Below are 137,052 nucleotides of genomic sequence, written 5' to 3' on the forward strand. Positions count from 1 at the left end.
ATGAGCTGTACAAAAATAGGTGTTGGATAGATTTTACCTGTAAGACACATTTTACCATTGATCCTTGATCTAAAGTAGAGATGAAGTGAAGAAAAGCTTATCAGAGAAGGTATTACCTTTATTTGTATATTTTAAAGGATAGAGAAATCACCAGGGTTTTTTTTTAAAAGTCTAATTATGAGGAAAGATATTTCAGTTTGAGGAATCAGGGTAGTATAGAAAATGGCCAGAAATCATATAATTTTATGTAATTCTGTAAAAACATCAATTTGGTAAAAAGTTAACATTTCCCTGTTTTTTTTCCTTAAGTATTATAACCTTGGTGGATTAAAAAGAGGAGTTTTATGATTTCTGTATGGTCTTTTCTTTTTATAAAAATAGCATGTGATCAGAAGAACTACTGATAACTTTGAAGTATGTAACTTTTAAAATCCTTCTTGCATATTTTAACACACATGAAACTATTTTTTTCTATGAAAATGGAAAGATAGCTTATATACCATTATACCCCCCACATTTTATTTAATCAATTTCACCAGCTGTCAAATATCTAGATTATTTTGATTAGTCTTCCGGTGTTAGGCATTTTGTCTGTTCCAACTCATCTCTTAGCATTTGATTATTCTAATCTTTCAATTTCCCAAAACCCTTAAAAGAAACGATTGGTTGAAAAATCACAGCTGAAACGTTGTTTTCCAGATAGAACAGAGTCCGGGGGCATCCCTGTGGTACACCAACACTGAAAATTAGATTTCAACCTAACTGTCGTGTTTACCAAGTTGCTCTCAGCCAAATTACATGCCTATCTGACCCATGGACATGTGGTAAGCACATTTCAAAAAGCCAGTAAACTTTTCTATGTCTAAACAAAAGGCCTGAACAAGTTAGTGAAAGCTAAAGAATATGCACCCAACTATGAAAGCCATGAGAAGCATTAAAGGATCTTTAAAGGGATCTTTTAAAAACATCATGTTTACGATTTAAAAACATGACTTGTACAACTCAGGGAAGGATAGATTTAGTGAGGCCCAGGCTGGTGGCAGGAAGAACAGTTAGTTAGGAGATCATTTTTATAATCGAAGAATGAAGTAAAGGATGAAGGCTTGAACTGTGAATGCTGCGTAGGTGTGCTCAGGTCAGAACAGATGGGACAGACATTAAGAAAGAGTAAACTAATCTGAATTTAGTTACTAGTGAGATGGAGATGGCAGGGGACAAAGCAAAAAAAAGGACCTATGTGGGTATCTGCATTCCTGGCTATGCGATTTGAATGGCCCCAAATGCCACAAAATGGAATAAGAATATAGCAGGAACAGGTGTTAGGGGAGGGAAATGGGTTCCATTAAAAATACCTTTCTGAGGTGCCTGTCCACCTGATTGTGAGGGTCTAGAATCCTGTTAGTGGCATTTGTGCTGAAAGTAGAATTTGGAGGCTTGTATGGTCTCAGTGGCATTTAAAGATAAGGATTTGACAAGGTCACCCCAGGGGGAAAGTGTGGAGAACAGAGAGACTGTATGAGCAGAGAGAGTGGAAGAAATCAGACAGAAGAAATATTCCAAAGCAGAGAGCTGAACTAGGGAAGGAGTAGTCAATGGCATGAAATGATTCAGTGAGTCCTACAGCCCAGAGGTGTTGAACTGTTGACATTGGAGAGAGCCGGTTCACAGGCAGGTGCTTAAAATAATGACTGTGCTGCTGGAGAGTCAGAGGTCACCCAGGTTCAGGATTGAAAAAGGCCCATCTTCCAGGTATGTTACTTTTACTTGACAAGAGAAAAAATGTTCATACACACACAGTGTGATGACCCATATGATGAGATGTTGGTTAACCGTGGGCCACATATACAACAGTGATCCCATGTAGATCATATATCCTAGTGAGGTCATAGCAGTCTTAGTTTATGTAAGTACACTCTATGAGATTCACAAAAGAACAAAATCACCTAACAGCAGATTTCTCAGAACATATTCCTGCCCTTAAGTGATGCATGATCGTATATTAGTCCACCTGTCTATCCCTATATCAAAGATCCAGATAAAGTCTAGAAAGCTCATGTAATTCGTGGCAGCCCAAAAATCTTCTGCAAGGTTACTGAAAATTCTGAGTGGATTTGGGGGCTTATCTCCTTATGGCTGGCTTTGGCTCCATACCAAGAGTGCATCTTGCAAACCTATGATTAATGTCCCTATTTCAAGCCACATTGAACCCATCATCACCCTTTTGTGATTCCTACCAATTCAATATTACATGAAAGTGTGGGAAAAGAAAGTGGGATTCACATGAGAGCCACACAAAGAGCTACAAATTGAGCACGAGATACCTGTTAGTTATTAAAAATCCCCTGGCTAACTCACCACCAGAGAGATGTTTTCCAAGTTTTATCCCACATAATAGTCTGTGTTTCCTGGCCAGCCTATCACTTTCTTCCTCTTCCTCTTCTCTTCTCATGGTTGGGCCTCAGAACCACTCTTCTAGATTACCCTCGGGAGTTCCAGTTCCTTTCCCTCTGTCATGCCCAGCAAACTCTTGCCACCCTTTCCCTAAGGGCAGGTCTACCTCTACCTTTGCAAACTCAAACAGGTCAACGTCGTCAGCAGATTGAAAGGGTTTTTATTTAACAAGAGCCACCCTACAGTTATAATTGTGAATAGAATTTTCTTCTCTCTGAAAAATGGTACACACTATCCTTAACTACAGTGAAACCCCTTGTTGAACAACTCACTATCTGTTACCTGGACTGTTGTATGGCGGTTGCTTCCTAACTGGTTTCTCTAACTTCATTCTGTTGATTCCTAATTTACCTTCAACATGTCAGAGTGATGTTTTTCCAAAGAGCAATTCTGATCTTGTCAGTCACCTGCTTGGAATTCATCAGCAGTAATCTGCACCTACTGAATAAAGTCCTCATCCCTTGGTATGGAAAACATGATCCTCATTCTTTTTCTCATTTTCCATGACTCCTACTCATGAGGCCTGTGCCCAAGCCATACCAAACAACTTGTGGTTCGTGGATCTTGCCCTCATCCTACCTCATCCTATCATCCTACCTGTCTGGAATTCTCTTCCTACTCTTTGTATCTGGGTAGCATCTACTCATATTTCAAAGGAGACCTCATAGATGAGTAACTTATTGCTGGAAGGCATTCTTCAAAAGAACCCATGTTCTCTCTACACTCTCCCTAAGTGATCTCATCCAAACCCCACATAATCCCCAAATCCTAACCTTAGCACAAATCTCACCCCCATGGGACCCACACCTTCAAATAGGCAAGCACTTGAGACGCATGAGTTTAACACTGAACTCCTCTTCCTGTTCCTGTCCCTGCTGTATTCCACAGTCTTGCATTTAACTCATTGTATATTCTTCCCTATCCCCATCCTTTCTTTTTTTCCTGCTGGGCAAATTTCCTCCCCCCCACCCCCACAAATTCAACATTGATAACCAGCTCTTACATAGCACTTGCCACAAGAGCTTTTAAGGACATTACCCACATTTGATCTTGTCTGTGTCCCAGGGTCAAATATGTTTGATAAGTGTTTGTTGAATTGAAGGATCCCTATAAAAGACAGATTGCTCACAATGTGTGATCTCTATGATAATAGCATTTTGTATTTCTGGGATATTGTACAGAGTATGCTTTTCCAGATAGAAAATGCCTCTGGTTCATTCAACACCTTCAAGCCAGCAAAAGTTTCAGGTCTTGCTCCTCAAACACAGTTCTGGCCCTACCACTTCCATGTGTTTGGTTATGTATAGTCTCTTTTCAGTTCAGAATGACTCTTTTTTCCCCCGCTTCATCTCCTTGGGTCAATAAGCTACTCATTTTTCAGGGTTTATTTCTATGGAATTTATCTGTTCCATCCTTCTCTGAGTCTTCCTTATCCCATACTCAATCTTCTCATTTGGTGCATACTACATTTAGATTTGCATTATACTACTTATCCATATATCCTAATCTCCTCACTCTCGCCCTGGACTGGTATCCAAGAGATCAGCTGCTATATCTTATTTTTGTACATCACTCCATTCACAGAAAGGACTCAGTACATATATTTGAATAGATAATTAACTGCTCAATTAACTGCTCAACAATGAGGAGACATCATGATAGTATCATCTTACTCTTCTACCCAGGGTGGCCAACAGTGGTAGCCCTTTCCTTCATGCTCTGACTAGATGTTACATGAATTGCAATGCTCAGCTTTGAAGAATGCCTTAACCACTAACCATTATGGAACTTGGTGAGAGAGGAGATACTATTTTTGAAAATCATATAACAGAAGACATGTTGACATATTAAAGTATTTCCAAGCCAAAGAGGGGAGAAGAGGTGACAAGTATTTTACCCTCACATAATTTTAGTGCATAATATTATTGAACTCTGTGGTAACATGGTAAGCTCTCCAACAAAGTGTACTACATAGAATTCCTGTATTCAGTGACTTCTGACTTCTGAAGGATCCTGAGATCTGTAGATCCGTCCATGGATTAATGTAAGCTAGACCAGAAACACCCAGGAATCAGAACAAACAGTCCATCTGGAGGGCCACTTGTGGGGAGATGTTCAGTCAGCCAAGAAAAATTCTTGTTTGTGTAGGACAGTAGATATAATGTGACGGTGGTCAGAGTGGTGCTGCTGGAGATGGGTGGGTATGTCACCACAAGGTCTGATCAGAGCAAGCAGTGACCCAGAATTTAGCTATAAGGCTTCAGGGACTTAACTTAAGGAACTTGAAAGGGCAGGAGAAGAGCAAGGCAAGCTATACTACACATCTGAACTGGAGGACAGGCAAGAAGTTAAGAAACTAGTTTAGATGGGATGGGTGCAACCTAAGAACAAAATAAGAGGAGTCATTGGTCTTGTTTGGGTATGAGAGAGGAGATCCCTCCTCTTGATCCCTCCCCCCCACCCCCAGTGGAAGTTGGCATTAGAGAAAGGTGCTATAGGGAGGGGGATATGGCACATTGTATATAAGCTGAAAATCGTGTTCAATTTTACTTTTACTTACTGATATTTATTTTGAATTTTAAAAAATGTTTTTATGGGGCTGAGGTTGTGGCTCAGCGGTAGAGCTCTTGCCTAGCACGTGTGAGACACTGGGTTCAATCCTCAGCACCACATAAAAATAAAAACAAATAAAAATAAAGAAATTGTGTTCAACTATAACTAAAAAATATATTTAAAAAAATATGGTTGAGAAAGGAGGTTTTAGAGGAAGGATTGGCCATAGAATCCAGGACAGGGCAGGACCTACACAGGGCAACCAAGGGGTCTCAGGGAATGTAATACTAAGGAGCAGCCTGTGGTGGGAGCCTCACTGCACTTCCGTGCCAGAGTTCTTAGAGCATGCACTCCCTCTTTGAGACTCAAAGACTCCACTCAAAGACTCCCTCAAAGACTCCCTCAAAGACTCCACTACCCTTTTCCACACATGGTCTGGGGGCAATGGCTTCTCAGGTTTCAGTGAGGAGAGTTTGGCAAGCCAGAGATTGACAACTACAAAACAAAAGTCGTGATCTCAAAACAAAACATCCCAGGGTAAAATGATGATAATTTTTAAAACCCTAACTCTTGAGTTTATTAAACAAATTTGCATTCTGCAACTGAGGGTTTTACTTTGGTGTGTTTTGTTTATACACTAACTATCTGACACAAATTTTCAGACGATTGATCATTAAACATTGTGTACTTAGCTGCACCATCTCTACAACAAGTTAAACTATGGGTTAGCAATGTTAACTTTTTTTGAGTCATGTCTTTAAGTGTTTTAAAAATTAGTAATTAAATGTAATTAAAGAGTGTACCCATCATCTTTCATCAAAACACTGTAGTCACTGGCACAAACTGCTAATTTTTTCTCTTTCTGAAATGAAATCTCAGATGATCCATTAATCATGCATTGCATAAACACAACCAATGAGTGAAGTCACTCTAAATTACAATTTGCACGTTGTCTTTTGTGAAGTTATCAGGAAATAATTCTCCTTCAAGCTGAGGGTGGGCCAGGCTCCCCCACCCCCATTAAGAAATAATATTCATGTGAACAAGTCAGCCAATGAACAGCATCTCAAAGGGATGCTTTATGTTGAAGCAAACCTGGAAAAATGAACTTTTACCTTTTTAAAAAGTTTACATTAAAAAAGAGTTTGAGGGAAAAATACCTATTTACAAGTGTCTTTCTAGACAGAAATTACTTTAAATTCACAAAGAGGACTCTGAAGTAATTCCAGATAAATTTCTGTGTAAATATTTATAAAGTGCTTGGGTTACTCAAACATACCGATTACCTAATCCCATAGTTCAAATGGAAAAAAATATTTTAATGGTGATAAGAAGGGACTGGGGAACAAAGATAAGCAAACCACGACACATTATTTAAAAAAAAAAATTCTATTCACATATTCCAAAAATCTGGGTTTGTCCCAATATCACAGCTTGCCCTAGTGGCCACAGGTTTAATTGCATGATTATGATTATAACGCATTTTCCTTTCTATTGCATGTTTTTGCTTTGAAAACAAAGCATGACTTTGCATGTGCATAAGCAGAAAAAGTAAAGATATTGGAGTAACATTTTTACTTTTTAACCCAGACCATTGCTGGTGTTTTATGTCACCACATAGGTAGGGTACCACAGTGGTTAAGGGTCTTGAGAACTTGAGACTCAGCTCTGCCACTTACTAGCTATTTAACTTTGTCCAAATTATTAGGCTTTTCCAAGTTACATTTACCTTGTTGTTCATATAAAACATTTCATGCTAAATTTCAGCAAAACTGATTAGTGTTATGATGGATGCTTTTTCTTGAAGTAAAACCATGTTAGGGATGAAATGACTGGGAAAAGGATGAACACAGCCATGGGAGTTTTGGAAGCTCCTTGAATGGATTTCTGTCATCCAAAAGTAGTCCAACCTGAGTCCACAAGACAGCATCTTTGCAGAAAGGAGACGGGGTCAGGATATGCCCCTTTGAAGAAGTCAAAGAGCAGTTTATATATTGGGAATTGCCAACCAAGTGGGCCCTCTGGAGAGTGTGTATTAGAAAAACACTTTCTTGGAATGGTAAGTGTATTGCCACCATCAAACAGGACCAATATTTTGAAGGTGTTCTTGTTATTATTTAAGAAGTCCATGGGACTTCCACTGTGCTCCCCATCCCCAAATATCCATATGCTTACAAGTTATAAAACCCATACAAGGCAAAGCAAAATCCTCCTTTATGTGTTTTATACACCCCATCCCTTTTAGACACCTGACAATTACTATCGGTTTCTGTGATAGGATGGCGATTGGGGGAAATGAAAACACAACATTGTACTGGATAATTTCCATAAGTAGTAAGCAGAATGTAGGTCATTACCACTATTTTCAGAGAAAGAGAAAAGCTGCTAAGTGATTTAAGAGGCAATAATTTCAAGAGATGTTGTAACCAAAGACTGGGAAGAAAACTTCACTAATTCTCCAAAATCTGTTGTTTTCTTTCAGTTTCCTGTTCAATTTTATGCAGTAGTTTCTATCTTTTGAGATGATGTGAAAAAAATGTCACTGGGAATTTAAGTCTCAAAACCAAACACTTGGGCAAAAAAGTTATCTACGTTTGGACATTTACATAGCATTATGCTTGTTTCTCCAAGGACTTGGCCACAGAAGCTCTGGTAAATTGGTTAATATTGTCAGGCGAGGTGCCCCATTTATTCAGGCCAGTTGCTCCACAGGAAATGGGTAACAATATGAAATGTCACATGTACCTACATTTCTCTGAATAGCATGTTAAACATTGAGATTTGAGCATGTCCAAAATTCTATGCCTAATGATCCTTTTTCTCAATTTTAAGACAATGACCATCTAGAGACCCTGATTTAGCTTTGATGAAACAATTAAAGGAATAAATACATATCTGTCCTTCTCATCTACAAGTTTTGTACCTGCAGATTCAACCATGTATTAAAAATATTTGGCAAAAAAATTGCTTCTGTACAGATTATGTACAGATTTACTTTTTTCATTCTTATGATCCTTTAGTACCTTTTCAGGTATCATGCATAATGTGGAGATGATTTGAAGTACAGGAAGGATTGTGAAGTTATATGTAAATACTATACCATTTTACATAAGGGATTTGAGCATTAGTGGATCTTGGTACCCATAAGGGTTCCTAGAATCCTCTATGGATATGGAGGGGTGGTGGTTCAATTTCCTATATTACAGCAGGATTTAAACTCTTGCTGTATTCAGAGGTACATTTTATAGCAATTTGATATTAACAACTCTGCAGTAAAACAGCCGGTAGTCACCAAATCTTTTAACTAGACTGTTTTCACCACTGAACTTACTGCCAGTCTTTAGGGTACTGATTATAAATATATTTCCCTTATCCTGTTTTAATAAAAAAAATTTCTTTAGATCAAATGCCAAGTGTAGGCATGTAAATAACCTAAGAATCATGACTAGCTAGAAAGGCTATTTCTCAAACTAAACAGTCAGCTACAGGCCTTGTGTACTAGTTCCTCGTATCTGGCAAGTTGTTTTTTTTTTAAATTTCCACAGGTTAGGGGGTTCTAAAGTACATCGTGTGTGTGTGTGTGTGTGTGTGTGTATACACACACACACAAAAATGCTTTTGCCCATGCATACTAACACAGTTATCATTTTCTAAATAACACTAAGTCCTAATAACACTCCAGTGACCTGTTAGAGCAGACCTTATAATTTTACATAGGCTTCAAATGTTGACTTAGCCATTGGTTCACACACTGGTTGTACAGTTTTGATGTTGAACATTCCCTCCGAGGGTCCATGTGTTAAAGGCTTGTTCCCTAGGGGGGTGCTATTGGGAATGTGCTTCTGATGGGGACTGTAGAACTCCAGACTCTTCCTCATTCTCTTTGCTTTCTGGCCTTGAGGGGTGCGTCTGCTTTGCCACACACTCCCCATCATTGCTATCTGTACCCTCACCAGAGGTCATAAGCAATAGTCTGTCCAATCAAGAACTAGAAGCTCCCAAACTAAGACAAAGTCTTCTCTCCTTACAGGTTAATTGGCTTAGGTATTTTGTTATAGTAATGTGAAGCTGAGTAATATACCAGTGTATCTCCAACATTTGGTGCCCTTCTTTACTTTGTCCTCAGTGCATGTCTTTGCTAATCAAAAATGGTTGTGAGCACACCTTCTATTCAAAATTGACTGTGTCAAGGTAATTTAATAAACTATAAAAAACGTGCTGAGGAGCTGGCTGGAAAAAAAATAAAGCCTGGTTACTTAGCATTATGTGCTCACCTGAATTGGCCCTATTACCCTGATCCTAGATAAATATTAGTACATGGAATGAGATTTTATTGTGGTGTCTACTTGCAACTTATAGTAACAATAATCACTGTAAATAGTGTGCTTTTGTGTAAGAAATTAGAAAAATATCACTTGCATTCAAGTGCATTTATCTACTGGTTTGGAAAACTTGATATCTGGGAATTTTGAAGACTTGGGATAACATTTCCTTTGTTCCCATTTCTCCTTTATTTGCCCGATCCTATTAATATTTAAACAATGTGTATTTGAAAGCATTTTAGAAAACTTCCTTTTTTTAGTTTTTAAAAATGTCCATCCCTATCTTCAATTTTGTTGAAGATCTTATCAACTTGAAGATAAAGAAATAGGCAACTTGAAAGACATCCCAAAGTTCATTATGTTAAGAAGTTCATATGTGGGGTCATTACTCTAATCCAAACTCACCATATATTATAAATGGAGACCAAAATATGAAGATACTGCTAAATCTAAGTGTGAACCAGCCATGTGGTAGAAAGAGCAAACACATTTCTTTCTTTCTGTACAAGTTATCTTACCTTTCCCAACAACCCACCAAACCTCATTTAACAGTACATAATGGTTAGTCAAGTAGGCTTTGCAAAGGATTTGCAGAATCAAAACAACTGAAGTGCACAATGTATATTACTCCTAAGCCAGCAGAATGATGTTGCTTTAAAAATGATTTAGGGAGTTGGGGGAAAAAAGAAACAAGAAAAAGACAGTGATTCTCATAAAAACCATTTTTCCCCCCTGCTGTTTTGGACTCTGGGAAAACAAAGTGATAAAAGTGCTTATTTTTCATCCTTCAAAATAAAGATTCAAATACATTTAATTTTACTGAGCATTCTCTTGATCACCTATTTTGAAAAAAATACATGCTTATAAAGAAAAAGTGTCCTCCCTATTCTCTGCCTCTTTAGACTTTGACCCCAAAAGAAAAGGGTTCTTTTTTAGGTCAAAAGCTGGTTTAGGGGCAACAGAATTAGGACTTGGTCAGCTTTGTTCCCCTATATTCAATGGGAAATGATAATGCCTTTCTTATACCTAATTTGTTCTTTCCAAACATTTTATTTTCCTGCCTCTTTTTCAACAAGGTTGAAGTATTTGCAACCAAAATTAGAACCTCCCCTTTCTTACAAATAGTACAACTAGGAAGTTGGATTTAAAGTGTTGTTTGTCCTTGTGCTCTTGGAAGAACTCCCGGTCTTTAAATCGACAGTGCAGCTGTTGATTGAAAACTATTCAGAAAGATGTAATCTGAAACTTGTCAGACAAATCGATTGTAAAGTTTTAAAAATATTTATATCTAAGAAAAGACAATGCCTATTTACATCCATAAGAAACCAATAAAAGTAATTTGGATGTATAATCAAAAGCTCAACCTCATTTCAACCCAGTACTAAATGGCAGAAGTACCCTATGATGACCAAATGCTTGGGCAATGTAGGGTGACCGCCATCAATGAGCCAAGACACCATCACATGCTTGGTCGGAGGCTGACTTCTCAGAGCAAGCCAGCTTTTCTGGGCAGAGATGGGCACAGGATGCTGGTGACTTCTATCAACACCCAGATGATATGCGAGAAAGGGTGTAGTCTGCTGTCATACCTTTCAGAAATAAACTAAATCTGTGGCTTATTCTTAAGAAAAATATAAAACAAGGATGCAACAATATTATGGTGCAGGGAAAGGAGTAAACTAGTAGTCAAATGTGGCTTCTGAGAATCCTTGAACTGATAAGCCTTGTCACAACCACTCTGAATATGGTACCCTTTTCTGTGAAATTGAGAGTGTGGTCTTGATAATGCCTACATGCCTATTTCTTCCAAAATAGCTTGACGGTCTCCAAATGTCTTTCAATTGTGAAATAAATGTTTTAAAGGATGTCAGAGTGGATGGGACCTTCTTACTCCCCTGTTGTACCTTAGTGTCTATTTAGTTCTTTATGGCAGTTATTTAAATATGTTGATATTGATGCTTTTAAAAATCTTTAGAAGTAGGCCTTGATGAAAATAGCAATAACTAAACTAAATTCTAGGTCATGATATGCCAACCAATTCAAGGCCTAAAACAGTGTTTTGGTCATGTTCCATAATGCAATTAGATAATGTTGAAAATAAATTCTCTCCTAAACAGAAAATTAAGAAAAAAAACAAATCTTACTGAAGTAAGAGTATAAGGAATTCAGGAGCCACTTCAAATATACTAGAAATTTCCTAAAAGACAAATAGCTGACTAAATTGAAAATTGCTTATAAATTACTATTTTACTCAAATTGTGTAGCATTCATAACTTCATTTGTCTTGATGATGGTGCAGAGGACCAGTTTAGATTTACACTGAACTTATGTAAAATTAAATACAGCATCAACAATACAATCATCAATGTGCATTTCTTTTTAATGCTACGGCAGAAGCATCTGGAAAGACAAATATTTGCATAGGATCCTGAAGGTAATAGAGGATAGTATATATCACATACAGAAGAGGGTCTTAATCATTAGCTGCAAAGCCTGTTCCCCATCATACTCATAACAAACAGTTTATCACATCTTCTTCTTTTCCTAATAATTTCCATAAAAACAAGAGTTAAAATAAAATCCACAAATAAATGACCGAAAGATTATGAGAGAATGCTGTATTTAAAAGGCAAGATGGGAGAGTGTCAATTAAAAAAAAAGTGCAAGGTAAAATTCATCAACTTTTCCACAAAGGATTTTCTGTTGCACTATAAATAGGCCTTATCACTGTACTTGTCCTTGAGGCGCTCCATTCCTAAAGCAGTCATTTCAGAATCTGTTGATTAGATAAATATGATGTGACAGGACAATTCTGAGGCACTTTTCTCTTTAAAAATTCTTTTGTTTAATACATTCTTAAGGGCTCACATTCGTACATCAGAAACAACTTTACTTTTTAATTATTTTTTTTTTAGTTATACATGGACACAATATCTTTGTTTTAATGTGATGCTGAGGATCGAACCCAGTGCCTCACATGTTCAAGGCAAGGGTTCTGCCATTGAGCCACAACCCCAACCCCAGAAAACTTTAATAGAATATACTATTCTCGGGGCTGGAGATGTGGCTCAAGCGGTAGCGCGCTCGCCTGGCATGCATGCGGCCCGGGTTCGATCCTCAGCACCACATACAAACAAAGATGTTATGTCCGCTGAATACTAAAAAATAAATATTAAAAAAAAAAGAATATACTATTCTTGAAATATTTGTTAACTTTGGCTGAAGCTCTTGAAAGGCATTCTGTAGCAACCTACACTCTGGATTCCATAACTCAGTTTAATCTTCAGACACCCACTTATGCCAGAGTCAGTGGAACAGAAAAATTCTATTTATCAAAAACTGAATTTCCTGTTTAAAAAGAACACCATCTTTCATACTGTTTACTGAAAACTATTTATGGCTCACATGAACTGCTGTATTTGGCGTTTACTGAAACTACCAGTAAACTTCAATATCATTCTAATTTAGAAAACTTTTAACATTTTTGGTATGCGGAAGAGTTCCAAACAGTGTGACCTTGTGATGCGAATGCCCTGTGTTCCACAGCACTCACTGGCTTCCAGGGGAACTGCTGAGCAGCTGTCATGTTTCCCAACAGAACAGGGTGTAACAGTTTCTTGCTCACCATGTTTATTTAATAGCACACTCCAACTCTCAGGCATGAAGTCTGCTAAAAACTTCAACCACCATCATTTGTTGCTGAATATGCTTTGGTCTTCTCCACAGTTTAAGGATTTTGTTACCTATTTTAGTCTTTTAATCAACAAATAAAAACACACCATTTTATGCTATTTGGGCCAAATTAATTTTATTATGCTCCATGATGAATTGCCACCAGTGCAACATCCTATTCACTATACAATTCAAAAAAAAAAAAAAAATCACATACTAAACAAAATTTCAGTTGATAAATGGAAATGAATGATTGAAAATTTTTATGAATCTCATACATACAATATGTGGCTAGCTGAAATTGTCTATCACATAGCATTTAGATATAAAAAGCCTCATGCTAGTTTGTTAAATGCGAAGGCTACCAGACAATCATTTCGCTGGAGTATACATGGGAGGCTTTCAGACAATGCACAGGTATAGTGCTGCCCACAGTGCAGAACGGTGGAGGACTGAAACATGCAAACTTTATCTTACTCAGTAAAGAAGATGTAGTTTTCATAACTGGACTGAACTCCACAGCTGTTGTGTTTCAACCAATAGAAACTTAAATCACAACAAAAAGGTCTTTTTCTCCTTAAGAAAAAAGAACAAACTCAATTGCCTTTGGCAAATTATATACCCATCTTTTATGTGTGTTTCCAACTCTGAGAATTGATATCCTCTGCTCAGAGAAGCTCCTGATAAATACTTATCATACCAAAGTTAGATAGAAAATCCTGAATTCCTTGGCCAAAAGTTAAGAAACACCTTAAATTGGCATTACCTTACATTTCTAGGCCACTTAAAACACTTTTTTATAATGTCATAAAAAAGACATGTTTAATGAAATTTATTTTTCCAGAACTGGAGGATTGAATTCAGCAGTGCTTTAACACTGAGCTACATCCCAGACCTTTCTATTTTGAGACAGGGTCTTGCTAAATTGCTGGTCTCAAACTTGTAATCCTCCTGCCTCAACTTTCCAAGTCATTGGGATTACAGGTATGAGCCTCTGCACCAGACTTAATGTTATTTATTTAAAATAATTATAATGTCCTAGTTAATATCTGCACAAAATTTTGATTTTATTGGTTAGTAGCTGTCCAACCTTATCCACGCCAGGTTCACTGAGCTAAAGCCACAATAAAAATAATAGTAAGCAGAAAAGGTTTCTAGCAGCAAAGGGCGCTGTTTTTACAAGAAACAAAAATCTAGAATCTTTCCCATGTACTTAAATTACTCTTGCAAGGAAGGTAACATTCTTTGAATAACTTAACTATTTTACTGCACCACTTACTGCTTTCATCAACTAAACCTCTTAAATTATTTTTATGATAACTAGATGCATGATCATTAGAGATTATGTGATAAACTGGTTAAAATTCAAGCCACATCTTGCAGGTCCAGCCTGTCAAGATCATGCCAATACTAGATTTTGGTCGAAACAATTCTAGATAGAATGATTTTTAGTTGGGTATCATGACTATAGTAATGAAATACATTTGGAACTACATTCTGCATATGACTCAATGTGAGAAAAATATGTCTGTATTTAAATCAGATAATTTTCTACCTAAAATTCAAAGTAGGTAGATATGATAATTAGCACTATAAATATGAATGACCATCTTTAGGTGAATTAGTGTATTGTAAAGAGGGAAGGACACCCTAATTTTAACACACCATTTAGTATGCATAAACAAATGTGCAGGTTGTAAGGTTTTATTTTTTTTAAAAAAACTATTAAATCAGAATCAGTTATGTGTTTCAAGAAAATTGACATTTGGACCATCAATCTTTTAAGAAAAATGTAACCCTTCACTTGACATTTGACAAAAACCTTGGGAAATTATCAAAAGAAAAATATACAGTATGTTAGGTTCAGCATTACAGTACATACCTTTGCTAATTAATTTGATATTTATGGTTGGTATTTTTGAAGACCTCAATCTATACAAACTGAAAAACAGAATGACCATTATGGTTCATGAAGAATAAAACTACCCCAAAGCCTCTAAACTCCAACTTAAATAATTTTTCAGAATAATATCAAAAATATTTTTTAAGAGTTTTGCCAAAAAGCCTGTCACATTTGTTACAGCATAAACGTAACCGCAATCAAGTACAGGTATGGAAGGAAGGATTCCCTGTGGTTCCAGCCTGCAAACACCACTACTGTGTCAGTAACAGCAATGCTGCTGTAAGAGACATAACTGATTTCCCCTACTGGGATCTTTGTAGAGATGTCATACAGAGCATATTGCTAAAATTTGAAAAATGGCATCAGTGTAGTGATGTCTAGAGAACTGTGCAAGGTATCAACTTCAACATTCATATGTAGCATTGTATTCAAAATGAAGGGGCTAAAGAAACTAAGGTTTACATCACTTAAAAAAGAATGTAGTGCTATAATAGATTTTAATAAGAAAATTTAGGTACAGAAAAAGTAGGGTATGAAAATAGTGTTTTCCTTCTGGCATTATAACTAAATTACATTAAGGTTTTTGTCAGTCTCACATACAGTATTTAAACTCCCTTGTTGATGGAATGAAATATATTCACAAATCAAGTGAGCATCCTGGTGTAAACTTGTACACAGTAACAGGGAGTAGCTTTGTAGAGGATTATGACAAACCTTTACAGATTAAATGAGGTATTGCACAGATTAATTAAAAAAAAAAGCAAAAAAGGCAACAAAAATATACAGCAAATTGGTAGAACATTTACATGATAATTTTACAGAATCCATAGACAGAAAGTAGTGTTTAGTATTTCACCTTAAAAATATATATATATATAATATATAGATCAGTCTTCCCATTCATCATCATCCTCAAAATCTTCTTCATCATCTTCATCTTCATCTTCATCTAGAAGAAAATCATCAAGACAATGAAAATATAAATGTTACATAATTCTTGGGTGAGTTCTCCAAATACTTAACCTCTGAAAACATAATCCATTTAATTCTTGGAGAAATCTAGTTAATAAGATAGTTTAAAATTTAATGAAATACATCCAAAGAGTGTGATAGTTAAACCAAAGATTAGAACAGAAGTTCCAAGATTTGGGTTCTACCTTGGTATCTATGAAACAAATTTCAACCTGTGATTTTTCCCTCTCTCCCTGTAGTAGGGATAGAACTGAGGACCTCACTCATGTGAAGCAAGAGAGCCTCACCACTCAGTACTCCCCATCCCAGCCTATCCAGTGTGCTTAATATTAATGTGTTATATTATACTTGGTTTGGTTTTTCTGAATTTCAGACTTATAAATCAAGAATCCAACTGCCTTCTTGTACTCTTCATGTGGATTCTCAAATTTAAAACTTGTGAAGTTTTTTCCTCTCCCCAGCCTGCTTCTCCATCTCTGCTCTAGTCAGTTTCATCTCAATTAATGCCATCAATTCTCTCAGGTAATTAGGTCAAGAACCCAGAAATTATTAATGATTCCTCTTTTTTTTTTTTTTTCACCATCCAATCCAGTTTACTCCTTCCCACCACATCCAGGGTTACTCCCATACCATCACTATATCTTGCTTAGATTGTTTAGTCCATTTGCATCAGAGCAAATGGAGTGACACTATTTACATTCTGAATTTAAAAAAATCTCATGTTGCTACCCCCTAGAGGCCTCCTGTGGCCAAGCACTGCTCTGAATAAAATCCAATGTGACCTCAATTCTAAAAACCCCTACATGATTTCCCAGTCATCATTTCTCAGTGTTCTCCAAGCCCTTCTCATAATGCCACCTCCTTTGATTCACTATTTCTAGTAAGATGCCTTCTTTCTGTGACTCAAACATGCCAACTTTATCCTTGCTTTCTGTCTGCCTGAGTCTTCTTATCTTTGAGGACTCATTAAAACTCCACCTTCTTGGAGGGGTTTTCTGACTATCCTCTGTAAAGTATAACCCTCCTCCACAATCAGTAAGTGTCTTTCCTGTTTCACTTTCCTACAACATTCCTGTCTGACATTCTTACATGTCTTTAGGTTCATGGCCTTCATACTAGAATACAAGCTCTATGAAATCAGGGACTTTGCCTGTCTTTTCATTATTGTATCCTTAATACCAGAAAACAGTGCTTCACAGGAGCTGCTCAACTAGACTTCTTGAATGAACGAATATGTAGATGTTGTCAATTTCTGAGAGTACACTTCTATATTTTTATCAGCTTGTCATAATTACTAACCTTTGAAGTACATATCCCATACAACCCATGCAAGCCAAGTTGGCAATGTAAGACAGGACCCAAACACTTTCACTTGGTAATAATAGAAAATAAGAAAAAGAAGTATGTGACATATATGTGTGCTAGATGTACAGATCTGTCTTTTTCTTTTATTTCCCCCACTATAAAACAGATATTTTAAAAGGTCCTATAAAGAAATACTTCAGCTCTAGTATTAGAACTTGGAAATTAACAAAAGCCAGAGGGGGGCAAAGATATCTTTTCTTGGCTCCAAACTAAGTTATTTCTTTTATTATAATAATACTATGAGTTATTATTATTATTAACAATAATAGCTATTAGTTATTTAAGTCTGAAAGTCAGCTCTAAATTGTTACAGAATACACTTGCAAAGCAGTTCAACTGACTACATATTACAACTTCTGTTTACTTTTCTAGCAATAGAAATAATGTGCTATCCAAAGTTTTTGCTAGTTATGCTTCAAAACTTTACCTGGATAAGCTGGGTGCAGTGGCACGTGCCTGTAATCCTAGTGGCTTGGGAGGCTGAGGCAGGAGGATCACAAGTTAAAGCCAGCCTCAGCAAAAGTGAGGCACTAAGCAACTCAGTGATACTCTGTCTCTAAATAAAATAGAAAAAAGGCCTGGTGATGTGTTTCAGTGGTTAAGTGTTCCTGGGTTTAATCCCTGGTATCCAAAAAAAAAAAAAAAAAAAAAAAAAAAAGAACTTCCCCTGGATAAAAGCATCAAGTACACCTAACTATGCTAGCATTGAGAGTGACCAAAGGTAAAATTATCACCAATTGCTCCTCCTTGGTGAAAAGGAGGAAACAGCTAGTAATTCTATCTTCTAGTACTAGCATAGAAATAATAGTAAAATGAAAAGGGTTCAAATACACAAAGTATGTTATATATTCATTACATGAACCACGTTATAAGTTCATTACAACTTGCATGACTATTAAAAATTGTCTTTATTTTTTTTAAAATCACTATAGGGAAGTATTTACCAAAACCCAGAGATATCAAAAGAAAAAAAATGCGTTCTCATCATCATCTATTTTATAGCAACCTACCATTTGCCCCATCTGATGAAATGTGAACCTTTAATTTATCTCTTTGACACTGGCAGCTATCAAAATTTTTCTTGAGCATCTTCCATACATGAAGTTATCTTTTATATTTTCTTTACTAATTTGGCCAGAATACCATTTGACCCAGATGACTATCCTGTCCTCCTTCAAACATTTGTTTCACCTGGCTTCTAAATGCTACATTCTGTAGTCCTCAGACCTTATTATTATTAGACTTTTTCTTCTTTCTCTTTATTTGTTTATTAATTACTTAATTAATTAATTAAATCCTGGGTAACTGAACTCAGGGACACTTTACCACTGAGCCACATCCTAAGCCCTTTTGAGCCTAGTTTCAAACTTGCGATCTCCCTGCCTCAGCCTCCTGTGTCACTGGGATTATAAGCATGTGCAACAGTGCCCAGCTAGACCTTTTCTTTTCCACATCCACTTTGCTAATCTCAACCAGTTCCATAACCTTCAATAATATGTATCTATGTACAGCTTACTGACATGCAAATTTATATTAATAAGACCTTGTCCATGAATCCTAGATGTATAACCAAATCAACACTTAAATTTGAATTTTGAATAGGTATCTCAAATACAGTATGTACCAAAGCCAAATTCCTAATCTTTCCCCTTAAACTTGCTCTTCTGTTAAAGAAATTCCACTTTTTAAGCTGCTCACTTCTGACCTATCAGTAACTCCAGTGATCTATGCATTCAAAATAAAACCAACCATTTCTGATTAGTACAAGAAATCTAGTTCAACCTCTATCATCTCTTACATGGATCACTGTCATTCCTATGATGGCTTCCCATCGAGTTCAGAATAAAAATCAATGGTCTTCAAAGCATTACTAATGGTCCCCTGTTTCATTCCTTACTATTCTCTCTCTCTTGCTCCCAACATATGGACCTTATTGTTCTGCAGCCTCAGGTACTCTGCACCTGCTGTTCTTTCCATCCGATGCTTTTCCCAGATATTGCTTTTTTTTTTTTTTTAACATGTTTTACTCCTTTCCATAAATGTCACCTAAGTTGGGACTATCATTCTATTCCAAAATGAACCTCCCTCCTACAGCCTTTAACTCCCTTGCCCTTTTCTGCTTTATATTTTCTAATTTGTTTTGTATATTTTTTGGTCTCTCTCACAAGAAAGCTTATTTCATGAAGGCAGGGATTTTTACTGTTTTGTTATAATATTACTCCTTCACAAATATTTATGGAATAATTAGTCTTTTTTGTCTTTGTAATTTGTATAATGTTGCTCAAGGATCTTAAGATATCTATCTCCTTATAGAGAAACAAAGAAAAGGAAAGTAAGATTTACTGAGCACCTATTATGTGCTAGGTAATCTGTTGGTTACATATTATTTAATTCTCACCATCAATCATTTGATATGTGAATTCTCTCCATGTAACAAATAAGAAAATTAAAATGATAAAAATATGCTTGTTTGGGGGGAGTACTTATTGGGGATTGAACCCGGGGATCCCGGGGATGCTCTATCACTTAGCTATATCCCCAGCTCTCGGTTCTCCCTAACCTGCCCAGGCTGGCCTCAAACTTTTAGTTCCCCTGCCTCATTCTCTCAAGTAACTGAGATTACAAACCCCACAATCTATAGAATATTCCTAATTTTCTAATCCTCTGAAACCAGAGAAACCTTCTGAATTTCTTCTGTCATTAGAACATAACAGGAATGAGATCTAAAAATCACAAGCTTTGTCTAGAGGTTGCTTGGCAATCAGATTCTATTAGTATTTCTCAGTATAGGAAATACAATTACCACTTTTCCAAAGTTCTTCCACTTTATAGCTATGGTTGTGGTGTGCTAGCATCTGTAAATTTTAAGATAGACTAATTACAGGGGCAATAAATCAGTTAATTACTCATTAGCAGATAAAAAGCTAACAAAAACAGTTATAAAAATAAAAACAACGGAATTTTAAGCAATAAAATTCTCTCTCACACACATACACACAAACATATGCAAGCTACCTGAAGAATGAATGGCTTTGCTCCTTTTCTGCATTACTTCCATCAATGCACCCACAATTCCTGAAGTGGGTGCAGGTGTTGGTGGTGCAGACTCTTGGCCATCAGACACCTTGGAATACAAAATTAGAAAGATTCAACTGTAAATCCTTAGCAAAGAATCTGTCTTCAGAATGTCTTACTTTCTTAGTATCACCTCTTTATCTTGAAAAATTAAAAAGCAAGCTATCAAAATTTCAAACCCAGTCAGGATTAGCTAAATTAAGAAGAAAAAACTGAATATTTTCCCCAAAAGTGAACAATAATTTCTGCACATTCCAGCACACAAGAATCTTATATGATAAAACTTCAAAACTATTATTAAAGGACATTATTTTATAAACCTGGACAGTATTTAGAAGTTCTGAAACTGTACCTGTCTCACATGGCAAATAACTAACTATCCCTGGTAGAAATTACTTCCATTTCCCCCAAACTATATTCAGGAAATAAAATGATAAAAAAGAAAAAACTAAAGATTTTGATTAAAAATTCATTTATTCAGAAACCAGTCCCTGCAAAATTATCCCTATTTCCACATTCATATTTAAAAAAGAGGAAAAAAATGTAATGGAAAAAATTTACAATTTAGAAAGTACTTCTCTAAGTACTAAAATGAGACAAATATATTTTTACATATTAATTTTATTAATTCTGTCTCTGAACTTCCATTACCCATTGTTATAATATTGGTAAAAAGATTAAATAGGGCTGGGGATACAGCTCAGTTGATAAGAGTGCTTACTCACATGCACAAGGCCTTGGGTTCAATCCCCAGTACCACAAAACAACAACAACAAAAAGATGAAATAGCATAGCTACGCTAAATAATCACACAAGTTTTTAAACATTTTTATTTATTTGAAATTTTAAATCCTTTTCCAAGGAATAAAATTTTCCAAAGAAAAATATCTTCCATAGAAAATTGTCTTAATAACTTTATTAAGACAAATTTTTCATTTGGTTTTTTGGTAACTCTTCTACTAACTACTTTTCTTTCTGGGCTAAATATCACTGTGTTCTCTAAAAAAAAATTCCATGTAGCTCTCCATAAGATACAGATTCATTCATAAGTACTTAAGTTTAGCTGTTGTATGTAATACTATTACTAGTATAGCAGTCCACAAACAGAAAATCTCAGGTTTTAGAGTTTGGTATTTCTGCATGAGGCTCTTAACAGCAGCCAGGACCACTCTTCAATGATCAGGTAATATAAAGCAGAGAACACTAAATAGGAGTGCAACACTGCCATTAGAGTCTAAAAATAAAGCTTTATTCCACACCAAGTCCATTCTTTTATTTATGTACTATATATAGCAGCTTTTATGGTACAGCAGCAGATTTGGGTGCTTATAACAAAAGACCGGGGCTGGCGATGTGGCTCAAGCGCTAGCACGCCCGCCTGGCATGCATGCGGCCCGGGTTCGATCCTCAGCACCACATACAAACAAAGATGTTGTGTCCACCGAAGACTAAAAAATAAATATTAAAATTCTCTCTCTCTCTCTCTCTCTCTCTCTCTTAAAAAAAAATAACAAAAGACCATATGGCCTTATAAGTCTAAATACTTATAATCTGGTCTGTTATCAAAAAAGTTTGTCAATCTCTAAAAGATTAAATGATCTAAAGGATTAAATGATGATCATCTTGTCCAAAAGTTATCAGCCTTCAGTGTCAGAAATTCTATTAGAACTCTTTCAATTTTCTTTTTTTTTGGTGGCACCTGATTCTTTACTAGTCTAAAACATGGAATCATTTGAATATGATTTAGTTTTCATAAAGTTACTAGTTTGGATTTACCAAGGTGATTGCAATTGGTAATTGCAATTGGTATTTTAAATTCCCCTTACTTTAATAATGATTCTTTTAAAATATCTTTTATTTAAAAATAAAATATAGAACAATGAACTATAAACATACTATAAGATTCCATTTATATTAAATTTTAGAATAGGCAATAAGCAGGGTGTGGTGGCACACTCCTGAGGCAGGAGGATCCCGAGTTCAAAGCCAGCCTCAGCAAAAGCAAGACTCTGTTTCTAAATAAAATACAAAATAGAGCTGGGGATGTGGCTCAGTGAAAGTGCCCCTGAGTTCAATCCCCAGTACCCCCCAAAAAAAAAAAAAAATGAATAGGCAATCACATCAGAGAATGTTTTGGGAGCAACTAACTGGTAAGAGGAATAAGGTAACTTTCTGGGATACAGAATGTTCTACATTTTATGTAGAAGTATGGGTTATAGAGCTATAGGAACTTATTATCTAAACTAAAAATTTGTGCATTTCATTGTATCTAAAAATATTTAAAAATCTATAGGGTAAAAATTATAAATTATATTCTACAATATGTATACTCAGAAAAATGAGAAATTATATACCATCTATGTATATCAAAGTATATAAGTGCATTCTACTGTCATGTATAACTAATTAAAATAAATAAAAAATTATAAATTATAGCAAGAGAAAAAAGATTAATAAACTTTTCAAAGATATCTTATACATTACTTTAAAATTCCATTGTGATCAATGATCTAAAATGAAAGAGCATATTACTTACAGATTTCAGTTGAATACCCTGTCGTATCTGGTCTAAAAGCGCATCCCTTCCAGAGCAGGACACTGGTCGACTGTTCTGTTCCACTTTTTTTAGCTGAGCACCCTCTCTGATTTGATCTAAAAGGGCTGCTTTGTTTCCTGCAGGAGTTGGAACTTGATGGTCCCCATCAGAAGGGAGGCCAGGGGGAGGCGGTGGCCCTGGTGGAGGCGGAGGTGGAGGTGGTGGGGGTGCTGTCACTGATCCTACCACTGATAGAGGTGGAGGTGGTGGTGGAGGCCCAGAAGGCGCTGAAGAGGGAAGGGCTGGAGGTGGAGGAGGATACACCCTATTTGGTGGTGGTGGAGGGACGACCACACCTGGCCTGGAAGGAGGTGGTGGTGGAGGTGCAGCTGTGGGAGCTCTTGAAGGTGGTGGGGGAGGAGCACCTCTTCCCCTGGCAGGAGGAGGAGGAGGGCCTGAGCTATGTGGAGGGGGAGGAGGTGGTGGTGGTCCTCCCCGTGATGGTGGTGGAGGTGGTGGTGCTGAAATAAAAAAAAAAAAAAAAAAAATCAAGATCATTTTCCTGTTGTTTCTTGAAAAATATGAGCGAAAACACCAGAATTTAGTTTTTAGAAATCAGTACCAGTTTCGAAGGTTAAGAATAAACATTTTTCTACTTTATAATAACAGAAATAACAATGAAATAAAAGTTTGCTTAATAAGCACTTTTATATTTTAATTAAAATTAACAAATAACTGTTCCCTTTTTAAAGAATCAATTACATTTATGTTTTTTAAAAATTAGTTCAGATTCAAATTTTATAGTTTATCATAGTCAATTAGAATTTATTAATACTAATTTGAGCTAAGATACAAATACAATGCTTTTCCTTTAAAATGTAATCCTTTGTTGTCTAATTTATATGGATTTATATTTTATGGTATAATGTCCTATTATTTCCAAAATAAATTCTAGCAATTCTAGCAATGGAAAGAAGGGAGACTGGTTGCTCAGTCAAAATATTCGATTACATAATTAGGAAACAAAAAGTGATAAACAAATTAAATGAGAAATCCTATAAATTGTAAAAGTAAAGTCATTAATAAAAAGTTATCACTATTTTGATAGTTACACTCTTCTACTTAAGTGACAATGTTAAGATATTAAGAAAACAAATTTGAAAGTACAGTGATATCAGACTATACTGGAGAATATGAATAAAACCTAAGTGTTAGATTTTATTTTACTACATTTCTGGAGACATGATGTTGCCATGAACATACACCAATAAATATAATAATGTACTTCATCATTTTCCCATTAATTTAAAGACTGGTTTGAAAAATTATTTTTAGGGTATAGAAATGTTAGAATTCATAATAGGCATTTGTATTTACTAATACAAAGTATAATGTGGTATTAAGGAAACTTCCTATCCAACCAAATTCAGTTATAAATACCTATCTTAATTATAAGCTTAGATGCTCAGTAATACAATGATAACAGAAAGGGAAAAAACCCTCACTTTACAGAGAATAGACAGTATCTTCTGATTTCATTTGGGACAATCATGGGGAGATGCTTTAGAAATCTGAAATCAAATATAATCATAAACATTGAATGACATGTATGCAAAGGACCAAACTCACATGGGTATTGTCTCTTGGCATAAAAACCTTCAAATATACATAACGGGGAACAGGAGAGTTAACCTAAATTCAGACAATCACAGTGGGACACCCCTACGATTTACACTTAAGGTGTACTAGAGGTCTAGAAGATACAGCTAAGATTCACTCAACATTCCATCTAACTGGACCAAAAGCAAGGAGACTTAAATGCTTGCTAGAAGCAGAGTAGTTTTCTAACATTTTCAATCAAATGGCAAAAAGGGGAGGAAATGCTATATATGAATGAATGAAATGGCTATTCCCTGAATAAGAGTGTATCAAATCCCTTCAAGAAGATACAAAATTTCATTTAATCAGGTTTACATTTCAAATAGCAACAATATTTAGAACTAGTATAATTTACTCCTCCCTTACTTAAGAGGAAAAGGACTGGACTATTTTATTATGAAAGGCATTAAATAATTATTTTTCATGATTTTACCAAGAACCATGAATTAAATTTCTTTTGAACCTGTCTGTATGGGGTACATTTATTGGGATAATTTGGGATTAGGCTAATACAAACTCAGACAGACACTAATTCAACACTCAGAAAGGAGAGTCTTGATTTATGAGTCAATCATCAGCTGTATCCCATCTGCATGTAGAAAAAGTTCAGCGTTTCTATTACCTTGCAAACTAAAAGCAAACTTTTAGTCTGCCTTATGTCTACACAAAATGGAAACTGCAAAAAATGCCATGTCCAAAGGTAAAAACTATGAAAGAAATAAAATAGGAGAAGAAAAGAACTTATGGTATGCAGTTAGCCAGATCTGCACACACACATGCCTCTATACATCACTATGAGAAACACACCACTATGAGAAAACTCTGGTCAAGATTTTCAACTCTAAGTCACCACAAATACCAGAATTAAAATAACAATGGTATTTTTGAATTTTTTAAAAAGAAATAAGTGCAAAGAATCAAATAAAAGTAATAAAAAATGAAAATGGTTCCATTCAAAGCTAAAGGAAGACAAGATTGAGCTTACCAACAGAACAGAACAAAACAAAACAACTTTGTCTTGGTGGGAACCTAATACTAAAAAAATAAGTAAACATTATTTCAGGTCAACATTAAAGTACTGGTAGATAATGCTCTAGCCAATACTTGAGACACACCAGTCTGGCTGGTGACAACTACAGCTGCTGCAGGAAGGCGGAGTGCAGGTAGAGACAAAGGACAGCACAGCAGAGCAAAACAAAATAAAAAAAAATACCTGGCTTTCGGGGAGTGAGGGTGGGGGACCTGTGGGAAAGAGGGAGGCTGATCTCAATGGACCCAGTCTTTGGGGAAAATTGTTGAGTAAAAAGTAACCAAAATCTCTTGGCCCACAGGTGGATAATTTGGGGGAAACCCGGGTCACCTGCATGGGAACCAGTGCTGCTGCGCATGCAGAGGCATGAAATTGCAAACTCATAAAGGAAGGTTCCAACTGCCTGTTAGAACTGAGCCCCAGTGAGCCTGGACCAGTGTAACTGAAATAGGGACAAAGAAAATTGTGCCTAGGGCATACAGGCTCTGGATACCAAGGACAGAGAGTTCCCTTTGTTGCTGGCGCCCCAGATGTCCACCAGAGATCGGCATCTCCCCATCAACAGGGGTGTGGATCTAATCTCAGACAAAAGTTCCAAAGGTCAGTGGATACCAAATCCCAGTTACTCAAACTTCCAATTTAGAATTCTGCACGGCCTCCATGACAAGAATATACAATCTGTCAGCATTCCACAGTCTATCCCACCCTATACTGGGAGATGGGCAAGCTGAGAGCTACTAGGACCAGCTTCTGCTTCTAGCCACAAAGGCTGGCAGTTAGGTGAAGAACACAAAATTGCTGAACCTAACAAACCCTTTGACCCAAAGATTACAGAGCCCCAAAATAAATATAAAAAATCAATTCCTGCTAATAAAAATTTGACCACTTTGGTGGAAATAAGTCCTTTATTTCTCATTAAGAGTATTTAACCTTTTTCTCTCATTTATTCCAGTATTCCACTTTTTAATTTTTAACTTATTTGCCAACAGGTTTCAAAAAAATACATATGTATTCATATAATTTTGCTCTCGTTTTAGTTGTTTTCATTTTCACCAGTTTATTAGTTAGCTTTAGTTTGACTTATATGGGGATAACAAACTATATGTGGGTTTGAATTGTTTTCGATCTTAACATTTGTTTGTTAGTTATATTGGTTTTGCCCTCTTGTTGCCTCTTCTTCACTCTTTTCTCCCACTAATAGTCAAAATTCCCATTCCTCTTTCCTCTTTTTTATTACTTTTAGTTTTTTTTTAACTCCTTATTCTTTATAGCCATCATCTTCTACCTATCTCCTGCCTCTCCTTGGTTCATTTCAAACTTTTTCGTCATCCTACTTTATATTCCCTTACGAAACCGTAACCCCATTAAGAGAATTTTAAAAAATTAAATAATTTATGTAATTCTTACCCCATTATTATTGCTATGGTTATTAATACAGTGGATGATATAGTAAATCTGTTGTTCAATACTTGATCGAGTAAATGTTTTGTTGTTGTTGTTGTTGGTAGTGATGTTAAATGCTGACCTCATAATTCCTATATAGGTGGCAGTGTTATAGATGCCAAAATAGACATTGGACATTTTTCTTAAGGCTGTACATTTGTTGCTAACATTTATTGCTATTCCTGGCTCCCTGCTTTCCCTAAAAGAGCCTGGAAAGTGAGTGGGACATTAAGGTTATAGAGATCCTGCTGCTCAGCAATACTCACAACTTAGCCAAGTAACAGCAAATCTTACCCCACACATGATCTAGCCCTACTTGAGCCTCAACAATACTTCAACACATAGAACATGGGAAACAAAACCCCCAAACCAACAAGCAGGCCGCAACAAACAGAGAGGGACCTTAGATCCTACTCCTGAATATTTACTTATACATCAAAATAAGAGAGAAGTCCCATAACAAAACAATTAACTATACACAAAAGGACATGTGTATAAAAGAGGAATGGGGAATACATCTCAATTGATGCACAAGTCCCAGACCTCTGAAAACATGAGGAAACAGGCAAACAAATCGCTCCCCAAAATTTACCATCCCCCAACAAACAATCCTACAGATATGAAGTAGATGATATTCCTGTGAAAGAGTATAAAAAACTTATTATTAAATGTTCAAAAAATCAAAGATCTAAGTAATAAATTAAGAAAGCAAACATATGAGATATAAGACCATTTCAATAAAGAGATAATGAAAAGAAATCAATCAGAACTCCTGAGATAAAAGACACAATGAATCAAATAAGCAATTCACTTGAAGGCATCACAAACAGATTAGATTGCACAGAAAACAGAACTTCAGGCCTTGAGACAGGGTATATGAACTTGAACACTCAGTGTGCAATAAAGGAAAAAGAATAAAAGATCATGATCATAATATACAAGAACTCTGGAACTGCATCAAGAGAACAAATCTGAGAGTCACTGAAATAGAAGAGCACATGAAAATACAGGATAATGGCATTAAGAACATTTTCAATCAGACAGTAATAGAAAAATTTCCCCATATTAGAAATGAGACATCCAACTACAATAGGCATATAGGACCCATCATAACCAAATTATCTAAGAAAGAAAATAAGGAAAGACTATTAAAAGCTGCAAGAGAAAATTGTAAGGTCACATTTACAGGCAAACCAATAAGGCTTACCTCTGTCTCTTCAACTCAGATCCTAATGTCAAGAAGGTCTGGAATGAGATATTCCAAGCTCTAAAAGAAAACAATGCTACTCAAGATTGCTATATTCGGCAAAGCTATCTTTCAAAATCAATGAAAGAATGAAAACTTTCCATGAGGAAGAGAAACTAAAAGAATTTATGACTATTGGGCAATCATTACAAAGAATATGCAAAGATAAACTGAGCACAGCAGAACCCCAAAGCTCCCAAATGGATGAAGATCACTAGAGCAACCACCAACTAAATGAAAATCAACACAGAATAAAATATAGCAAATAAGCCAAAATGTTAGAAAAGTACAAACATATAAATAATAACATGGAATGTAGATAGTTTCAACTCCCCAATTAGCAGAGTGGATCAAAAACCAAGGTCCAACTTATGCTGTTTGCAAGATTCATTGGAAAAAACATTCACAGGCCGAAAGTAAAAGGATGGAAAAAATATTCCATGCAAATGGAGCCTGAAAACAAGAAGGGAATAGCTGTTCTCATATCTGATGAAACAGATTTGAAGCAAAAATTAAACAGAAGGGAACAAGAAAGCCACTACATAACTGATAAGGGAACGATCCAACAAGATATAACAATAGTAAATCTATATGTCCCAAGGTTCCAGACAGACCCCAAACAATAATACGGGGTGATTTCAATACACCTTTATCACCAATAGACAGGAGATCCAAGCACAAGATCAATAAAGATATCTTCAACCTAAATAACACTATAAATAACACTTTAAATCAACTAGACCTAGTAAGACATCTATAGAATATTTCATCCCAATATTTCATGCGAAAACCACTGAATTTACTTTCTTCTTAGCAACTCATGGAACCCTTTTCAAAACAGACCACATTCTAGGGTCACAATGTAAGTTAGGGTAAATATAAAAACATTGATATAATCTCATGCATCCTATCAGATCATAATGGGATGAAACTAGAAATCAACAGCAAGAAAATATTTAAAAAATGTAAACATATGGAGATTGAACAATAAATACTCTTTTAAATGAAGAATGGATCACAGAAAAATGAGAGAAGCAATCAAGAAATTCTTATAGATACAACATATCAAAATCTCTGAGACAATATGAAAGGGGTTTTAAGAGTAAAATTTATAGCACTGAGTGCCTATGTAAAAAAAAAAAACTAGGTCCTAAATACATACTTAAGACTATGTTCCACTTCAGGTCATTGAGAAAGTAAGAATAAATTAATTACAAAATCAGTAGAAGACAGGAAATAATTAATGAAATTGAAAATTAAAAAAATATAAAGGATCAATGCAATAAAGATTTAGTTCTTTGAAAAGATAAATAAGAGGGGCTGGAGATGTGGCTCAAGTGGTAGCGCGCTTGCCTGGCATGCATGCGGCCTGGGTTCGATCCTCAGCACCACATATAAAGATGTTGTGTTTGCCAAAAATTAAAAAAAAAAAAAAATTAAAATTCTCTCTCTCAAAAAAAAATTAAAATAAAAGATAAATAAGATTGATAACCCTTCACCAAACTAGCCAAAATATATAGAAAAGACTCAATAAACAAAATAAGACATGAAAAGGAGATATCATAAGACACTTTTGAAGACAATGACAAATTTCTAGACACATGCCACCTGTCCAAATTGAACCAGTAAGATACAGAAAACCTAAACAGACTAATATCCAGTAATTAAATTGAAACTGCAATTATAAGCCTTCTAACAAAGACTAGGCTGGGACCTGATGAATTCTCAACTGAGTTCCTACCATACCTTTAAGGAACTAGTCTTTCTCAAATTATTCCACAAAATTTAAAGTGAGGGAACATTTCCAAGTACATTCTATGGAGTCAGAATAACAGGCCAGGACCAGATAAATTCTCAACTGAGTTCTACCGTACCTTTAAGGAAGAACACACATCAGTCTTTCTGAAATTATTGCATGAAATTGAAAGGGAGGGAACACTTCCAAATACATTCTATAGAGTCAGTATAACCCTCATACCAAAACCAGACAAAGACACACCAAGAAAAGAAAACTACAGACCAGCATCCCTAATAAACACAGACGCAAAAATCCTTAATAATATATTGGCAAGGGCTGAGGTTGTAGCTCAATGGTAGAGCTCTTGCCTCGCATATGTCAGGTCCTGGATTTGATCCTTAGCACCACATAAAAATAAATAAATAAATAAAAATAAAGATACTGTGTCCATCTACAACTAAAAAAAAATCTTAAAAAAATATATTGGCAAACTGCATCCAAAAACACATCAAGAAGATAATACACCATGATCAAGTGGTTCTCCTCCTAAGTATGCAAAGGTTGGTTTAATTTAGGCAAATCAATAAATGTAAAATCACCACATAAACAGAATTAAGGACAAAAATCATGATCATCTCAGTAGATGCAGAAAAGACCTTTGATAAAATATAGCAACCATTTGTGTTAAAAATGCTGGAGAAACTATGGATAAAAAGAACTTGTCTCAACATTATAAAAGCTTTATATAACAAGCCAAAGCCATCATCATTCAGAATGCAGAAAAACTGAAATCATTTCCTTCAAAATCAGGAACAAGAATGTCTCTCACCACTTCTATTCAATATAATTTTTTGAAACTCTAGCCAGAGCAATCATACAAAAGGAGGAAATTAAAGAAATACAAATAGAAAAAGAAGTCAAACTATCACTATTTACTGATAATGATTTTATATTTAGAAAATCCAAAAATGAATAAAAAAAAACCCACCAGAAAATTTCTAGAGCTGAAATGAATTCAACAAAGTAGAAGGATACAGTATCAACCAACATTCATAAATGAATAGCTTTCATATACTCCAACAGTGATTCTGCTGAGAAAAAAATGAAAACTATCCCTCAAAATAAACTACATGATAATTAATATAACCAAGGAAGCCAAAGATCACTACAATGAAAATTATAGAACAACAAAGAAAGAAATTAAAGATGACCTTAGAAAATGGAAAGACCTCTCATGTTCCTGGATAGACAGAATTAATATTGTCAAAATGGCCATACTACTAAAAGTAATAAACAGTTTCAATGCAATTCTCATCAAAATACCTATGACATTCTTCACTAAAACTAAAACTAAAAAAAAAAAAAAAAAAAAGGCCTAAAATTCATTTGGAAGAATAAAGAGACCCAGAATAACCAAAGCAATCCTGAGCTAGGTCAGTTATATAGAAGCATCACAACACCTGATCAATTATACTACAGAGTTATAGTTAAAAAACAAAACAAAACAAACACAGTATTGGCAACAAAACAGAAATGAAGTCCAAGGACGCAATAGTACAGAAGACACAGAAACAAACACACATACTTACAGACATCTGATACTTGACAAATGTGCCAAAAATAAATGTTGGAGAAAAGATAGCCTTTTTAACAAATGGGCTATGAAAACTGAATATACATATGTACATAAATGAAACTAGATCCCTACCTCTCACCTTAAACAAAATCAAATCAAAGTGGATCAAAAACTTATGAATTAGACCAGAAACTTTGCAACAGCTTAAAGAAAACACAGGGTCAATAGTCCATCCTATCAGTGCAGACTCCAACTTCCTTAATAATATCCCTAAAATTCCTGAACAGAAAGGAAAGAATTAAGAATGTGAAGAGAGAGCCTACAGAATGAGAGAAAATCTTTGCCACCTACTCCTTTGACAGGGGATTAATATCTATAATATATAAAGAACTCAAAAAAGTGACATAAATTAAAAGATATTTCTCAAAAGAAGAAATACAAATGGTCAATATATGAAAAAATGCTCAACATCTCTAGCAATCAGGTAAATGTAATCAAAACTACCCAAAGACTTCATCTCACTCCAGTCATAATGGCAATTATCAAGAATATATAATAATAGTAAATGTTGGCGAGGGTGTGGAGAAAAAGATATACTCATATATTGTTGGTGGGATTGCTAATTAGTATAACTATTCTGGAAAGCAGTATGGAGATGCTACAAAAAAACAGGAATGAAACCATGACATGACCCAGCTATTCCACTCCTTAATATTTATTAAAAAGAACTAAAATCAGTATATATGGTGAGACAGCCACCTCAAATGTTTATAGCACATAATTCACAAAGCCAAATTATGGAACCAGCCTAGATGCTCATCAAAAGATAAATGGATTAAGAAACAGTGGTGTATATATATTTACAATGAAGTTTTACTCAGTCATAAAGAAGAATGAAATTATGGCATTTGCTAACAAATGGATGAAAATGGAAAACATCATGCTAAGTGAAATATTCAAGCCAGAGTCAGAAAGAAGAGTTGAATGTTTTCTTTCAGAGCAAAATAAGGAAAAAAAAAGGTAGAGGATTGGATATCATAAAGATATATGGAACATCAGGAGTAGAAGAAAGGGATTGAGAGGGAGGAAGGAACAATGGGAAAGGGGAGAAAATGTGAAATAAATTTAACAAAATCATGCTATATGCATATATAAGCATACCAGAGGGAATTCCACCTTTATGTGTATTTACACAGCACCAATCAAAAATGAATAACAAGTGAAAGGAAGACCAGTAGAGAAGGATGACCAGTAGAGAAGAATGACCAGTAGAGTAGGATGTGGAGAGTGGTGATGATTTGAATCATGATTTGACTACCTCATGGCTGCAATGCACTAGGAACTTTTTGTGCGAAGGTGCAGGGCAAGATGGCCCAGTTGCAATGGTAATACCAGGAGAGGAGGTTACATGCAAAGGCATGTAGCTCTTACCAGTGGAGGCCTTGAGCTCAGTCACCAAATCCCAGATATAGAATTCTGAGCATAGTAAGATGACCCTAATGTCTCACCAGTACTGTGACCTTCAGATTGCCTGCTTTGATGAAACTTTCCCACAAATAACCTTCTGATGAAACATTAAATAATAAATGTGCTGAGCTTGCTCTAGATCACTATTTCTTCATCAGAGAGCAATGTTCCACTTAGCCCCACCTTTTGCTCTCTTTGTGTGTCTATTTGTCTTTTCTCCAATCCCCATCACACCTGGTCCAGCTTCTGAATTAATGGTCCAGATGTGAGAGGCCCAGGGAGTTGGTGCCCAAATAGGGACCGGACACAGAAGAACTTCAATGGTCAGATGAGGGGACACTCCTGAGGCCATGGTACCCCAACAAAGGTGAGGAACACAAGTTTATAGATGGGTGTAAAACATGGGACAACTAGAGATCCCTTTCTTTGGATCCTATGTTGCAATGCTTAAGACTATGTTTTCTTTCTTAGCTTCTGCCAGATGTTTATCTCTCTTAGGCTTGCATCTAAACTGCAGAAACTGGTTTAAGACCAAAGGAAAAAAGCATCATTTTAAATCTCAAGCCACTATGGCTGGTTATCTTATCTCCTTTTCACACATTACTATCTTGCTTTCTTAACAAATTCCTCCCTAACACGATAGCACAGGGAGAAAAATGGGATGATCTCATACATATAATTTTTCTTTTCCTTAAAAATCTTTGAGGATTTCAGCACTGTAATCTGACCAAAGAGTAAACTCTGTTAACTACATTTGTATGATATCCACCAGAGTTTGGCTGCCCACCTGGCCCTAACTTTTTCTGTGTGTCTGTCTTTTCTTCAGATGGGGGCATCACCCCTCATCTGGTTTTTGAACTAATGGCCCCACTGAAAGCAGAGATGAGAGGACTGCAGCAGGCAGTAGCGGGAGGGAGCAGTGGAGGAAAAAGTATGGGAACCAGAACTGGTTATGGAGTAAATCAAATCAAAGTCATACACACGTATGACCTTCTCAAAATGAACCCAATTGCTATGTATAAGTAATTCTTTAATAAAAGAACAAAATAGAGCTATAATTTAAAAATTATGTAACTTCTATACAGTAACAGAGTTCGGAAAATATTAAAGATCTGATTTCATGCACTCAGACCAAGAAAATACAAACTGAAAAATTTTAGTTAATGCAAATTAAAATTTATGGAAATGCTGACAAGTCCCTTAGAGGGAATTTGTAAAATTGTGTTTATTTATGTTTAGTTCTCCCTCACTGACCCAAGTTAATATAAAATGTAATTTATTTTATACAGGATATTGAAAAAATGTTATGTGTGAAAAACAGTCACAAAATAATCAGTATAATTATTAGTAACAAAAACAACAGAGGTACTTGGGCAAGAGGTTTTTTTTTCATATAAAACTTCAATAAAATTAAATTATACACAAAGCATAAGCTCCAACTCATATAGAAATAAAATTTTATTTTAGCATCTACACGTTAGTTTGAGTATAGGGCAGAAAATCTCACTGGAAGTTATATCTGGAGACAGGATATATAAACTCAAGCTCCAATAAAAATCAACACAGCATAGCATGCATAATTTAGAATGCTAGGTCAAATAATATTCCACATACATACCACTCCATTGTGGTGGACCTATAGAACAGATTATTATGAGTTAATAGACTTCAAATGATTATACATACTCAAAGAGATACACTGGAAGTCACATGTCTATTTATTTTTATAAATCTGATTATATAATTTTACAAATAAAGTGTCAAGGAGACTTAGGTAAACAGGTTTTACAAAGCATATTTTCAAGACTTTTTTTCATACCTTTGAATATTAACTTACAATTATATATTCTACTTAGAAAAGATGGTAATAAATTGTAAATTTGCCTTTTTACTCTTCCTTTAAAAAGTAAAAAACCTGTCTTACATAAAATCAATCTTTGGTTTCTATAAGTTTCCAGATTGAAAGTCAGGTTCTTGCATATAATAATAAAAAAAATTGTATTTCATTTTATTCCCAAAGCATTTTTCTTAATAATTCCAATGACATTTTGTAAATTAAATTAAATTTGTAAATTAAATCAAGAAAATGCCTTGCCTAATTCAGTGTTTCTGAAGCGGACAAAAAAAAAAAAAAGAAAAGCAGTAACAACAACAACAACAACAACAACAACAAAACAACAAAAACAAAACAAAACAAAAAAACCCCAAAAACTCAAACCCAATCTAGTTCATATGATCCACTTTTAGTTACAGGTATTCAAGTGAAAGAGAAGCCATGGGTATGGTCAAGTAAGGTCAGCAGTTACTTTATAAACTTAAAAATCCAAAAGGCTGAGAGATTCTGAGCATTATCAGAATGTATGGCAAGGTGGGTAGTAATAGTGAAGAAAGAATGCTGAGGAACACATGAGGGTTGTCAAGATCTTCCATCATTTGTACACTAGCAGTAACCATGACTGACCAAGAGCATTTTAAAAGAACAGTGGTGTTATGCCCAGGATTTATTTTTAAAAACTGACAGAATTTGGAAATGTAATTAACCTACAAATAAAATAAATAAACATCATGCTCATTTCAGTCAAATTAGCATCACTTATGAGTATTTACATGGATGTTTCCATGATAGACTATAAGATGACTGTCATACTGAGAAATTATTTTATTTGCATTTTGCTGGAATAATTGCTAAGACACAACTAAACTATAAGGTGCTTTAAATATCAGATTTTGTAAACTGCTCTCAGGAACCAAAAGATAATTTTGTACTTTATTCAAGAAAGAGTTTGCATTTTAAAATTAATAGTGTTTACATTATTTGTATTATGGAAATGCTTACATTATTGGTTAGACAGTGATTATACTTAAAAAAGTACTACTTTTGAATTATAAGAAATACAACTTAAAGGAAGGATTCTCATGTATGTATATAGCTACCTATGATTAAACTGACCAATCTCAGAACATTCACAAGAAAAAAACAAATCCAAGTGCTTATATAGAAATAAAAGTTACCTTGTCTTCGTAGTTCATTTTTAACTGCTTCAACACCTCCTGTTTTTTCAATAAAGTCATATATAACTTTTGATGTTTCTCGGTCTTTAAGTTGTGCCTCTGAGATTCCACATAAATCAAAAAGATTCTTCAATTCTGGATCCAAATTATTCAGCTACAACAGATAACATAACTGCTAACTATGAAAATTAATTCAATTTTTAAAAAATAACCATGATAAAATGGAATACTCATCTGTATTATAATACTTGTACCCCAAAGACTCTGTATAGTACCCAACACAAATAAGTGTTCAATAAATGTTTGTAGAGTACAATGAAGCTACATAACCAAAGATTATTGACCCCAATCACAAATATTTTTCTTCAAAATAATTTTTCCAAATACTAACTTTTGTTTCTTGGCAGTACTGGGAATTTAATCCCGGAGTGCTAAACTACCAGAGCTTTTCAATTTTTATTTTGAGATAGAATTTGCTAAATGCCGAGGGTGGCCTCGAACTTGAAATCCTCTTGCCTTAGCCTACTGAGTCACTGTGATTACTAGAGCATGACACTGGGTCTGGCTCAACACCACAGCTTCACTTTCTTTATTAAAGTACTATAAAATAAGGGATAATAAAAAGTGCCACATCTATACTGGGTTCATTTCTCAGCACCTCATACAAATAAATAAAATAAAGGTCCATTGACAACTAAAAAATATTTAAAAAAAAAGTGGCACATCTAGATAATTCCACAATTGAATATTCAGAATTCAATTATGCTAATTTCTAGTAATTTAGTACGTATTCCCCTGAATTATCCCTTGGCAAAAATAATTTTCTTCCCTTGGCTTTCAAAGCATAAGTCTTCGCTTATTCAGTAAATAAAGTCCCAGAAGCATAAAGTTTTGTCTTCCAAGACTTGGTCATGAATTAGATAAAACAATATTATAGTTTCAAGGCTCAGTGGTTCAAATACATAAACACAACAACCACATTCAGAGATAGTAAAATATTAATTAAAAAAAATCTAAAAAGGCTGTAACAGTCCTATTTTGAGTAATAATGAATATGGCTTAAAAAGACACTTACATCAAAGCCTGTATTTGGATCCCAGCCAACATGTCCAATATGCCTAAAGTAGAGAATTAAAAATGAAGCGTAGAAAAAAAAATGCATAAAGGAATTGAAAACATAACAAGAATGAAATCAAATGCATCCTTTGAATTTTTGGCCTGCACTGATAGTTCTCATAGACTCAATAGTATTTTGGGAAGACCTATATACCAGGAGTTATGAAAGCAGGATTCCAGCCATGCAGTGTAACAACTGAATCTTAATATTCTCAAACAATCTCTGTGAGCATCTATTTCTTCAACTGTCATATAAGAATATAAGAATCATGCATATGAGAAGATAGGAGTTTTGTAATGAGATAATAAAGTAATGCATATGAAAATGCTTAAAATATGATATATAAATATCAAAGGCTTCTTTTCCCCTCTAGACAATGCCTGCAAGCAATTTCCAAATAATATTTGTAGATCAGAGTGGGAAATCATCTTCATGTTCAACAATTAGTTGAAATAACAAGTTTATCTAATTTTTCTTTTCTGATGGGTGAGAAACTAAATTAGTTGTAAGAATCACAGAACATATACTGAGGAAGTGTCTTCAAAATCTCCAACAAAATCTACAGCTTTTAAAATACAATGAATGCAAACATCCTGCCCTCCCCCAACCCAGCAAAAGAAAAAAATCAGGAGCATCAATGATGAGTAAATCAAAAGTGAAAATAAGAACAAAAAAACTCTTACTGGAAGTTGCTTGGTGTTCCAATATCTGCCTTGGTTAACCTCTTCTTTTTAGCTTTTCCTTTCTTCTTTTCTTTGGTATGGGAGATGTTGTTGACTTGGGTACTATAAAATCTATTTGTTGTGATTTCTGGATTTTTTATATCAACTGTAGCCATAGGTAGATTGGGACCTACAAATAAAGTCAAAATAACATTAAAGAAATATAATTTAACAAAATAATTCTATATAATCATAATTTATAAATTTAAATCTTTTTCTAAAATAGAATCACTTCATTATTATAAATTAAATTTTAAGCCTGCATATATTGATGTTTTACAAATAAGAAGGTACTGCCTAAATTTCTAAAGCCTATAATTAATTCATAAACACTGTGGCATAGATGCATTATTTCACATCAAACTTCTATTTGTATAACATTAATTCTCAGGAAGAATATAAACTTCTATGGAAATTAAATTTAATTGTTTTAATCACTTATATTTTGCCTATAATAGTCTCATAGTGAACACACTGCTCACTGGTAAGATGGTATACACAAAATAAATAACAAGGATAAAGAAAGTAAAAGAGGTATCTGCTTTGTTTTAAATTTAACAAAGAAGTCTAGTCTTACCACTTTGTTTCAACTTTATTAATCCTTGAGGAGAAAAGTACTTATAAAATCATTACTACCAATTTTTCCAAAACTGCCATATTTAAGTCCATTAATATTTTCCCTACCAGTACACATAGAGAGCATAAGTATCAAAAGCATATAGCTCAAAAACCTAAAATGGAAAAATTCTTAAAAACACATATTTTTTGCAAGGATCAACAGTTAAAATATCCTGGGCACTCCTGGATATTATCAGTAGCATTTTTAGGGGTGACACTAAGTGTGGTAGCACAAAGCTTGCCTTATAATTAAAAAACTATATTAATGGAATAATAGTCTGAATGTAACATATTCAGTTAAAAACATGAATTTAAGTAAAGGTCAATAAATGTTCCTTAAACATCCCATTTCAATATACAATTCTCTAACAAAATCTCTAAGATCATTACATTAGTGACAACTTTCAAAATGTATAAACTACTATCACCATTTGTAGAAAAGGAGTTAACATAACACAACAAGGATGGCCTTTCACTGGCATCTGGGAAGTTGCATTTTGAAAACATTACGCCCATTCCCTAAAAGGGTGGGCTCATCATGTCTAAACTTTATGCTAACAAAGTGATGTAGGTTGAATATCTTCTTTCCCCTTTGGAGTCTAGAATCATGGTATGGCAGATGCCTATAGGACCAAACCCCAGAAAAAGCCCCAGGCACTGAGTCTCTATCTAAATGAGCATTTTCTTAGGTAACATTTCACATATCCCAATTCATTGCTAATAGAATGAAGCACATCTCTTGAGACTTCACTGGGAGAACTCTTGGATACTTGTATGAGTTTCCTATGTACTTCATCCCATGTGTTGTCACCTTTGCTAATTTTTATAACTTTTCAGTGTAATGAATATCTGCAATAAGTATGACATATGTGAGTTCTTCTGGAGAATTACCAACCATGGGGATAATCTTGGGGATCTCCAAAACAATCATATAATGGCAAGTCGAAATTTCAAGAAATTATAGGGTAATGCATATCAAGTGATCACTCAATGGCAATTTGACTATAATTTATTAATTATGTTGAAAACCTTGAATGAACTGAATGCAAAGTTGTCTGTAAGAAAAATGTTTACCTACTTGGGTAAATTACATATAACCTATTTTCTCTTTCTCTCAACTCTACTATTTTTTAAAAATGAAATAGAACTTAAAAAATTATAAATGCCATGTGTCCTTATCAGAGAAGCAAACAATATGAAAAAATGTATATTTTTAATATCACCAAAACTGAGTTATTTTCCATCAAGAGTCAAAACGTATTTATATATAAATAATCTAAAAGTTTTATTTATAATTTCATTTTTAAAAATCCCATGGAATTTGCTGATATTGGCAAAAGTAAAGCAACTAATACCCCAAAAAGTGGAAGCTACTGAATAAAATAGATAAAAATTATTAAAAGTTTCCTTGGTGTCAAGGAATAATCTGAAAATAATGGCAACCAGAAGCAAAGGATAGGTGAACAATATGGAATGATCTGAAAGGCTGACTTAAGTAGTAGACAAGGATTTTCTAAATTGTTCACATATTTCAGCATTTGCTAAAGTTTCACCATACAGGACTCATTAAGAATACCCCAAATTTGAAGGTTAAAGGGTTGAAAAGGTGACACAGAGACTTATCTAGTGATCTTTTCTCATTTTTCCCTTTCTGCCTGCTTTTTTTTGATAACTTATCTATACCAACCAGTATCAGCAATACCACAGTAAGAGGCTACAAATTGTTTATTCTCTTATCTTTATATTCAATAGAATCTTTAAGAGTTCACTTAAGACAGACCTGCAAGTATCAGGTACCATCTTTATTCCTACCACTTTTTCTAAAATAGAAATTCAAATAACAACTATAAGGAAAAACCACTCACCACTAAAAGATAAAAGCAAAAGCTAATCATAATCATTTTTAAGGGAAAAAGATATTTTTGTTTCTTTGTTTATATAAAAGTGTTCTGTAATATTATGGATGACCTAAATGGTAATAGAGTAGGATAAAGTTAAATTTGATGGTTTAAATTACTCAAGCTAGTATTTTCTTTACTATGAAAATAAGTTAATATTCTTGTGAGCCTGATTTATAGCTTAGTAGCAAAAAGTAACTCAGTGGTCTCAGAAGAAGAACCAAGAATGAAGAGGACAGAACCAATAAAAGTGATGCGTAGAATGAATAACAATGTCTTAACTCACACTACAGACAGACTGTGTTTCCCCTCCTCCTGTACCTCAAAAATGAATATATTGTTAAGCATCTGCCAAGCAGTTATAAAGCTTTGGCGTAATCTCTTTTGGCGTAATCTCTTTTAATTTCACTAGTAATGGTTAAAATATTATTTAAGTAAGTCTACTGAGAAAATTCCAGACTATGGAGATATATAAAAGTATAAATGTGAAATGCAGAAAATTAGTTTTTCTGTCTTTCATTTTATTTATGAAAACAAAAGACAGAAGACCAAGTAAGCTGTATGAAGTCACATAATTGGTGACAAAGCAAAGTAGGTGAACATTGTTATTTCCATTACTTTTTAACTATTTCCCTTCTGTGCAAAAGTCACACTACAAGGAAACTGATCATGTTAACTTTACAAATGTTGCCATACATTATCAATTTATCAAATCTCAACTTGCAATCCAAAAATTCAACATTCATTAAATCTTTACATTTTGGAATTTAGGAAAATACTGATACATTTAAGAGCTTAGGTACTTCATTATTTCTGCTGATAATAGCTATTTAGAGTGTGATGATATTAGGAAATAAGTTTAAATTGATTCTAAAGCCTAATTATGTTTCAAAAATGATATAAAAAGAGATAATTTGTATAAGGCACAATCATATTAAAATATAGAGAAGATCTAGTATTAGATATTCAAGCCATTCTAGTAAAATTTAATTATTTCATTTTTGAAGTTAGACTCATCTTAAGATCACCTACCAAGTAGTACATAATGGAAGAGCTGAGTTTTTTCCTCTCAAAAAGAACAATCAAATGATAAATCACCTCCTTCTGATTTAGGACAACTGTCACAGGAAAAGGTTTTTAAATATTCTTGAGAACAGAAGACATTTCTACTTAATTTTAAATCTAAAGAAATAAACAAGTATCCTTTAATTATATAAAAAGCAGAGACTTGTCACCAATGTGAGACAGTTGAAAAACAGGTGGCCCAGAGGCCTCTGATGTCAAGCAGTCATGATGCTGAGAACAAATCACTGTAAAGTGCATAAGCTAAAATGTCAGATTGGCTAATGAAGTTAGGCATCAGTGAGGAAGACATGAAATTTCATTTTAGGAATATATGTAACTTCTACTCAAGTGTCTTTTAAATAATTACTCAAAATGATGTGGTAAACAGATCCTCTTAAATGACATTCTGTAACCAAGTTCCCCATGGACACTGCAAGGCTAAGGTGCCCAGCGCCATCTAGTGGAAGGCACCAAATGCAGTACAGTAGAAGCACTGCTGTAAAACAGCAAGACAATCTACTTGCTGAGCTGCAAGAATAAGAAAAAAGTATTGAAATATATTACCAATTATTTAGATCATCCTTTATTATACATGTGATAAATTAATGCCATATTTTAATATTTTTAAATAAAAAGGTAACAATATTGGCAACACCTGCTGTGTAATTTGACCTTCTACAACACTTTTAAAAAATTTAAAAACCCCTTCATTTATTTAAGAAAAAAGTTGGGTCAGCTCATAGTGGAATATGGAGGGGGAACATGGGAGGAATGGATGAATTCTAGATAGGAAAGAGGGGAGGGAGGGAATAGGAGGAGGCAGGGGATTAGCAAGAATGGTGAAATGTGATGGACATCATTATCCAAAGTACATGTATGAAGACATGAATTGCGCATCAACCTACTTTATATACAACCAGAGATATGAAAAACTGTGGTATATATGTGTAATAAGAATTGTAATGCAAAAAAGTACATGTATAAAGACATGAATTGGTGTGAACATACTTTATATACAAAGATATGAAAAATTGTGCTCTATATGAGTAGTAAGGATTGTAATGCATTCTGCTGTCATGCATTAAAAAAAAAATCAATTAAAAAAAGAAAAGAAAGAAGTTGGAGACCACTACACCAAAGGGTAAAAGCTATGTATCTAAATATTTAAAACCATGAGCAATTTGAGCAAAATACACTACTAATGAGTGACTCTCTTAGTTGGGATAACAAAATTGTGAGATACCATCAGCACATGAAGAACTTTTAAAGTTTATCCATAGAAATTAGATGTCTCTTCACAAATACATTTTGTATATAATGAAAATACTTACATTCTTTAATTATATGACTTGTACAATGTCTACACTTTAAAATCTTAAGTTGCTTTCTCCAAAGTTTTTAGATACCATCACTAAGAAGTCTTCCCCACTATTAATGTATGTTCACCAAATGCAAAATAATTAATAAAACCAGAGGTTAAAATACTGGGCACACATCAAGAAAAAATTCTAATGCTGCATTAGAAGTTCACAAATGACTCAGCTGTTCTGCTTCCTTTGCTTTTGCCATATACCAACTGTATATCTTCAGACATTTCCCCCCTTCTCTAGGTCTCCAATCACTTGAGGCAGAATCTTGCTCCAAAATTTTACTAGTTTTGTTACTTTGAGCAAGTTGCTTATCTGTGCCTGTTTTTTCATCTATAGGAGTTATCTCAGAAGATGCCTGGTGTAAATGTTCATTAAACAGAAACTGCTATTATTATTGTTGCCATTATCTTCATCATGACAACAAGTATTTATTAAGCACTATGTTAAATACTGTGATTATCTTATTTAAGTCCCAGAGCAGCCCTGTAAGTATTAATATTTCTATGAAACCCATGGTAAACACTACTGAAGGTTGTTAGCCAATAGAAAAATTAATAAGGTAAATAAAAAAATTTAATAATGCAATTTTTAGTTTGTTTTTATATCAGGAAAAGAAATTTAAGAACAAAATCAGAAAGCAATTTATTTGCTTAAAAGAGAAACCTCAGGCTGGGGATGTATTTTAGTAATAGAGTATTTATCTAGCATGCGTGCAGCCCTGGTTCTAATTCCCAGCACCACAAAAAATAAAATTAACAAATAAAACAAACCTCAATAATTATCTAATAGTCACTATATAATAAAAACTTTGTGTTATCTAAGTTTTTTCTTGAATAACCATTCTAGGTTCTAATGGGAAGTTGTGAGATGCTTTTTAAAAAGCAGCAGCTACATTCTCTACTATAATAAAGGTTCCTTGGAGCAATGGTTCTTCAACTTCACAGGGGTCAGGAATTCCACTTAAATGTGGTAAAAGACATGGTTCCTCTCTCTTCAGAGAAAAGAACATAGACAAATTAATAAAACCACAGAGGTTAAACTTTAGTACATAATTTTAGGGAGGGTTTAAAATCCAGGATGAGAATCTACCCTAAAGGTCTGGGACCTTATCTTTCACATCTCTGATATTCAATATTCAAAGAAGCAAATAAATGAATTCATCATATCTCAAGTGTTCATTATCAAAGAGGGCTACAATTGTGTATGCAGGTACAATTATTTATAAACACTTCTTCATAGTAAGTATTCATTTTAAAAGGGGCTTCATGTACCATATAACAAATGTGAGATCTTTTTAAATAGAGAAAAAAATGATAAATCTTAAAGTAGGATATAAACAAATATAGTAAATGAAATTCAATGCCTTTACGGTAAGTATGGACAATAATGTACAGTTTCTAAACTTGGCCAATTTGTGTGTATAGAATTAAGTATGAACCACTTTCATTCTATGGTTTCTTACTTCATGTTAGGAACAACAACAACAAAAAACAAATAATAATACGTTTTCTCTCACCTACCATTCATTAATTTCCAATAAGAACATAATTAATAGCATTTGATCACAGATACTAAATATCAGAAATTAAATGTATGGTACCATACAAGAATTAAACTACAATTTAAAATCTTTTTAGTTAATAATTATGAAAGAGCTTACCATTTGGGGGGTCTCGTCTTTTCTCTGTTAGAAAATAAATTACAATATTATTAGACTTGTGTACCACAACATCAATATGAAAAATTAATCCATTTGAACTCTATTCCTAAATAGATGTGCAGATGGCTAAGGAATATTTTTCTGAAGAATATTTAAGCAAACATCTAAATAAAGTAAGAAAAGGAATAAGAGAGCCAAAATCGTGAGGTGGGAACAGCATGAGGGAACACCATGAAGACTGGAGAAAGCAAAGAGAATAGTGCAATGAGAAAAGTCAGGAGAGCCAGGGGCTGGATGGTGCAGGATCCCATTGTTCATGATTGAGGACTACAAAATTTAATTCTGTACATGACAGGAAGTTTTGCCCAAGAGTAGGGCAAGTGACATCATCCAATCTATGTCTAAAAATTTACTCTGGCTACACTACGGAAGAAACAGCAGAGGGATGGATGAAATAGCAGCAGGGGGACTAGCCAGGGACCTAGATAGTCCATATGACAAGATGATGGACTGAATTAAGATGGTAATAGAAGTTGCAAGAAATGGTGAGATCCAGGACATATTTTAAGGTAGAGCCCATGGGACTCACTGTTAGAATTATGAGGGATCATGGAAAGCCTGAATGATAAAAGGGAGCATTTTATAGTGACAGGAAGAGAATCAAGTAGAAGAAACATTTCTGAGTGGGAGTGTGGCTAGGATAGGGTTATGGATCAAGCACTTTGCTTAGGTAAAAGTGTGGCTATTCTGACACTTAATTTGAGTATAAACAGTCTGAGGTCCAGTGAGAGATAAGAACCAAAAATAAAACTTTGGGAGCCCAAATATAGTTATTTTTCAAAACCATTGTACTACATGAAAGAACAAAGGGGAAAAGAATAGCCAGAAAACTTGGAGCACTGAGAAAGACCAGAAAAAAACACTGAAAACCTACTTCTTTGCATTCATATACCTATATACCAGGTTGGTTCAAACACTACTTAGGCTTTAAGAAAACTGAAAAGTGGCTGAAGCATCTTAAATAAATGCAATTTCCACAGATGTACTAAGACTAAATTTTCTGTAATTTTAAGAAAAATGCCCATAAATACTGATGCAATAAAATAATCAGTTTAAAAGTAACCGCAAACCAAAATCAATAAGAATTAATTGGTTGACAAGTTAAAAATTTTAGCAATGGGAATAGAAATGTATGATCTATCTGGTAATCTGATAAAGTTACTTTCTAAAACATTTAAAGTAATTAAAGCCTTCTAAGTCAATGAACATCAATCCCCAGTTTCCAAGAATGATGTTATCTCTGCATACAAAGAAGAAATACTACTTAAATTTGTGAATGACACAAATATGGAAATAAAGAGAGAATCATAGAAGTTCAGAATGTTAAGTTCTAAGAAGCAATTACTTAAATATACAAAACCATCCTGGCTTGAGAAGTATTAATATGAAAAAAGAGGGAAGTTTGGTTGAACAAAACAGAATAGGAGCTAATGTGAGAAATTTGCTAGAAATATCAGAACAGTGTTCAACCAAACTGAGGGATATTTTAGTATCAGAGAGTATTAGTGAGATTGCACTGGAGTATTGTGTTCAAGTATGCACCATATTGAGCAAACGACATCAAATCTATCGTGGAATCAAAGCACAGTACTTAGGATGGTAAGTCTATAACGATCATAGGAATATTTCAAGAATCCGGAATTGATTAAACTAAAGAAGAAAAGGTCTGAAGAGAACATGATAGCTTCCAAGATTAAGTAGCTATTGTGAAGAAAAGAAAATAGACTAATAGATTGCTCAGCAAGTTGGACCCCACATGCCTAAGTTCAAGAGAGGTAAAGATGGAGTTAAAACAGCATGCAGGACCATCCAAAGATGACTCAGCTGCTTCCCTAATGTTATACTCTTTCTACGATGGAAATACTTTGCCTAAAAGTTGGGGACTATCTACAAGAAAATTCCTGTGTGAAATGAAAGACACCTTTAACTAATCTTACCAATTTCAAAATCAATTATTTTTAACACTTTTTTCCCCTCCTTTGTTTATATCAAAAATGTCATGTTTTGAGTGTAAGTAGCCCTACAGAGACCCTGGTCTAATATCAGAGCATGCCCCTGAAATAGGCACTTAACCATAACCATTTCCAAAATTGAGGTTACAGTATTATAGCATTAAATTCTTTCTTAGTATAGCAAAAAACAGTAAATGCTCTTGCCCCCAAAAGCCACAAAAAGCAGCAGGCCCCTAATAATTCTTCCACTGACTCAATGTAAAAAGAATAAGCAGGGCATGGTGGCACACACCTGTAATCTCAACAGCTCCAGAGGCTGAGGCAAGAGGATTGGGAGTTCAAAGCCAGCCTCAGCAAAAGCAAGGTGCTAAGCAACTCAGTGAGACCCTGTCTCTAAATAAAATTAAAAACAGGGCTAAGGATGAGGCTCAGTAGTAGAGGGCCCCCGAGTTCACCCGCCCCCACCCCTGCAAAAGCAAATGGTAACAGTGAAGCAACAACTTGGTTCATTTTATTTTCATTTTTACCTCACATTTGTCTTGGAACTAAAACTAAAAAACAATGAAGATATATAAAATGAAATACATGCTTTTACACTAATGTTTTCCAGATCCAATATGTTCCTTTCTCTTTGTATATTCCTTCTTACTGGTAAGAGATGAATATGATCATCTTTCAAATGATGTTAACATGTACCTCAGGAAGTATGGATTTTTCAATACAATACAATATGGGTGTAGCTAGTTTTGAGCGAATTTGTTTGTCAGTCTCAACTCCCAAGTTATCCTTCTTAAAACTGATCTACTTAATAGGAAGATGTTGGAGAGGATGGAACTTTTCAACAACAACAAAAAAACACTATTTCTTCTGAGGCAGAGATCACCAAACCTTTTTTTCTTCTTTGAAAGGGCTACACAATAAATACTGTAGGCTTTGACAGCCATATATTCTCTGTCCTAACTATTAAACTGTGTTGTAGCAAAAGAGCAGCCACAGACAATATATACATCAATGAACATAGCTGGGTTTTAATAAAGCTATATACACATAAGCCATTAGTTTGCTGGCTCATTTTATGTAAGTGCAAAAAATAAAAGAAAAAAAGGAGGGCATTACCAGATTTTCTTTGTCGTCGGCCCAACAAGTCTGTAACTGCTTTTCGGAATTTTTTTGCTTCTTCTTCATTGGCAAAATTAAGAGCAACTTGACAAGTCTAAAGTATTTTAGCAAAAAGGGTAAACAACAAAATGTAGAAATTTAGCTTTATATAACAAAAAATGATGACTAACATAAATAATAAATATATTTCTAAAGGAGAAAAAGTTGACTACACTGGTAGACAAGAAAGTTTTTTATGGTTTAAATAAATAAATGAGGCAAAAAGCATGAAAAAGCCAGGAATAGAGGTGTATGTCTGCAATCCCAGTGACTTGGGAAACTGAGGTAGGAGGATCACAAGTTCGAGGGTGGAGGCCAGCCTGGGCAATATAGAGAGGTTCTAAGCAACTAAGCAATATCCTATCTCAAAGTTAAACAAAAAAAAAAAAAGAGAGAGAGAGAGAGAGAGAGAGAGAGAGAGAGACAGAGAGAAGGTAAATGAAAAGACATTATGAGAAGTTACCAAACAGATATTCAAATAATAAACTGAATAGTTCATCTTCAGCAAAAAATAAAAAAACTGAATTTGATTTTCAATAGGGCTCTATAAATATTTTGGATTAAAAAAGGCAAGTAATGGAAAAATTAAACATGACAATAAAGGAAAATATGACTTACATCTCCAGCAAAGGTATGAAAATATCCTCTAGGACTATTATATACAAAGTTATTGTATAGTTCTTGTTCCCACAATAATTTCCCATCCTAGAAAAAAGTAAAAATTCAAGTAAGAGCTATCAAAAAAAAATCTCTAGGAATGAAACAAAGCAGATGATTCATGATAAGGAAATTGTTTATAACAACTTTTAGACACACATTACATATAATTATAATATATTACTAATATACTATTTTATAATTTTTTGTTCTTTCATAATTTCTTAATAACAAAAGAGTAAACATTGGATAACATTTCTTTCATGAAACCTACATGTAAAAAAAGTTTAGTTCAATATGCTAATATATAATTTCACTGATCAGGCACTTCCTAATACAGTTACTTGGACAAAAAGATAAACAGAATAATTCTCAGATCAATGTTAGAGAGAAGAAATAGGATATGCAAGGCACACTTCCATTAACAATATTCAGGCTGTGTGCTACCAAATATTACAGAAATGTTCATATTCTTTTCTTCAGCTTTACAGATGTGGGAGGGTCAAATATACCTTCTCTGTACTGTTTATTAACAATATTTGAATTCTTAACTTTTGCAGAGTGACCTATTGATGAAGTACCAAAATAAGTAGTATCAATCATACTGCAGAAAGAGACTGGTGACTAAATCACATTAAGGTTAACCTATAGATGAAAAAAATGTTTAATCTTCTTAACAAGGTGGCTAATTGTGTGTTCAGCCATAGTTATCTCCAATAGTAAATATGTGGTTGGAAAAACAATAATCATTGCCCCATACTAAAGTGTAAGGTTCCACCTACACCATAAATTTAAAATATTTAAAATACACTGTACACACATGAACACTATCATGGAATTCCTTTCTTCTTCATATTACTCCATTTCTAAATAGTGTTTCACATTGATGATGAAAAATTATCAAAGTACCAAGGTTGTTTTTTTTTTTTTTCAAACTATGGATACATTCCCATCTTTCAGAATCACTGCAGAGATGTTAAAAGGTTTGCTTGTCATCTATCTGATATCAGTGTCCAGTTTAGTGAAAGTTTCATATTTTTGTAAGTAAAATCCCATTAAATCTATTGTCACATATAACTGTTAACCATGGAAATTTACCTACAGAAAGATGTTAAAAGATGTAATGTAACTTCATTTTAGCAAAATGATAATTACTTTTCTGGCAACCATAAGAGATGAATACCTGACAAATCTATGGTGTCAAATCTATGACAATACAGACTTGTAACCTGAGAGTGAAAAACATAAAACCATAAAAATCTGAATATAGAAACATAAGGAAAAATGGGTAGAAAATATTTTTTAGATTGAATAAATAATGCTTAAAGCAGTGCAGAAATAGCAGTACATACAAAACTGAAATAATAATCAATTGTTCCCTGAAAGGACTATGTATACTAGTTTGTGATGCACAAGGTAGAATGAAAGAGTACCACTAAAAAGAGAGACTGCACCAAGAACAAAAGGCATAATTAGAAAAAACCAGTATCATTAATGTATGGTGACAATGAAGAGGTAAAATAGGAAACTACAATATTTTCCCCTTAACCAGAGGGATACATGAGAAGATATTCCATGGATGCCTGAAACCCTGTATAGTACTAAACCTTATGTTTGTTCTTATATATACATACTTATGATAATTTTTTTAAGTTTTTATTTGTTCTATTTAGTTATACATGACAGTAGAATGTATTTTGACATATTATATATATGTGGAGTATAACTTCCGTGGCTGTACATGATGTGGTTACACTGGTTGTGTATTCATATATGAACACAGGAAAGTTATGTCTGATTCATTCTACTGTCTTTCATATTCCCAACCCCACCTCCTTCCCTTCATTCCCCTTTGTTTCATCCAAAGTACTTATAATGATAAAATTTAACTTATAAATTAGGAACGTAAAAGATAAACAATATAACTAATAATAAAATTGAATAAATATAAAATACTATGATAAAGATTACTTAAAACTTATAAATCGTTTATTTCAGTAATTTCCCAGTTAATATTTTGGAAACATAGTTGATTGCAGGTATGTGTAACCATGGAAACAAAAAACTTGGATAGGAGGGAACTACAGTATTCATTTTTGCCTTAGGATCTGTTCCCATTTGATCCCAATGTCCATACTTCATATCTAAAACAAAACTCCACTCTTTGAATATTATTTGAAGTGCAATTTAATATTACACCAAGATAAAAAATAAATCTTCTATATTAAATCATAATTAGGAAGAAACCTAATCACATACAGTTTTAAAGTGAAAGTAAAATAAAACTAACCTTAATGTCAAATATTCTTAAAAAATAAGATCTTTGTGGATTGTCCTTAACAAGACAAGCAACACCACTGCACTTCTTTGACCACATACAGTTCCGATCTGCTGCATATAATTGTACCACTGCTGAAGACATAGTCTGCAAAACATAAATTTTAAAGCCATTAGTTTCAAATAACAATCAGATGACCAGATAGATCCTGTTAATAATGTATCTTATATACAACCTCATGAAAGACACCAAACGGGAGGGGCAAAAAAAAAAAAAAAAAAAACCAAAAAACACCAAACCAGGACCACCCAGCTAAGATGCTCCTGAATTGCTGGCTCCCCCCAAAAGGAGATAAGATACACTTATTGTTATTTGAAGCCACTATTTTTCAAAGTAACAAATACCTAATATAAAACCATATAATAATAATTTTGAAAAACTCAACATTTATTATACTTAAAATACATCAGGAAACCTGCTAAGCACTTCTAAATGTAACTTTACTGAATTGTTAGTGCTATTTTAACCTCATTTTATATTTGAGAAACCCAACACTAATGGGTTAAGTAATTTACCCAATATCACACAACTACATAGTACAGCTGAAATTCCAATTCAGACAATGTGTGACTTCAGATCCTGTATTAAACTATATCCCAATAAATTAAACATTTAAGCAATGAAGTACTAGTATTAGTAAAGGTTGACTTCTAATAAGATAGTTAAGTACTTATGATACAGGAGCTAAGTCAAGTAAGATTAGGGGTTACTAATTATTGATGCTAGATACCTAATCATATTATCACTGTAGTAGATGTATCTCCTTTATAAAAGATGTTAAAACTGAAGGAAAAAAATTTTAAGCAACTTGCACAACTGGGCACATATTAAAGGAATGACATTTAGTCCAAAAAAACCCATGATTACTGAGAATAAGAAAAACTATTTGAATGACTATTAACTTGATTTTCCCCGAAACAGTACCTAATTAGAATATTTTGGAGGCATAGGAGAGAAGACAATTCATTACGTGCAACAGACATTTGGACAAAATTACTTTCCAGAACACCTGTTGCAACTATCCTTCTGGATATCATGAAACAATGGAAATTCCCATTTTATACTAATTTTTTTATATTATAATCTAGAATGTAAATATTCAGTCTTTCTCTGAAAGTTATACACATACATACTGATAAAGCTCTTTTTAAGTCCAATAAAAACAATAATCATGTTTTTTTGAGTAGTAATGTCACTCCTAAACTAAAAATTAAAGAAATAATTTAGAATATAAAATATAAATTTTTAGTTTAAACAAAAAATTTCACGAATATATAGTAACCATGTTTTGTTTAAAAAATAATTTAAATAAAGAGTCTCTTATTCAGTAATTATGATACTTCAGTTCAATAAAATTTGGGCACTGATCAAGAAGAGACTACATTAAGATTTGGAGATTATTTTGAGTTTACTTTGCCTGGGCACTGCTTTCCTTTGGAAAGGATTCTCTTAAACTATAATACACACATATCTTTTAAAATGCCCAAAATCAGAAATGTAAGATTAGAATAGTGTTAGGGATCAAAAGTTCCTACAGACTTTTCCAGGTAACAGTGCTTAATGTTGTATTTTTACCAAATTCATCTTTGAACTTCAAATGAGCAGAACATAAAGCAGCAGAAAATCTTCCACAAAAACTCAAAAATTATGAAGATACCTTTGAAACAGGATAAGTGCTTCACACCAAGACACTGGATTTAAAATAGGAGACTAAAGAATGCAGATGCACCTCTGGCTTGCTCAAGACCCACCAGTATTTTTGAAACATGCAATCACAGGAAGACAACTCCACAGGCTTCCTGCTCTGAACCCTTAGTACAAAACCCTTAAGGTATTAAATACCAGGCCTAAGAGTTCAAAAATCATGGGGCTGGAGTTGTAGCTCAGTGATAGAGTGCTTGCCTAGCACATGTGAGGCACTGGGTTCTATCCTCAGCACCACACAAAAATAAAATGAATAAAATAAAGGCATTATATTATGTTCATCTACTGCCAAAGGAAAAAAAATAAAAAATTTTAAAAATCATATGAGAAGATTTGTAGTCTAGTGAAAATTCACATTACAGTCCTTTTAGTATGGTGTTGTCAAAATACATTCATTTCTAAAAAGAAAAGCAATTGAGCAAGTAGATACCAAGACTACCTACTTAAAAACAAAAAGCAAAAAAAAAACCCCAAACCTCTCTACTTTACTTTTTAAGTAGAAATCAAGAAGCAACAGCTTGAAAGATAAAATAACCTTACTTATAGAATCTGAAATTCCATTTCTTAAAATACCTTTGTCAAAGATCACATATTATTAACATTGTGAAACACTGTTTGGATGTATATGTGCAAAATTAAAAAACTAGAAAAAAATTTATATTTAAATATTTATATAAATTTAAAGCAAATTTCCAAAACATCTGTATAAGAAATAAAGACATGTATTCTATAATTTTTCTTGCAAACATAGTTTGGTATTATAAAATTATTCTAATACTAAAGAAAACTCAAATATTTGTAAGCAATTCTCAATAACTGCACATTCAAAACTTTGCTACAATTTTATTGTAAGTTGGTATCTATTTTACCCTTTTTACCTTGACCTGGGCAAAGTCTGAAAATAAGAAGTCAGAGCACCCTATGAAGCCATTTCTAATTAATTCAAAATAATTACTGTAAATGCAAAAATTGCTTGCACATTCAACATTTAATATATAAATGCCAGACAATATAAAAACAATAACTATCCCTTAAACTCTAGATGAACAGTGGCTTAATTAAACTTTTAAAAACATTCCTTCCATTCCTTTAAAGCAATTACATCTAATCAACTCCATCACTTCTTGTCTTTCATAATTGAGATGGTATTAATGAAAAACAATCTGAGAAGTGCTTAGGAAGAGAAATCTATTAGCCCAATAATGTAAGGTTAAAATCTGTTAATTAAAGGGAAAAAATCACAGTATCAATTTTTATATACATATTTTAATATCTTTATTTTATTTATTTATTTTTATGTGGTGCTGAGGATTGAACCCAGTGCCTCACACATGCTAGGCAAGTGCTTGCTCTACCACTGAGCCACAAGCCAGCCCCCACAGTATCAATTTTTGTAGAACCAAAACCTTATCATTTCGAGTATTTCAGAACTGAGTAACCACAATAACATATTTATCCTTAGACTTTCACTGTCAAGAACAAAAACTAGATAGGGGAATGTATCCTGAGCAGTAAATTCCCTCTCGCTGTCCTTCAACAGAGCACCTTAAGCTGATGTTGCACCAACCAAGAAATATTTCCCTGATTCTCTAGGATGAAATGATAACTGCTTTTCCTTTGTGTTTCTAGAGTATTTTTTAAATGTTACTCTGTTATGCTACAAATCTCATTCTAAAATAGAATAATCTTCTGTTTGACTTCTTACCCATAAAAGAGAATGTAATTCTCACAAGCATTTATAATAGTTCTGCAAGCCTATATTATCACTCCTCCTATACTTTGTCCCTAAGTAAACAAATATTTGTTATTTGAAAATTGCATGCTCTGATTTTGATAATGATACTATGATAATGACCTTGATTTCAGGATATACACCCTAAAATATTGTAAAGGGGTACTATGCCTTCAAATTACTCTCAACTTACTCAGAAAAACAACAGGTAAGCACACATATATGAGAGAAAGAAAAAAAAAAACCGAGGTAAAGTATTATAAATATGAAGGCTATACAGAAATTGTTTGTACTGTTTGTAGTTTATTTTTCTGTAAGTACAAAAATATTTCAAAATTAAGAAAGTTTAAAAGCACAAACAATTCATGAAAATGCAGGACTCTCAGCCCCCATACACAGCCATGGCAGTTTTGACAAAGTGGTTCTCAAGAGTCATTACTACCTTTGCCACTGCTAACTGACCCCAAACTAAGAAAATAAACAAGTATCTGCCCCTTCTTCCAATCCCTTCTATATGTATACCAACTTTGTTAAAAGGAGGGCCATCCTAAGTAAGACTCAATCCACAGACATCTAGAACATTTATAACAACCACATTATGTAACAGGTCAAAGGAAGATTTTAGATCAGGAAAATAGGTGTTTCTGTTATTACAAAATAGCAAAGGATTGGAAAATAGCAAGACTCATAGATCCCTATTTTTTTTAAGAGAGAGAATTTTTTTAATATTAATTTTCAGTTTGCGGTGGACACAACATCTTTTATTTTATTCTTATGTGGTGCTGAGGATCGAACCCAGCGCCCTGCACATGCCAGGCAAGAGTGTTACCACTTGAGCCACATCCCCAGCCCCACAGATCCCTATTTTTAATAAAAAACTGCCTATAACAAATACTAAGATAATGTATTACTGAACAAGTATTTATAACAATTGATATTTAATAATATATAATGTTTTTAAAGGAAATATTTTAAGATAAATATTCAATAAATATCCAAAATATGTCAAGTGTGGGGGCAAAAATCTTATGATTAACTAAAAATCAGCCTTTTCTATAAGCACACTGGTCTAGTTAATAGTCAAATACTCCCACTTTTACATGTATGTATATGTCTGTGTGTGTACCGGACCCCAAATGCATGGAAACTAATCTGAGAAAAATCCATTTAAGTTTTCTCACTATAGAAAAGCTAGGCTTTAAATATATTCCTAAATGTTCTGATGATGTGTTTCTATGCAATAACCCACTGTTACTGAGTATGAAATTTTAGTCTACATTGTACTAAGGGAGGAAGACTGGTTGAATTCTTGTAATTAATTAACTATGCAGTGATCTCAAAGAACAATTTTCTAAATAATAAAAGTATATAAAAAAAGTATAACACCACCATAGTTCTATGTTAACCTAAAAAACCAATATAGAAACCAACAATTTTTTAACAATTAAAACAACATATCTGGCAATTAACAAGCATCTCCTAAGTGGTCAGTATGAGTAAAAACAATCCAGGGAAAGAAAACACAAAACTCCACTTTGGAGAAATCTTACCACCTGGTAATTTGTAAAGTGAGAAATAACTAGAAAAGGAAAGAAAAAACAGAAAGAAAATGGTAGAGATTAGTAAAGACAGACAACTCTACAAGAAATAATTAATTTTAAAAAACCAAAGCTGGAGGAATGAAGGAGGAGGAGAAAGAGCAGGACAAAAGCAAAAAGTAACAAAACAGAATGCCAACATGGAGAAAAATAATGGAGACAGATAAAAAAAAAGCTGCCGTATTAGGGAACAAACACAATGAGTCTTTTAGGTCTTAGAAATTATTTAAGAGAAGTACTATATTATCTGTTCACCACGCATTTACTGAGTACCTACTATCTATCAGGAATGGTGATAAATAGGGAGGACAGCAGGACTGAAAGAAGAATTAGACAGACATGGTCCTTGCAAAATAGGGCAGTCTAATGAGAAGACAGGCATTAGTAACTAATACAAACACTATGAAGGAAAACTCCAGTATGCAATGAAAATGTAAAACCTAAGTAGTATGGGAAGGCTTTCCTAAAACAGTATTTTATCTGAGGGATTAAAAGGATCAAAGTTGAGGGAAAACGGGGAGGAAAGAGAATTCTAAGTAGATGCACCAAAAAAATATTCTACCCAGGAAACATTAGGAGAGTTTGGGGAACTATGTGGGCATGGAGGATAAGAAAGAGCAGCATGGAATCAATTTAGAGACTTAAAATTATTAAATAATATCAAACGCTGCTTAATTCTCTGATAATGGAGAGACATATAGTCTAGAAAGCTTGACAGGCAATGTGGTAGAGTGGTTCACCATTCTTGAATAGCCCAATACCTCTCAATACCCAAGTTCTTATATATTCTCCTTCTCCCCGACTTTAGATTTGTCCATGTGACTTGCTTTGACCAAAGGACATCAGTAAATGTTGGTACAAGTTTGAAAAGTACTTGTACACTGTGGTCCATCCTCTTGATGAATGCCCTAAAAGCTGGGAGCAAAGACAACATGGAGAGCAAGGACCCAGCCTATTTCACCTGTCCTTTCTGAGCCCAGCCCTTTATAGACCTGCCAGCTTAATGGAACTACAAGGGTGAGTCAGTGGCACCAGCCAAGTAACCACCCTGTCAATTCAGCAAATCCTGAAAATAAACTGATATTGCTTTATATCACAAAGTCATAAAGTGGTTTGTCTGCAGCCACAGATGAAGGAGACTCTTTTAGTATATTGACTCTTTTTAGTATACTGAACAAAGTAAAAGCTTTAAACTATAAATGATAGGGTTTACTATATTCTCCTAGATTTCTGCATATACAAATAAAGTCATATACAGATAAAGGTGAGAGGGAGATAACTCCTTATAGACTGGGTCATAGTTGCAAAATGTGTGAGAACACTTGAGGCAAAGGTGTGGTTTTCTCTTCTGATTCTTCTGTAACTCAAATGGGCCTACCTAAGAGTCTTTCTTCTCTTTCCTCGTCCTTCTTTTCTCTCAGTCAGATTATGATAAACCATATCTGGGTTTCAATCTTCAGGGAAGGAAGGTAGGGAAGCAGGATCCCTGGATCACCAAAAGTTTAGCATTACCAGCTAAGACCCAAGCCCTGATAACAAGATTTTTTTTTTTTTTCTCTCTCCTGCTCTCCTTCCCAGAACAGTCTCCAGGAGTCTTGGGGGAGAAGGTAGTAAGGTAGGTTGCTAGTAGGATTTTGTTATTTCAGAATTTAAGAGCCAAATGCCAGCTAACAATCACTTCATCATAAATTTTATCAAACATATAATCCAGTCCCCTCATTTTACACACAAGGTCAATTCATTTGCTAAAGGTCACATACTATGCAACTTTGGATGAACTTCCTAATCAGCTGCTAATTTTACATTCAAAATACACTATTCAGTGTTTCATCCAAGTACTTAATTTGTTATATTTTTGGCCTGTCCCATATAAATGGTTCTTTAAGAACTATATATTCTTAATATAATTTTACTTCTGTACTGCTCCCCTCCCTTTGTTTTGCTTCTAACTTTGTTTTGGGGGAGAAAAAATGGGTGGTGGTAGAAAGCAGAGGAGAGCTGGTGTATGAAAAGAATCTTCATAAAAGAAAAAGTCAAAATAGAGAAGCTGTGTGTGTATCCTGAGGTCAGAAGTGGATTTACCACAAAGCCAATTAGATTTGTTTCAGGATCCTTTACTTTTAAGTGTGCTTTACAAGGCTTGGCTTGTTCTCCATTGGGAACACATAGAGGTAGTGCCAACCCCAGCCTCATATATTGGGGCTCCTCTTAAGTATATCTAAAGGTAATCACGGAACTTTCATCAAAGATGCACCTTCTATTCAATTCCCAGCAATAAGCTATCTTGTCCCTCCTGGAGCAACCACATGATGCATTCAGCCCATGCTTTAACCTCAAAGAAAAAGAACTGAATGCTGACCAGCTTCTGCTAGATATGGCATGCCAAGATCAAACTTCATGAATACTTCTGGGATAGGGAGCAGTGGACCAGCCAACTGTGATCTGGAGTTCTTCCCAGGCAAAAACTATCCTTTAAGCAAGTTAATTACAGATGTTTCATTAATTGGTTTCAAAAAAATTTCTTTAGCCTTCACGACTATGCATAACAAAGACAGAAATTCTGAGCCAATACTTATTCTATACAGAACCAGATAGTTAATATTTTAGGTTTTGTGCATCATATAATCTCTTTCAACTTATCCTCTGTACTTATCAAAAGCAGTCATAGATAACACAGAAATGCTTGTGCTGCAATAAAATTTATAGAATAAGCAGGCTAGATCTGGTCCAGAGGCAGTAACTTGCCAAGTATAAGAGGAAACCTTTTTTTCCTATGAAAAACAAAACAAAACAAAACATTGTAAAGAAGTGATCCATGAATGTTTCCAAAAAGGTAGGAAAAAAGAGGTCTATCAGGCAGATAACTAATAATAGTAATACATTATAATAATAAACTATTTTTCTGAACTTTGTGATGTTTATGGTGTTGTAATCTTTTCTCATGTTAAATAAACATTCACTTTTATACTTAGTTTTGGATTCTTAAGGACAGCATCTCTAATTTGTGTAAGCTCAGGTCACAAAACCTGGATTCGCCTTGCTAGGGATAAGAAAATAATGTAACAGCTTGACAGATTTTTTTATAGAGAATAAACAAACAACCATTTAACTCAATATATTCAATTTGCTAAGCCAAACTTAATGAAATAACCATTTAATAGTGATATTTATCAACTTAAGAAAACTAAGGCCATGCAACTTTTTAAAAACTAAATAGGATGGATGAGAAATGTCGATGAGTGTGTGAAGGAAGGGGATTCTTCTATATTTAATATAAGAGTCTTCCACATAATATTCTTAATAGATGTATAACATTTGCTTAAAAGCTTGCTGTAATGGAGAGCTGACAACTTGAGGGAAAAACAATGTTGCTGTTTTAATATTATCAAACTGTTTAACAGCTCAGTTAGAACTTTTTAAATATGGAACCTAAGCCTGCTTTCTTGGCCATTCCACTAGAGGCATTTTATTCCTTCACTTAATTACATGTTGAGAATTTGCTATTTCACAGTGCCAGCTACTGTACGTACAATGCAAAATCATGGAGATATACTGTCTTCTCTAATTAAAGTGTACTTCTTATTTTGGGTGGAGGTGAGAGCATTTTTACTTCCACAGAGATATGCCCTCAACAACCCTATTTCTCAGGTCATTTCTCTTTTCAGCTAAAAATTAGTTTTGATAATTCTTCATTTGACCTGGTTTGTAGATCCCTTTGTTAAAAAGAAGTCAGTTATTTACATGTGATCTGATCAGTGAGATTATCATCAAAATTATCAATGAAATAATTTCCTTCCAAACATTAAAAAAAACTTTATGTGTGGTCTTATTCTTATCACATTATTTGCTAAAGACACATGAGACTGTCTCAGAAGTCATTACCCTTTCTCATATCTAGCTTCCATTTCAAAATCTGTGCTTACAAAAGTGAAGAGCCCTGCCTAATTCCAGTATAGGTAAAGTTGGAGGCCTATCCACGGAGTTCACTTAGGTATCCTCACCAGTCTGTCACGTCCTTGAAAAAGACAGTGTCCTATCTCATTTCTGTATTCACCCAGCATAATGTCAGGCACATGATATGCAATTACATAATAGTTGAAACACTTTGGTCAACTTTGATCATCAGAAATCAGGAGGAGGAAGCTATTTTTCTTTTCACTGAATCTTGCCAAGCAAGATGCTCTTCAAAACAGTCAGTTGGCTTGTTAGGTAAATAGGTCCTTTCAAACTATACAAATGATTAGGTTTGACACTTTTTAGTGAACTGAAAATGCTAAGAATAAAATAAAAGATACAGAAAGCCAATAAAGAACAAACATACCAAGAAACTATTATGTGGGAGGGGCTTTAACAGGAGAAATTGTAATCTCTAATACTGCATGTAGAAGCATTTTCACATTAGCAAGTATAGATACTAATAACAACTTCCCTGGATAGAAGCCCAATGGAAAGTAAAGTCTCTCCATAGCACCATAATCAAAAAAGAGTAAGTTCAGAAGACACAACAGGATAACATTAATAATGAGCTTGCAATAATTTGCGTAAGAATTATCCAATAAACTAGGTTTTATACTTGTACAGTTTAATAATGCTGCTTGCTAGCTTCAAAAGGCAACTTATTCAAAATGCATTAATCAATATTTTAAATTCTGATAATTATTATTAAATTATGTACAATTACAAATGCAACTGCATTCCCCACAGAGGAGAAGGAAGCTGACTGTATTAAAATAAAAGGTAGGAACTGGGGATAAAGCTCAGCGGTATGCTTGCCTAGCATGCACAAGGCCCTGGGTTCTATCCCCAGCATCACAAATAAATAAAAAGTAAATCTTAGTATTTTTATCTTTTCATAAAAAAAAATCAAGAATGGAGAGGAGGCCAGGTGTGGGGGCTCATGCCTGTGATACCAGCAAGTAGGAGGCTGACGAAGAAAGATCACGAGTTCAAAGCCAGTCTCAGCAACCTAGTGAAGCCCTAAGCAACCAAGCCTGTTCTAAAATTAAAAAATTAAAAGGACTGGAATGTAGCTCAGTGGTTAATGGCCACTAGATTCAATTCCTGGTACCAAAAAACAAAACAAACAAACAAACCCTCAAGAACAGAGGGGAAGGGATTGGGGTTGTGGCTCAGCAGTAGAGCACTTGCACCACATATAAAGAAATAAAATAAAAGGTATTGTGCCCACCTACAAGTTAATAAAACATTAAAATAAAAAGAATGGAGGGAAGTACATGGAGATTTTTATATAATACCACTCTGTAAATTATATTATGTAAAACAAAAACAACAAATGTGTGATTTTCCATTTAAATAGGGGAACTTTAGATTTCACATACACAATAAATAATTTAAATGTGCTATATTTTTTAATTGTATAAATTATTTAGGAGCAATTTCACTTTGCCTTAGATATTTTATAATGTTACTCTTCTCTCCAAGTAAGTACCAGATCAGTGTGGCTACCCAAAAAAAAGGCAGGCAGGCAAGAGGGTACTGGGTCCTATGAAGTTCTGAAATTCCTTTCTGCACCTAGCAGCTGCACTGTCTAGTAAAGCACATACTAGCCACAATAATTAAATTCAGAAAAAGTTAAATTTCAGTTCCTAAGTCATACTAGCTATACCATAAATGTTCAGTAACTCCAGGTGACCACCATATTAGACAGCATCATAAAAAAGTTCTATTGTATGGTAATGTTCTGGAAAGTCCCACTAAAAGGATTTTAAGCAAGATCTCTTAGAGGAAGACATGGAATTTATAAGACCAAGGAAAAGTCAGTTAGGATCACTATACAAAGCAATGTGCATAAGGGAAAGAATTATTTAGAGTATTAATTCAATTTAACAGATATTTATTTTTATTGATAACAGAAAGATAATTAAACAGTGGTTCCATGTATTTAACCTTGTAAAGGAGATAGGTTATAAAAAAAGAAAATAACCACAACAAAGTATAAGTAACAAAATCAAAGGAATAAAGGTTTTCAAAGTCGACTGAAAGGGAAAGCTGAATTGATTAAAGATAAATTGAGGGCAGAGAATCAGGAACGTTATCAAGGAAGAACAGTGTAAAGATGGAAAGCAAAGCTGACAGGATTGATTAGCTATGTGATTTTAAGCAATTACTTTACCCCAACCCTGTTTTCTCATCTGTCAAATGGTGGTAGTAATACTATCTTCATTTAGTTAATACACATAAAGTGTTTCAAACAGTTTCTTCATCATAGATTTGTTAGGACTAAATAAAATAATAGACACAATGTGTTTGGAACATTGCTTGGTATTGTTTGCACTTATTAAATGTTCATTATTATATTATTAGATCAGTGCTTTATATCATTTTAAAGTTCTATTTGCTAGCTTACAGAAACTAGCAATTAGAGGACTAGTATTTTCTTTTGTTTTCACATGTTAATGAATTAAAATAAAGAAACCAACCCCTCTGCCCTACCCATCAAACCCCTCAAGCTTCCAAAAACAAGAAGAAAAGAAACCCTCAACTCTATGCGTATCTGGGATTTGAGCTAGAACCAAACAAACATTTTAGTACAGTAGAGAATATTTCAAACAACAGGATCTATAGCAGGTTTAAGTTTTGTATCATAATAGAATTTCCACTAGCCTGTATATTCATGACAAAGCAACCCTGAGGCACTGCCTGTCCTCTGTCCCCATACTTAAATGTTAGAGACTGAATGTTAGACAAATATCTGTGCTGAACACTATCACAATTAAATTCATATTCTCTCCCAAGAGTTTAGAAATACTGAACTGAAGAGCTGGGGAAAGAGATATGTGCAACAAGAAAAGTTCCACTGACTTCTGTTTTTCTCAGAAGCTTCAGTCTCCTGCTGTTCCTGAAGCTTTATTGTTCAGTTCTGTTTTGGATTCCATGAGATTCTCTGGTAGCCAATAAATTCTTTTGCTTAAGCCAGACAGAACTACTTTCTGTTATTTGCATAAAAAGACCTTAACAATACATGTATTAAAGTATACAGTGAGAATATTCCTATACCATTGAAATCTTAATGGACATCAATGAGAAATGACACCTTATGATATGTATATGCTACTGTAACCACTGTACAAACGAAATCTGAAATTTATATCTTGCTTTTGGCCTGAAGTATTGCAACAGGTTCTAAGCTAAAAGGCCACTTTGCTTCTATTTTATTCTCTTTTATGAATAATTCTTGCCTATTATCTTTTAATATACAGACTCATGTTAAAAAAATCAAGTTTCCTACTTGATTAAAAAAAAGTTTACATTCTTTTTTAAGAATACAGACTCTTAATCTGAGGTAATCAACACTTTTACACTTGTCTCTTGCTATTAATAACCTACAGACCCCCAATTGTACTCCTCAATTTGGCTTGTGTTGTTTGCTCTGCTGGAATATCATGTTGCAAACCTTTCCAATTACATGAGAGTTGAAATATCATACTTTTAATTTTTCCTGACTTCCTCAAGAAAGTATTTCTCTTTCTCTCTACTCCCATAAAATGTCATATATACATTGAGTGAGGTACTCATCACTGAATGATTTATATGTTCCCCTGGGAAGGTTTCACCAACACACTGTTCACCTTTGAAAGACAAGGGCTTCTCTTAAACCATGTATTCAGAGCCCCTAGCATGACATTTTATATGCATTTTACAGGCATTCATTTTCTGAATTGAACTGAAAGAGGTGCCTTAAAATCACATTGATCACTGCTATACTTTTTCAAAGGGATAGAAACTGCTAATCTGTAGCAATCCTCCTAATGTATAGGACATCTACAAAAATGTAAATTGAGCAATTTTATAGGTATCCTATAAAATTTTATGTTTGTATAGGTGTCTTATGTACAGGATGATGGGGCACAGGGGATAAAATTATGTTTAGTAGAATGACAATATTTTTTGGCACCTCAATTATTCTTGGGTTTAAATACATGATGAAGTCATGCATCCCATTTCTAATATTTTAAATACCACAAACCATAGCAATTTGCTTCTACCACAGCTTCTCCCATATAAAGGGAGAGCAGGTGTTAAGAGTCTGAGGACAAAAAAGCAGACCAAAGTCAATGTATGTTTTTAAAAAGAGAAATGTACTTCCCCACTAGTTTGCAAAGCACGTCAAGGACAGAAAGTCAGATGAACACAGAGGCAGGAAATAATTTCTAGCACATTTGGTTAACTGTACAAACAACTTTGTGGTTATGAAGTCAATCTTAAAAACAGATAGCGGTCCATCTTTTACACACTGTTGTGATGCATGCTATGTATATAAATGTAATCTTGTTAATTACTCAATAAATACTCAGTTTGCCCAACACTACTATGCTAAGAAAATATGAGGCAAGGACTTTTAAACTCAAGATGTTAAACTTTAAAGAAATGAAAGGAATAATTTGAAAGCTGAAAAGATGGCAGTTAAACTATTAATTTTACATAGAACTTTTACACCTCTGAAACATTTCTATTTTGATTTGCATAAGAGTATTTCTAAAAAACAAAACAAAAAACCTAAACCATTTTCTTGAAACGTCTTATGATGTACCACAAAATGAAAAATAAAAATCCTAATACCAACTTTGGGAACTATTTGTATTAGGCACAAAACTTTACCTGTAGTTCCTTACTTAAATATCAACCTAATTAGAAGGAACTAACTTCACACAGGAGAAAATTAAAACTGAGATATTTAGTAACTTGCTTGCTGTCACAGACAGAGCAACTAAAGAAACATGGTTCTAGACTCAAATCTACCTTATTGGAAAGTCCAATGCTGCTAATCACTGTTCTGTGTAATAAAACAAAATACTTAAATTAAATATTCCACTGGCTTCTAAATGGGAGACATAGTTTTAAATTACTTCCCTAAACTAAAACTTTTAGCTGAAAAGTTAAGTCTGTAAGGATTCCTAATAGTTAATTTTGGTCACGGGAATGGAGGATAAACAGATGAATATTTTAAACCAAATATATAATTTCACAGTAACATAATACCTACAGATATGAAGAATGCTTTTTAAAGGTCCTATAAAGTTAGCATTAACTTGTCAGCAAAACCCTGTTAACAAAACAAAGATTTACAAGAAAACAAAATCTCAGATCAATAGCACTCATGAATATGGATATAAAAATCCAAAATATTAACAACTGAAATACAGCAATTCATAAAAATTATAATCATAACCAAGTAGGGCTTAACTCAAGAATGCAAGGTTGGCTAACATTTTAAAAATCAACGTACCTCATTACATTAACAAAATAAAAAACAATGTCTTTTTAATAAATGCAGAAAAATCAAGTGACAAAATTTAACACTTATTCATGATAAAAGTTCTCAGCAAACTAGATACAGAAGAGTACTTCCTTAATCTGATAAAGAGCACATATGAAAAATTCTGTTTTTCCCTACCAATAATAAGTCTAGGATGTCCATTTTACTACTTCAATATTGCAACAAAAGTACAAACCAAGGAAATAAGGCAAGAACAACAAAAAAGATATAAAAATGAGAGAAAAAACAAAACTGCATTCACAGAAGACATGGTTATATGCATAAAAAATACAGATCATACCCCCCCAAAGCTACTGAAACTAATCAGTATATTTAGCAAGGTTGGGGAATACAAGGTCAATACACAGTCTAGTTCTATATTTTAGAATTAAAAATTTTAAATATCACTTAAACAGCACAGAAAAAGAGATATGTAGAAATAAGCAAATATTAGATGTTATGTTTATGGTTTGGAAAGCTCAGTATTATTAACTATCCATCTTCCCCAAACTCATCAATACAGATTAACACAAAATCTAATCCAAATCCTAGCAGATTTTCTGAAAGCAGTTTGAAAACCTCACTTTAAAATTTAGATGAACATTCAAAGGACCTAGAGTAGCCAAAGCAATCTTGAAAAGAAAAATGTGGTTTGCCATACCTAATTTTAAGATTTAAATAAATCTACGATAAGTAAATCAATATTATATTGACATAAGAATAGAAGAAGTAATGGGATAAGTCAGAATCCAGAAAGAAATACAAATACATAATGGCCAACTAGTATATATAAAAGGCTCCCAGTCAATTCAAAGATAAAAGGTTTTTAATGGTGCTATATCGAATGGGCAATTCATGGAAAAAAATGAATTTTTAAAAAACAAAAGTTACATGATCAACTCATTATGACCCCCACTTCTGTACTCCACATATATAAAACTTAGTTAGACACAACTCATAAGCCTAAATATAAAAAGTTAGAACCACAAAGTCTCTAGAAGGCTGTCATTGTGACTTTGGCAATAGCCAAGATTTCCTAGAATTCAAAAAACATTTTCTAGAAAAGAAACTCAAAATTCAAATTTAAGTTTAATTAAAATATTCACTCCATCAAAAGACAGCATTACAAAAACAGGTGAGAAAATGTTAGAAGCATGTATCTCTTAATACCCTTGTTTCTAGAATATATAAAGCACTCCCCCAAATCATTAATAAATAGCAAGCAACTCACTGAATAGGTAAGCAAAGGACCTAAAAAGTACACATATGGCTAATACGCACACAAAAAAGTCCTCAAAATCATTAATCAAGGAAGTGCAAAAAAAAAAAAAGTAAAACAAAAAACAACCCTGAAAAGCCATTCCACATCTACTAGAACTACCAACCCCCCCAAAACCAATCACATCAAATGCTGGAGAAGATATGGAGCAACTGAAACTTTCATACACTGTTGGCATAAGTATAAACATGGTACAGTCACTTGGCTGAAAGTTTCTTATAAAGATAAAAACACTATGACAATGTCATTCTTCTATATATTTACCCAAAAGAAGTACAAAATGTGTCCACAAACAACAAAAACCTATAAACATTTCCAGGAGCCTTAATTCATAACAGACAAAAAACTTTAAGCAATCAACTCAAAACTAGAAACATCAAATTACCAGAAGAATAGATAAATATGTGGTATATTCATCAATGGAATACTACGGATGACCAATAAAAAAAAAAAAAAAAAGGAAGAATGTCTATGCAATAACACATGAATCTTCCAAACAAGCTGAGTGAAATAGACCAAATCAGGAGCAACTAAGCCACAGTGATAGAAATCAGAAATGACTGCCAGGGGTGGAATGGAAGATGAGGAGAGGCAAGCATCAGAAGGCAACTGGCTGAAGCCTGGTGGATAGTACATGCCTACAGTACTTCAGAGGCTGAGGTGGGACAATTCTGGCCTACTTCAGCAACATAGCAAGAGACTCTCTCTCTAGAAAAGAAAAGAAAAAAAAAAAAAACAGAACAGAACTGTCTGGATAGGGACACAGATGTATTTATGGTGCCAAGAGATATTCCTAACCTTTTTTTAGAAGGTACTGGTTACACAACGTCAAAATTCATTAAACTTAACATTTAAGATCTATGTGTTTTATTTTATATAAATTACACCTTAATTTTTTAAGTGAGAAAAAAAAAGCATTTAACATGAAGAAGTGTTAAAGCAAAATCACCAAACACTAATGACTTCTTATGTTTGATACAATCTTGTTTAATGGTAACTAGATGAATTAGGGAGAAAGTTCTCATTAATAAATACTACTGTAACCTTCCTACTTTCCTTTATTTGGAAAGAAACACAATACCTCACTTTAAAAGAAAGACCAAAATACATTACCATATTCATTTTATCATTTCATTTTCATTTTAAAATTGAGATGTCGCTAAGAATACTTAGAAACAATCATGCTCAATATTCAGAAAAATGACATTTTAAAATTCAGAACATTTTAATGCAATATAAGTACAAAAATATTGTTAATTTGTTTAATGTTATATGGGATTTGGACATATTCAAGAACTACACAGAATATGCTAAATTATCATTATAGGAGGCACAAACTCTTGAAAAGTGCAAATTGACAAGACAAAATGAAGCCTATTTCTTCGAAATTATCATTGTAAAATAGTACAATAGATCAAGGCCTGAGAAGACTGCTAAGTGGTAGAATATTTGCCTAGCATGCATGAGATGGGACCCTGGATTTAGTCCCTAGAACTGGGGAGGGGGAGAGAACAAAAAGAAACAAAAACAAAAAAAAAATACACAAAACAGATCAAGTCTATAAAGATGAAGACTGAAGTGTATTTATGTGTGCATGTGCAATCGCTTATGCTGTGTATGTGGTGGTGGGGGGTTAAAGGTGGGGGAAAAAAAAGAAAAACAAAAACAAAACTGCTCAGCCCTAGAGAATGATAAGTCCACATATTATGTCCATTTGCAATGACATACTGACATGAAAAAATGCCCATAAAAAATTAATGTCTGTGCCTGTGGGGTATGTATGCTGAGATTAAGAGTCCCTGTATGTCATCATCATTCAATAATTCATGCAAAACAAAACCCAGAAAGGTTTGGACAAAAATATCAAAAATATTATTTCTAAGTCATGAGTTCATAGATGATTTTGACTTTTATTATTATTACTCTGTCAAGTACCTAAGTTTGCACTTTCCAATAGAAATATGAGTCAAGTAAGCAATTTCAAATATTCTAGTAGTCGGTATGTAAATAAAATAAGAGAAATTAATGTTAACAAACTTAACTGAATACACAAAAAACCCTACCATTTAAAAATATAATCAATATAAAAATAATAAAATATCATTTTTTTGTATTAAGTCTTAGAAATCTGACGTAGAGTCCATACTTACCAAACATCTCCATTTGAGTTAACCACATTTCAACTGTGGTTGTCACATGTGGCTAGTGGCTACCAGGTACATACTATATTGAACAGTGTAAGACAAAATTTTAATAATGAGCATTCTGTTTTTAATGAGAAAGAAAAGTTGTCTTTTAAATAAGTCATTTCACTGCTACCAGAACCTTTTCCAAAGTCTTGCAGCTGTGTATTACATAATTTTTTGGATTACTTCAAACCATTTCCTAGCATTCTGTGAAAAATTCTTGTTTTTAGAAATGAACAGGTTGATGGAAAAGATACAGCAATACAAAAATCAATTTAAAATGTAGCACTCAAGAGAGACTTCTGGTATGTATTGGGTATACTCATGAATTCAAATTCTGTTTTCCACATATTCTAACAGTGAATTTCCGACAGTTAGATTCAATGAATAGTTACTGATCCAATACCCATTCATGGGAAAAACTCTCAGAAGAGGGGAACTCCCTAAAATTGATAAAGAAAACCTATAAATAATCTCTAACTAATAACACACTCCATGGTGCAAAGTTAGATATTTTTTCCCCTAATACTGGAACAATTCAAGACTATCCCTTCTTACCACTATTAATAATATAACAGTATTCTGGAGATCCTATGTAACACAAGAAAACAGAATAGAAGGTATAAAAATTGGGAAGAAAAAAATTCCCTTTAAAAAAATTCTTAAATTTGTTCTTTTTAGATATACATGACAGTAGAGTATATTCTGACATATTATACATACATGGAGTATAACTTACTGTAATTAGGATCCCATTCTTGTTGTACAGGATGTGGAGTTATACTGGTCGTGTATTCACATGTGTACTTAGAAAAGTTATGTCAATTTCATTCTACTGTCTTTCCTATTCCCATTCCCCCTCCTTTCCCTTCATTCCTTTTGTCCAATTCAATAAACTTCTATTCTTCCCACCCATCCTCTTTATTTTGTGTCAGCATCCTCAGATCAGAAAGAACATTCAGCCTTTGGTTTGGGGGACTGGCTTATTTCACTTAGCATGATAGTCTCCAGTTCCATTCATTTACTGGCAAATGAAATAATTTCATTCTTATTTATGGCTGAGTAATATTCAAATGTGTCTATATACTGCATTTCTTAATCTACTCACATGCTGATGGGCACCTTGGTTGGTTTTGTAGCTTAGCTACTGTAAATTGAACTGCTATAACTATTGATGTGGCTGCATCACTAAAATATTATGACTTTAAGTCCTTTAAGTATATACCAAGGAGTAGGATAACAGGGTAAAATGGTAGTTCTATTTCAAGTTTTTGGAAGAATTTCCATACTACCTTCCATAGTGGCTGCATCAATTTGCTTCCCACAAGCAATATATGACACTTTTCCCTACATCCTTGCCAACATTTATTATCACTTGCATTCTTGATAAGTGGCATTCTAACTGGAGTGAGATGAAATCTCAGTGTAGTTTTAATTTGCATTTCTCCAATTGCCAGTGATGTTGAACATTTTTTCATGTATCTGTTGACCATTTGCATTTCTTCTTCTGTGAAGTGCCTATTCAGTTCCTTTATCCATTTACTGATTTTTTGTGTGTGTGTGTGTGTTAAGTTTTGTAAGTTCTTCGTATATTCTAGAGATTAAAGATTTCCTCCTGTTCTGTAGGCTCTCTCTTCACATTCTTGATTTTGCTGTGAAGCAGCATTTTAGTTTGATGCCAACCCATTTATTGATTCTTGATTTTACTTCTGGAGATTTAAGAGTCTTGTTGTGGAACTCTGTTCCTGAGCAAAATGATGCAAAGTTCGGCCGACATTTTCTTCTAGTAGGTGCAGGGTCTCTGGTCTAATGCCCAGCTCCTTCATCCACTTTGAGTTTTGTGCAAGGTGAGAAAGAGGGGTTAAATTCATTCTACTACATATGGATACCAGTTTTCCCAGCACCATTTGTTGAAGAGGCTCTTTTTTCCAGTATGTTTATGGCACCTTTGTCTACTACGAGATAACTGCTATTAATGTGGGTTTGTCCCTGTGTCTTCTCTTCTATTCCATTGGTCTTCATGCCAGTTTTTGTGCCATTACTCTGCCATTTTTGTTTCTACAGCCCTGAGGTATAATAAAAGGCTGACATTATGATACCTCCTGCTTCACTTTTCTCTGGCTATTCAGGGTCTCTTATTTTTCCATATAAATTTCAAGACTGTTTTTTCTACTTCTATGAAGCATGGCATTGTAATTTTAATAGGAATTGCATTAAATTTGTATAGCACTTTTGGTAGTGTGACCATTCTGACAATACTGATTCTGCCTATCCAAGAACACGAGAGATCTTTCCATCTTCTATGGTCTTCTTCAATTTATTCATTCATCTCTTTTGTTAGATTGATTCCCTAATTTTTTTTTCAAGGCTATTGTGAATGGGATGGTTTTCCTAATTTCTCTTTCAGTTGATTCATCACTGAAGTATAGAAACACAGTTGATTTTACAAGTTTTAATTTTATATCCTGCTACTTTGCTGAATTCATTTATGAGTTCTAGAAATTTTATGGTGGGGTTTTTTTTGGGGGGGTCTTCTAAACATAAAATCAAAGTCTTCAGCAAATAGGGATAGTTTTGAATTCTTCTCTTCCTAATTGTATTTCTTTAATTTCTTTCTCTCACCTAATTGCTCTGGCAAAGGTTTCAAGAAGTATGTACAATACAAGTGGTGAAAGCAGATAGTCTTGTTCCTAAAATTTCTTTCTTTTTTTTTTTTTAACAGATGCCATAATGGTACATGTAGAAAACCCCAAGGAACTAATAAAGCCCCATTATAGCAATGCTATAGGAAACAACGATAATGCACAAAGTCCACTGCTTTCCTATGTATCAGTAGCATAGAACTGGAATTTGAAATTAAAACAACACCATTTACCTGAATATCAAAAAAATAAATAAATAAACAAAAAGAAAGAAAGAAAAAGAAATACTTAAGTATATACCTAACAAATATATACAATAGGTCTATATGGTTACAAAATTCCAATCAAAGAAATTAATGATAAAATAAACATGAGGTATTTCATGTTTATGAATGAGAAAACTCAGTACTCTTTAAAATGTCAGCTGTTTCCCTAATGGACCTACAGATTCAACAGAACCCCAACCAAATCCTAGTAAGCTACTGTGTATCACCAAACTGATTCTAAAGTTTATATGTAAAGAAAAAAGAGCTAGAATTGTAAACAATATACTGATAAATAAGAACAGTGTTGGAGAACTGATACTACATGACTTCAAGAGTTACTTAAAGCAAGAGTTATTAAGACAGTGTGGTATTGTCCAGAGAACAGACAAAAAGATCAGTGGAACACAAGAGAAAGCCCAGAAGTAGACTCATAAACAGTCAACTCATCTTTCAAAAAGGAGCAACAATAAAGCAATCAAGAAATGATAATCTTTTCAACAGTAAAAACTTCACAACCTCATGCAAAAAAAAATCAAATATAGATACCAATTTTATACACAAATTAATTCAATATAGAATACAGATTTAAATATGACATACAAGACTCTAAAACCTTTAGAAGGTAACATAAAAGAAAATCTAAGTGACCTGGGAGTTGGTGATGACTTTTAAAATAACACCAAAAACACAAATCCAAGAAAGAAAATATTTATAAATTGCACACACACAAAAGAAACTTCCATTCTGTGAATGACTGATAAATGAATGAAAAGACAAGCCACAGGCTGAGACAAAATGTATGCAAAACAGTTCTGATAAAGGGTATAATTTTGAAATAGAAAAATTACCCTAAAATCCAACAATAAGAAATGAACAGAATTTGAAAATGGGTTAAGGATATGGATAACTCACCAAAGAAGATAAACAGATGGCAAATAGTCATATGAAAGGATCTCAACATCATATGGTATTAGAGGATTGCAAATGAAAACCCCAGAAGATAAACTTATTAGAATAGCTAAAATCCAAAATACTGGCAACAATAAAAGCTGGTGAAAATGTGGACCAACAGTAACAGAGAGCTAGCCTGTAAAGGTTACATACCTTATAATTCCAACTATATTTTATTCCAAGTAAGGCAAAAGCATAGGGAATGTAAAAAAAAAAAAAAATCAGTGGATAGCAGGAGAAAAGAGGGATGAATAAGTAAAGCAATGTGTGTTTTTAAGTATTTAAACTATTCTCTGTATGACAGTGCAATGGTAGAAACACAACATTATACACTTATGAAAAGCAAAATCCATACATCTGTAAAGAGTTAAATCTAATGTAAATTATCAATTTTGCTTAATAACGTTTTGATACTGGTTCATCAACAAATTTATCACACTAATACAAAATGTTAATAGTAGAGCAAACTAGAGGAGGAAAGAGGGAAATGGTCTATAAGGGAACTGTTCTTTCTGCACAAATTTTCTCTCAGCATAAACTGTTTGAAAAATAAAGTCTGCTAATTTTTTAAAAATCCAAGCCATCTACCTATGCTGAGCAAACAATCCTTCAAACGAAAATACTGACCAACACCAAGAATAAATAGTAAAACTACTGTGCAACACCAGCAGCAAAGAGCAGAGGGACTACATAAAAATCAAGCGCAAGTATTATGCCAGAAAACAAAAGGTCTTCAATGAGAGTTAAAAAACCAAACCAAACAAAACAAAATCGATTAGTATCTTCAGAAATAATTAGGTAGTATTATTAAAAAAAAAAAAAAGAAAAGAAAACAGAAGAGAGTAGGGTGCTATTAAAACCCAGCACTAGCAATTATAAAAAAGACTTTATGGGGGGGACAAAAAAAAAAAACAAAAAAAAAAAAACCTTTACCAGCAAAAATTCAAGACTGGTTAAAAAAGAGTCAAGATAATTCTTTTATTTATATATGACAGCAGAATGCATTACAATTCTTATTACACATATAGAGCACAATTTTTCATATCTCTGGTTGTAGACACAGTATATTTACACCAATTCATGTCTTCATATCTGTACTTTGGATAATAATGATCATCTCATTCCACCATCATTAATTACCCCATGCCCTCTCCCTTCCCCTGCAACTCCTCTGCCCTATCTAGAGTTCATTTATTCCTCTCATGTTCCTGCTCCCTATCCCACTATGAATCAGCCTCCTTATAGGAAAGAAAATATTCGGCATTTGGTTTTTGGGGATTGACCAACTTCACTTAGCATTATCTTCTCTAACTCCATCCATTTACCTGCAAATGCCCTGATTTTATTCTCTTTTATTGCTGAGTAATATTCCATTGTGTATATATGCCACACTTCAAAAACTACCTTTATTTTATTTTTATGTGGTGTTGAGGATCAAACCCAGTGCCTCAAGTGTGCTAGGTGAGTGCTCTACCCCTTGAGCCACAACCCCAGCCCCAAGCACATTTTTAATCCATTCATCTATTGAAGGGCATCTAGGTTGGTTCCACAGTTTAGCTATTGTGAATTGTGGTGCTATGAACACTGATGTGACTATGTCCCTGTAGTATGCCGTTTTTAAGTCCTTTGAGTATAGATGGAGGAGAGGGATAGCTTGGTCAAATGGTAGTTCCATTCCCAATTTTCCAAGAAATCTCCATACTGCTTTCCATATTGGCTATACCAATTTGCAGTCCCACCAGCAGTGTATGAGTGTACCTTTTTCCTCACATCCTCATCAACACTTATTGTTGTTTGTATGCATAATAGCTGACATTCTGACTGGAGTGGTTTTGATTTGCATTTCTCTAATTGCTAGTGATAAACATTGTTTCATGTATTTGTTGATTGACTGTACATCATCTTCTGAAGTGTCTCTTCAGGTCCTTGGCCCATTTATTGATTGGGTTATTTGGGTTTTGTTTTTGTTTTTGTTTTTGTTTTGTTTTGTTTTGTTTTTTTGGTGTTTAGCTCTTTTAGTTCTTTATATACCAATATGTGAAGGGTAAAGATTTGCTCCCAGGATGCAGGCTCTCTATTCACCTCACAGATTGTTTCTTTTGCTGAGAAGAAACTTTTTAGTTTGAGTCCACCCCATTTATTGATTCTTGATTTTAATTCTTATGCCACAGGAGTTTTATTAAGGAAGTGACATTCCTCATAGAAATAGAAAAAGCAATCATGAAATTCATCTGGAAAAATAAGAGACCCAGAATAGCTAAAGCAATCCTTAGCAGGAAGAGTGAAGCAGGTAGCATCACTATACCAGACCTTAAACTATACTACAGAGCAACAGTAACAAAAACAGCATGATATTGGCACTAAAACACACTGGTAGACCAATAGTACCGAATAGAGGACACAAACACTAACCCACAAAACTACAATTATCTTATATTAGACAAAGGTGCCAAGAACATGCATTAGAGAAAAAACAGGCTCTTCAACAAATGGTGCTAGGAAAACTGGAAGGCCATATGCAACAAAATGATATTAAACCCCTATCTCTCACCAAGCACAAAAGTAAACTCAAAATGGATCAAGGACTTAGGAATTAAGTAGGCCCTAATCTCCAACTTCCTTAAAGAGTCAAGGTAAATTTTACAGTATTTATCATTGAAACATTACCAAGCAAGAAAAAAGCAATAAAATATGATCTACAATGAATACAAGAATAAATCAAGAAAAAACTGACACCATGAAAGAATTAGCAGATATGTGCAGTAAAATAGCTATACTTGTATTCCATATATTAAAGAAATCACAGCAAAGACTGAACTTGTTGTAGAAACATGGAATGTAAGAACCAAATCAAACTTCTACAGATAAAAAATACAATGTCTGAAATGAAAAATCACAGGAAAGCACAGCCAACTGATTTCCTATAAGTAAGGCAATCTAGGAGCTAATGGACCAACATTCTTTTTAAAGTACAAAAAGAAGGGAAAAACAAAAACAAAAACCGAACACCCTGATAAAACTATAAGGAGAAGTGGATCCATTCAAAATTACAATCATGTACTACCACAAAAATAGTGTCCTAAATTAGAGTAAGTCATATTCTATGTATATATGTTAAAATATACTCCATTGTCATGTATCTAAAAAAGAACAGATAAAAAATAAAAATTTACAAATAATAAAATTACAGACAAAGAATTCAGTACCCTTCTCTTAATGACTGATAGAGCAAACAGACAGAAAACCAGTATGGATAAAGAAGACCTGAACAACACTACTGATCAACTTGATATAACATACACCATATGGGAGATGACACTAAACAATTACTTATGAGAAAATAAAATAATAATAAAAAGTATTAAATAAAAACCAACAGTCGAAGGATTATTATATTTAATAACTACACAAAACTTTTAAACCTGTTAAATAAATAAGTAAAATATTTTCATCAAAATACAAATGACAAACTGCTATAAAATATATGTAAAATTTTATTTCTAAAACATAAGTTCCTTCAAATCACCAAAAAAAAGGGGGGGGGTCACATGATCAACAGAAAAATGGTATAAGGGCAAAAACCTACAATTCATGTTAAGAAAAAAATACAAAAAACTAACAGGCATGGATGTTTAACCTCACTAAAAAACTATAAAACAATGAAATCTGTTTCACCAGGGGGATTATCAAAAACAAGAAAAGATTTTTTTACACCTTTATTTATTTATTTTTATGTGGTGCTGAGGATTGAACCCAGTGCCCTACACATGCCAGGCAAGCGCTCTACCACTGAGCTACAGCACCAGACAGGCAAGCGCTCTATCACTGAGCTACAGCCCCAGACCAAGAAAAGATTTTTAATAACTAGTATTGATAAAAATGTAAAATTCGTAGCAAATGGTTTGGAGACAAACAGTAAGAAATGTCCATTAATATTTTTAATCCTTGCATCCTTTAATTTTATTCCTAGAACTTATTCTACAAAGAAAGATACTTGGAAAGCATGTAGATGTGACATTACTTACAAAGAAATGTCTTGACAGATGCAATCAAATTAAAATGAGGTCATTAGGGTTGACATTAATCCAATATGACTGGTGATCTCATAAGTAAGGAGATACAGAGACAAAAAGAGAAAAATATGTAATAGAATAGGGAGGGGCCAGAGTGATAAACCTACAAGCCAAGAAACCTCAAGGATTGCCAGCAACTACCAGAAGTTAAGATAAGTATCAGAAAGATTCTCAGTTCCTCCTGAATAAACCAACCCTGCCAAAACCTTGATTTTGGATTTCTAGTCTCCAGAATCATGAGACACTTAAGTTTCTGTTGTTTCAACCAGCTATTTTGTAGTACTTTTTACAGGACTTTGTAGTACTTTGTTATAGAAGCCCCAGGAAATTATTACCCAACAGTAGAGATTAATAAACTATGTACATTCACATAGTGTAATATAGCACACAATGTAATAATAAATAGGATGCAGTAGACATATATGGGCATGGAAATATACAAAGTGAAAAAGTTAAGTTATAGAACAAAATGTATTATCCCACTTTTTTCTGGTGAATTAAAGAGAACATCCCTCTATCTCTTGAACTGTAATTGAAATTATCATTTTCCAGCACTGACCAAATCAAATGTGGGCTAGACTTACTCCCTTCTGCAATCCTGACCTTGAAATCTTCAAAAATATAATTCCATTCCCATGGCCTATATAATCAACACTCTGTAAAGAATTCAAAATCCCTAAACCTATATTTCTTAGGATGTAGCCATTTCCACTAAGAGGTTCTGTTGTCATCTGGAATTCACACAGCCCACTGAATATTGCCAATTTTTCTTTACAAAACATCCAATACCAACTAGATTCCATCTACTGTGAACTTGGAAAATTGGTAATGTGAATACACTGGTTATTCAGATACCATATCTGGACTAAGTGGTAAGAAACACTGTGAGCAACTGGTGGTTTCTGCCAGGGACACACAGACCGCAATATAATCCTTTATTTGCCCCAGATGCTGCTATAATTCAGGTTCCTTACCCACATCAGTTATGTTAATATAACAAATAAGAAAAGTAGCTAGTACATTTTAAAACATTCGACTGTTTATATTATGAATAACAATTTCGATTTTTCCCATCTCTAAAAACTTGTTTTTCTTGAATCAAAAAACTTAGTGGTAGAACTCATGCAGGGGTACATGCCTGTAATCCCAATGACTTGGGAGGATGAGGGAGGAGGATTGTAATTTCGAGGCCAGCCTCAGCAAATCAGCAAGGATCTTAGCAACTTAGTGAGACCCTGTCTCAAAATAAAAAACAAACAGGACTGGGGATATAACTCAGTTGTAAAGTGCCCATGGGTTAAATCCCCAGTACCCACCTCCTAAAAAACAAACAAACCAACCTCAAACCAAGAAACTTGGCAGTTTCTTACAACCTAGGGAATGAAGCTCAATCCTTAAGACTGAAGTTCAAAGTCTTCTAAAATCTGGCCTCAAGTTACTCTGCAGATTTATAGTCCACTGTCTCCCCAAGGAAATACTTTCTTCAATCTTAGAACTAATTCAGTTTATTTGGTATCTCCAAACACTTCATGTACATTTTCTATTTCAAATATTTGCTTACACATTTCCCTATACCTGAACTGAGTTGTTTCCTTCTCCTGATATAAATTCTACAACACTATTTAAGGTCCTCATATTCAAATCCCACAATGATCTGTCAAATATCACAATGCTCTATCTACCTCTCCTCTCAATATTCTAATCTCTAATAATCACTAGTTTGTAGTAAGCATCTTTTGTGATGATAATCTTTGTCTTCTCTAGCGATAGATACAGTAATCAAGGGAAAGATAAACCCTGAATTATTCTTTTTAATTATTGGTACTCTATGATATTGGGAAGGTGTTGCTTATCAGTTAAGTACTCAATACTTTCTGGTATTTCACTGATAAAAATAAATCATTTGGGTTTCTGACTAGCTTTATGAATTACATTCAAATCAAACTGCTCCTTTACCAATATGGAAATTTCAAAGATATTTAGGTATCATCATACTTTTTATGGTATCAAAAGCAATTCACTGTACTCAGGAGTATTTCAAAATAAAGTTTTTATTTTGAAACCTCAGTTATTTAAATAAGGAACTTAATACCCATTAGTCTTAGCTTCTGCAAATCTAAGGCAAAAGTTTAACTTTATAAGAAACCTGGGAAACATTAATTGTTCTAAAGTTAATGTATATTTGGTTTGTGATATTTCTAATTTCTTCATATCAGGAATTTAAGATGCTATTAAATTCTATTTCCCTTTTGCTTCAATCAGGCAGGTCTTTAATGAGTACCGCTTTATAGTTTTATAGTGACAGATGTCCACAGTAAATTTTCAGATCAAGTTAAAAAAAAAAATCCCCATGGCAAAGGAACCCAAGAGGCAAGGATAAAAATTAAACCAATACTTGAAATAATTAAAATATAAATATACCAAATAATCTTTCATTTGATCCTATTTTCTAAAGGGGGCTCTTCGAGATTTACCTCTTCAACATTTCTCTACAATTCAATGTTTCATCTTTTAAAACAGATCTCAACTACAACTCAATTCAACAGATAACTACAGAGTGAAATTGGTGTTTCCTAATTAATTTCAGTTTTTCATATTGCTACCATGATGGTGTAAACCTCTACTACTTCTGACAATGACAGATGAAATAAATAAAAATGAGATATATTTCTGATACACTGTATTTATGAATAATTAAATGTCAAACATCTTCTAATTACTACATAATACTAAACATAACTAGATATTTCATAATCAAAAAAGAATTACATTTTATAGCTTAACCACGTGTATTTATTACTGTGAACAAGAATGTATGAACTTTTTTGCCTGCAGAATCTTATGTCCTGCCATTTAAACCTGAAGACAGGAAACTGCTGGCACTGAAGATGTGAAGGGGCCAGAGCCCTTTCCTTCTGTTTTCCTCCAGGATAGGGAGCAGCACTGCATGCTGGTTCCCACTAAGAAAAGGAGGGTCAGATTCTTTATAGTAAAAAAGAACTGTATTGATAATGATGAGTTCTTACCTATGGGATCAAAGCTATAATTCCTAGACAGAATTTATAACAAAGCACCGCTCTATCTACTCTTTCAAAATTTATATTTTTCTAGTGAAAATGAGAACAAGCTATTATCACTCTTCCATAAAAATCATTTTCTAAAAAATTATGAAATATGGACATAAGTGAACCAAGCATGTGTTTCATTTGAAAATTTTAGCAGTTTTTATACAGACTTTAAAAAATTATGCTTTAGAAGACTAAAAACTTGGGCTGGAATTGTGGTTCAGCAGTAGAGCGCTCACCTAGGACAGGCAGGATCCGGGTTTGATTCTGAGTACCACATTAAAAAAATAAATAAATAAAGGCATTGAGTTGTGTCCATCTACAAAAAGATATTCATATTCTCTCTCTCTCTCTCAAAAAAAAAAAAAAAAAAAAAAAAAAAAGACTAAAAAACTAATACGCAAAATAGAAGTTGCTCAGCAGCCCTGTAAGTAAAACCAGCTCTTTGGTATTTCAGTCAATATTTAAGAAGTTCAGATTCTAAGCACTACGGGGAATCTGTAAAGTCCTGGACAAATGTGCTTTCTATTTCTAAGAGACTTCATTTTATTTCTAGATTGACAATTTGACATTATTCATAAGATACTATTTTTACATTAAATATAACTTTTAAAAAAGATATATTTTTAAGAAAAATCTCTAATAATGTCCAAAATAGAAAGAGAAATAGATGACCAAAAAAAGACAAAACTGGGGTGTGTGTATGTAATTCAAAGATTTAGAAACTTCCCAAAGATACTTAAGCTATTTGACTCTTAATTTATACTCTATATTAACTAACTTTAAATAAAATTGTTTGACATGATCTTCCTAAGTCAGAGCAAATGTAATACAGAATTCATATACTCTAAAATCTCTGCCAGTAACAGGGAATTTAAACTGAGCACTAATCAGCATTAATAACAACTTTCTTTCATACGCTTCTCCAAACTCCCAGAGTACTTTAGGCACTCTTAAAATATTTTACGTAGTTATTGCATTATTCTTTGAAATCCTTGACTAAGCCCATTTTACAATCTGAGATACCAAGGTTCATAATGGTTAATAAATTTGCCTATATTGTTACAGAGCTTAGAATTTACCAGAAAAGGATTTATAATCTAACCCTGTTAAGACTCATCTAAATCTCTTCCTGTGCTCACAGTCCACCCTGAATTATACACATTATCATGCTCAGTTTTTTCCTGTACTAGACAAGAGAACCTTTTCATTTCTGTATATTGCAAACTCCATGAATTTTAACCTTTTTTCTCCTTCCAAATTACTCAAGGTAAAATACATTCCCAGTCCTAACTTCCCATCAGTAGTTTCTTAATTCAGGCCAACAAACATTAAAATAAAGATTGCTCTCGAGCACAACTTTCCCTCTATACCTATTTTAAAACTACTATCTAAAAGATATGTGATTTAAACAGAAACAAGTAGTTAGTAGGCCACAGAGGGAGAGCTGAAGGTTTTATTTTTCCCACTCCTCAATTTCTTACTTATTCAGCACTGCATACACTAAAGTCCATCTGACAAAAAGGCACATACTCATCATAAAATATAAATACCATACTACACAAAAGTCAACAGAACTAATTCCAAGACCCATGAATCTTGTTTATCATTTTTTTACATTGTTCTCCTAAGAAAACACTACTAGATAATGAGTGGCATCAGAATTGACTTTATGTAAAACTTCATAACAAATTATATAAATAAAACCTCAATTTCTACAAAACTTATTTTTAAAAACTATAGCAAAACAACAGATTTACTTAGAAATCACCTCTTCTTGAGGGCGTGGTAGTGCATGCCTGTAATCCCAGCAGCTCAGGAGGCTGAGGCAGTAGAATCAGGAGTTCAAACCCAGCCTCAGCAAAAGCCAGGGTTAAGCAACTCAGTCTCTAAATAAAATACAAAATAGGGTAGGGATGTGGCTCAGGGTTGAGTGCCCCTGAGTTTAATCCAGGGTACCTCCCACCAAAAAAATAAATAAATAAATCACCTCATCCATGAAACCAATCACCAATACACAGTATCACAAAATTAAGGCCCCTTTCCAGCTAATGAGATACAAATGCTGCTGAATATTTCTTCTTCTGGTACTTACAATGCCTGCCTTTATTGCAATCCCCATCCCTTACAATTATACTTAGGTAGGACTAAGTTCTACTGGAAATCTTTTCAATTGCCTTTGAATTTCCATCTAAAATGCTTTGATTCAGGCCCCAGACATATTTAATGAGGACTTTTATATACACTCATCTGACCTTTTTTTCCATTCTCACAATCCTCAATCCACCTTTTAAATTGCTTCCTCTTTCCCCCACAAAGCATTCTAAAACTTGAATCTGATCGCAATTCCCTAGTGAAATGCTTTCTCAATTTTATCTCCTCCTTATAACTATGAAGTATACCTTAATATCTTAAGAAGTCAAGAGAAATTCTGTACAAAAATAATCTGTTGTTACTTAATTTAACTTAGCTCACAAAATATAAAGATTGAAAGAAACCCCACAATTTCCAATGTTAATTTTTTCAACACAATATCCAAAGTTTCCAATGTGACATTTTTAGGATTACCCTATCAGAACAGTATACTTTAGTTCTGAAACTGATTCTACATTAAAATCTTCTGTCAAGCTTGCTAAAAACAAATTCCCAAGCTCCATTTCAGACTCAGTGACTTTGAATATCACCTAGGAATTGAAACTAGCATTTTTTAATGATCTCCAATAATTCTGATGCGTATCTATATTTGAGAACCCAAACAGAAACTCCTTACTTCACAACAAACTATTAGTAGACATAGTTACTTCCACAATGTTTTATACCTCTGATCAACCTAAGGAGTACCTATTCATCTTAAATATTCAGATAATGCCCATTCTAAAAAACTTCCTCATCTCCTCTCACACCATCTCTCCTTTGATCCTCTAAACCTTTACAAAAAGTTTGCATATATTCATACACAGTCCTTCTAACCCATACAATCACGCCATGACATAGAATCTCTATTTCACAGGTAAGAAAACTCAATCTCCTACAGGAAGGTTAAGAAATATGTTTAAACTGATCCAGCATTTGAACCCACATTTATTGACTACAAAGCGATAATGTTTTCCATAGTGGCATGCAACCTCTTATAGATCACTCAGAAGTACTGACTCATTCTTCAGTTTACACCTTTGTTTCCCTTTTTAGACATAACTATGCTTCCCTGAAGACAGGTATAAATCCTGAGTTTGACCTCAACATTTAGTTACTTGGTATGTTCTGTTGAATGAACAAGAAAAAGAAGCTCCTCAAAAGCCAGTACTATACTATTTAGGTTTCATTTATTGGATTCTTAGAACAAGCTCTGAATGTATTTCTTGCAAACACATTTGGCCTGACCTGCAAATCAGAAGCTGGATTTACAATAAGACAGTGTATTTTGGCATTGTTTCAAACTATGAAAAACTACAAGAGGGAAAAAAGATCATTCCAAAAAATTAAAATATCTTTCTTACATTACCCTCTATCAAAATGAGGACTTCAAATTTTAATCTTCACAACAATTTCATCCCACAAGAGCAGACAGCTATAACAGTGTGGTTTTAAACGACTGAAATTTAAAAAGTAAAATTGATTAAGAATAGATGACTTAATGAAATTAAGCACCAAATAGTGATACTCTTTTGGACAACCTACTTATGCTAACCAGTAAGCAATGCTTTTTCTCTATTAATATTCTCCCACATCTGTCATTTTTTTGAAACTAGAAATAAATACTATAGGTAAACACAAAGTAATTAGTATACTTGCGTATAAATGTAATGTCCTTCCTGCCTTGTTAATGTATCTGGTATGTAAAACATAGCACAACTACTTCCTTTTTGATACAGACATACATAACAAATGTAGTAAGTCAGCAAAACCAATATTTTTTTCTTTTTTCCACTGGCAGATAACTAAAGAAATGGTTATTCCCTTAACACATCTTTTTCATTTGGAAATAAAAAAGAAAAACTATTATGAAACAAAATCATATAATGGGAAGTACAAAGGGACTAGGCATCAGGAGTTCTGCTGGTTCTCTAACTTCTATTATCTTACTAAACTCTTGTGTGACTCAGGAGTCACTGGCTCCACTTTCTCATTTGTTTTAAAAAGTCGTTAGGTGAGGAGGGATCTGATTATCTTTGAAGTTGTTTCCCAAAATTCTGATTTTGAGACACTCCTCTTGTTGCATTTTTTCTAATCAGTTAACTGTGTTCTTCAAAGTCTAAATTCTTAAATAACAAACACATCTGAAATTGAATGTAAGTATTCAGTCTCCAACTGTTTGGTACAAGACACACAGAGTAAACTTCTATGAAGTTAACAATCTGATAACTTTCCAGAAATTGTCCCAATCTTGAATTCTTGAACAAGCAGGTGTCCTCTGACATTTTTAATAATATTAATAAGTTATAAACGGTACTGGTCTGCTGAAACTTCACTAAGTGTTCCTAGGTTCGAGTGGCACATACTTTGCAGGTAAGAGCAAGCAAAAAAGGGAAGGAGCCTCGCAGCATTTCAACAACCCACAGTCACCTCAGTAAGATCCCGACAAGGCCTACACCACGAAGCTGAACCTCCCCACCCCCAGAAGTGCCAGCAGCCAATGTAATGAATGCTTCCGTCAACAACACACATTCCCCTTCCCACAGAACTGCTCACTCCCAACCGGCCATCTGGGGTTGGAATCAGCCGCACTACACCAACCTAAGAATCATTCTGGGTCCCAAAGGCCGAAAACTACTAGATTGCGGTTTCCCTGCGCATGGCTGCGGGGAGAGCAACACCCCCTCCCAACAATGATTTAAAAAAAAAAAAAAAAAAGAATCAGTGAAGAGAGTAGAAACCAGGCCTAGGCGTCATTGCTGGAGAAAGAAATCCTGTTTCTCTCTCTGCAACGGGGAACAGTAGCATTATCTGCCCTTGCACTGATCCAAGAATGTCCAGGAACCTGCACATTAATTCATCCCCTCCTAGAATCCTAAAGGGAGATTAAAAACCCAATCTGCTTCATTCCCCAATCTATGCATTCCTTAAAGCTCTGGCATTGTTAAAGGTACCCTCAGTAGGAGGTGAAGCTAGGGCTAGAACAGGGGTTCGGTTAAAAAATTAAGGTGCTCATGCAAGAAGAAAATCCCTTGTGGTCTGAGAGTAAAGTTTGAACCAACAGCAAGGGCGCGGACCCGAGCCGGGCCAAGCTGGGCTCCAGGGCAGGCCTGCGGAGGTTGACACTCCCTTGTTCCTCAGCAGCTCAGGAGGCGGCGTCCGGCCGCTCCGATCCGAACCCACGGAGCAGGACAAGGGCGCCGCCGCGGAGCTCGGGCCGGCGGAGGCCTGGTGGCCGCGGGACCTTCCCTACACTGCTCCCGCCTCCTTCCTCATTCCCACTTCCCGGTCCCCCAGCCCAGGCCCGAAAGGTAACGTCCGGGTAGCGACGGGGGTCTCGGCCACTGACCACACATTTCTTGCCGAGGAAAGTGAAGAGGGACTCATTCTCCTGCGGGGTGAGCAGCAAAGACCCCACGTTGGTGACCTTCCGCGGGGGCGGCGGCTGCTGGCCGGAGCTCATGGTTTCGCCGGCGGGGCTGGGAGTCCAGGGCCGTCTCTTGGGCGAGCTCGTTTCCCCTCTCGGTGACAGGGGCGGGCAGAGGGATTCAGATGAGCAGCATCCCGAAGCTCCCGCGGAGCAGGGAGGAGGACAAGAGAAGGGGAAGCTGACGGCAGGCCGCCTTCGGGCCGTACTCAGAAAGGGAAGCTCCCAGCTCCCGCCCGGCTAGGCTAGGGCCGGATGGCCGTTGTCCTCGCACTCCGGCGACTGCGCTAAAATCCCAACTCCTCCTCCAACGCTCCCGCGGCGGCGGCAGCGGCGGCGGCCGCACAATCCAACATGGCAGCGGGGGCGGACGAGACCACGGGACGCAAGACGCGGGGGAGCGCGCCGGAAACGCGCGGCTGCGGCTGCGGCCTGGAGCCTGAGAGTAACCTCTCCGCTTGCTGCGGGCCTTGCTGGCCGGCCTGAAACCCCGCCCTCTTCAGGCCCGGCGCGGGCCGCGCGGGTCGCTCAGGGTCTGCGGTCCCCGGTGGGGTTCTCGACCTCCGGCTTCTCTGCTCACTGTTCGGGAACCCGAGTCCAGCCGCTACTACTTGGAGAGACGACGTGGGCTGGCTACTACGGCGTAGCAGTCTGCCTCCCTTCTGCGGGCGCACACCTTGGCGTAGTAGCGGGGAGCAGCAGGTCCCCCTCCCAGAAATAGCAGTTTCTCAGGGGGGCGGAAGTGGGGCGCTGAGGCCGCGGGTCCTGAAGGGCTGGAACCTGGAGACGAAGATTGGAAAGAGCTCCCGGTGCTGCTGGCTCCTGGTGACGGTCAGAGCCGCAGGTGCCTGGCGTCTCTCAAACTTTGTCCAAACTTCGACACGGACAATGAAGGAACAAACAGGCCTCTCCCGGGACTGTGGAAGAGATTTTTATGGATGTCACAAAAATCGCACTTGAGAAGAGACGTTGTCGCCCTGCCGGTATGCCGTGGCACGTGGGATAAGTGTATTTGCAACATTTAAACGCAGATTCTTGTATGGGCGCTGAACACGTTTGTTTTTCCCTACCTCCATCAATTGGAAAATATTCCCTTCCCCCACCTTTTCCTCTATCTTAAATCCCGAACGCTTTGTTTTTTTATGAACTAAATTAATGTGCCTATTTGGGGATGTCATCCAGAAAAATATCTTCTCTGCTTTACTCCCTAGAAGTAAATCTCAAAAACTTTTTTAAAACTTGTATGTTTCAGAGTATTAAAAGTCAACCCCCTTTGTTGGGAAAGTCAAATACTAGGCCCTTGTAAAATGAAATTTTGGAATATGGAAATTATAAAATGGGCTGTAGTGAATTATAAAACATGTATGACTTATCTCTGTATTAAGCATATTGGAGTTTATTGTATGAATTTTACACATCATTTGCTAATTACAAAGTTTTAATAAATTTGTATTGAACTTAAGACGTCTATCCAGTGATGATTAAGCTTTCAACTTTTCGACTCTCTTCAACTTTTTCAACTATCTGATGTTAATATCTCTTAACAGCTCCCATTAGAAATCTCTAATGTACTAAACAGGTATAATAAATCATTCTCAATTCACTTTGAAAATAGAAAAATTTTAAAGCTTCCCTTAATGAAATTGAGCTGGAAAAAAAATCTTCAAAGGAAAATGAAAGCATATTCAAAATTAAATTTGTTTAATGTGAGGTGAAAAGTGAGCAAAAAAAAAGTTATTTATAAAATATAAAATTGGGTTTAGGAAGGTAGTAGTAAACATGTAAACCTGGGGTTGCCTCTGAATAACACACTAGTAGTAGAAACCCAAAAAATAAATCGATTTGTCATTTATTAAAAATGCACCCGTTCCAAGTTGAAAGCACAGTGACAACAGAAAGCATTACAGATTCTTGATAAATGATAGAAATCAGGACCCTCTTTTTCTTTTCTTTTTTTTTTGGTGGGGGCAGGATGTGTACTGGGGATTGAACTCAGGAGCACTATACCACTGAGCCATATCCCCACCCCTATTTTTTTGTATTTTATTTAGAGATAGGGTCTCACTGAGTTGCCCAGTGCCTCACTGTTGCTGAGGCTGACTTTGAGCTTAAATCCTCCTGCCTCAGCCTCCTGAGCCCTCTTTTCAAACCTGTCAACAGCTATACACCAAGAGCATAGGCTTCGGATAGGCCCAGATTGAAGTTCCTTATTCCTCTTAAAACCTTTTGGACTTGAGAAACATTTCTTTTCTGGCTCAGTTTCTTTATCTGTAAAATGAAAATAACTTCTGTTTTATAAAGGTATAGTATAAATAGGGATAATTATTCGTACTTCAGAGTTGTAAAATAAGATGGCCATAATGTACCTGGTACATAGTGGCTACTGAAGTTATTGTTGTCTGTTATTTAACATCCTTGCCTATGGTCTGTTCAGCTTTCTCTTAGGTAAAGATCAAGAGTTGAGTGAATTACATATTTTCAACTCTGCTCTATCTAAGCCTTATTGTCCAAAAACTGTCCTCAAATTTAAAACTACATAATTCTTGAAATATATGTTGGTGAATTTGGAGCATAATCTCTCAGTAAAATTTCTAATTAGGCTATATGTTGTGAAAACTCAGCTATATGTATATCCCCATATGTCAAAATAGCAAAGCTTTTTTTAATATTGTAAATATAGAAATGGAATCCTATTATTCTGTAATCAATAAAAATTCAGGGGCTGGAAATGCAGTTAAGTGCAAGAAATTGTGCTTAGAATGTGTGAAGTCCTGGGTTCAATCCCAGCACAAGAAAAAAGAAAAACCTAGCAATTTTTTTCCTGTTCTTTTAAAAAATTTGTTCTTTCTAGATACATAAGACAGTAGAGTATATTTTGATGTAAAATTCATACTTGCAGAGTAACTTATTAAATCTCATTCTTGTGGTTGTACATGATGTGGAATTTTACTGTGGTGTATTCATATACAAACTTGGAAAAGTTGTGTCCAACTCATTCCCTCTCTCTTCTCTTCATTATCCATTATCAACTGAACTTATGTCCTTCCCCTCCCCATCCATTGTGTGTTAGAATCCACATATCAGAGAACATTCGACCTTTGGGATTGGCTTATTTCACTTAGCAAGGGTACTCAATCTTTTTTTTTAATTGGTTCTTTTTCATTTAACATGACAGCAAAATCTACTTTTATAAAATTAAACAAGCATGGGATATATCTTATTAGGAATATATCTTATTAGGACCCATTCTTGTGGGTGTACACAATGGTGGGATTCACTTAGATATTTTCATATTTGTACATAGGAGAATTATGTTAAGATTTATTCTACCATCTTACCTATTTCTATTTCTGCACCTTCCTTTCATTCTCTTTTGACTAACCTACTGAACTTTCACTTCTTCCTTCCCCACCCCCTTTATTGTGGTTTAGTTTCCACATATCAGCAAAAACATTCAACTTTGTTTTGGGGGGATTGGCTTATTTCACTCAGCATGATGATAGTCTCCAGATCCATCCATTTACTGGTGAGTGTCATTCTTCTTTATGACTGAGTAATATTCCATTATATGTATATACCTTCATTTCATTATCCATTTGTTTTCTGATGAACATCAAGGTTGGTTCTATGACTTAGCTATTGTGAATTGTGCTGCTATAAACATTAATGTGGCTGTGTCACTGTAGTATGCAGATTTTTAAATCCTTTGGCTATATGCCAAGGAGTGGAACACTGGGTCAAATGGTGGTTCCATTCTAGGAATCAATCTAACAAAAGAGGTGAAAGACCTCTATAATGAAAACTACACAACCCTAAAGAAGGAATTTGAAGAAGACCTTAGAAGATGGAAAAATCTCTCATGTTCTTAGATAGGAAAAATCAATATTGTCAAAATGGCCATACTACCAAAAGCACTATACAGATGTAAAGCAATTCCTACTAAAATTACAATGTTGTTCTTCAATAGAAGTAGAAAAAGCAGTCATGAAATTTGTTTGGTAAAATAAGAGACCCCAAATAGCCAAAGCAATCCTTAGAAAAGTGAAGCAGGAGGCATCCTAATGTCAGACTTTGATTATACTACAGGGCTGTAGTAACAAAAACAGCATGGTATTGGTACAAAAACAGGCATCAAGACCAATGGAACAGAAGAGAAGACACAGAGACAAACCAACATTAATAGCAGTTATCTCATGGTGGACAGAGGTACTATAGACATACATTGGAGAAAAGATAGCCTCTTCAACAAATGGTGCTGGGAAAACTGGAAATCTATACATACATAATAGAATGAAATTGACCCCTCTTTCTCACCCTGTACAAAAGTCATCTCTAAATAGATCAAAGACCTCAGGAGTAGACCAAAACCCTGCACATACTAGAAGAAAATGTAGATTTAACATATTGGCACAGGAATTGACTTTCTGAACAAGACTCCTAAAACACAAGAAATAAATAAAAAATTAATAAATGGAATGGCATCAAACTAAAAAGCTTCACGGCAAAAGAAACAATCAAGAACATGGAGAGAGCCTATACAATGGGAGAAAATCTTTGCCACCTGCACCTCAGAGCGTTAATTTCTAGGACATACAAAAAACTCAAAAAAGTCTAACACCAAAAATCCAAATAACCCAATTAATAAATGGGCAAATGAACTAAACAGACACTTCATAGAAGAAATACAAAAGGTCAACAAATATATGAAAAAATGTTCAAAATCTCTAGTAATTATTAGAGAAATTCAAATTAAACTACACTGAGATTTCATCCCACTCCAGTCAGAATCGTAATTATCAAGAATACAAGTAGTAACAAATGTTGGCAAGGATGTGGAGAAAAGTGAATGCTCATACATTGTTGGCAGATTGCAAATTGGTGCAACCCCTCTGGAGAGTAATTTTTCTGTTAGAAATGCCACCTTTTGAACTTTTAGATCACCAAACTATTTTGAAAGTTAGAGAGATGTGGAAGAGAGCTGGGGGGCGGGGTGCTATGAGATGGGAGGTGAAGGAAATAGGTGTACATTGGAAGACTCTATCCCATGCTCAGAACTATTGAATTCCAGTCATTTTACAACCTTTTATTAGCCTAGACTATTTATTGTTGGAATTGTACACTTTCTTTCGAAAAGTTTTAAGTTTTGTCCAAGTGCACTTTTCTATTTGCCCTTATTATCTTTTCTTTAGGCTTGAAGACTGAAAATTATGGCCATAATAGACTTTCTTTTTCATGCCTCAATATTTAATTTTTCCTCAAAATTTTAAGTAGAGTACTTTACCCACAAAATCACAATTTAAGTTCTTATTTTCCACCCTTTTTGCTTTTCTCTAGACCTTTTTCAACTCCTTGATATTATAAAATATGGAAAATGTAAGCAATTTTGCTGCTTGTTTGAGATTTTCCTCCTTCCCATACATAAAGGATAGTATTTTTCCACATTCATCCTGAGATCTGTAAATACTGGCTGTATTTGTTTCAAAAATTTAGCAAGTCCTTTCTGTCTTTCATTCTCGATAGTATATCCTCTCTTTAGCTGAACACTAGACATCTTTCACTCTGTTTTCTTTGGCATTTTCTTATCTCAAATTCTTTTTACCCAGTTTGAGAGACTGGATTTCATCCAGGAAATAAGCATTCTATTTCCCTTCAACTGAGAAACTTGAAGGTTTTTAAGCAAGGTTTAAAAGACTAGAGTTTTTTTTATCATCACATATACACATAAAAATACATATCCTGTATCAAAATTATTAAAATACAACAAAGAAGAAGAAAATTCTTGCATTTAATTTATTTTATTTGACTTTCCTTGCCACAAATAGAATCTATTCTTGTTCTTTTATTCTCTTCTTTCTCTGCTACAATCCTCTAAGGCAAACCCCTCATTTTGACAGAAAGCATTAAGGGTAGCTTATTTATGGAAGAGTGGGCATATTATCAGATGCATTCTCTGCTATTAGCATTATACTTCTCAAATTTCTCTTGTCCTAGTCCTCTGTTATTCATTTTCTTTACAAATGTCATTGATTATATATCACTATAAATCCTCTATTCCCTTTGTTAATGTTCATAATTTAAAATGCAGTGGCATCCGTCCCTGTGGGGGAACATGGAAGTAGTGGCACATCAGGATCTATGGCATTCAGAGCCATTGTAGGCATAATTACTGGTACAGACATACTGCTCGGCTATGGAAGAATTGAATTATAGAGACAAAATAGCAGCAAATCTGGATACTGCAGGGGCGGTGAATGTCATTTCTCTCAGGCAACCTCCAAGTGTCCTGGTTTTAAAATGTTCACCTTGTAAAATATCTCTGCACATTTTATGTAAATGTTGCATATTAGCAGTGCTTAAGAGAATTTGTCCTAGTACATGTTCTTCCAAGTTAAATGTTGAATGTTTTATTTTTCACCAACAAAAATCTTGAAAAGTAAGCAAACTATATTTTTCTTCCTCTCCCTTTTAAATTCAACTTAACTACAAGCATCTTTGGTGGGGGTGGGAGGGGTGAGGGGGCTTACTCTTTAAGAACAGAAAAGCTTAGTTACAACCCATTCAGATTCTAAAGATGTTAGATTTTAGTGGAAAATTGAATTCTTATCCATGCTAATGAAGTACCAGTTATAGTTAATTACAATTATATGGCCTAGTCTCCAGATACATAATACACACCTTTCCAGATACCAATTGGAAAAGCTAAGGATGATATTTTTTCCGGGCTGCTTCTTACTGATATTCTGTCTAATGCTCTTTAACTTTAATGAATATTCAATGGATCTTAGCTTAATTATTCCAAATGAGAGAGGAGAAACATTATCTTCTCTATTATAATGTGCTCAAGGTTAAGCTCTAGGTGAGTAGGCAACTTGAACACTTGGGATTAGGATGCCGCATATCCCTACTATTTCACTGATAGTATTGTCTAAAGTATATTGTCACAATACGCAAAGGGATCAGGGTCATTTTGGGTGAATTGGGCTGACAAAGAAAAAACAACACAACCTTTTGGGTTTAGGTCAGCTCTGCAGCCTCAAGAATCAAGCTTCCATGCTGGAGGGCACAGAGAGCAAGGGAGGCAAGAGACAGGCAAGAGAGCGAGCACACCTGAAATGCCCTATTTATTGGGGAGAAGCCATTCATAGCATATTCCACCCAAATAAGGCCAGGGGTCAGGTTTTAGGGCCTCGAGTCTAGCTTCATGATGTCTTGTGATCAGTAGATTGATTGACATCTTGGCAAGTCACACCCATCTCAGGTGCCTAGCGGGAACACAGGCAGAATGAGAGGAAAGGGCACAGGTGTGTCCCACAGCCCAAAGAGCATGCAATGACAGGCCAGTTCTCCCATATGCTCAAAATGCACATAGCCCACGCACACAGTCCATGGGTGGCTCACGACAGTATATAGTCTCCTCTGCCACATTACTCTTTTAAAATCAATTTGTATTTTTATAAAATTGGTGAATTCGTGTAATTTAAAATTGCCACAGTACTGAAAACTTAACATGAGACAAAACAGAAATTCCAAACTCACTTTTCTACCCTAACTTACTCTCCTCACAGAATTTACTTTGAACTCTAAATTATTTTTTCTGATGTTTATAGATATATTTCTAAATAATATGCCAAGTTGCTGTTTATAGACTGATCAATTTAAAGTTTTACCTATTATCTCACTTCACCATTTCTCTTCCCCAAATATCGTAATAGCATGATTTGTGTTAAATTATTATCACACAAATAATGTGTGTTATTCACTCAGTCAAGAGTATTTTACATTCTTTGAAACTTTGTTTTTCTTCTCAGTAATCTCCTCAAACTTTCTTCTAATTTTTTAAACAACTATAAAATCATTCTCCATAGTTGATGTGGAGAATAAGATCTATTCTCTATGATTCCATATTAATCTGGACCATATCTAGATGGCTGCTGTTTAGAATTTTCTTTAGTTACTATTCTTGGATTTCTCTTTACCTCCTTTGTTTGTTGAACCTTCTGTTTCTTGGGACTTACTTTATCTGTCTTTGTTTACTCCCTTGTTTGGGTAGTATACATTGTTTACGGGCTTCCTAAGAAAAAGTGCATAGAAAGTCAACTCTTTGAGACTTTGTGTATTGCAAAATATGTTATTCTAATTTCATCCTTGAATGATGATCTCATAGTGTATAGAGTTTCAGGTTAAATGTCAGTGTTCTTTAAAATTTTAAGGTGTTATTCCATTGATTTCTAATTGTAAGCATCACTGTTGGCATCCCACATTCTGATCAGATCAGATCCTGACAGTCTGTCAAAGGCCCATGTGTTGAAGGCTTGGTCCTAAGCCTGTGGTGTTATTGGGAAGTAATGAAACCTTTCAAAAGTGAGGTCTACCAGAAGGAAGTTTTGTCATTGGGGGCATGGCCTTGGAGGGTATAATGGGATTCCAACCCCTCCTCTTCTTTCCAGGAAGAAAGAAGACCCTCAGGTGAACAGGCCTCCTATTGTATATTCCTGCCATACATACTGCCAATATAGACCAAAAACAACAGGGTCAATTGACAGTGGACTGGAACTCTTGAAATTGTGAACCAAAATAAGCTTTTTCCCTTATTAACTTGATTATTTTAGGCATTTTGTTATAGAAACAGAAAATTGACTAACACACTTTATATGTGACTTTATTATCTCTGAAAAATTTTAGGATGTTCTATTTGTGGAATTCTGAAATTTGATGATTACAATTATGGAATCTTTTTGCATTCATTGTATTGTGTTTTCCATAGTCCCTTTAAATCTGAAAACTCATACTTTAATACTGAAAGTTTTTCTTGTGTTATTTTTTTTTATCATTTTATCCCCTCCATTTTTACTGGTATTCTGGCTAATACTCTTTAACTTTTTAAAAGTCATTCTTTTTCTGGAATGACTTTTGGTCAAATTTCAGACTTCCGGTTCATCCTGTCCAGCTAGAAACTACACAAACTTTTCACTGTGAAGCTGGTTCAGTGAACTTGCAACTGTTGTCATCTTTGGGCACAGACCACTGCTAAAGTTGGGAACTGGAAACTAGAATCTCTTCTGAGCTTCTAAAAGCCAGATGTTTCTGTTGCTGCCCTTGCAGAATCATTCCCTGGGCCACTTACTTCATCACTTTATGTGCTTTGACATTAAAGTTACCCATGAATGTTTCTAATTAGAGAAAGGCCACAGATCTGTGTCCTAGCTTCCAGAGAGCTTGAGATTTCATGTTCATTTTTGGGGATCTGTATCTTAGTAAGTCAAAAATTTCCCGAATATAGGAAGTATATTCAAAGGTACTCAGCAGCTAGTTAATTCAATTGAGGACAGTTGAAACTCCAGGTCAGTGTATAATGGGGAGGAGGATTTTTGAAGACAAAACAATATTATAGGACTATTCAACCTGAATAATACTTGATTTCCAATTTTATCAAGATAATAACATTTTTTGTGCTGTGTTACTGGGTACTATATACATAAAACAATTGTAAAACTAGGAAGTAAGGGGTCTTATTTATTTCATTTTATGTTCCTATACAAAGTCTTTCATATGAACTAGCAATGGTTCCCCCCACACACATTAATTATGTTACTTGTTATTGGAAAGTTATTAATGGTCAAATAAATTGGTACTATAAGTTCATGAACTTGGATATTATTTATCTATGAATAGTTGTTTAGTTGATTTATTAAAGAAAATTAAAGTCATTTTTACATACGATGTTATCAAACCCAATGATGTACTTTTTTTTCCATTTGCAAATTATAATTACTTTATAAATATTCATTTCCTTCATTAGCCTAAAGACTCTCAGAGAGCTAATAGCATGTTTTATTCATCTTTATATCTTGTTATGAAATAGAACCTATACAATATTCAATGAATATTAGTAGACCAAATGACCACTTCTGATTCACTGAAAATTATATGAATATTTTTTATCAAGTACAAAATTAAGCACACATGTTCAGAAATTAAGTCACGAAAACCTATAATCTTGTCCATACTCTTCTACATAGTACTAAGTATGTGGTATTCCTAGAGCCCCTGGAGAGAAACTATATACACAGAGTCTGCATTAGGATCAGTAGAATAGACTATCTGGGTGGATAATCTATATTATTATACACCCACAGAAGGAATAGGAACAAGGGGTGTGACCAAATCAATAGAAAGGAATGACTGATAGCCACCTAAAATGGCCCAGCAAATTAATTCAAATCCAGAAGATGAAGGGATTTTTACTTATTGATCAAATTTAGGGGTTGATGGGTCCAGTCTGAAAAGAAAAATGAGGGCTTTCTGGGAATCATAGGTTTTAACATGATGTGATTGTTAGAACAGTAAATCAAGTCTTGACTTAGGATTTGAAATTCCGGAAGCATCCAGAAGCAAGTTCAATACCCAGAAGTACTAGGAATGGAAATAAAATTAAGAACCAGAACAAAAGGTCAGTAGACTGGCATCCCAGGAATTTGGAAAATGGACAAGTAGCACTGAAAGTATGATTCCCTTAGCAGCATTAGCATCACTTACTTTTTAGAAATGCAAATTCTTGGGTGCCACTCTTGACCTGAATAAGAAACTCTTGGGATTAAATTCATCAATCTGCTGTTAATCCCCACTTGATTCTGAAGGACTGAACACTGAAACTCTGAGAGGACATCCAAGGGATTAAATTTAGTTCACCAACACTAACCACCACCTTCCTCCCTCCCCAAGTATATAAAGCATATTGCATTATATCCACTATATCTGAATCACTTTAATGTGGGGGAAGGGAACCCATAATGAACCACTCCTCAGTCTAATACCTAGACAGGGTAGAATCTTCAGGTGAAATGTCTTTGCAGTTCACATCTGGCAGAACAACTATTATTATTATTTTTTAATAACTTTGTTTAATTCATTTATTTCTATGGGGTGCTGAGAATTGAACTCAGGGCCTCACATGTGCTAGGTGAGAGCTCTACCTCTGAGCCATAACCCCAGCCCCCAGAACAATTATTAAACGTGAGCAGGGATTAGCTGTTCTAATCCAAGTCCTAATAGTAACTAGTCATGTAATCTTAGTAAAGTGATTTGACCTCTGTATGTTTCTGTTCATTCATTTGTGAAATGAAAGGAATGTTTGCTGAGGTTATTTTCAGTTCAAAATTATAGAACCAATTCCATTTTTTTAAAATTTAATAAACACAAGGCAATTTAAAAAGCAATGGGTAAAAAGCAGTACAAAAGAGAATATGGACAAAGTTATATTTTTACTATTACAAAAATCTTTTGGCAGTGTGAAAATGAATATATAAACCTTCCATGTCTAATTATTGCAAGAGGAGTGGTAACAATTGCAATCCACTGAACATAAAAATCCTTGTTTTAATTACGTCAGAACTGAAGAAATGGGTAATCGGTGACTGTGATGTCGTGGAATTATTGATCTAGCATGTTATCATTTATATTCAAAACTAGATTGCCCGATTCTTGATAATTATTAGTCATGACTCTCAATTTCTCATGACTAGAAGTTAGTGTTATTAGTTGTTTGTTTTATTTGTAATAGGTAAAAAAAAACATTGAACACTAAAATAAGTTAGCCAGTCAGTGGTCACGTTAGAACAAGTTCCTTATTCCTTTTTCAGGAGTCATTCAGCTCAATATCTTTATTTAGAAACAATGTGTTAGATCTGGCAGAGGCCTTAGCAATTATGTAGTTCAAACTACTCATTCACCTATATCTAAAAATGGAAAAGGCAAAAATGGATAAAAGAATATGTAGATATATTTGGTTTGTAACATAGCAATAGCTGTTGACTAAATGTGTCTAAAATTTTCACTGAGAGGCAGTGTAATATATAGACAATAATGCAGACAGAAAGTCAAGCAGACCTGGATTGAAGACCAGCTCTAAAGTGGTCTCATTACTTACCTGCCCTCTACCTCAGTTTTCCCATCCAGTGCAATGGAAATAAAACCTGTGTCATGCATGATTGTGGGAAGTAATTTTGCAATAATGTATGTAATAGCACCTGCTATAAAGCCTAGCACAGAATGGTTACTCAGTAAATAATAGCTATTACTACTAAATAGAACTAAGGCCTCACAAGTCTCCTAAAAGCAAAATTTTTAAGAAAGGAGGTAGGACACCAGCAGCAGCTTCTTTGATTTGAAGGTTTCTCAATGCACTCTTGCCTTTGTATTCACTGTATGCCAAAGAGTATCTGGACTTATATAAACAGAAATATAGTTTACACTCTGTTAGTCAAGTTCTGGACTATGGCACTCTGAGGGGACACCTTTTGCTAATGACTACAATCCTAGGCTGCAAGTGAAGGACTCCAACAACTTGTGCTCAGCTGTGCATGAAAAGCAATGCCAGAAAATGTTTAGGGAAAAATAATACTTGAATACAACTGTCCTTTCATCAAAGTCCAATTATTATTTGTCTCTGCATAATCATCTCTGAATCTTGATTTCACTTGCTACCAGGAATAAAAACCAATCTTTTTTCAGTTCCTGAAACACTGGAGGTTTCTATTCAGTTTAGGTTTAGATTCTTACTTTCAATTCTAACACTGTTATACCTGAGACTTTAGGAAGCTTGGGCATCAAAACTCCTCAAGGGTTGTATTGATCAGGGTAAAGCCTGGGAAGTAGAAGATATTTTAAGTTTTTAAAACAGAATGAATTTAATGCAGGAATTAATAGCATGTTGGAAAGTCAGAGATCATGAACAAATACAGAGATCAGCAGTAGAAGAAAGTCAGCTTGAGGCTGGAGGACCAAAGGGAGAAGGTACAATCAGGGTAATGTAGCAGAAGCTAAAAGCACAGCTGATCCATTCAGTGAGACCTGGACAAAGAGATATCCTCGGGGAAGAGAGAAGGGGAGAAATTTCCTAACTTCTGATTTTTTTCCACTCCTCCAATATCCTGTTAGTGCCTCTTGCTGGCTCAAACCTGCTGGAAGTCAGCAGAATTGGGAGCTAGGAAGTGTGCACTGTGGGATATGGGCTCGCTATAACACAAAACACAGCAGAAGAAGGTTGATAAAGTGGTTTGAAAGCATACAACCAAGTATAGGTAGAATAATATTTACTAATAAAACCTTAGCAGGCTATATTTGGTTTTCTAAGTTTCCAGTGTCTATATATCATTAAGAGCTAGCAGCACATGTGTCCCAATTCCAAATTTATTTCCTCATGACTGTACTTTTCCCATTTAGTTTCTGTTTATGACCAGCTTTCAAATTATTAGCTGATAACAATTCAGTATATGACCTTTACTGTTCTATATTTTCCTGTAATAGACACTTAGCTGATAACAATTCAGTATATGACCTTTACTGTTCTATATTTTCCTGTAATAGACACTTACTCTTCTTCGAAGCTGATGTCCATGATTTCAAGAAGCAGTGTCCACATTTATATTTTGTGACCTTGCCCTCTGGCTCTGGAAGAGTGGACCAAGAATGAACACCTTATCTCAGCTGGGCCAATTGAATTGGTCTCCTGAGCTGGGCCTCTTATATTTCCTAGATGTCAGTGTAAGCTAAATGCATTACATCACAGTACGTAGATTTGGAAGAATGCGGGAAGGCCATGTTCTGTACACACAAAAGAAGAGAAAGAAATTTACAGAGAGAAAAAAAAAAAGCACAGTGAAGTCATCTTAGGGAAAGAAACAAAGTTCGGAGATCTTGCCCCCAGCCCCGAGGGGAAGGAGATTCAAGTAAGAGCAACCCTGACAGCTTTCCAGCGATGAGTTTCAGACCCTCAGGAAGCCCAGTCTCTCTTCCTTCTCTTGGATTCTGAGAAATACTACATCATCTTATATAAATTCCTCTTTTGTGGATTTTTTCCAGGGATTTTTCAATTATCTACAAGTAAAAGGTCCCTAATGAGATAACATTTTAACTAATTTGAACAAAGTAGTTTAAAAATTAAATAACATTCTTATTTTCTCACATTTCCATTTTTTTTTTCCTCCTTCAAGACACAGACAGTGGAATACTGGTCCTTTTTTTTTTTTTTTTTTCCTTGAAACTCTTCATACTTAAACTTTTGTGTTGTGTTCTGTTAGGCTGGGATTTTGAATTGATGAGAAAGGAAAGCTTCAAGAAGCATCAGAACTGACTTGTTCGTATTGACTTAGTTTGTAAGTAATGATGGCATCTACATGTGTGCACATTAAGGTTCTGACACACATGAGAAGAATGTCACTCTGTCACAATTTCCTGTTTTAATGCAAGTCCAGGCAACATCTCAGTCTACCTAGGGCTCTCCCAGCACCACTGGATTTACTGTGTCATAAGGTACAGCCTGAATTTACTGGTCAGTTTTCTTTGGCTCTTGCCTCCATACTAAATTGGACCAAGTTTTATGACAATTGGAAAAAGTTGTAAAAAGGTATTCAGTGGAGTCTATGCCATAACTATCCAAACAGGGCCACCAAACCTCATTCTTATTGGAAAGACATGGAAGGAATACCAATATGCCCCTTCTTTGGAAGGAGTTATATTGACATGTCTCAGAACACTGAACCCCCAGAAATGTTCCCAAGATACCAATCTCCTATATTTAATGCTATTTATATTCTATATCTCCCTGGAACTCATTTGTATGACTAAAAACTAAGTATACTTGCAACTTCCTATTCTATAGATCATTTCAAATGCAGTGTTATTTTATGCAGTGAACTAATGTGATACCAAGTAGAATAGGAAAATGATCCAGGGGAGTCAAACTCCGCTTGAAAAATGAGCTGACCTGGGTGTCTCACAATATCCTTTCAATAAATGCCCTTCTACTTTAGTTAGCTCAGGACAGTTTCTGTTGTTTGCAACTGGAACATCTAGATGATTCTGAAATTTGTGCCATCAAAATTTCAGGCAATAAATCTTCAGGAAAATTCAGTTATTTGGAATGGGTTTTCTAGTTGTGATGAAGCAAGAAGATTTTGAGATGGGAAACTAATATCAGGCAACATGAAATTCCTTTATTTCCTCTGTTTATGAGAATCTAGAATCTACAGAGATTCTAGAAAGCTTTAGGACAGGGATCAGTAAAGAGCAGAGTCAAGTTGCAACAGAAACTTCATGATCCACAAAACCTCAAATATTTATTCTCTGGCTCTTTACAGAGTTTGTCATCTCTTGCTTTAGGTAATTACATAAGTTTCTGCCAACAAATAATAAAAGTATGAGGAATCTATGAATTGGCAGATAGCATTAGATAGACTATCCAGGAAGAATGACAAATTCTAGTCTGTAGATTCTTGACTCAGAGTATAGCCTGATACTCATTGGTATTCTATGATGATTCTAAAAGGATTCATCTGGTAGAATTGAGATAGCTAAAAGTAAAACATATTCCATTTGATCCAGAGTTGCTAGATATGAATTCTAGTATTTAAAATACTTTGTAATGATGTAGATAATGGCTATAAAATTAATTTATAACAAAGAAATTCACTGGTTATCTTATTGTACATTTCTTAAAGGAATTGTTGAAACTGAGATTTATTTATTTATTTATTTATTTGCAAAACTGACAGCTGTTCAACTGTGCTGATTTTTCTGGTAACAGCAAATAGTTCTTGGATATTTTTGAAGAAGGAAAAGGGGATACACACATTTAATATGTCCCTTCAGGATTTTTAAACACAAGCAAGAAAATAACTAGTTTTCAAAGAAATTTAGAATGTATAAAGCATATTTTGAAAATAGTCATTTGGAATTTTGTTCATCATTATATGATTTTAAAATTTAAAATAATAAAATCTGTTATCTATAAAATCTTGTACTTTTAAACTTAAATATTTTGAAATTATCTAACCTATTTAAAATTTTTAAAATAAAAGCTTTTGCATGCTTTATATTGGCCAAAACTATGAAAATATTTTTCAGCTTACAAGAAATTTATTATCAAAATTTCAACAAATTCATCACAGGTGGATGCAATGGAAAACCTAAGTATCATGCTTGAGTAGGTAAAATTAATGGTGGATTTCTTCCATTGTATCTCCATATTTTTTGTAAAGTGTTTTTTTTTTTTTAACCATACCTACTAAAATAGGGTAAAGCCACAAACTCATAACTAAAACTTTAGATTATATGTAAAAAGAATTAAGTTAAGTTTTAAAAAATTATGAAATGCATTCAATCGCATTGGATGTATTAAAAAGTATTATCAATATTTTAGGGAAAACTAAAAGTTAATTTTTTTTTACTGTTAACACATTGACTTTTCAAAAAAACCCTATCATTGCTATTTTTAAATAATTTATCTACTTTGTATCTGTTTGATTTTTTTATCATTAAGTATAAAGCTAGATGCTCTTTATCGAATTGAAGAACTTCTGGTCTATCCCCAATTTACTGAGAGATTTTCCTTTTAGATGAATGGTAAATTTTGACAAATGCTCTTTCTGTATCTTTAAAATAGACTCATAAGACTTTTTAAATCTATTGCTGGGTAAATTGTACTGCTTGATTTTTAAAAGTTGAAAACAATCTTTTATTCTAGAAGAAACTCTGCTTGATAATAATGTAGTGTTCTCTTTTCACATATTGCTTATTTCTGTTTTTAATATTGTGTTACAGATTTTTGTGTCGATGGCACATTGGTCTAAGGGATAGAAATCTTCTACCAGTTCTACTGACTGAAGGGGTTTTCTGATATTGACTTCCCAGATTTCCAAGGAATTCCAGTTCCAGCATGCCTTGATATCCCATTATTTCATGTTGAGCTTCCTTATAACTGCTGTTCCAAGTGAACATCTCTCCCACAATTGGATCTGCCTTATGAAACAACTTTCCCATGGTCCCTGAAGCTGCAATTACCACTGGTTCCTGTTTATTCTCAGTGGTGATTATTTCCAGTTAGACCCCAGGCACTCCTGTCTTCCCTATTCTACTGCAGATACAGTCTGACATGGAATTTAGAAATCCTTTGAAAGTCCCTGGAATTCTTCAAATGACAATAAAAGTAACTCCAGCACCCAGTAGGGCTGGCATCTCTGCCCACCAACGCATAGTACTTTGCCCTTCCTAAAGTTTTCTACATTGTTATGCTCTAAACTCCTCAATATCCAGGCTGTATCAGTGATTCATCATTTTTCCTTTCGTTATATATATATATATATATATATATATTATATTTTTTCTTCTCCACTGGCTCTTTGTAATCAGTGTATAAATATGCTCAAATATCTTTTAAACTAAAATGAAAGCTACTTTTATTGAAACAAGTAAGCCATTAAAACAAGTCAATGAATAAATAATCTACTTTGATTGTTTAGTTACTAACTTGAATCTTGCCTCTCCACAGCCAAGCTTCTAAAGAGTGGCATGCTGTCATTATTTCCATTTTTTCTCCTTTGTCTCTCATTAAGTGGGCAATATGAGCTTATTTTTCACCCTTAACATTTGAATGACTAAGGGCACCAATGACTTAATAAGTCCCTGAAAACTTTTAGTGAGGTGACATATTGGCAGAATTTGACAACTTCTCCTTCTTTGCAGGCTCCACCATCCATCAATTTGGTGTCTAAGTCCGCCACTTATGTGATCACTCATTTTGTTTTCTCTGTGGCTCTGCATCTTGAATATTGATTTCACCCAGAGTGTTATCATTTTTTGTCTTTTCTTTAGCTTTAAATATAGTAAGGGGGGAGATCCCAAAAAGGTTTAGGAATTAGGTTAATTTTTTAAATACTATTCATTAGAATACTATAAGCTAGCATTACTGAGTATTTATTGCATGTCATTATTATTGCATGTCAGACACCTTATTCAATGATTTGGATATAATTCTTATTTAATGTAATTCTTTCTGGTTTATAAGAGGTATCACTAACCACACTTTTCAAATATTAACAACTAGCAAGTCAATTCAAACCTGGATCTTTTGAAAAAAGAATCTGTGCCTTTATCAGTGACACTATTAATGTTAGTGATTTTTATTGACATCTTTGTGATTTCCAAGTCTCTTTCCAGACTTATCTCCTGAAGCTTAGAACTATAGCTGCAAGTGATAAGCTTTTCAAAGTCATCATGAATCTGAATCTTTTGATGTTTGTTCCAATCTTTCCTTGTCCAGTGTTCCCTATCTTAGTGAATAATGAATACCTCCGCATACTGTTGTACAATTAGAATACTTAAAACCATTCTTTCTCCTACCCCTCACACTATTCTTGGCCTCTATCTCCATTTAGCTCTCTACCTTTAAGTCTTCTCAATTTCTTTTTCTGGTGCACTGAATCAAACTTTGCTGATCACCTAACTAGTCTCCTCATTTTCAGTCTCCTTACCCTGCCCCCTGTCCCCCAATCATCCTACACTTTGTTGGCAGCATGCAAGTCAGAATCTGATCCTGTTACCATTCCTACCAATAATTCTTTAGCAGCTCCCCATTGCATGCAAGATAAAATTCAATTCTTACCATAACACATAAGACCCTTTGATATCTATCTCTTCCAACCTCTCCAGACTCTTTCTTTGGTAACTGCTCCCCCAGCCTCCAAGCCTTCACTCTCTACCTTCTATTAGTACTTGCAGTTGCCTGAACAGGCCATGTTTTTTTTTTTAACACCTTATTCCCTCTGCTTTAATGTCCCCTCTTTTGTTTCCCCTCGTACGTCTGTTAGGCAAGCCTTCCTTCAATAATTAGGTCAAGTATTTACCACTTTTTGACAGTTTCTTTGAATTTCCCAGAGGAGTCACTCTATTTTCCTCTGTGCCTACATTGCAACTTGTGTGTAATTCTATAACAGCTTCAAGCCCATTAAACTTATTTGTGTTGAATTGCTTCCTCATCTGACTCTAAGGAGATGGATACTGTATTTTAACAAGTATATGTCCCTGTGCATGTACTCTTCATGAATAAGATCTGCCACTGCCTAGCACAGATTCTCAATAAGAATTTTGACTAATGATTAAAGAAACATACTAGGGAAGAAGAGAGGGGACAAAGAAAAGATGCTCAGAATCCAAAATAAAAAAATAAATCAATAAATAAATTAATAAATAAATCTACTCTGATTTCTTGTAGTTCTCTATCTTCTTTGCTAAATAATGTTGGGTCTCCAAATATTAGATCTTTGACCCATGGCTGAGGCTTCTGTTCTCATCTATTTGAGTATAAATGTCAAGTCTCTCTGCACTTAATCTGTGCAGCCAGATTAAGTGCCTTCAAAATTCTCTTCTTAGAAGATCTTTTGCAAGCTACCATCTTTTTCTCCAATCTTATTACCTCTACACTGACTCTCCTGATACATAATAATGTCATAAGCAAAGAAAACAAAATTTTCTTTAGAAAATATCAATAACTCTGAATGATTGAAATGTATTCTATAGTGATGCCATACTATCCAGGAACAATAGATATATTAAAATAGTCTGTCTAAATGTATTTCCATTGCAAAAATGCAACATTAAATACTTGGAAGATTCTTATTTTGAACATTGTATTCAACATTCAAAATATGTATACACCCAAAAACCTGGCCAATATTTCAAGAAAAAAAGAATGCATTTCTGGAGGTTTTTGTATTTTAATTGTTTTGAATTAGCAAAGCTCTAAGTGATAAAGAAAACAAATTGTTACTCTGAAAATGAAGAAAGACAGTAACTGAGAGATGGTTTGGCTATATAGAACAGTTTTCTTAGCAAGTAGAGGCAGGGTAGGAAAGAGAGGTCACAGCAGTATAGATAAGGAGAAAAATTGAGAGTATACAATTGATTGTGTCTTAGGGACTTATACAAGTCAGGTATTTAAAGCATACTTGCTCATAAGGTGGAGAATTCAATGTTTTGGGCAGTACTAGATATCTATTAATTCTATGGGAAATGTGGTAGAACGGTACTTATGATCTGTTATTCTAAGAATTTGCCCTTACTTCCCTTCTTAGTTTTCATAAATTTCCCAGAAATAATCTCTGCTAATGAAATGGGTTGTCCTTTCGAAATCAACCCCACAGAGGGCAAATATTTATTCAATCGGAGAAAAAATAACCTTTATATATTTTACTTATCAGAGACAATGAGTCGAAAGAACTGCTTTTGCGATCTACTCTTCGTGGTCAGGATTTCTTCAGCCAGTTCACTCCAGAGCAGGTCTTTATCTTAGTCTTCACATTTATTTAAACCAAGGCTATGCCTGAAACTACTTTATAACTAAAAATAGCAAACAATATACTCTTCCTGCTTCCTTAGTAAGGCAAAACATTGTCCCAAGGACATTTATTCTCTGCATGTGTTTACCCTTTGAATATGTTCTATCACTCTCTCCTGCCACATAAGCTTCATTTGTTATTGTTTTACTCTTCCTTCAGTGATTTTAATTTCCTCCCCAGGATTTGCCTTACAAGGCAGACTCCTGATCTTTCTCTCCTTTGCCTCATCTTGTTCCTTTATATTACCTATTCTTTTGGTAGCAACTAGATTGTTATTTTCCCTATCTTTGATTTTTGTTCCCATAATTCCAAATTGAAAAGACCAAGTACACTTGGATTTCTAACAATTTATATTCTGAGGGACATTGTGTTGATATTGTACCTAATATGAAAAGTTCCTAATTGTTGTTGCTGCAAAACTCTTTGAATTATAAAAAAAAATCACCTTTCCTTTTTGTCCTCAATAATGGTTTGTTCTCTTGATTTTCAAAGCATATGAATCTGCCCTCAATTACCAATATAGAACACCAGTATTCTAAGTCCTCGGCAGACAGCATAAACCCTAATTGCTTTTCATTCAGCTACTTTCAAAACCCAGTAAGAGATGAAGGATTTACAAAAGTTTTCAATGAAACACTCTATATTGAAACCCCTAGGTAACCTAAGTTATTTTTGATTAAATTAGGTCCCTGGAAAGCTGCATGCTTGTACTGTATTAATTTAAGTCTCTGAAAGGATCAAATACACTAAAGTATATTTTTAAAACTCTTGACTTTAATATAAGATTGCTACAAGATAAAAAACCAGGAATTCACTTTTATAGTGATTGTTTAATCTGATTATAAAACAATTACTAAAGGAATTTTTCTTAAGCAATATAAATTACTAATATCTCTATAAAGTGAGATATTGCTTTTGGAATTTAGTTGCAGAAAATGAATAAGCTTTTCAGAAGCATTGGCATGATCTTTCTTCCATGATGAGTGTTAAAAAGTGCTGTATTTTTCCCTCATTGCCTGCCCCACCCCTGGCTGCTAGGATACTCAAAGCAAAATCTGATGCACAGTCACATCAATTATGTCAATGCTTTCAAAATATTGGACATTTTTATATTAACTTCAGAATGCTTGCTGCATCTTCATACTTCCAGAAGAAAAATTTATATTCTAATTTAAATCAAATTACTTTTTTCCTCTAACATATTTTAAAAGAGTACTTGGATTTGATATGGCAGTGACATTTTAATTTACATTAAAACAATAAACTACTAAAATAAAAATTATTATTTGTGTATTATTTAAAATGTTTCACATACAATCAGTGAAATACATATGACATATGTTAGAAAACATTAAGTTATGTTAACCTTCAGGATGAGTTTATTTTGTTCCTCTATATTTGGCTTCAATTTTCTTTTTGGTACCAGGAATTGAACCCAGGGGTGGTCAACCACTGAGCCACATACCCAGCACTTTTTTTATATTTTATTTAGAGATAAGGTCTTGCTGAGTTGCTCAGGGCCTTGCTAAGTTGCTGAGGCTGGCTCTGAACCCACAATCCTCCTTCCTAAGCCTCCCCAGCCACTGGGATTACAGGCATGTGCCACTGAACCTGGTTTTTGCTTCAATTTTCTATTTAAAATTTTATTGTGTATGACTTTTGTTGCCTCAAGTCCCTTTGTTGAAGGGACTTGTAACTGTACTTGGCAGGAATCTAAGTGCAACTAGTTTATGTTTTAAAAAAGTAAATTGAAAGTATTGGTTCACAAATCTGAAAAGTACAAGAAAACTAGCTCCAAGAACAATGACTTCAGAAGGTCTCAATTATTCATTCTCCCCTTTTGGCTTTATCCTATGTAACAGAGATTCTTGGGCAGTCTCTCTTCATGTGCTGGCTTCCTGTAGCTCCAGAGTTTATCACCAACTGCTTAGCAATACTTTCATTATAAACAAAGAAAAAACAAAATAAAACAAAACAAAAAAACAGTGCTCTTTTCCCTAAGTAGAGCAAAGGGCTTAAGTCTGGCTCTCATCCTGACCAGAGTCACATGACCATTACTGATGCAATCCCGTGGCACAGTATGTACAGTGTTCTCATTGGTAGAGCCTGGGTCATGCACCTTGGGAAAATGGGTTAGTTCCACCCACATCACATATACTAATAACAGGGCAGAAAATTTTCTAAAGCAAAAAGAGCCTGTGGTTACCAGAAGTAGGGAAAATGAATGCCAGATAATAAAAATACCAGGTGTATATCACAAAGTCAGACTGCCAGATTTAGGAAAAATAAATTAAAAAGCAGGCCATCCAAGTATGATTGAATTTCAAATAAACAATTAATGATTTTTACCAGAAGTGTGTATCATGCACTATTTGGCACAGTTTATATTAAAAATTATTTGTTACTTACCTGAAATTCAAATTTAACTGGATATTCTATATTTTATCCAATAACCCTACCACAATGATATACACATAAATTCCATAAAAAAGAATAAAACTTGTAAAATTAACATTAATGGAACAGGAAAATAAGTAATCTCACATTAGGCAGCCACTTAATCTATTCAGAATCATAAGTGATATAAATATCACATCACTACAGTAAAAATAAGTAACATGCTTATAATAAAATTTCCATTATAAACAACAATTTAATCTCAATTCAAGCAACTTATAATTATCTATGTCTTCTACTTTTTGGTTTGTTTATATGATAAAGACCTGTCTTATTAAGATATTTCCACTGGTTTAGCATTCCTGTATATGTGAAACTAGATAGAACATTTCAGTTACATTTATTGGGCAAAGGCTGCCACAGTATTTCCTTGTCTCAGGATGCTTTAAACTTACGTCATCTGATAGACTTGTGTAAGGCTGGCAGATTCATCACCATGTACTGTGCATCTACACCACCCTCATTTTATTAATAGCACTTCAGTTAACATTCAAGGACTGTCAGTCCAGGAATCTGCCATCTTTGAACATGTAGGCATTTGACCTAGGTCAAGCCAAGCAAACAATTCCTCCCTGAAATTTGAGTTTGAAGAGGAGTTACTTTGGAAACAAAAAGGAATTGATTCATTCTGATGTTGGCTATGTGAACAAACTGTCCATGAATTCATCTTGGTGTGATCCTGGGCAAATGAAACCATCCTCATATTTATTCCAAGATTTGTAAAAGCCTCCCTATCCTTCTTCTAATTTCCTTTTTATAGGCTGCAGTCTGTTTTTGTTCTTAGAAACCCACAAACTTTTCTAAGTAGATGTCATATCATTTTGACATTTTAAATTGTATTTCTCATGTCAACTTAAGAATCTACCAAAACTGTAGTAGAATTTCTATGATAAAGTTATAATAAAACACAAATAATGACTTTGTTGTCTATGTCTGTTTAGTCTTTTTTTTTCTTTGCTAAAGAGAACAATGAGTTCAAGCGAGAGGGTCTTCCTTACTTCTTTTATACCATCAATTATCTATTATGTTCAAGATACAGTGTAAGGCTCTTGGAATGACATAAAGATTAAGAACATAGTTTTGACTTTTTAGAGATTCAATAAAGCAGGCTGGGTTCCATAGGAAATCAGCTCTGAGATGGGGTTAAGTAGTCAGGCTTTGTACAGGAACAGGAGTGTTCATGGAATGTATACTTGTGAAAGAGGGAAAGGAAGTAGGAAGGAACAAACAAAAGGAAAAGCAGAATTGTGGAGCAAACCCAGCAATGGTTTTGGGTCTTCCTGGGAAACCTTGTGCTAGGATGACCTTTCAAAAGATGATGTCAATTAACCATTGATGTGAGAAGGTGGATGACCTTGATTGAGATGGCTTTCTGCAGAGAGAGCAATACTGAGGGCACTGGAAGCTAAGACTGTCTATCAGTCTTTCAATCAGCTGGGATAACGAGTTCTGCAAGGAGGAGCAAGGTAGTGCATCACAACACCCACTACAGTTAACCATCTAGTGCAAGAGATTAGGAGATGCAAACTTTTGCCTTTATAATTTATATAGTCCATTTGCAAATGATCTCATAGAGAAATAATAACTGTCTCAAACCCATAAGGGAAAGAAATTAAAAGACAAATAAACAAAAAAACCTGGCCACTTACCAGTATAAGGCAAATTGTGATATGAAGATGAGGGTGTTTAGAGAAAAAAACGGTTATTAAAGAGACAGGGTTTTATAATACTAAAAGTTAGGCCAAACATAATATCAGAACGAAGAATAACTGTTAAAACTGAATAAATATAACTAAATATATTCACTGCATTGTTATTATTTATCTCATTTCATTATGAACAGGAGAAAAGTGATCACCAATAGTTTGTCTGGGGACTGGTATTTGGAAATCATTGCTGTAAGTGGAATGTTAAAAAAAAAAAAAGATAAAAAGCCAAAGTGGATGTTGCAGGGAAGACATTGTACAAAGAGTGACACTGAAGCTAGACAGTTCTGAGAAGACAGGTAGCAGCATGAGTCAGGGAGGAGATTTCTGGTTGAATAGAGACCTTGGGCAAAGGCATGGAGATTGGGACGAGTGGGTTGTGATCACGAAACTGAAGCAGAGTACTACTGCTCAGGAGGGACTCAGTCATGCACAGGAGACTAAAGACTAATTGAGAATTGGAACTAGATACTCTGACATCTAGAGATGTCAAACCCGAAGACTGAATATTTGTAACATATATAAAGTCTTTATATGTACACCCTTAAAACACACACACACACACACACACACACACACACACACCCTCATCTCATGTTAGTGGTGGGAATGAGTATCCATGCAAAAAAAACTGAGACACAAATTAACAAGGGACAAAGCAGTGGTTTGATTATTCTATCTAAGTTACGTAGAAATTGTGATTTGTGGAATGGTAAATAAAATAAGTGGTAGGTAAGGTATCTTTGGAACAGATATATAGAAGCATGGCTTAAAGTCAAGCTCTGCCTGATGAAAGCTGCTTGGTGCTTTCTGCCTCCAGTGAGAAGGAAGTCCAGTAGGGTGGGCAGATCAAAGGGTGCAGAGGGCTACTTGCCAAGCAAAGGGCAACAAAGCTGATAGCTGATGGTGCAGTTGAAGAACTGGATCTGATGGCAGAGCAAAGCATACCTATGACAAAGAACTGTTGGTACCAACTATTGGTGACACATCACAAAGTCTCCTAAGATTCACCAGTTGTCTTGTTTTGGCTTTCTTTATTTTATATATCATTGGAAAGTGTATTCCCTAAGTAGAACAGTTTTATGATGGTTTAAGTCTATTCTTGCTTAGGAAGCTACTGGAAGTCTTTAGGTTTTTTTCCCTGATTCTTGATCAGACTTACTATTCATTTCTTGTGATTTGACTGTCAGTTGAGACTCTTGCTATCAATGCAGCAAACTGTCCATGTGCCCTCTTCTTGCATTAGTACCTATTTGTGCACTTTTACAGGAAAGAATTAGAAAAAACTGATTTATTGGATCTGAGCCTATTTTTTAAAAATTAGACATTTACTATTTCAGTTAATACCTATTTACAAATAATAAGTTTGCTCCATTATTCTCTTTAATTCTTTGCCTCTTTTCTATGGAAGAGTAAGACAAGTATATATTGATCACTACTTAAAATTACATAGTTTTAAAATTTCATATTAATTTTTACTAATTAAATTTTATACTAGTTGTAAAGAGAACAACTACAATGTACTTAGATACTTTGGGGATAAATGTTACCCCATGGAATATTTTTATGTGAAGTGCATTTCTTACACAGTATTAGCCTTCAACAATTCAGTTTTACCTTGAGAGTTGTGTGTGTGTGTGTGTGCTCGCACATGCACATGTGTGTGATTTATCTGTGGTGTGTATGTGGAATATGTATGTGGTGTCTGTTATGTGTGGAGTGTGTATGGTGTTTGTGTGTGTGGGTTGTGCATGTAGGGTATGTGTATGGTATGTGGGGTGTATGTATAGTATGTGTGGTGTGTGTGATGTCTGTGTATGGTGTGTGTGATGTGTGTATTATCTGTGTTTGTGGTATGTATGTATGATGTGAGATGTGTGTGTATGTGTGTGTGTGTGTGTTGTGTGTCAGCGGTGTGCATTTTCTTTATAGCAATCAACTCTTCCTTTAAGTCATAACTTTTCTGTTTGCTTTACTTAAGTCTCTCAAATTCATCATTCAGAACTCAAAGAAATCTCAATGTAGATGGGAAGTGTTGTCAATGTTCATGCTGTTTTATTCTCTCCCCTCAAGCTCCCTAGTTTTTTTTGAGATAGGGTCTTATCATGTTGCTGATGCTGGTCTCAAATTCATGGGCTCAAGTGATTCTCCCACCTCTACTTTCCGAGTGGTGGAGACTACAGTTGTGCATCAAGATGCTGCCTGCTTTCTAATTAATGAATTCGTTTAGTCAAGAAGTTGGTTGGTCAGTCAGTAAACCCATATTCATACCTTCATTCACCAGCACTCTGCTGTGCGTGGCGGTCTCGGAGGCCGTGGGGAATCAAGGGTGAATGCGACTTTGTCTCACACACCCAATCTTTGCCCTGTGTTTCGCTCAGGTGCTCCCTTGCCTCCATCTCAGTCACCAAATCCTGTTAATTTTGCCTCTTCTTTCTGCTAAATCTTCCCCTTGCTCCTGTTATCAGCCTTCATTACCATCATTCTAAATCAGATGCCTACCTGGGATAACTACAAATGCTAATTAATGAATCTCTCTTCTTCCTCTGATTCATAGTTGAAACTGCAGTCACAGGATCTTCTGAAATGTGAATTGGATTTTACACAAGCTACAAGTCACATCTTCCATTCCCCTCTGGATGTGCTCCAGATCACTGACCTTCCTCAAGGACCTTCTTGTTCTGTTTCATACAGAGGTAACTTGCCTCGTCTCTGGCTACTTCCTCCCTACAATTCTTCAGTTCCTTGAACATGTGTGCTCTCTCACTGCTGGGTCTTCCAAGGCCCTTTCCCTTGGACCCTTCACCTCAACCATCTTTATCTCTGACCTCCTTTGCCATTTTTCCCCTTGCTAATTCCAACTCATTCTTCATGTCTACTTTAGGTCTCATCTCTTCAGAAGTTCTCTGAGTTCCATTTCCCTTCTGGGTGTGCCTTTACTGTAGACAGTTTTGAAATTACCTCTCTTCTTGTTTCTGGGTCTCCCAGAAGAAAGTTGAGGGCAGGGAAAATCTTTTCTGCTCTGTATCCCTGTACCCTTGTTTAGTGCTTGTTACATTGAAGGTGCTAAGTAACTTGAATGCATGAATGATTAAAGAAGAATGATTAAAGGATGTTTCTCGTCAGCTGCCTGTGCTACGAGATGAGCTGGATTCAAAAGAGGTGGCTGTAACATTAAACTAAGAAAACGGCAAAGAAATCATGCAACACATGGACATGAGTTTCTCAGCTCCAGGGTGGGACTGCTCTATGACCTTAAAGGTCCTTTTCCATGCCAGAAGGCAAGAAAGCGAGAGCACCTGAAACCCCTCTGTTTATTAGGGAAAAGACATGGGATAGAATATCCTACTCAAATAAGGCAGGGGATAGAATTTCAGAAGGGGGGTTGCCCAATCCCATTGGGTAACGCTCAAACCCGGAGCTGAAGCACTTCCTTGCCAAGTGAAGGTAAGGCCCACTTGCTATGCACAGTGTGCAGCTTGCGATGCCGGTTCAATACCTTCATTACTCAAGGCTGAGGGGGGTTGCTTTGCTCGTGCACAGTGTGGCCCCTGACAGTTGTTTTAGTTGGATTTTTCTTTCTGAGACCAAAATACATAATAAGAACAAATTGGCGGAGGAAAAGTTTATTTTGACCCATAATTTCAGAGGTTCAGTCCATGGTCAGAGGTTCAGTCCACAGCTCTGGGCATTAGGTGAGGCAGAACATTACCTTGGAAGGGCGTGGTGGAGGAAAACAGCTCAGGACATGACAACCAGGAAGCAGAGACACACACAGAGAGAGCTGTACCCACCAGGGACAAATATAAACCCCAAAGTCGTGCCCTCAGTGACTTACTTCTCCCGATCATACACTACCTATCTGCAGTTATCACCCAATTAATCCATATCAATGGATTAATCCACTGCTTAGGTTATATCTCTCATAATCTAATCATATCACCTCCAAAAACTTTTGCATTGTCTCACATATGAGCTTTTAGGGGATACCTCATTTCTAAACCATAACAACAGTTCATCAATTATTTTAAGAAGATACTTACAAGTCATTTAAAATGCCACAAGAGTCCAAATTCTGTATTACATACCAAAACTATACATAAAAAATAACCACATCTAGAATAAGACAAAAATAGTGCAAATTCAGCGTTTGTGTCCTGAATAAAAAAGTACTGAGTGCAGTCAGTTTGTGGCAGGGACTTCAATTTAGCCTCTTTGATTTTAATCTCTGGATTTTGCTTTGTATTTTTTTCTCTTTTTTCCCCCCTCCTCATTAGGTAACTTACCAAAAGAGCCCTCTACTTTTGGTTCATCATTGTCCTGATGAATCTAAAATAGCAAACTTTCTAGGCAACTAGTGAAATGGCAAGTCCACTAAACCAGAAGTTGGAAGTCCTGTAGTTATATGAAAAAATACAGACCACATATATCTTAAGTTTACAGGCTTGTACTGCTAAGGCCATTTTGCTCATCTGGAATTGAGCCTGAAGGGTTCTCCCAGACATACCCCAAATTTAGCAGTCTATAATCTATTTTAAATAGGATTTAATTTGCAAATTTTCAATTCATGAAAAGTTTCAAGAAAATATTTATATTACATAAAGTAAATTATATCTCCATATATTTCTGAGTTAACTTGCATGTAATTCTTATATTTCAAGGCTCTCTCTTCCAAACTGGACAGGGTCCACTGTCAGGACATGGGTATTATTATACATCTTTTAGAAACTGGTGGGACAAGCCTAAGAAGATTCTGATTTCCATGGGTTGGTTGGCAGGCAGGGCTTTGTTTTGGGCTACAGAAAGTCTAAATAAGTGTTGTGCATGAGGGCCTATGAGCTAGGAATAAGTTTTAATCCTTAAACTGTAGATTTGGGATATCCTGGGAGACACAGGATGATGTCAGTGATGATGCATTCCTTCAAGTGGTTTCTCAGCCAAAGTTGGTGGAAGGATTGGTTGTGACCACATAAGCAAGAGACACCTGGAGAGTCTGAAAAAATACTTGTAGTGAATGGATATTTTACAACACACTATTGCCCCATGAAGTACAAAGGAGGACAACAAGCTTGTCAAATTAAAGTAGTTAATATTAGCAAAAGTTCATTTGTATTCCCAAAATGAGGAGACAAATGGAAACTTGGATTAAACTTATAAAAGGACTGTATGGATGCAGTTTCTAAGTCAAAAACTGTCATTGTGCTATTTGTATGAGAGAAGTTCTCCCATTGTTGTTTATACTTGCTCTGTGCAAAACAGTAGCCACTGGCCACGTGTCTGTTGAATACTTGAATTGAGATGTGCTATAAGTGTAAAATGTATGTCAGATTTCTGAGACTTAGAATAAAAAATCTAAGGTATTAATAATTTCTAAGTTGATTAAACTTTGAAATAATATTTTGGATATATTGGGTTAAATAAAACATATTACTAAAATTAATTTCACACATTTAGCTATGTTTCACGTGGCTACTAGAAAATTAAAATTTACACATGTGACTTGTACTACACTTCCATTGCACAGGACTGACTAATACTTAGCATTTGGCCATTAAGTCATATGCCACTTATTTTCCTTTTTAATTTGTGTATGCAAAAATTTGATAAAATTATAGCCAACTTATGAATAGGTTCTGTGTTTCTATTTTTTATTTTTTCAGGTGCTTTAAGCTTTGTTAGCACTTGATAGATTTCACTGTATACTTGTTGACTTGAATTTATTAAGGTTTTATTTCCATAAAACTGTGAGCCAGTTTTAGATTGTGTCCTAGATAAGCGTTTTGATTATAAACAGAAGTTTATATTGTTATAAAAAGTATTCAGTTCAGAAAATGTGCTAATGAGTAACAGAATTATTTTAATTCCACCACGAGCTCATTTTTCTCTTGATTTTATATGTTCAAAATGGGAAATTTGAAGGTATCAGAGAAATTTCTTCATTAATGTTAATGTTATTTCTATAAGCATTTGTTAACTTTTGTAAGTAGGAGAAATATTAGCTGAACTTCCAAAATTCCAAATTATTAGTTTTTATTTTAAACTACTTATTTTGAAATTATTTTTCTACAGAAGACTGATAAGAACAGCATACAAAATTTCTGTATACTTTTCAAGGAAATTTATCACCTATTTTTTTATGACCACATTTACTTTATTAATCCATATCCACCTGTTTATATATGTGTCTATCTTCCTATCTACTTATATATCTTTATTTGCTATTTTTTTCATGAACTACTTGATAGGTAGTTACACATATTAGATCTCTATATTCCAAAATGTATTAGTATTTCTTAAGAATGAAGATATCTCTTATAAAATTGTAACACAATGATCAAATTGTATGAAATTTAACACAAATACAATATAATTATCTATTATATAATACATATTTATCAGGGCCCAATTTCAGAACATGCATGGCATTTAATTGCCCTATAATTTTTAGTTTCCTTTAATCTAGAACAGTTTCCAGTCTTTTTTTCCTTGTCTTTCATTATAGTGATTTTTTAATTTATATATGACTGCAGAATGCATTATAATTCTTATTATATAAATATAGCACAATTTTTCATATCTCCGGTTGTATTCACAGTATATTTACACCAATTCATGTCTTCATACCCGTACTTTGGATAATAATGATCATCACAGTCCACCATCATTAATTACCCTATTCCCCCTCCCTTCCTCTCCAATCCCTCTGCCCTATCTAGAGTTCATCTATTCCTCCCATGCTCCCACTCCCTATCCCACTATGAATCAGCCTCCTTATATCAAAGAAAACATTTGGAATTTGTATTTTTAAGATTGGCTAACTTCACTTAGCATTATCTTCTCTAACTCCATCCATTTACCTGCAACATTGAAAAAATTGACATAACAAAAAGTTAGTTCTTTGAAAAAATAAATAAAATTTACAGACACTTAGCCATGCTAACGAAGAGAAGGAGAGAGAAAACTCAAACTACTAACATGTGATATAAAAGGAAATATCACAACAGACACTACAGAAATACAGAAGATAATTATAAATTATTTTGAAAACCTGTACTCCATAAAATAGAAAATACTGAAGGCATTGACAAATTTCTAGAGTCATATAATTTGCCCAAATTGAATCAGGATGATATACACAATTTAAACAGATCAATTTCAAGTGATGAAATAGCAGACGCCATCAAAAGTCTACCACCCAAGAAAAGCCCAGGACTGGACGGATACACAGCCAAGTTCTACAAAACCTTTAAGGAAGAACTAATACCAATACTCTCCAATTTATTTCAGGAAATAGAAAAAGAGGCAGCACTTCCAAACTCTTTCTATGAGGCCAACATCACTCTGATTCCAAAATCAGGCAAAGACACATCAAAAAAAGAAAACTTCAGACCAATATCTCTAATGAACATAGATGCAAAAATTCTCAATAAAATTCTGGCAAATTGAATAAAAAAACATATCAAAAAGGTAGTGCACCATGATCAAGGGGGATTCATCCCAGGGATGCAAGGTTGGTTCAACATATGGAAATCAATAAATGTAATTCATCACATCTATAGTGATATTTTTAAGACATCAGGTAAATCATTTTGTACACTATCTTTTGATAGTGCATGTGATGAGATGCAGGTATGAATCTTTTGACAGGAGTACAACATAAGCAATAATATGCTCTCAAGCATTATGTCAGGAAAACATGACATCAATTTGCCATTGTGGTGATGTGGCACATTATGTGTCTGCAATATCGAATGACATTTCTTTCTTTGCAACTCATAAATTATTAGTAGGGAGGGCCTTTGACTATCTAAATATTCTATTCCTTTTCAAACTTTTAGCCTATATTTCTAGCTAATATTAAAACTCTTTCTAGAATTATTATACTTCTTCATATTCTTTTATAAAAGCAATGTATTACAACAGATCAAATGCAGTAGATATGAGAATCCAAATGAATTATGTTTAGCAGATACAAATGAGATTTGCAAAAATGCCATAAATTGTATTTTTCTTAATACTTTGTATTTATTTTGGAAAAATGAAACTCTTTACATACAAATATGTTATTCATGTTAATAAGTAACAGGTTTAACATAGACTCCACATTTCAACTGAACTTCATTGTTATTTAAAAATGAATTAAAATAGTTTCAAAATTTTCTAAGCATTAATTTCTAATGCAGAAACAAATAGATATATAATCTATATAAATGAAAGCTCTTTGAGCTCCTCTATAAGATTGAGAGTATAAAGGAGTCTTGAGAAGAAAAAGTTTGAGAACCATTGCCAAGACAAAGACAAAGCTGATATCATTACTTCAACCTGGAAATTCCTTGGGCAGTGGCAATGAGAGAGAATTGAAATTGAGATTTCCAAATGAAGTCTATCTTTTGAACAAAAGCATTCTTACTAAAGGCCTTAGATATTCTATAGAATATATTTATCATTTAGACACATATAGTGTGAAATTTAGAGCTGAAATAATTGGAAATTTGCTTTAGGATAATACAACAGAGATAGTGGTGGTAGTGAAGGAATAGATGAGATACAATCATGCTATTAATTATTAAAGCTGAATTAATTGATTCATGAGAATTCATTACAAAATTTGCTTTGAGTATGTTTGAATATTTTCAAAATAAAAAGATTCTTTAAAAATTTCATTTCTAGATAAACTTTTTAATGGTATAGACTTAGAAGAGAACCAAGCTTAATTGCCTGAAATGCTACACTTATTTAAAAATTTTTAACTTATAGTCTCTGAGATTTTATGTAATACCTTTCTTCAATAGAAGTCAACTCATTCACCTTGGCTGATTTTTAAAGCAAGAGAACTCATTTGATTTCTTCAGCCTTTTGAAACATCTTAGAAAAGTCTGCAAGGTAAAAACAAACACATTGAGTACAAATGTCATATTAGAATTAGCTATCATACAGGATATATTGTTTGGATGCAAATTGTGTAATTCTCAACAAGAGTGTAGGCCCTAAAATTAGAGACTTGATTTGATTCCTGGTCTTGTTACTTTATAATGCTTATAACAACATTGATCCCAACAGAAATAAGAAAGTCAATAATTATTTGGCTCAATATATGACAAGTTTTATGCTAAATCTTTACATTGACTTATTCGTTGACTTCTTACAATACTATAAGTTATTTTTGCTCAGTAACTAATCTGCCAAAAGTATATCTGCTAAGGACTGGAGCAGGAATTGTAAGCTAGGGTACCAGATCACCATCTTTGCTCTTAGTCACGGCATACTGTCTTATCTCACCAGACCACTGCCCTGGGCGAGTTACTTAATCCTTTTCAGCCTTAGTTTAATATTTGCTAGAATGGAAAAAAAAAATAGTAACTACCTCAAAGACATGAGAAATATGTCAAAGAACATATAGAAAACATATAGAAAAATATGTCAAATAATATATAGAAATATGACAAATAACATATAGAAAACACACAGTGGCTCTCACATATAAGAAATGTCAGTTACTAATATTGTTTTTTTTTTTTGCCTGTTTTCTTCTACAATAGTTTGTTTAGAATCATCACCTAAGAATATATGAAATCACCTGGATGACCAAAGAAAGTATGTAAGAAGTTCTAGAATATTCTCTAATGTGTGGTAGCCACTTAGTTACATGTACATTTGAAACATCGCTAGTCAGAAGTGTCATAGGCTGTACATGTAAAACACACACCAGAGTTAGGATATTATTAAAATTGATTCCACTTGCTATTTCAAAAAAAATTAAGGTTGCTATTGGAAAAAGAAAAATTAAATATGGCTCTCCACTGTGTTTCTATGGACAGAACTAGTTCTAAAACTTGGGTTATTTTATAAATGGTTATTCCTTTATGAAGTCCCCCCCCCATCCTTCCCTTGCATCCAAGCTTGAGATAACTGCTGCCTTTCCATAGTTCAAATCATTCACAATGTGGTGAGCAGCCACAATATAAAATAAAGAAGAGATTTTAATCTATGCAGTCTTAGTATTTTGGATAGAATGGTTTTCAGGCAAAAAGATAACATTCTTTATGAAAGATAACTTTCATCCTAACTGTTAAGTGAGGAATTCCATTGTGTATTATTCTTTCTCAATGGTATAAACTTATCATTCAAATTATACAGTTTCAGGAAAAGAGGTGCAGAAATGGTGAGGACCCTTGAGTTAGAAAAATAAAAATATGTCATTATGTTTAAAAGTCTTGTGATCTTTCTGTTGCTGTTATCAACATAAATATTAATATTATATGTGGGAGTAACAAAACAGTTTTATCCCTTGACCATATTGATGCATTTTTTCAGTCTATTTCAAAGAAAATTAGTCCTATAAGAGTAGGGTTACTTTACACCTTGGCGTGTCTGGCACAATCCCAGTTTATCCCTGATACCCTGGCATAATTATTAACAACTCTCCCTTTCACTCCCCAAAGTAACCCAGTCTGAGCCATAAATTACATGACCACCTTTCTTAAGGCATTGCCAGATGACAGGATGCCTTGGTTAAATAAATTTTAGAAATTAATCATATTTCATTACCCACATAGAAATTCACAACATATATTAGCATGAAACATCTCATAGATTTTTTTAGTTTAAGTCAATGTTTCCTAAATTTATTTCACGGTGAAACAATTTTTCCCCTGTAATATGTATTAACACCCCAAGTATCATATTTGTTTAACTATACACCAACATTTTTAAGATCAAATTTTTGGCTGGTAGATTTCTACCTTAGGAAGAGGAATTACAATTTTTTTTTCTATCATTATGTAAGTAATATATAATTGTTGCATATTAAACCTCTGACTTGCTAGAGTGCAGCAGTGATGTGAACAGATAGCTGATTAAGGAAATGTTTTTCTTTAATTAATGATCAGGAAATCTGAGTTTTTGCTCTGAAATTAAGATTTAATTAAATTAGCGTCAATAAATATTCATTCTGTGTCTCCTATACATCAAGCCTGGAGCTAGTACTGATGATGCAAAAGTCAATTAGATATGATCCTTATCTTCAAGTTGCACATAAATTGGTTTGCCTCCTCTGTGCAGGGACTTTGTTCTTATTTTTGGTTGATTAATTGTTCACAACTGCGTTCCCAGTTCTTGCCACATTACTGACAATCTACAAATGGCAGTGAGTTAATCTAGTGGCAGGGTGCATGTGACTAGAATAGGTATAAACCTAGGGCGGTTAAGACTCAAGAAACCTTCCCCACCTGCGGTGGTGAGAATGTTCAGGCTTGAGAAGAGGCTGGCCTTGGGGTCTCCTGGAGGCACAGGGAAGGTTCGCCTGGCAGGCACGCACCTGGCTTAGGGTAGTGCAAGCGCAGGGCTTAATGACCCAGGCTTCAGAAGGTATGCAGGCAGAGTGGGCGTAGACTATGCGCTGGCCACTCTAGACATGGTGTGTCCAAGATTTGTCGCTTGGGTGTCACCTCCCGAACCTAGGTGAAGAGAAGCGTGTTAAAAAGCAGATTCTGATGGCAAATATATACAAGCTGAAGGCAGAAGCAAGAAGCATGGGTGACCACACGAGGCCTGCGGGTGTAAGACCGGGAAGCCCGCCAGGGATAGGAACCCCTCTGCAACTCCAAAGACTGTCCAAGGAGGGAGAAATCCAGAAAGAAAGAGCTCCTGTCCGGCCTGTACCTAGTGGGCTCAGGGATTACGTGTGTCTATCAATGAAACGAAACAGGCCTCTGTCTGCCAAACCAAACGAAGCCAAAACAACAACATAACAGGAGAGCAGATTGCTCAATTCTCCCCAGGGTCATTGAAAAAGATTTCCCTGAGGAGGTGCTAGGAGATCCTTGAAGGAAACTGAAATGCTTGCCCAAGGAAGCGATAAAAAAAAGTCCAAGTTATCCCCTGTTCCATGCTGCTGGGGACAGTGAAGCGACAGAGGGCAAATAAAAGTTTAAGGACAATTGGGAATCAAATATAAAGGCTCTTTAAATATTATTTAAGGAGGTTTTTTTTTTTTTTTTTTTTTAAAGAGCTATGATTTTTAACTACCATGACTTTGTGACCAGGGTCACTCAGTATCAAAGAGCTAATTCTCTAGGAGCCTGAAGAGAAACACACCTGTCCCAAAGAAATACAGCACGCTGAATCACCACTAGGCACAATAGCATGTGGACACTCCCTTTCAATAAAATGTTTGTCATAAACTATTTTAGCAAGAACTTCCGCCAGAATACTCAGCCTGTGTGTGTGTGTGTGTGTGTGTGTGTGTGTGAGAGAGAGAGAGAGAGAGAGAATAGCAACAGAATATTTTTGTAAAAGGGAATTTAATTCTGTGCTATAAATATCCTTTACTTTAGTATATTAATTATTTCCTGGTATTTTAAAATATGTCCAGTTCTTTTTAAAACTTTTAGATTTCAGGTTATTTACAAAAATAAGATAGATGAATTGTTTAAACTATCTAATTTGCAGACTAGTTAAATTTAGCATAGACTGTGCAATATCATAAACAGTTTTTATAATTCTTGGAATGTGGATAATCTACATTTTTACATTTTTCATCAGTGAGAACTGCTCAGTTCAACTAGAAAATGTGACATAAACCACAAACTGACCTCACTTAGTGTGACTAGCCACAGGAAAACAGAAGCTTAGAGGCTTCACAGCTGCTGACAGAGAGTCCTTGGAAAGAATTATTTTGGAATATTCTTACTGTTGCTAAAGGAGGGAATTAGAGAGGTCAGAAATAGGAAACCCAGAAGAAAACAAGCCTGTCAGCATTCAAAACTGATTACTAGGGAACTACTTTGTGGTTAAAAATCCACAGAGTTTCAGCAACTTTATTTAAAATGTTTATCCAAAAGGACTTTTGTTGCCTGTATTTTGCTACAAATAAATTTTCTTACTATAATGAACCTTACAAACCACATGTGCTTTGATTTGCATTTAACATTTTTAATTATAGCTACTAATTCCATTGAAAACAAGAAGCTTTCCAGGATGTGGGGAGTCTTAGCAGTCCCAGGGTCAGAATATGTAGTTTTTGCTCTTGTGACTGTACATATATTAGAATAAATCATATACTGAGCTGTGACCTCACCAATTGGCAATTAGAAGACTGTTAATTGTGTTTAGCTCCAAATATTGAGTACAGCAAAGGGAGAAGTGGTGTTTTGCTACTTTAAACCAATTGGGTAATTTATTTTTATTATTTCATTTGCCTTAAGAGTTGTGCCATAAACATTTATTGAAAAATTAAATATCTTATTTCTTTCAACAAATCAGAAATCCCTCACTGGAATTAGTTAACAACAGTACCTGCTATGTGAAGTGGGCAGTATATGAGTTTAGATTCAGAGGATATAGATTCAAATTTTTACTTATTTTATTCTTTAATTATTCTTGTCTAAGATAGGTTGATTTCAGCAGTCTCAGTTTCACCATCTTTTTTGTTTACTTGTTTGTTTGTTAAAGAACAGTGGAAATTTATTCAAACATGAAGAAGCTTGAATTTTTAAATGATTATTCTTTTTTAAATTAAAAAATTAAGTTTAATTTGTTATATATGATCGCAGAATACATTACAATTCATACTAGACATATAGAACACAATTTTTCATATCTCTGGTTGTACACAAAGTAGAGTCACACCATTCATGTCTTCATACATGTACTTAGGGTAATGATGTCCATCTCATTCTACAATCTTTCCTACCCCCACGCCCTTTCTCTTCCCCTTCCTCCCCTTTGCTCTATCTAGAGTTCAACTAATCCTCCCATGACTCCACTCCAACCACACCATCTTTAAATTGCGGGGGATGATGATATCTGTGCCACAATCAGATGAGGAGCAAGAGAGATTGTACTTGCCAAAGTATTTCATTGAAACAGTGATGTACTGTACTGCTTCATTTCTCATCTCTTCCACAAACATAACACTATTTACCCTTTGCTTCTTGAAGTTCTTTGAACTCAGAGCTAGATGAAGGTATGGGACATATGGACAGACTCAGCTGGATGCTAATCTATCAAAGTGTTACACAGCCCTGGATTGCATTGAAAATATGTTGACAACTAACGCAGGCTTTGATCTACTATCCTTGGCAAAGCATAAATTTCCAGTTCCATTCTTGCCCAAAGAGGCAAGCCCTTGAGCAAAAATGAAAATACAAAACAATACACTCCTTGCTAAAATCACCTATCTTTTCTTGTTCATATGCAATTACAAGCAGTCAAAACCTTAAGGTCCCACAAAATGCAGACCACGACACTTCTCAATGGGGACATGATTCATCTTTTTATTTAAAATTTTAGTCTCTGAATATGCTTCCAGGGAAGCGGTCACATTTTTTTTTTCAGAGAACTGACTATGCTTTGACCAGTAGAAGTCAATCAGTAATTTGTTCCTATGCAAAAATTTTTATTAATAAAATTTTTCATATCCTCTAAGCAAATGCTCAACATATAATTTTGGTTCAAAGAGATGTGGGATTGTTTGCTTTCCAGTGATGATCAAGTTTTCTCGTACTCACTGATTTTTCACATATTCCCACCTCCAACAATCCTGACTCTACTTCGTCCTTATTCTCTTCCTGCTATTCTTACTTTATTTTGTTTATTCTTCATCTTTTAAATCAATTTAAAAAATCAATTCTTTACAATATCATTCTTTCTCATGTTTCAAAACAAGGAATTATAATACTGTTCTAAGATATCAACTCTTTTTTAAAGCAAAACAAAACAAATAGAGTATTTAAAGTATATATTAGTTTTAAGACAGGTTCCCACTGAGAGAAGCTAAAGTGACCAATAAATTGTAAAATCAAGAAAATGCGTTGTTGTTTTCTCCTATGTAATACTCCAGCACAAAGTACTTTCTCTATTTTAGTACTTTTTACACTATCTATTTATTTATGGATCAATACCTATTTGAACCATAAGGGGTATAAATTTGGAGTATTGTGTGAAGCAAAAGCTGTATTACTTGATTTTGAAAAATCAAATATGTCTTGCTTTGAACTCCCTTGCCAATATGTCTAATATTAATTACTAGAGAGCTGATAATTACTTGTTTGCATTGTTCAAATTTCCCAGTGGCAAAATATAGTTGATACTGTATCATTGATTTGAGTTTGTTCTAGTTGCCTAATTATCATACCAGTTGCTCAAATCCTGGTGGTCTATGTGAAGGTAGGCTGCTCTTTGCTCCTGTAGTACTCTTCTGCATGCTCAATGCAACCTGGGGATATTCTCTGGGGCTCATGAGGCCAAAACAATAGGGACCAAGTCACCAACATTTCTGGAGGTCCTGCCATCTATCTAAGTCCCTAAACACCTCAAGAAATCACCTCTAGGAAGACTGGCTTGGCAGCACATGCCTATAATCCCAGCAATTTGGGAGGCTAAGGCAGAATTATGACAAGTTCAAGGCCAGTCTTAAATGATTTAGTAAAAACCTAGCTGAAAAATAAAAAATAAAAAAAGAGCCAGGGATGTGGCTCAGTGGTTAAGTGCCTCTAGGTTCAATCCTTGCTACAACACAACAACAACAACAACAAAAACCCAAAAAACAAAAACGAAAAACAAAAATAAAACAAACAACAACCACAAAACCTCCAAAGCACCTCTAGTTTCCATATGACCCAGTCACTTCTCTCTTCAATTCCAAACCATACTCTCTAGCCATTTCCCTTCTGAGATGAGAAAATACAATTTTCCTCAATGGACTCAAACCTCAAATAATTGAACCTTTTTTTTCCCCCTGAAGAGTTTTGTGTTTATTGAGTTTATTGAGTTGGAGAGGGGTAATTGCCTACAAAGAGAGAATAAACTTTACCTTTTCAGGTGTAAGATGACAAAAGAGATCATACATTTTACCACAGTGAGTCAACAACAGGGCAAACCAAAATAGCATTGACTAACAATCAAGACTTACCAGTTGGTTTAGTGTGTTCATTTCATTTACTTCCTCCCAGCAGACACCTCTCTTCTTGAGGAAGAAGCTATAGTACTTTGTATATGTCATTTACTAAAAAATATTAGCTGAATGGGGTGAATGTACTGTGAGTTCTTTTTCTTGTCTTATATAGCAATTCTGGTCATGGAAACATGTAGATGAATGAAACTATGAAACTAGTTGAACTGAACTCAGGAACACACCTGTTCTCCAACCATAACATGTCGATCCATTTTTCATGAGATGAATAAGAAATATAGGTTATCAAATATGCCAAATTGGAATTTTGAAATTCTGGGATCTAAAATTGATCTTTGCACTCTTGAGAAATTGTTCTATCTGTGTGTGTGTGTGTGTGTGTGTGTGTGTGAGAGAGAGAGAGAGAGAGAGACTGTATCTATTCACATATTGTGAAATTAGTAAACTGTTCTGAATTTAGATGAAGAGTACACACTGTTCATTGAGTGCACAGAAATAACTTTGAAAGTGAAATATTTGATGGGTACACAGATCCTTGTACTTTGCTTTTGTTACATGTTTAACAGTTGGTTTGTATCACTGATAAATATCAAGAACATTTCATGTGAGAACCCGGAAGTTCCTGGGTTACTGTGAAGTCACCAGTGTACACTTCAAAGCCCGTGCTGTTTTATTACCTCTGTTCTTAAAATTCCCTCAGTTAAAATATCATTTTAAGCCGATATTCAACTCAGTTTTCAGCTAGCTAAAGCCCCAAACTGCTGTTTTTATCCCTTTGGTATCTAATCAATATTCACCAGACTACTACCATACATAAAAGATTACAGTCACTCTGATAGAAATTACTTATAGAACTTGTTATAGCACCAGTTAAAGAAAAGAGCATAAACTTCAGAGACTGAAATGACCCATGAAGGTTTATTCATTCAGCACATATTAATCAAGTCCTTCAGGAAGCAGCTATAGTAAGCTCTGGTAAAAACTATGATTTATCAGTAAATGCTACCCTCCAGGGGACTGTTATTTCTAGAGGTAGAAGTAGCACAAAACACAAATAACTATAATTCAGGACAGAAGGTAAGAAACAGTATGAGAGGTAAGAGTTCATAAGAGGTAGTGACCATGTTCGGCAGAGGAATTGGGCATCTTAGCTTAGAGGGGTCCTTGAGTTGTACCTTAGAGAATGGGCTCTAGCCTTCTTGGACAGAGGGTGATTGGGAGAGCAAGTTTTGAGATACAAGGAAGAGCTTGAGAGAAGACCACACTGAGACCACAACAGGCAAGCCGGCCACCTCAAATAGCAGTGAACAGCCTTGTGTCAGATTTCCTACTTAGGTGTATTAAATGTGCAAGCTTCATTGGAATAATAGAAGGCATTATTATGAAACACATGTTCTATTATTTGTTACTTCATAAATATTTAAAATTGACCAACAGAAAATATATCGAGAGTAAAGCAGTACATTTTGAAGTCCCTTTGACTGCTTTCCACATTTTTCTTATTAATCAAAGTTCTGATTTCAGGAGAACTGCTGTACTAGTGTTCTCAGAACAAATGAATCTAATATATACACATATACACATATGTATATACTGTGTGTCTGTGTGTGTTTTATTGGTCAGAGAGAGAATGAGTGAGAGCCAGAGTAAGAGAGAAAGAAAGAGAGAAAGATTTTAAGGATCTGGATCACATGATTGTTGGGGCTGGAAAGTCTTAAATTCCGAGGGCTTGTGAGTAGGCTAGAGATTTTGGCAGGGGTTTACGTCACAGTCTTGAGTCTGAAGCAGTCTGTAGGCACAATTCTTTCTTTGGAAGGGACCTCAGTCTTTTTTGTTAAGTTCTTTGACTGATTGGATAAAGGAGCATCTACTTTACTCAAACTCTACTTATTTAAACATAGATCTCATCTAAAAAAATACTCTCCAAGCAACATGTAGACCGATGTTTGACAAAGAGCTGGGAAAAATATTCCAGTCAAATTGACACATGAAATTAATCATCACAGCTATAATGAATTGTAAAGACATGATATTAGTAAAAAAGGAGGAACACTAAAATCTTTCATTGATTTATAGCTTGTATTTTGTAAGCATTTGTGCATATGTAACATTAAAGAAAGGAGTATGCTACTATCACAGGCTTTATTTTATTTTAAAATGTTATCAGCAAGTTTTAAATGATAAATCAGAGGCACAGAGAAAGAGAAATTAACAATCTTGAAGTTTTGGAGTTATAGGGGGCACAGCTGGTATCAGAATTACAATTGATGTGTTCTGACATGTTATCTAATGATCTTTTCATTGCACCATCCCAAATTCCAATAGCATTGATTATATGCAATTCTGGAAACTTAGTGCAAGGTACCTTTATTTATACATGTTCTATCTATCCAACTAATTTGAATACATACCAGTTTATGAATAACTCTATTATATCATACATTTATTGAATATCCATGAGTTATTTTTAAAAGAGTGAATTCTGCTAGACATCTTGTTTATGCTAGGAAAAAAAAAATTTGCTTACATAGCTTACAGTGACAAACATTTTGAATAGTTCTCAAGGCACATGGATGAACAGTGTAGAAGAACTTTTCATGAAGCTTGAAAGTTTGGAAGCCTCAATTATTCATATTTATAAAGTCTGTAAGTTGTATGAACATAGGCAAGTTGCTCGATTTTAGGGTCTAATTTCTTTATTGGTTAAAAAGAGAATGACAACAGAACTTGAGTAATGGGTTATGTGAGTAACAATTAGGTTATTGCCTATAGAATAGTATGACTAGCTCCTTGACATTCAAGATGCAAGAGATGTCATTTTGCTTTTTCTATGTGAAACTATCTGTAAATCACTATCATAATCCACTGCTCCATCTACCATCCAGTCAACCATTTAGTTCAGGCCTGCTCTTCCAGATCTTCTCTCACAGGCTCTGAGATCCCTTTCTCCAGAGCAGCCTCCTTCAGGGAATTCCAGTCCCCAAGAATGGTTTGTAGATCCCTGATAAACAACAGGTAAAACAGGGTTAAATTCTCTCCTATATAGATGTCAGGATCATGCAAAGCAAGGTGTGTGTCTGGGTGTAAGTTTTGGTGCTTCAGAACATTCTAAGATGATCAAGACGCTGGTGGAACAGACTACTAGAGGAAGTTGTGCTATTTAGGGCACACAGAGGACTGCATCCAAACTTGACTAGGGTCCAAGATGAGTCCAATGTGCATCATCAGCTGAGGTTATTCTCTTTGGACTTTACAAAATTCCTAAGAAAATGGGAGGGAGCCTGGCTCTTGGTCCATAGGAAAGGTCATTTTCCTCTTGGCTCCACTTGGTTGTTATACACAGGGTCACTTTGCACATAGCCTTCTCAAATGTGGATGACGGCTCAGTCTTCTAAATACTTATTGGTAGTTGAACATTGCTTCCTTGCCATATACTGGAGACAGCTTCCTTGGGAGGGCTGACATGATAGTCCATCAGAATGTCCCTCTCTGCTGACTGCTTAGTCATAAATGTCTTACACAAAATGCCCAAGACACAGTTCTCACCTGTATGTAAGTATCCATTCTCCTATGAGGACTTGCTACCTCCAGAATACTGAATCCAAGTACTTGAAGAAATTCAGAATTTCCCTATATTGCCACCAGTAGAACCAACTCCAGGGTTGGATCACACTCCCCCGAGCTTTAATTTTTATCTTTTTGGGGGTAATCCAGTTTATTTCTTCATTGGCTCTTGACTTTGAAATGAGTCCTATTACCTCTCACTCTGGATGAGGGAAATTCATACCCCCAGGAATGATGAAAGCACAATAGGAAAAAAATTCTAATAAATTTCTGAATAAATCATACTATTGCACAAACAAATCACAAAGCATATATCAATTGTTCTATTTATGAGATTTTTATCACTATTATTTGGAACATTATAAAGATCTACTGGTTATGCTCCATTAAATCTTTCTTATCTTGAGAAGCTTTAAGGTATGGAAAAAAGATCCTGGTTTTTAGAGTCATATAGCTCTAAAGAATCAGGTTTTGATTCTTGGCAGTGCCTGCCTCTCATTATCTCGGCGAACTTAGGTAAATTACCAAAGGTTTTACTCTTTAAAATTAAATGTGAAGGTTAATTGCACATAATCTATATAGTTTTAGGCTATACTTGCCAGGACATATAGATATTTCACAAATATAATAATAGCATACATCTTAAAACTTTGAGCCCAAATCTCCTTGGCTAGTAAAAAATTATGTCCTTTGGTAGAAGTCCCTCTCATTAATTTTTTCTGTCTTGGAGGTCTCAAGGGTGACGGTTAGCCATAGTACTTGTATTTTCATGTCCTGTTTGACCCCTGGACTGCTGGCTTCTTGTTTAACTCCCTCTGGCCAGTTAGAAAACTTCTTGATAGTCTCATGATCAGAGATAGTTCTCACAGAAGAACAGTTAGGCTCCTAGAAACATGTCTGTCTCTTATATCTCAGCCTTCTCCTTCCATTGCACAACAACACTTAGGGGAAAGGGAAGGTATCAGGGAAGGTCAAGTTCAGTTTCCTACTATTACCATCCACTGCTCCATCTACCATCCAGTCAAGCTTTGAGTTCAGGTCTGCTCTTCCATATCTTCTCTCACAGGCTCTGAGATCCCTTTCTCCAGAGCAGCCTCCTTCAGGGGACCCCAGTCCCCAAGAATGGTTTGTGGATCTCTAATAACAACAGGTAGAACAGGGTTGAATTCTCTCCTACGTATATTCCAGGATCATGCAAATCAAGGTGTGTGTCTGGGTATATGTTTTGGTGCTTCAGAAGATACTAAGATGATCAAGAAGCTGGTGGAACAGACTACTAGAGGAAGTTGTGCTATTTAGGACAAACAGAGGACTGCATCCAAACTTGACCTGGTCCAAAATATTCCTAAAAGCAACTGCAGGCTACCATACAGTAAACTCTTAGTAAATGTAGTTCCTTTTTGTCTTTTTTTGTTTTGTTTTGTTTTGCTGAAGAACAAGTCAATGTATTTGTTAGCCAATTGACTCTAAAAATATCTTGGTTTTATATCAACCCAAGTATTATTATAGTAATAAAATTTGAGACTCAAGTTATCTGGGTCATGATGTTACATATAGCAACTCAGAACTTGGGGACTCATTAGCAATGTATCCTTCACAGCTGTAGGCATGATCAGTTAATCAGAATAATTTCTAGAGGGGTGTTTAATTTATCCGGGAAGAGTCATGGTACCGCATCATGGCGAGAGCCATACAGCTTGAATACAAAGAACAAGTGATTCTTTCCAAAAGACCGAGCAGAATGAAACCAGTTCCTCAAATGCTGTGTGAGAGAGACACATAATATAGAACACTTAGGTTAAAAGTATAGAGCCAACAAGACAAATAAGAACCTTCCTCAGGGTTTATGAGAAAGCAGGAAGACAACTGTTTACACATTATATTACAAGGAAACAAATCCTTTACAACACTTTTATTTAGGTGAACTTTGAACTTCTGACAATGCAAAATAAAAACTATTTACAAATGCCTATAAGGTCCTAAAGGCAAGAAGCAGTTGAACTATCAGGACAGAGTGGGTTCGACATCAGGGTAGAACAGAAAATGATTAGGAGCTGGAAGAACATAGGAGAGTTGTCCAGACCCGACCAAATCTGAGAGGATTCCTTTTATGTCTTAGGTTTCAGGATTCTCATAAAATCTTTCAGGAAGAGAATCCAGTTGTTGCTATTGTGTGTATTTGTTAATAAATATTTCTATTGTATTTAGAGTTATTTAATGAGTTTTCTAAATAATAACTTATTTAATCTTTTTTACAGTCATATGGGATGCTGTTGGCATCATTTATAGATAAAGAAACTCGAGGTATAACTTGGCCAAGAACATAGAGCAAGGAGCAATAGAACTAGGATTGAAAATTGGATGGTCTGGTGTTGGAGTTTGGATCTTGAATGTACCCCAACGTTCCAATGTTTAAAGCTTGGGACATGATTGGGAGGTGGCGAATCTTTAGGAGGCGAGACCTAGTAGAAAGACTCAAGGTCATTGGGGGGCATGTCTTTGAAGGGAATATTGGGCCCATGGCCCCCTCCTGTCGCTGCTTCCTGGCTGCCCTGGGGTAAATAATATACACTCCTGCCGTGATGTATTATGCCGACAGGACCAAGTAACCATGGACCGAAAACTCTCAAATGTGAACCAAAATAAACATTTCTTCTTTTAAATTAATTTATCTCAGGTATTTTTCAGAACAGTGGAAAGTTATCTAACACATAACATCTAGTTACTGTCTGAATAATCCTACTCATAGGTATATACCCAACAAAAATGAAAACATGTGCACACAAAAACTTGTGTATTAATATTCATAGTGGCATTATTCATAATGAAACTGGAGTTTTTCAGCTTCTGTTGGAAGCAGGATTTGCATAAGCTATAGGTCTCTGCAGCTGAGAAAGCTCGTTTAGTGTTAGCAGCTAATCAAGGTGGGGAGTACCTGCCGGCATCAGCTCTGGGGGTTGCAGCTGGCAAAGTTGGATTCTTCTCCACAGGAGAGGTATATTGCAGCTCTTAATGGTGGGCTGTCCCTCCAGTGTCACAGCAGATACCAATAGATCACGGCCCATTTCTTCTCTCCAGGTTCTAGTCTAGTGAATTCAAAGAATAAAATCCACAGATGATCAAGAGTGAGTGTAAAAAAGTAGGATTTATTTAAGTGGGAAGGAAAGAGACAGAGTTCCCACAGAGTGAGAGGGGAGGGGATGGGGCTGTAGCTTGAGCTGCTAGTGTAAGGTTTTATCTAGTTCTTGGGTCAATACTATTGTTCCAAACTTATGCTAATCCACATTTGAAAAAAGGTACTGATGCTATTGGTCCAAATTTATGCTAATCAGTTCTTGGAAAGTATTACTGCTATTGGTTAACCATCGAGTAACTTTCTTGTAATCTCCTCTCAAATCTGCCCCCAATTCCATTTTCTCAGTGCTCATCTGGCCCAGGCAAGACCACTAAGGGGGTGACAGGGCAGTTTTCCTTGTCTCCCCTTGTCTGCTTAGCTGCATCTCAGGCCTGTGCTGGCATGGTGGGCCCCATGCAGCCATGGCCTGTACTTGCCTTTCATGCTCCCGACTGCCTGAACTGCTGCTCTGGGACAAGGGCGTGGCTTCAATAATAGCCCCCAAAGAAGTCATAACCCAAATGTCCATCCAGATATGAATGGATAAACAAATATGACATAGTCATACACAATGGAGTATATTCAGTTATGAACAGGAATGAAGTGATGGAGGATAAATATGTCAAAGTAGATGAATCTTGAAAACATTATGTTAAATGAAAGCCACCTGTCAAGAAAGGACCACATATTGTATGATTTTATTCACACAAAAAATCCCAAATTAGCAAATCTAAAGAGACCAGAAGTAGGTTAGTGGTTGTTTGGAGTGGGAAGGATGGCACATGAGTAAGAAGATAATGAATACGGAAATAATACGGGGAGTCTGATTCAAGACTCTGGGCTCTCAACCTTGGGTCATGTCATCTTTCTTGAGCTCTCAAACTTACTGACTAGAATTAATTGTTTGGATATTATTAGACACTCATGGTTTCGGAATTCATATGGAACAAAGTCAAAAGTTCCCAGGCAAAAAGAAGCCTTGATGAATGAAGTTCAATAATAAAAGAGTGAGTAAGCACATTATAAGAGGTTTCAGCATCTGCTTGCTGTGTTTCATCCTATACCCTTCCCTGCGTATGGAAAAAAGCCTCTTTTCTCTTATTACTATTGAACAGCACAGGAAAAAAAAATCAGAGAAAAACGTCAGGGAGAGATTCCAGGAGGGGTCCATTACATTGCTGCTCTGTTAACCTTTCACAAATAGCTAAATAAAGGAAGTCATGCTTAAATTCTGAGAAAAACGTCAGTTAAGCATGGAACACAGATATACTTTAAAAACCAAAAAGTCAAAAGCTTATTTTTCTTGCCTTTGTCAAAAATTCTTGCCACTGATTTCTTTTAGTGGGTTTCACCTTGGCATATTTACACATGCATGTAACATTTTGATCATCTCCATCTTTCCATCACTCACTTTCCCCTCCCCTCCCCACTTCACTAATAGACTCACTTATACATTCATGTTATCTCCTCCATATGAGATAAGACATTCAATACTTGTCTCTTTGAGCCTGACTTATTTCAGTGATGATCTATTTTCATTCATTTTCCTGCACATGACAGGATTTCATTCTTTTTAATGATGGAATAATACTTTATTGTGTATACATGCCACATTTTCTTTATCCATTCATCTGTTGACAGGCCTCAAGGATTATTCCATAAATTGGAATCGTTACGGGATAAATATGAATATACAGGTATCTGTGTAGTATGCTGACTTTAATTATTTTGCGTAAATACCAAGAGGTGTTATAGCTGGATCATATAGTAGTTCTATTTGTAGTTTTTTGAGGAACATCAATACTGATTTCTGTAATGGCTATACTAATTTACATTCCAACTCAGTGTATAAAAATTCCTTTTTCCCTCATCCTCCCCAGCATTTATTGTAATTTGTATTCTTAATGACTATCACTCTGATTGGGGTGAGATGGGAGTTCAATGTATTTTTTAAAGTTTTTTTTTTAATATTGGTGCACTATGATTATACAAAATCGTGAGATTCGTTGTGATATATTTGTATATGTAAATAATTAATTTGGTCAACTTCATTGCCTAGTACCTCCCCTTTCTCTCCTTTCCTCTCTACTTCATCCTCATATTCTGTTCTACTGGTCTTTCTTTTATTTTCATGAAAATTCCTCTCCCTTTTTTCTCTCTAGCTTCCAAGAGAAAACATAGGACCTTTGGCATTCTGAGTCTGCCTGATCTCACTTAATATGCTATTTTCCAGTTCCGCCCATTTACTTGCAAATGACAATTCCTTTTTTATGGTCATATAAAACTCCATTGTGTATATATATGACATTTTCTTTGTCTATTCACCCACTGATGTGCACCTAGGCAGGTTCCACAACTTGGCTATTGTAAATTGCACTTCTATAAACGTGGGTTGGCATATATTGCTGTAGTATGCTAACTTTAGTTCTTTTGGATAAATACTCAGGAGTGATATAGCTGGATTATATGGTGGTTCCATTTCTAGTCTTTTGAGAACCTACATACTGATCATAGTGGTTGTACTAACTTACATCATTGCCAATAGCATATGTGTTCCTTTATCCCCACATCCTCACCAGCATGAATTATTATTTATATTCTTGATGGCCATCCTAACTGCAGTGAGATTTAAATCTCAGTGTAGTTTTAAAATACAAATGACCAAAAAATATATGAAAAAAATGTCATATTCTTAGCAATCAGGAAAATGCAAATAAAAAATTACATATCCTCATGTCTTGCCACTTTAAGATCCTGGCCAACAAATAGATGTGAAGGGCCCAAAGTGCTAAGGACTTTGGTGTAGCACATATAACTTCTAAGATGATCAAGGCACTTGGTTCTTTCATGAGAATAGTCTCAGGCTGTAAGTCATCATCTCACCATTACCAGAACCTTCTCCAGTTTACCTGGGTTTCATCTGTATAGCTATCAATCACAAGTGGGACATTGAAAAATCATATACCTTCATTTTTACTTGCGTTCTGAGGAAATGGTTTAATCTTTCAGATTTTAATTCCAAAGCTTTCAAAAATCTTTTACTTGGAAATTTAACTTCATCTATAGTAATAACACTAATTGTAGCGAATGCCTAAAATTGCAAGTTCCTCAGTCAGCAATTCCTTAAATTCTTTCTTTTTTACCACCAGATGGTGCTACTTCCTTTCATTTCCTAAAGACAGCCAGTTCATCTGGAAGGGATTTTTTTTACAGTGAGTTTTAAGTAACCTGGGTTAATATTCAATTCTCAATATTCTGCTCTTCAAGACTCTGTGATGCAATAGGAATTTTGAAATTGGAAACCCAGTACTAGTAGTTGGAGAGCTAGCTGCAACACAGCCTGATGTTTCAGTGCCTTTTGTGTATTTAAACCAGAAGTAAGTCCAGGCAATTATAGGTAGGCTGGTTATAGAAACTACAATCAACAGAGCCTCCAACCTTCTATTTCTTGGTGCTCTATTCTTCAAAGGTGTAGAAGTAAGTGTATTTCCTCATCACATAAATACTGCTTCATTTAAAAAAATAACCCACAATGATCTTAGAGCCATAATTTAGTCTTTAATAAAAAAATTTATAAAGATTTAGCCATAATTTTTCTTACCATGAGGTAGAAAGGATAATACTATTTATCTTGAACTTAAAAGCAACCTTGGAAAAAAAAACTTAAATTAGGATGGGGCAGGTGCATGGGTATGTGAATCATGTTCATGAGGCTGTAACAGAGGAAGGTCAAACCTTCCATTTATTCTTCCATATTCTTGGTTCCTTCGAAATTAGATAGGCAAAAGACAAATTTTGACCAATGAAATACTATTTCATGTAAGGGTTCCATTTCCAGGCTGAGGAGTGAGAAACTCAGGCAAATTTCTCAAGTTTGTGTCTCTGTGTAGAATACTGAGGAAGCTCAATGCTCAGGGTGGTGCAGTAACAAGATGGTAGATCCATTGGCCTGGGTCTCTGAGTGACTGCATGGAACAGAAAGTTCTGTTGACTCTTGTGGGAGACATAATGTGAACAAAAATAAACTTCTGTTGTATTAAGCTACTATATTTTAGGACTATGAATAAAGCCAGCGTTCTCTCTGCAATATTATGCTGTTCTCTCATGCCATTCCTAATGGATATGTTACTTGATTCAGATTATTTGCCTTTGGAGTTTCTGGTAGCGTGTCGATTTTAAGTCACTCTATATCATTTGTATCATGTATTGGTTTTAAATCCTTGACTTTTATTTTCCTTTTTATCAGGATTAATTGGAAACAATTTAAGAAAAGGCATTTTAGCAGGAGTTTCCTAGATGGAACTGGCAGGAGTCCCAGAAATGTCATTTTATAATATTATATAAATTTCATAAACATCACTTTCTTCATCTCTAAAATGGGAGTGATACTAAATTTCACAGGAGGATTGATTTCGTCAAATAATAAATATATTTTGAGTAACATTTGGAAAATTAATAATATAATTTTTGCTGCCTTCCTAAGCTCACGATATTTATGTTGGTTTTATGAAGGCTTCCATTTGTGTAGGAAGAATTTAAAATTTGTGATATGCAGAATGCAAATAGAAATAATAAATAGAATTTCTGCACATATAAATGTGGGTTTCTATGTCAAGACAATAACAGTGTAAGCTTGTAGAACTCAGATAAACCCAGCTCTCCACTGATGGAAGGATGTCACTCCTTCTACCTGTGGCTGTCAGACCCTGTATAGGGTAACATCTGCTTCTTTTTGATCTAAGGTGAGTTATGGAAATAAGGAGAGAGAGAGAGAGAGAGAGAGAGAGAGAGAGAGAGAGAGAGAGAGAGAGAGAGAGAGAGAGATGCAGAGCTTTCCCTGTGCAGTTTTCTCTCTATGGATTTTTTTTTTGGCTCTGTTATTTAATTAAGTGAGAGAACACAGGGAGTGATGAGGTATACTTTCACCCTCCTACTCAATCTTTGAGACTCTGAAAGGAAGCAAATATGCTGGCTGTAGTGTGCCAATATGGAGCACAGTCACATAAAAATGAACTATGATCAGGCAGAAGAAGGCCTGGAGATCTGTTTTTCTTGGCAGCCTCTGAGCCTGTGGTATAGACTGATTTCAGGATACTGAGCAGCAGCTGGAGAGCTTGCTGGAGGGAGTCTCCACAGCATTTTAAAGAGATAGGTATTT

At 34.8% G+C, this 137,052-nt stretch overlaps 1 protein-coding gene and 1 non-coding gene across 3 annotated transcripts; both read right to left on the reverse strand.

The window, feature by feature from the left end:
• Positions 1–12,482: 12,482 nt before the first annotated feature.
• Positions 12,483–86,692, reverse strand: Wasl (WASP like actin nucleation promoting factor). Of its 2 annotated transcripts, XM_026388710.2 has the most exons (12): positions 84,891–86,692; positions 50,588–50,722; positions 48,259–48,345; positions 47,599–47,695; positions 44,471–44,494; positions 37,821–37,989; positions 37,096–37,138; positions 36,021–36,174; positions 34,627–34,644; positions 22,850–23,370; positions 20,254–20,362; positions 12,483–15,850 (listed from the first exon to the last, which is right to left on the reverse strand). In XM_026388710.2, exons 1-12 carry the CDS (start codon positions 85,002–85,004, stop codon positions 15,789–15,791), a joined length of 1,533 nt encoding a protein of 510 aa, XP_026244495.1. In that variant the 5' UTR covers positions 85,005–86,692; the 3' UTR covers positions 12,483–15,788. The 2 variants fall into 2 exon arrangements, with proteins under 2 accessions (XP_026244495.1, XP_026244496.1); XM_026388711.2 differs by lacking the exon at positions 34,627–34,644.
• Positions 79,183–79,317, reverse strand: LOC113182733 (small nucleolar RNA SNORA57). Its single transcript, XR_003300789.1, has one exon. It is a non-coding gene; the product is annotated as a small nucleolar RNA SNORA57 (small nucleolar RNA).
• Positions 86,693–137,052: the final 50,360 nt, after the last annotated feature.

The sequence above is a fragment of the Urocitellus parryii genome, chromosome 3 (assembly GCF_045843805.1).
Source record: "Urocitellus parryii isolate mUroPar1 chromosome 3, mUroPar1.hap1, whole genome shotgun sequence".
Classification (NCBI taxonomy): Eukaryota; Metazoa; Chordata; class Mammalia; order Rodentia; family Sciuridae; genus Urocitellus; species Urocitellus parryii.

Bases quoted from the DNA above. Each gene is read 5' to 3' on its own strand.
- Wasl (XM_026388710.2), bottom strand. From the start codon at position 85,004: ATGAGCTCCGGCCAGCAGCCGCCGCCCCCGCGGAAGGTCACCAACGTG. The intron at 37,990-44,470 runs GTAAGCTCTTTC...CTTTATTTGTAG, and splicing joins AAGACGAGACCCCCCAAATG to GTCCCAATCTACCTATGGCT. The intron at 20,363-22,849 runs GTAAGTAATATG...TTGTATTCCAAG, and splicing joins AGGGTATTCAACTGAAATCT to GTGTCTGATGGCCAAGAGTC.